At 44.7% G+C, this 129,098-nt stretch overlaps 2 protein-coding genes across 2 annotated transcripts in view; one reads left to right on the forward strand and one right to left on the reverse strand.

Annotated features, from left to right (window-relative positions):
* LOC311232042 (uncharacterized protein) overlaps positions 1-7,407 on the forward strand; it is a 22,489-nt gene extending 15,082 nt beyond the window's left edge. The window contains exon 2 of the mRNA XM_084318710.1: positions 5,355-7,407. Coding sequence (XP_084174836.1) covers positions 5,423-7,132 — 1,710 coding nt within the window. The 5' untranslated portion in view covers positions 5,355-5,422 and the 3' untranslated portion in view covers positions 7,133-7,407. The remainder of the gene's footprint in view (positions 1-5,354) is intronic.
* Positions 7,408-28,641: 21,234 nt separating this feature from the next.
* Positions 28,642-119,224, reverse strand: gtf3c1 (general transcription factor IIIC subunit 1). Its single transcript, XM_084319474.1, has 41 exons — positions 118,925-119,224; positions 118,136-118,345; positions 113,837-114,013; positions 113,005-113,148; positions 112,664-112,760; positions 109,822-109,945; positions 101,267-101,431; positions 99,232-99,347; positions 98,241-98,293; positions 95,188-95,531; positions 91,056-91,124; positions 89,704-89,789; positions 88,891-89,030; positions 84,064-84,217; positions 82,660-82,763; positions 80,875-81,008; positions 75,983-76,316; positions 75,846-75,934; positions 75,043-75,188; positions 74,159-74,256; positions 73,927-74,023; positions 72,806-72,989; positions 71,044-71,122; positions 70,695-70,827; positions 68,099-68,189; positions 67,382-67,446; positions 65,011-65,122; positions 61,606-61,748; positions 60,186-60,328; positions 57,657-57,741; positions 57,320-57,432; positions 56,381-56,440; positions 54,716-54,809; positions 53,204-53,376; positions 49,896-51,419; positions 48,128-48,270; positions 43,651-43,755; positions 42,909-43,195; positions 41,201-42,135; positions 32,080-32,269; positions 28,642-30,667 (listed from the first exon to the last, which is right to left on the reverse strand). Exons 1-41 carry the CDS (start codon positions 119,143-119,145, stop codon positions 30,461-30,463), a joined length of 7,968 nt encoding a protein of 2,655 aa, XP_084175600.1. The 5' UTR covers positions 119,146-119,224; the 3' UTR covers positions 28,642-30,460.
* Between the last annotated feature and the right edge of the window lie 9,874 nt (positions 119,225-129,098).

Raw genomic sequence — 129,098 nt, forward strand, 5'->3', positions numbered from 1 at the left:
ATATGGGAGTGTGATTATGCCATTTTTGAGGGTTAGGATATTATTTTTTTGTTTCCCGCCATGTTCTGATTGCATGGGTAATTATGGGGCCAAATTTCCGCTCACAGTGCTTGATTGAAAGTTTAGTGTGTGCTATGTCCTTCAGTCTCTGTGGGGCTACTATGTTTTCTTCCAATTCTCTCCAAGATACCAAAGCCTGGGGATCAAACCATATTGTCAATGGTCTTAATGTGAAAGCCTTAAAATATTGGAAAAAATCTGGAACTGCCATGCCACCGTCTGCTTTATTTCTCTGTGCGGTGGATCTTTTTATGCGAGGTGGTTTGTTATTCCAAATAAATTTGTATGTGGAGGAGTGTAATCTTTTCCAGTAGCCCTCTGGAGGGGGTAACGGTAGCATTGAGCTGATGAAGTTGATTCTTGGTAATACATCCATCTTAACTATTGATACCCTTGCCTGTACTGAGTTTTTAAGTTTTGCCCACCTGTCCAGGTCGTCTTTGATTTTGTTCTGTATTTTTGTGTAATTGTGCTTCACCGTTTGTCTTATGGTGGGAAATATTTCCACACCCAAGCATCTAAAATGTTTTACCATGGGTATCGCACCTGGGAGGGTTGTGTCTTTTTTTGCATGGATGTTAAGAGGAAGGAAAGCCGACTTCTGCCAATTTATTTTAAATCCCGATAAATCACCAAAGTTCTCTATCAACTTGAGTAGATGCGGCAATGTGGTGTTGGGGTTTTGCATGAACAATATTACGTCGTCCGCATATAAACTAATTTTATGTTGTGTGCCCTTGATTACGATTGGTTCTATGTATTGGGATTGTCTTATATATTGTGCTAAAGGCTCTAATGATAGATCGAATAGTCCGGGACTAAGAGGGCAACCCTGTCTGGCTGAGCGTGATACCGGAAAGATTTCGGAGATGAATGTGCCTGTTGTAATCATGGCCGATGGGTCCTTGTATAATACTTTAATCATATCAATGAATCCTTTTCCTAACCCCATCTGTAACTGAGGGGTACAATTCCCTGACTGTATTACTAGATATGATACTTACTACCACTACCTTTGTACTTAATATTCGGCCACCCAGTACTCGGCATAAATATATTATGATGAACACTGTCACGTAGATGAAACGGATCCAACACAAATGTACGAATTAGAAATAGGTCTTTATTTCTACACAGCGATGGTGTGTAGAGCAAGCACTTAATCAAATCAATCACATTTATGAATGGGAATTAGTATGCACTTTTATGGCAAGAGTATTCGTCGGTATATCAATAGAGAATGTCCAATCTCTGAAGGCGCAGGTGGTACATATACGACCTGGAATAGTTAAGGAATAACAGCAATGATACTTTAATGATTATAAGACTGGATACACTAGGGGGGAATTCCGGTCGCTTGTAAGACAACTGGAGAAGGGGGGGGGGGGTAGAGTCTGGCTGTATCCGTCTGGCCGAGGGTATCCTGGGAGAACCCACGGTTGTGCGGCTCGGTGCCTCAGCGATCCTCGATCCACAGATGAAAGCAGTTGGACTCTCTGTGGGCCGGCTTCCTTCGGTCCACGATGGAGAGACGTGAAGCGACCTCGTCGTGTAGAGCGTCTCCTCACCTGTCGTCCTCTCCGGGGGGGGGGGTTTCCAACACACGGCAGTGTTGGTCTTTATCCATAGAATAATCACTGTATACAAAGCATAATCCGTGCCTGGGAAGGCGGGCTGTCGTCGGTAGAATAATCCGGTATGCAGGTCCACTCGCTCGTCGGCTCTGGGGCTCCTCGGGTGCAGCCTCACATGGGGTCGGCCACCCTGGATAAGCAGCCAGTTCTCTGCCCGAAACGATGGGGTACTGACTACGATAGTATTCTCACCGCACGAAGCACTACATATGAATAGACTATTATTAGCTTAATAGACTACGTCCAACTCGACGATATAGTGCCAAATATGACTATTCAAATATTAATATACACGATGTCTCAATACCGATGGTAGGCCGAACTTGGCCTTACTCCTTCACGTGGCGTCGCGGGGAGGCTTTACGTCTGTCACTCTATTGGAGGGTAAGAAACTGGACTAAAAAGGAAGTCCTACTTTAGTAGCGCAGTATATATACGCACTATGAACAAATAGTACCGTTAGTGGTGCGGTGTGCAATCCATTCTTTGTGGATCTAGCCCACAGTATTTGGCAAAAAACGTGATCGGGGCATCCCTAATATAAAGAAAAACCATCCAAGGGACCTCAGGGCGCTAAGAGCGAGACGCTCAGCCAGTATTCATACCTTTCATTATATTATCATAATCAAAAGAGTCATGACGACCATGTTTTCCCAAATATCCTGCCCCTCGCACCAATACATCACTCGGTTGTCTCACGGGACAACAAGCAGTATTACTCATGCTAGTATCAATGCCTGATAGCGCAGGCCTTACCTGTGCACGACTTAGCTCGACTGCTCCGCTGTCACGAGACTAGGAAAACCCAGGACAGGCCCGTTGCGCTGTTTAAGATGTGCCGAGAAGATTCCAGGGGCTGGTGAACTTCTGGCGAATACCCAACATTGTGTAATTTCTCCCTGCGTTTCATAACAACTAGTTCACGGAGTGCACTAGGGCTGTCTTAAATACTTCGAAGCTTTGTTCGATGGACATGGGATTCGAATATGAAAATACAATCTGATTATGTAAAAAAAATATATATATCCTTTTTTGTAATTAAAATTTTCTTTTTGCAAAATCAACTCTGCCTCTCTTTGTTAATTACAACAATTAATGCTGTTTGTTATTTAAGATGAGGTCGGACTCGGCACTGACAGATTTGTGTTCATTGTGCTGCTTTTATAAAGCCTTAAATGACGGCTTACAATATTTCATGGAAGCAAAGTGTTTGGTTTGTCTAAAATTTAAAAAGGTTTAAACTTTACAGCACTGACAAAGTTGAACAAAGTGCTATACAAGTCCCACAACATAAAAAAAAATGTATTCTCTCTCGAAGCTTCGAATTAAAATCGAATCTCGGCCCTGAAGCTTCGAATTCCAAAAAAAATCGAAGGTCAGCCCTAGAGTGCACTGCTACTTCCGTGTTGGAAACAAAAAGAGGAAAGTGGAGTGTGACCATGTCCGCCGTCATATCGGGGATGCATGCGAGTGCTTTTGTTTGTTTTGTGAGCACATTAAGTGCTAGGAGATAAGAGTTATCTCAATAGGGCAGAGCGAGACGCGATTGCCAGTATGATAATATAACAAGACAGAGACAAAGAACAGAATGGGATAATTAAGATAATGGTAAAATCATATGAAGGAAGGAAAGGGAGGGTTATATCGGCACTATATCAGGCAATAATGGACAGTAAGGAAATTACAACCTTGTATATAAAAGAAAAGTGTGAGAAAGAATTAGAAATAGAGATAACAGAGGAGGAATGGTATAACACATGTAAGATACAACAATCAACCACAGGATCAAGGATATGGAGGGAGTTTGGGTGGAAAAACATAATTAGATTCTTTAACACCAGAAATACAGGGCAATTACATGCCAACACAAAAGCCATGTAGGAGAAAATGTGGGCAAGAAGTAGCGAACCACACACATATTCTGGGAATGTCAGAAAATAAGAAACTACTGGGAGGAGATAGGAGGGATAATAAATGAAATAGTAGGATATGAAATACCCCAGACAGGTCAAGTACTATACCTAGGGAACTTAACACAGAAAGAAATTCAGGGAGAAGACTAATATCTGATTAAGATACTATTAGTAGCAGCCAAGAAAGCTTTGACTAAACTGTGGTACAGGGTAGAAGCACAGACGAAGGAACAATGGATGGAGATAATAGAGGGCATACAAAATGGGAAAAGTGGGAGGAATATAGGAAGACAAGAAACGACATCACAGAAGAATGAAAAGGAAACGAGAAAAGAAATTGAAATGTAAATAAACAATGTAAAAATAGAATGGACCGAAGAACCCATGTCACCCTTTTATATATAAAACGGTAGCTGTAAAAAAAATAAAAACAGGTTTTATACTTTATATAATATATATTATATATTTTTAAATGTATGCACTGGTATCGTATCGGTATCGGCCGATATCCAAAGCTTAGGTATCGGAATCGGATCAAGAAGGAAAAAATGGTATCGGAACATCTCTTATCGACTTCCCTCCCCGCTGACTCTGCCAATCAGTCAGTATGACGCCAGGCCCAAGCCGGAGGCAACGCTGACAGCCGGGTTCAAGACCGGTGTCTCTTGCGTTGGTGACAAGCGCAATGTCCGCTGCGCCACCCAGCCGCCCCATAACAAAATAATCTTTAGTTGCGTCCCTAGTGTTGGTGCCATGTACAGGATTTCAGTCATAGGTGAAGAGGTATTCAGCATATGGTTCTGACATGCGTTGCTTCCAAATAAAAGGAGAGAAGACGAAGTGCCTTAATTTTTTTTCTTTTACATTCTGGATTATTAAAAAGTAGTAGTGGATTATGTGGGGTTTTTTTTCTCCATTTTCCTCCGATTTTCTCCCATCCCAATGTTAGTCGTTATGCCAATTCCCAATCCCCTTCCTGGTCGCTGCGCACTTACCTCCCACAGTCAGATCATCTGGGAGAGTGGAGGCTATTGCGTGCTTCCTCCGACACACGTCCAGCCAATCAACCGCTTCTTTTCACCTGGCAGCGCGGATATTCTCCGAGAGGGCGTAGCGTGTGGAAGGATCACACTATCCCACTCAGGTCCCATCCACGCTTAGCAGGCGCCCCGACCGAACTGTAGGAGTCGCTGTTTACAACGACCCGGACCCACCCCGCCAGCTTCTCCCACCCTCTAATACTGCCAATTGTATTAGTGTGAACGGCCAGCCAAGCTGGTGACAACCCCGGAGCGAATCCAGCTCACAGCTCCGGGGTTGGTGACGAACGCAATCTCCGCTACGCCACCTAACCGCCTCTATGTGGTTATTTTGTAAACGGATGTTTCATCCAATTTACAGAAATTTTACTATATCGTGATATATATTGTTACTGATGTACTAAATGAGATTTCCTATAGCTTGATATAATATTTGATCCATAAGGTGACTCTTAAATCTGTCATAACCTGAGACTAAAGGGGCTTTAGTCCTGGACTAAATTAAACATGCAACCACTCCTGCTCCAGAAACTGTTGACTAACTGTGCTTGAAACAAAGTGGTTTAAGTCTAGAACTGTAGACCACTCTGGACTACACTGTGTTCTTAAACTATAAAACCCAGCTACGTACCATTATAAACCTTTTACATGTAAATTAAAGCTGAATAAAATCACATCTCTCCTTCTCAACACTCTTCTCCATCCAGATAGCTGTTAGCTGGCCTGGGAAGAAACCAAGAGGCTTGACCAGTGTGGAAAAAGCTTCAGTTCAAAGATGAATCTCAATAAACACCAACACACTCACACGGGAGAGAAGCCCTACTCCTGTGGCCAGTGTGGCAAGAGCTATAGGCAACTGTCTCATCTGAAAGCACACCAGAGAAGAATTCACACAGGAGAGAAGCCCTACTCCTGTGACCAGTGTGGGTCGAGCTTTAGTCAACTGTCTGTTCTGAAAGCACACCAGAGAATTCACACAGGAGAGAAGCCCTACTCCTGTGACCAGTGTGGCAAGAGCTATAGGCAACTGTCTCATCTGAAAGCACACCAGAGAAGAATTCACACAGGAGAGAAGCCCTACGCCTGTGACCAGTGTGGGTCGAGCTTTAGTCAACTGTCTGTTCTGAAAAGACATCAGACAATTCACACAGGAGAGAAGCCCTACTCCTGTGACCAGTGTGAGAAGAGCTTTAGTCTACTGTCTGTTCTGAAAGCACACCAGAGAATTCACACAGGAGAGAAGCCCTACTCCTGTGACCAGTGTGGCAAGAGCTATAGGCAACTGTCTCATCTGAAAGCACACCAGAGAAGAATTCACACAGGAGAGAAGCCCTACGCCTGTGACCAGTGTGGGTCGAGCTTTAGTCAACTGTCTGTTCTGAAAAAACATCAGAGAATTCACACAGGAGAGAAGCCCTACTCCTGTGACCAGTGTGGGGCGAGCTTTAGTCAACTGGGTCATCTGCAAGCACACCAGAGAATTCACACAGGAGAGAAGCCCTACTCCTGTGACCAGTGTGGGTCGAGCTTTAGTCAACTGTCTGTTCTGAAAAGACATCAGACAATTCACACAGGAGAGAAGCCCTACTCCTGTGACCAGTGTGAGAAGAGCTTTAGTCTACTGAATACTCTGAAATCACACCAGAGAATTCACACAGGAGAGAAGCCCTACTCCTGTGACCAGTGTGAGAAGAGCTTTAGTGGACTGGGTACTCTGAAATTACACCAGATAATTCACACAGGATGGAAGCCCTACTTTTGTGACCAGTGTGAGAAGAGCTTTAGTCGACTGGATACTCTGAAATCACACCAGAGAATTCACACAGGAGAGAAGCCCTACTTTTGTGCCCAGTGTGAGAAGAGCTTTAGTCAACTGTCTGTTCTGAAAAATCATCAGAGAATCCACACAGGAGAGAAGCCCTACTCCTGTGACCAGTGTGAAAAGAGCTTTAGTCAACTGGGTACTCTGAAATCACACCAGAGAATTCACACAGGAGAGAAGCCCTACTTTTGTGACCAGTGTGAGAAGAGCTTTAGTCACCTGTCTAATCTGAAATTACACCAGAGAATTCACACAGGAGAGAAGAGAATTCACACAGGAGAGAAGCCCTACTCCTGTGACCAGTGTGAGAAGAGCTTTAGTCTACTGTCTGTTCTGAAAAAACATCAGAGAATCCACACAGGAGAGAAGCCCTACTCCTGTGACCAGTGTGAAAAGAGCTTTAGTCGACTGGATACTCTGAAATCACACCAGAGAATTCACACAGGAGAGAAGCCCTACTTTTGTGACCAGTGTGAGAAGAGCTTTAGTCAACTGTCTAATCTGAAATTACACCAGAGAATTCACACAGGAGAGAAGCCCTACTCCTGTGACCAGTGTGAGAAGAGCTTTAGTCTACTGGATCATCTGAAATTACACCAGAGAATTCACACAGGAGAAAGCCCTACTCCTGTGACCAGTGTGGAAAGAGCTTTAGTCGTCTAACTGCTTGTTGGTTTATGGGAATTGCAGAGCAACCTGTTGCACAAGTAACTAACTATTTTGTTATTATTGTGTGTATATTGATGGCTGTAGTATTGATGAAAAATACTATCAAAACATAAGGTTGAATCAATTTTACTTTATGATGATGGAACATCCATTCACATTTACTTGTCATTAGGTTGTATAGTAAAACCTTTTCATGACAGAACTTGTACAATATTTTAAATAAAATACATCTCGAATTAAATGAATTGATCTCTTGGAAGTAAACTGTAACTCGGAAGTATGAAAATGAAATATTACATTTAACCTACTTTGTATGAGAGTGCAACAATGATAATTTTTGTTGACTAGAATCGCCTCTTCAAACAATGTCTGAAATAAAATATTGTACTACCTATCTTGCTAATTGATATTATTTGATGAACAATGCCACTGACCCGTAGCTGCCAGAGATGTACCTCTCTCTCTATCGCTTTGGATAAAAGCATCAGCTAAATGACTAAATTGTAAAATGTGAATTCAAAACTTCATTGTAATTTTTTATTTATCCTGATGAGTCACTGGGAAATAAATCAAATAACTTTTTTTCTATTTTTATAAACAAGCCCTTACAAGGTCAAACATTTACATTCGGTTGCAAAGATTGCTGTGTGTAAAGATGTAAAAGGTCAAGACCAAAAATACATGAAGCAAAATTAGAAGCTAAAATCAGGTAAACAATTTTGGAAAATAGTGTTCAAACGGTTGAACCTTGAATTCTGGTCAGAAGGGTCGTCTTCGAGTGAGAAATTACATTGAATCTGCATTTAATAACTTAGATATATAGATATTTAATAATAAAGATATTTAATAATTTAGAAAAAGGTTATTGAACAGTATAAGGATGTTTTCAGAACTGAAATGTCGAGATATTTTATTGGAAATATATAAAGTATCAAGAATGTTCCAAAAGGTGGAGGTTTTTATTTATTTTTTTATAAAACAAACGGTTAAACAATTAAATAACAAAGATAACAAACAGAAAGACAAACCCACCATCCTCAAATACATGCTTTAGGTTGATTATTCACCAATGATTCCAGGATTCTAGACAGTACAGTTTGGTCCATAGTTATTTAGGTCACATCTATCTCCACCTTCATGTAATAGAGATACATGAGCTGTATATATATTTATAAAATGACTTTATGAACCTTTACTCTGAAACTAGATATGGGACATTAAGAGAGCTTATGGTGTATATATGTACATTGATGGAGATATGGGACATTAAGAGAGCTTATGGTGTATATATGTACATTGATGATAAAGGGGTTTCTGAGACATTTTCACAAGTAAAAGCTGGGACCAATATTTGCAGGATGTCCAGATTGGTTTTTATTATATTGTTTTGTCAATCTGAAGAAGCAATTAAAAAAACAAAAAAAGTGTTTAATCCAGTCTGGTAATCATGCTAGAGTGGTCTGACGAAGAAACTACATTGGAGGAGGGGGGGGGGAAATGTACATTGGAGGTGGGTGTGTAGGCGGGGTGGGGTAACTGTACATTGGATTATCGACGAAACATTACTTGGTCCCAAGAAGAGGGTCTCGTGTATTATTGGGTTAGGACATTTACTGTATGTTGTGAAGGGCCAGATTAAACTGAGAATCTACCTTTATTGTTTGATATACTTTGTATATTATTTATATATACACGGAATATCCCTTTACCTGCGTTCAAACCAGAGTAATATTCGTTCTCCTTATTGGACAGCGCCCCTAGGCGCCACCTCGCAGGCCCCCAATGCCAGGTTCAAAGACAAGTTCAGGCATGTCAGAACATGCCCGGAGACAGCGTATTGATACCAGACAAAGACTGCGGTTTGGGACTAGATCGTCACTTAAGTATATATACAGCGCAAGGTGCGCACAGCAGTAGTCAACTTCAACCTTACCCCGAGCACCTGCTTGTCCATCTAAACAAGCCAACGTAGTTCATCGTGGTGAAGTGAGCAACTCGTGCGTTGAGAACATGTGCGAATAGAATAGTAAAGTGTCAGAGTTTAATGTAGTAACGTCAAGTTCGACCTAATCTAATGTGAAGTAAATAGTCGTTCATTTATTGTATATCGTGCGGCCACAGTTTGTGTGTAGCATTACCCAGCGGTTCGTCGTGTTTTAGCTAGTGTACTTAGCCAGGGTGTGTGGCCTAAATACGTGCCCACTCCCGAGGAGTCCTAGTCGGAGAACCGTTGGACATGTGCACAGGAGAACCAACGTCGGCGATTGCAGAACCATTACTGGTTGGATTATATTGATTTGGAACGTGTTACCCGGAGAAGAGCATCGTTGATTTCCACTATCGTTTGGGATTCAACCTCGTGATGATTACAACTCGGGCTGGCCTCATGGACAGGGGCTGGCTAGCTGTCATCAGTGCTATCGAGCATTTGGATTACAACTATTGCTTTGCTGCTGATCGTGGGATTTACAAGGACCGACTCCTGTACCTGGAGTCTCTTTATTCTTCATTGAATCAGACGGAGTATCCGAACATTCCTCTACCCTCCAGGCCTTACACCCCCGGAGGGAACCCATTGTCTCCAGGCGGTATCAGCGTTGCCTTATATAGTTGCTATTGTACGACAGGTGGTGTCAACTTAGACCCATCGTAGGATTCCTGCTATTCTTAGTGACTCATGCTATTGACTGACTTTACGCATATTCTTCGCCATACAAGCGCGACCCTAATTCTCATTCTGTAACCTAATGTTGCATAATAATAAAATACCCTCAAATACTATTTCTTTGTCAATGCCGTGTTCTTGTGGGTGTTCACCATCTATATTTGATGTACTGTCTGGCCAGTAATTAAAGTACATAACTAGCAGTGGTTTAATCTATCACAATCTTTAATACAGTCAGGGTTTTGTAATCCCTCAGTTACAATTGGTCCTTCGAGCCGGAGGGTATCAGTGTAATATTTAATATTAATATTGACATGGCCAGCGGTGAACACTCTCCAAGCGGCTCCCCTAAGCTAGAACGCCCGCAGCGCAAACGTCAGCTACCTCCATATCTGGAGGACTTCGCTTTCGTTCTACCCCCTAGCTTATCTAAACAGACGTTAAATACGGATACATCGGATAGTTTAAGCATGTCCAATCCTATCGACTTGGCGACCCTGCCAGTAGAGACCCCAGTGGGTTCAAACGAAACTGACTTAGCTCACGGGGGGGACCAAGTGGGACATGACGTGACTATACCTCCAGACAGCGTCACCGGGATAGACCCCGGAGCGCTCCAGGATAAAGAAAGCGCTCCAGGGATAGAAACCGACACACAACCAAGAGAAGAGTACCGCGCCCAGGAGATAGACCCCGGAGCGCGCCAGGAGAACAGATCTCCAACAAGCCCTGTCAGCACCCGATCACCTCCGTCAGTGTCATCCCCCAGCGAGGCGGACCAGAGACTGGCGCAAGCCTTGATCGCCACGCTGACAGCCTCAACCGAAAGAGACCGACTCCAGGGTGAGCGCGACCGGCTTCAAGCAAAGACTCTTAGTGAGCGCGAACACTCTGCCACGGAAAGAGAGCGCCTCCACGCGCAACTCCAAGCGCAAGCCCTTAGTGAGCGCGAACACTCTGCAGCGGAACGAGAGCGCCTCCGGGCGCAACAAATGAGCGAGCGCGAACAACGAGAGCGCCTCCAGGCGCAACAATTAAGCGAGCGCGAACACTCTGTAACGGAACAAGAGCGCCTCCAGGCGCAACAACGGAGTGAGGACGACCGCATCAGACTGGAGGAGAGGCGCCTTCAGACAGAAGAGAACATCGAACGAGACCGCGCCAATGCACAGCGCGACGCCGCCAATGCACAGCGCGAAGCAGAGCGCGACCGGCTGCAGGCGCAGATGATAGAACAATTGATCGCCAGGGCGACACCCCCTCTCTCCGCACGGAGCTCCCGGAGATCATCACGACAAGGGTCTAGGGCACCTTCCCCTACCCGACAAAGCTACCCGGGACCCGGCCAACAGGAGGAACCTGTCTACGTCTCCGAGCCCCCTCCCCGACCGGTCCATACGAGACCCAGCCAACGGGAAGAACCGGCCTACGTCGCAGAGAGACTAACTAGAAGACTCCAGGACCTAGAAGAGGAAGAGGAGGAATATCAAGCCCACCAGCACGAACATACTTTGGACCAAGAGGCCCAGTACAGCCCCGACTTCAGCCCCGAGTCACTGCACTACAAACCCCCTACCCAACTCAAGGGTGAGTTTGACGTACAGTCAGCACCGAGGAACAGCACCTGGGGACCCGGCCTCTGGTACCCACCAAGTACTAACCCACGACCACACGTACGGGTAGACTCGCCCAGGAGGCCTCTTCCCCTACGCTCACCAATGTACCAGCCATCCATGGCATCGTACCTTGGCACATCGACGTTCCCAGACTTTACGCGCGAGGACAGAGCACAGTACACGGAATTACGCATGTGTTTGGAGACTATGATGTCCGACGTCCACGACGAGTCGTACAAATATGCCATCCTCCTCAAGCATCTCAAGGTGCCCAGAGCGCATAACATAGCGCTGGCATATTCCAACTCAAGCACCCCATACTCCGCGGCTCTGGTGGCCCTCGACCAGCGTTATGGACGCATATGGGATTACGTGATCCAAGAAATACGGGATATCGACCGCCTCCCCCCAGCCAAAGACAATAGAGCACTGGATGACCTCTCTATCAAGGTACAATCCCTCATGGGGATGCTGGGGTCCCAAAAGGAGAAGGGGAGATATGAACTGTATGCAAATTCTAATGTGGAGCGGATACTGGAGAAGCTCCCTCCAGCCCGCCAAGAGCGTTTTCGGCGGCAGAGAGACCACCGTGACCCCAACGGCCCAGAGCCATCCCTCCTAGACCTGGCTGCTTTCCTTGCAAGGGAAGTTAGCAGTCTACGACTGGACACATTCGTGTGGAGTGGCTCTAGCCCAAGAGATGGACCTCGGAGGTCCAACGATAACCGCCGGTCAGTGACAGTTGTGCACCAGGCCGAGTCAGTGCCGCAGCACAAGAACCACAGCACCCCCCCGACCAAGGGGAAGTGGAAGATTGTATGCCAGTACTGTGAAAATGAACATTGGCTGTCTCAATGTGACACCTTCAAGAAGCTGACCGCTGACGAGGTGAGTCAGTGGATCAAAGCCAACCGCCGCTGCTTCCGCTGCGCGCGCAGCCATATGGCAGCTGAGTGCAGCCTAAAGAAAAGATGCAGCAAGTGCGACGGCGCCCACTTGGAGGTCCTACACGACAGCAACAAGAAGAAACCCGTACCCCCAAGCAGCTCGAGAGTGAACGTCATGTACATAGACCCTGCGAAGAGCGGGAGCTCCCGAGTGCTCTTGAAGGTGGTCCGAGTGCTCTTAAGCTACGAGGACAAGGTCATGGACACTTACGCCGTCCTAGATGATGGGTCAGAAAAGACTCTCCTCCTCGCATCCGCCGCAGCCCGGCTGGGTCTGCGGGGGAACGAAGAAACAATGACAATCCGTACCATTAGAAGAGACCTGAAGACCATAAAGGGTGAAAATGTCTCCTTCACGATAGCAGCGGTCGAGCAGCCCGAGAAGCAGTATAGCATCACTAACGCCTTCACCAGCCACGACATAGGCCTGTCACAGTACACCTACCCCATCACAAAGCTGATGGAAAAATACGTGCACCTACGTCAACTACCTATACCGCTCATCGACGACGCCACCCCGACCCTGCTCATAGGATCCGACCACGCACACCTCATCGTCCCAACGGGCCGGGTCCACATCGGGCCCAGAGGCTGTCCAGCAGCGGTCGAGACCCGCCTGGGTTGGACACTACAAGGCCCCCTCTCCGGGTCTTCCGACCGACCGACAGCCACTCGCTGCCTCTACACGAGGATAAACGAAGACGACACCACCCTCTTGCAGCACGTCGAGAGGCTATGGACATTAGACGCGATGCCCTTTAAGAATGAAAAGAAACTTGTTCGCTCAAAGGAAGACACTTATGCCATAGCCCTCCTCGAGCAGAAGACAAAGAGAGTCGAGGTCAATGGAGTGATGAGATACGCAACTCCACTCTTGAGGCGAGAGGGTATGCCCACCCTCCACGCCTCAAAAGAAGCGACAGAGCGATATCTACTGAACACCGAGCGGCGTCTAGCCAAAGACACCACTCAAGCCACTGTGTACCGCGCCGAGATCGACAAGCTGATCGCCGCGGGACACATAAAGAAAATTGACATTCAAGAGGCCGACCAGACGACTGAATCCTGGTACGTGCCCCACCACAAGGTCCACCACAACGGCAAGGATCGCATTGTATTCAACTGCAGCTACCAGATCGGACTACAGAATCTGAATAAAGAACTCTTGCCCGGCCCGACACTCGGCCCCTCTCTCCTCAGCGTACTACTACGCTTCCGCCAAGACAAGGTGGCCATCAGCGGCGACATCAAAGGGATGTTCCTGCAGGTGCGACTAGTGGAGGAGGACAAGCCCCTGCTGCGGTTCCTATGGAGAGAGAGGATCAACGATGAGCAACCATCCATCTACCAATGGGAGGTCCTCCCCTTCGGCACCACATGCAGCCCATGCTGTGCTACGTTCGGCAGTGGGCCAGCAGTGACCCTCAAGTACTTCGCAGCCTCTCCCCAGAGACAAAGGCAGCAAGCAGCGAGACCTGGATGGCGACCACCCCAGGTGAAGCACAGGAAATTACATTGGGCCTAGTCTGGCGATTCAAAACAGACTCGCTCCATTACAAATACACACCCCTGACCCCGGAGCAGGGAAGGTCGACCCCTCTACCGACCACCAGACGGAGCGTATACAGAACACTCGCAAGTCAATACGACCTGCTGGGGTGTATCCTACCTTACACCACTCGGGCGAAAATGATTGTACGAGAGCTGTGGGACAAGGAACAGGGCTGGGACGACCCCATACCCGACCAACTAGCTTCCACCTGGAGAGAGTGGGAGAGAACTCAGCTCGCTCCAAAATGTGAACATAAGCCGGAGCTACTTCCCACCCACAGTGCGGCTGGAGACGTGCCAGATGGACCTGCACGTCTTCAGTGACGCCTCGGAAGTAGCCTACGGTTCGGTGGCTTACTTGCGGGCCCGAGAGGAGGGAGGGGAAATACACACAGCCTTCATCCTGGCTCGCTCAAGGATAGCCCCCCCGCAAGCAACAATCGATCCCGCGTCTAGAGCTCTGCGCAGCTCTGGTAGGCGCGCAACTCGCCACGTTAATCCAACGTGAACTCACCATCCCGGTGCAAAGAACAATCTTGTGGTCAGACTCGATGACCGTACTCACATGGATCCAGTCTGATTCTTGTAGATACAAGGTCTTCGTGGGAGTCAGAATCACAGAGATTCAAGACCTGGTAGGATCAGCGTGCTGGAGGTACGTGGACACGAAACAGAACCCAGCCGATGTCATCACACGGGGGATGTCCCTAGATGACCTCACACGTCCCAATATCTATAGTGACGGTCCTGAGTTCCTCAAGCTCCCGGAGGAGGAGTGGCCTACCCCCACCCCACGGGAGGCTAGTCAAGAGGAGGCAGAGATCAAGAAATCTATGTTCTGTGGGTTGACGCACATCCCAGTCCCCACTGACCCTAACATAGACGACTGCCTCACCTTTGAGAGTGCGCAGCTAAAAACATTCCTGTGGCACCACCCTGAGGTTCCCCCCACTACAGACATTGACGCATCGAACTACGCAGAGGCAGAACTCCTTCTGCTACAGCGAGCCCAAAGAGACTCGTTCCCCGACGAGCTAGACTGCCTGCAGGGAACAAAGCCAATCCCTTCAGACAGCAGACTGCTCCACTTGGCCCCTGAGCGCGACACCCATGGCCTCATCAGGGTGGGTGGTCGTTTGAGACGGGCCCCGGACTTAACGGATGACGTCAAGTTTCCTATAGTCCTCAACAGCCGACGCAAGGTCACTGAGCTCATCATAAAGAAATACGACGAGGATGTGCACCACGCTGGCGCAGAGAGAGTCTTCGCTGAGATCCGACGTCGTTATTGGATACTGCAAGGAAGAGAAGCAGTACGACGCTTCCAGCGGACCTGTCTAGACTGTCGCAAGTGGCGAGCACAGCCCAGTATACCCATGATGGCCGACCTGCCTCCCTGTCGCCTCCGACTCGGCGAGAAGCCCTTTCACTCCACGGGCGTGGACTGCTTCAGCCCGCTCTACGTGAAGAAAGGAAGGGGGACAGAGAAGAGGTGGGGCATTGTATTCAAGTGCATGACCACCCGAGCAGTACACATAGAACTCCTTCCGACCATGAGTACGGACTCATTCCTCATGTCCTTCCGGAGATTCACAGCACGAAGAGGAAAACCGTCTACGTTGTTGTCTGATCACGGGACAAACTTCAAAGGCGGAGAAAGAGAGTTGAGAGAGAGCTTCCAAGCCATGGGCCCAGAACTTAAGACCCACCTCGCTCCCTATCCGATCGAATTCTAGTTTAACCCCCCGAACGCCCCTCACTTCGGGGGAACCTGGGAAAGAGAAGTACGTTCCATAAAGAAAGCTCTGTACGCCGTGCTTGGGGCCCAGACCGTGGCGGAAGAAGTCCTCACGGAGATTGAGGGAGTATTGAACTCAAAGCCCCTCGGTTACGTCTCAAGTGATGTAGCAGATGTCGACCCAGTCACCCCCAACACTCTCTTGATGGCGCTTCCACAGACGGTGTACAGACCTGAAGAAGCGAACGGCCGAAGAATGTGGAGGTACAGTCAAATATTGGCTGACAAGTTTTGGAACAGTTTCCTCCTCCACTACCTACCGTCCCTCCAAACCCGTCAGAAATGGGTAAAGGACAGAGACAACTTACAAGTGGACACAGTCGTTATGATCATAGACCAGTCACTACCCCGAGCTATGTGGCCGGCCGGCCGCGTAAGCAAAGTGATCACTGGTGCCGACGGAAAGGTCAGAGCGGCAGAAGTTATTGTCCAGGGGCGGACCTACACCCGACCCATGGCGAGGCTGATAGAGTTGCCGAGGCTCCCTGACTCCCCTGATGACGATCATGACCCACTGACTTTGTAGATTGCCCTACTCCCCACAACAGACATTGAGCAGTTGACTGGACTATTAATCTGTCTCCCTTAACTAATTAGGTGCGGACTAATTAGGAGGCGGCTGTTGTGAAGGGCCAGATTAAACTGAGAATCTACCTTTATTGTTTGATATACTTTGTATATTATTTATATATACACGGAATATCCCTTTACCTGCGTTCAAACCAGAGTAATATTCGCTCTCCTTATTGGACAGCGCCCCTAGGCGCCACCTCGCAGGCCCCCAATGCCAGGTTCAAAGACAAGTTCAGGCATGTCAGTACATGCCCGGAGACAGCGTATTGATACCAGACAAAGACTGCGGTTTGGGACTAGATCGTCACTTAAGTATATATACAGCGCAAGGTGCGCACAGCAGTAGTCAACTTCAACCTTACCCCACCTTACCCCGAGCACCTGCTTGTCCATCTAAACAAGCCAACGTAGTTCATCGTGGTGAAGTGAGCAACTCGTGCGTTGAGAACATGTGCGAATAGAATAGTAAAGTGTCAGAGTTTAATGTAGTAACGTCAAGTTCGACCTAATCTAATGTGAAGTAAATAGTCGTTCATTTATTGTATATCGTGCGGCCACAGTTCGTTCGTGTGTAGCATTACCCAGCGGTTCGTCGTGTTTTAGCTAGTGTACTTAGCCAGGGTGTGTGGCCTAAATACGTGCCCACTCCCGAGGAGTCCTAGTCGGAGAACCGTTGGACATGTGCACAGGAGAACCAACGTCGGCGATTGCAGAACCATTACTGGTTGGATTATATTGATTTGGAACGTGTTACCCGGAGAAGAGCATCGTTGATTTCCACTATCGTTTGGGATTCAACCTCGTGAGGATTACAACTCGGGCTGGCCTCATGGACAGGGGCTGGCTAGCTGTCATCAGTGCTATCGAGCATTTGGATTACAACTATTGCTTTGCTGCTGATCGTGGGATTTACAAGGACCGACTCCTGTACCTGGAGTCTCTTTATTCTTCATTGAATCAGACGGAGTATCCGAACATTCCTCTACCCTCCAGGCCTTACACCCCCGGAGGGAACCCATTGTCTCCAGGCGGTATCAGCGTTGCCTTATATAGTTGCTATTGTACGACAGGTGGTGTCAACTTAGACCCATCGTAGGATTCCTGCTATTCTTAGTGACTCATGCTATTGACTGACTTTACGCATATTCTTCGCCATACAAGCGCGACCCTAATTCTCATTCTGTAACCTAATGTTGCATAATAATAAAATACCCTCAAATACTATTTCTTTGTCAATGCCGTGTTCTTGTGGGTGTTCACCATCTATATTTGATGTACTGTCTGGCCAGTAATTAAAGTACATAACTAGCAGTGGTTTAATCTATCACAATCTTTAATACAGTCAGGGTTTTGTAACCCCTCAGTTACACTGTACATTGGAGGGGGTTGGGTTAGGACATTTACAGGGGCCAGTTTCGAATTGCAGTCTCCCGTAGGTGCTCTTTGAGACTGGTTTTTAAAGTGGGTAGTGATTCACATTCCTTTACAGCTGTGGTGGGTAGGGCATTCCACATTGATGTGGCATAATTGCGAAACGTGTTTAGTCCCTTGTTTGAACCGAATCTGGGTTTAACATGATTTGTGGAGCTCCCTCTGGTGTTGCGGTCGTGGTATTCACTGACCTTTGGGAAGTATTTTGACATGTACTGGGTACCTTAGTCATGTAGATCTTGTAGACCAGGCCCATTGCAAGTTGGCCCATTGCAAGTTGCTGTACTCTGTCGTCTACTCTAAGCCATCCTAGGTTGTCAAAGTGGGCAGGGGTGAGGTGTGGGTTCTAGGAGTAAGGTCAAGCAGTAGTCTGACCAGTTTTGTGATGTTTGTAATTTAGTTTTTAGCACCTTTGAGGTGCTTTGGTACCATGAGGTGCAAGCATAGTCGTAGTACCCTTGAATGAGTGCTCTTGCCAGAGTCTTCAGGGTATTCTTGTTTACCAGAGAGGAGATCCGGTACAAGAATCTAGTTTGTTGGTTGACTTTTTTGATTACATTGGATGCCATTTTGTCACAGGAAAGATTTGCCTCTAGGATGGAACCTAGGTAAAGCTAGCTAAATGCCTTCCAGGGCGACACCTAAACATACAGTATCACCCCTAAAAGTGAACAGATTAAACAACTACTGTTAAAATCAAATTTGGAATCTTTATTTTTCTCTGAAACCTGGCTTCATGATAACTCCCCAGCTGCTGATCTGACTGTCTATGGCTATAATATTGTAATGTTCTGGGGTTTTGTGTGTCTCTCTGTTTAGCTGTGGGTGTTCTTTCCCCCGGGAGATTGGGAGTGACACACCGGATGTTGTGGTTGTTGTTGTGAAGCTAGCGTGAGAGGTAGCTGTGTTGGTATGACAAGGAAAGTATCCACCTGTAACAATATTAACCCTTCGAGTGCCTTTAACGTGTTAACACGTTTCTGGATCGTTATTTATTTTATTCGCTATTATTTCCATTCATAATTCATCCTATGCTGGAGGACTGTGTGGCACTCTGAGACCGCAATGGTCCGATACCGCCGTCTAACGCCTTGCGGCCGCTATTGCACTCCATTTGAAACGATGTGGTTTGTTTTCCTGGCCGAGCTGCAGCGTGCAGGCGGGGTCTAAACACTCCAGCAAGACAAGAGCTTATAGGGATGGCATCGACAAGGGTTCCCGCCCCCCCCCCCCCCCCGGTTCATTTTCTTTGGTGGATAACGTTGGACACGATCGCGATCAGTATTTGGAATGGCGATCAGATAATTGATTATTCTTTTTGCAGTACATCATATACAAGGTAAGGACTATTATGTTATAATATATATATAATATATATGTATATATTTATAATGAAATGCAGTAAAACGCCGTTTCGTGTCGTTTCCCAGGATGACACAGAATCACTCAAACCCATATTCACCACGGTATAAAACGGAAATGTATGGATGAAAGAATTATCTGTTTTTTGCCTGTTGACCAGAAGAAACTCACTGACAATCGAGGTTGTTATTGGATCCATAGCTATAATATTTAATATAGTTTTAGCACTACAAACACCGGCATCTACCCCCAATGCATTACAGCGCTGGCACAAACAGCCATACACCCACAGCGACCTCCGGCATCCAATGTGTTAATTAAGCATTACATCACGCGCAGGAGTGGTTTGTGAACAATAAACCATGCCTAGGGGTGGTCGTTAGACCCCCCTAGGCATGGTTTATTGTTCACAAATCACGACTGCAAGTGGTGTAATGCTTTTATACAACTGCCACATTCATCCAACCTTAATCATCGAAGATTTATTGAAAAAACCATCCGCCAGAAAAAGTAGTTCCCACAACAACAAAAAAGATAATTTGCCTCCATGTGGAAGCAGCTCGGAAGTGCATCCAACCAACTAACACATCCAACTGTGTGTTATTGGAATGATTGAGAGAAGTTGCCTCATGTGGAAGCAGCTCGGAAGTGCATCCAACAGATCCAACAAACTAACACATCCAACTGTGTGTTATTGGAATGATTGATTGAACATTTTATTACCAGATGCAGAATGGGTACAATACAGTACGGCTCAATACACACAATTGTTAAGGGTATGCAGACCTACTTTCTATAGAACTTCATTCTTAGATGCTTCTATAGAAAGTAGGTAAAACAAATTAAAAAGTTTTCTTTGCCCTATAGGGAAAAAAAAGTTTTCGCCCTATTTTTTTATTATTTTTTTTAAACCTACTTTAGAGGGCCTAAACTTAACCAGTTGGAAACCAGGCGTACAGTAATAAAATTAGCAATCAACCAATCAATCAATTCAATAGACCATGCTCACTTAAAACAGCGCAGCACTCAGCTGCTTCTACAGTCTGACTCTCCCCCGCCGTTGCAGACAGGAGTGTGTGGGGGTGGGTGGGCACGCCAGCGTCGGACAGTGTGAGAGTGAGCGCTGCAGTCAGGGGGAAGGAAGAAGAAATTTAAAATAAAATTGCAAATAATCAATCAATCCGCGATTTTTCTTTTGTTCTAAAATGACTCATGACCCATCAATTACATCATCCAACATTGTTTAAAGGACTAAGACATTCGCCGTGACAGAATCGCTTTATATTGTAAAAGATTATTGTCCGCCATCTTGTTTTCTCCGAAGAATCCGCACGGCGGAGACGCGGAGTGATGTGATTCGGTTGTGGGCGGGTCCTGAGACCAGGAGCGGGGAATGGTCCTTATACATACGTGTAAATGGACTGTTTCAGCCAATCAGAATCGAGAAATTTGCATGCCGTTGTATAAAGTGCTACAAGGGCGTAGCCCCTAAAAATAGCCTGTGCTATTGGAAACAAATATTTGGGGGCACCCTTGCTAGTACTGATTTCAACCCTTTCATTCGTTTTTTTTGAGGAATTTAAACATTGCGAACTAATCTTGTTGGCCGTTTTCTATATCTCTCCTCCCTCGGTCTCTCTCCGTCTGCCTGAGGAGCGGGGCTGTTACTTACACGCTCGCGCGACTGACACTCACACATGCACATACGGGTACTTGAGAGGTGCTGTCCGTGCTGAAGCAGAGCAGAGCTCATCATAGCGGAGAGAACGAAAAGTTCGAAAAAAGCATGCATAGCGCGATCTGTGTAACATTAAGTTACACTGCTATCGTTAACAAGCTAAGCATGCATAGCGCAACGTGTGTAACATTAAGTTACACTGCTATCGTTAACAAGCTAAGCATGCATAGCGCAACGTGTGTAACATTAAGTTACACTGCTATCGTTAACAAGCTAAGCATGCATAGCGCGACCCGTGTAACGTTAAGTAACTTGTGTTCCACGGGGAAAGACCGGTCATCACTGCATACAACTTGGTTGAATCCAAATATTCATTCAGAAACTTTGTATTATGAAATAATTCTTGGATGTCTGACTATTTCCATATGCCTTGTTTGGTGCGAGTTCAGTTGACACTGTTGACACGCCGACTATGCAAAGCGTGCGCTCTCACACACACACACACTGCTCCGGTCATGCATCCACTCAACTCATGGAAAATATATCATCAGGCTATTGTTCTAAAAGTATCTCTACTAATAAAATGGAGTATTGAACCGTTTTTAACAGCTGGGTATTGGGTGGGACATTCTGATTTAAGAACTTTCTAAATAAAATAGAAAGTCCCAAAATAGTTAATTTATCTGACTGCTTGTATTAATTGATCAAAAAGTAGCCATGTGCAGTAATATAGTTATATAAAAGAATAATAAAGCAATGTCGATTATGTTCTTAATTAAAAAAAAAAATGGTGGAGGTAAACGGTACACTATCCCCCCCCTCCCAGTGAGCTGTGGTGTTCCACAAGGAAGCATACTAGGACCGTTACTGTTCCTAATTTATGCAAATTACATGTCATCAGCTTGTGACTGCAACTTGTTCCAGTTCGAGGACGACTCAGTCCTGCTGGTCTCCGAGAGGGACAAGTTGCAGGTTGAAAAAGCCCTCAGCTCTGAACTCGGCAGAATCTGCACCTGGCTCGCTGATAACAAACTATCATTACACCTGGGTAAAACAGAGTCCATTCTCTTTGGATCAAATAACAAACTCAGCAAGACCAACAGTGGGTGACAATATTGTCACAAGGAAAGATTAAATTACATACCTGGGTTCCATCCTAGAGGCAAATCTTTCCTGTGACAAAATGGCAACCAATGTAATAAAAAAAAGTCAACCAACGAACAAGATTCTTGTACCAGATCTCCTCTCTGGTAAACAAGAATACCCTGAAGACTCTAACAGGAGCACTCATTCAAGGGTACTACGACTATGCTTGCACCTCAAAGGCACTAAAAACAAGATTACAAACATCACAAAACAAACTGGTCAGACTACTGCTTGACCATACTCCTAAAACCCACCTCACCCCTGCCCATTTTGACAACCTATAGGAGGGCTTAGAGTAGACGACAGAGTACAGCAACTTGCAATGGGCCTGGTCTACAAGATACACTACACCACATAGGGCGGCTACGTGGCGTAGTGGGCAAGGCACTCGCCACGAAATGCTGGAGACGCTGGGCTCGTCAGTTCGAGCCCAGCGCTCCACATTTGTTTTCAGTTTAGCTGGTCGTCCGCAGTAATACACATTGGCCGTATTACGGGGAGGGAAACTGAAGGGTGGGGATCGGGCGTTGTGGACAGCGACTCCTACAGGTCGGTTGGTGCGCCTGCGCAGTAGAATCAGGAAGTGTCGGGGGCAGCGTGAGCCTCCCACGCGTTACTCCTCGCCACTGAGAGATCGAGCTGCGCAGGTGAAAAGATGCGACTGCTGTTACCTCAAGTACCGGAGGGGACTTGTGCTATGTATGACTTAGTCCACATTGCAGCCGGCTTGTGGGAGGCAAGAAACAGCGTCCGTGACAGGGGAGGGTTGAATTGGATGATACGAAATTGGGATGGGAGAAAATATAGAAAATGGGAGAAAAAGTGGATCAAAAAAAAAAAGGATACACTACACCACTAAGGTACCCATGTACATGTCGAAATACTTCCCAAAGGTCAGTGAATACCACAACCACAACACCAGAGGGAGTTCCACAAATCATGTTCAACCCAGATTCGGCTCAAACAAGGGACTAAACATGTTTTCGCAATTATGCCACATCAATGTGGAACACCCTACCCACAGCCATAAAATAATGTGAATCCCTACCCACCTTCAAAACCGCTCTCAAAGAGCACCTACGAGAGGCTGCCATTCTAAACTGTAAATGTCCAACCCCCCACCCCCTCCAATGTATAGTTTATTCCCCCTCAAATGTATATACTCTCTTTTAGAAACTTTGTCTGTATATTTGTATATCTTGTATGTCATAAATGTCTGGATGTAACAGTACTGTTTATCTGTATGTCGTGTATGTCATAAATGTTATGATGAATTGAAAATGGGGGACCCTGATGTAAACAAGACTAAAGTATTTCTCTGGTCTGCATCCCCTTAACAATTGTGTATTGAGCCATACTGTATTGTACCCATTCTGCAATCTGTTAATAAAGTTTTCAATCAATCAATCTATAGCCTAACCTTAACACTCCTTGTCCATAGCCTAACCGTGTCTATAGCCTACCCTTAACACTCCTCGTCTATAGCCTAACTGTAACACTCCTTGTTCATAGCCTAACCTTAACACTCCTTGTCCATAGTAGGGATGGGACTTTCTAGCAAAAGTGATATTCGAAAATCGCTGGTTCTTAACACTTTGGTTGCCATTGGTTAACATGGTAAAACATGGTTGAATGCCACCACCCACTTCAATGATAGCGTTCTCATATTTGTGAACGCATAATCTCTGTCTTAAATTATGGCTATGTGTCTAATCTGCCCATCGCTTATCAATGACTTGTTTGCAGTCAACATTGTCGAAACGGATTGTTTTTTTTAAATCGGTTCATTTCCGTTTTATAGCATTTTGAAAAGCCCTCGTTTTCTTGAAACTTTCAGGAAAATATATAGATTCCGTGATAAACGGCATTTACTGGAATACACAAAACGTTGAAATTTTTTGGCCTATTTATAAATCGCTTTCAAATAAACGCTAGATTATCGATAGTATATGTGTACTTATGCACGCTAGAGAAGCGATCTGAAAAATCCATTATCTTATTTCCTGATCAGCTACACACACTCACAGCCACATACACACATAGGGGACACGTTGATATATAGGTGAAAACAGCTCTGATTATCCCAATACTGGTAAAATAGATTCCTTACCTCAGATGTTCTCCAAAAAGATGATTCCAATTCCTGATCGCCATTCCAAATATCGATCGCGTTTATTGATCCAACGCTAGGTGGTCAAAAGACATTCCACGCTGTTCTGATGGTGGGCAATGACTGGGATCGTCTCCGGTTACTTGCCCGACAAGTAAAATGTGGAATCCAGACTCTTTTTCCCCATGCGTTTCATTCATTCCAATCCAATGGGGTGCAGTACCATCCGGAGAGACGATAGGGGGCGGTATTTTCCCTGTTCGAGCTCAGACAGATCCCCACTGGTAACGTGAGGCTATATATATATATATATATTTTTTTTTGATCTTTTTCCCCCTCCATTTTTCCTCCGATTTTCTCCCATCCCAATGTTAGTCGTATGCCAATTCCCAATCCCTTCCTGGTCGCTGCGCACTTACCCCCCACAGTCAGATCATCTGGGAGAGTGGAGGCTACCACGTGCTTCCTCCGATACACGTCCAGCCAATCACCGCTTCTTTTCACCTGGCAGCGCGGATTTTCATTGAGAGGGCGTAGCGTGTGGGAGGATCACACTATCCCCCTCAGGTCCTATCCGCGCTTAGCAGGCGCCCCGACCGAACTGTAGGAGTCGCTGTTTACAACGACCCGGACCCACCCCGCCAGCTTCTCCCACCCTCTAATACAGCCAATTGTATTAGTGTGAACGGCTAGCCAAGCTGGTGACAACCCCGGAGCTGTGAGCTGGATTCGAACAGGCGAATCCAGCTCACAGCTCCGGGGTTGGTGACGAACGCAATCTTCGCTCGGCCACCTAACCGCTTTAACGTGAGGCTATATTGATGAAATATGAATGGAAATCGCTAATAAAAAAAATAGCGATTAAACGACAAGATTTCTCGTCGTTGGCATGAACTAACGAGATTTCCTGTCGTTGGCACTGAAAGTGTTAAAGGGGAACTATCTTATTTTTTTTTTTAACTTACATTTTTATTAACATTTATAGACATACAACACTTAGACAATACTTACAATGACATCAATAACAACAATATACAAACATGGGCCCCTTGAATTTCTATAATACGGCTGCGTTCAGCCGCCCAGACCCCCATAAGAGGGACCCCCCCTCCCGCCATTCACCCCTGGAAATAGGGTTCCCCCACATCCCAGGTCCGTCCCACGCGGGGCCGAGCACTCAGCGACACGGGTCCCTTGAATTTAATTGGGCCAGGCTCAGTAGAGGAGCGAGGTGAGGTACTCCCCCCCCCCCCCCCCCCACCAAGCCAAGCCTGCTACCTCCCATGTCACCAAGCACCCCACCCCACGCACAACGACCCCACAACATACAAGACCCCACTGCAGCTTCTATTCTAACATTACTCAAAGAAAAAAAAACATTTGGTGACGAAATAAAACTGAAAAAAAAATAAGCTATATAATTGGCACTTCCCAGGTTTTGCCCCCGTCGGCGGGTTGGAGGGGAATCAGCTCTCCTAGGGAGAGCCCCCCCCCCCCTAGTGACAGAGTTATCCCCAATGAAGATTCTCCCAAGCCCCTATTATTGTCCAACATTTAATTTTTTTGTCCTTCAGATGATCATGTGCACATTCAAAGCAACTGCTATTCTAACATAACTCAAAGAAAAGACAAAATTTGGTGCTCCCATGGTGTTAGAGGATCTTAATCGTATCCCTCTGTTCCCCGTTGGAAGGGTGAGGAGTAATGGCTCTCCTAGTGAGAGGGCTCCCCCTAGTGGCGAAGTGCGCACTATAAGTCCAACATTCATTCTGTGGACGGCCTCAGTGCTCCCGGTCAATGTTCTGAATTTGTCTTTCTTATGCTCATGTTCATTTGTATTGTGTCACGTGTAATCCTGTAGTTCCTTCATACCAGTCCATCGTGTATTATTCCCAAATGTTTCCCAAATCAGCGTGTCCCTTTAAAAATATATAAAATTCAAATGGTTTGTTTTGTACGTGTGTATTGTAAATCATAGTGTTAATTATTCTAAATTCTGGTGTTATATTTTTCTTATACTTCTTGGGGTAACTGTTCAATTCTTTCCTCTGTTGCATCTATTCTCATCCCCAGGTCCCCCGTGTGTATGTTTGTATTGGGTACTCTTCCACATTGATTTTGTCTTGTATCTTTCCTTGGATCACCGTGGCCCTTCATGCCCCTTTCTAGTGTCCCTTTGTCGTTCTTCATAGTTGATCTGCTTTGAATCGGTTCAGGTCCCCTTTTCCTCCTCCCGTCCTCCTCTCGTCTCTGGTCCACCTGCGCGCCCTCTCCATCCTCTGCGTCAGCGTAGGCCTCTCTCCTTTCCCTCCCGGCACCTTCCATCCTCCGCACTGTGTCCCTCGCCGCCTCCTGCACGTTGTTGGGACCTGGTCCCTTTCTTTTTCAGAATTTTCTTTATTTCTACATAGCTCCGACGCTTCATTGCCACCTCCGTTGGATTTTTCAGTGTTACATTGTATGCTCCGCATTGCTCCTAATCCAATCTGCGTGGTGGCTTGGTTAGCCTCTATGTTAGCTTGTAAGCTAGTTTGTATGTTAGTCTGTAGCTTCTATGCACTGACATTCAGCGTCCCGCTAGCTTGTTCTACCTGTTGCATCATTGCCTCGTGTTGAGTCTTTTCCATCTGTGTATTTACTTCATCTGGGGTTGCTTTTCTTTCATTTGTCCTCGTATTCATTCTTCCTTCTTTCTTTTGTCCTTGAATCTTCAATTGAATTGTTTTACTTCCTTTTTTTGATATTCATTGACCTGGAGCTTTCATGTGGCTGCTCACCAGAACGTTGCAAACCGGAAGTCAAAGGGGAACCATCTTACTATTTCTTTCACTATTTGGGCAATTTTACACAATTCCTGAATCTATGGAACTATATTAAATATTATAGCTATAGATCTAATAACATAGTCGATTGTCAGTGAGTTTCTTCCGGTCAACATGCAAAATGCTTCGATTGCCACCAACGGCATATTACACAGTACATTACAGACACACGCTGCGATCGCGCGGGGGGGAATTATCGGATCAACGCAAGATTGATAACATTATAGTCCTTACCTTGTCTATGATGTACTGCAAAAAGAATAATCCCAATTATCTGATGGCCATTCCAAATACTGATCGCGATCGTGTGTCCAACGTTATCCAGCATTGCACATGAACGGGGGGGCGGGGACCCTCGTCGATGCCATCCCTATAAGCGCTCGTCTTGCCGGAGTATTTAGACCCCGCCCCCACGCCGCAGCTCGGCCCAGAAAACAAACCATATAGTTTCAAATGGAGTGCAATAGCGGCCGCAAAGTGTTAGGCGGCGGTATAGGCCGTTTGCGATCTGAGCCATTCCCAACGATAAAATCAGGCTGGATGGATGAATTATGAATGGATATAGATAATAAAAGAAATAACGATTAAAACCCGACTTTTCTCGGGTTTGGTACTCAAGCGATGGTGAGTTAACCCGACTTATCCCAGGTCTGCCGTCCAATGTGTTAACACTCCTTGTCCATAGCCTAACCATAACACTCCTCCTTGTCCATAGCCTAACCTTGTCCATAGTGATGAAATCAATGTAGATATCAGTTTAACCGTGTTAAACTGAAAAACGCTGACAGACATCTCCTCTCTGTGTGTTATCCCATTGAAACCAGGAAACACATTTGTGTGTATATACAGGATATATAATGCATTATTAGCAGGCGTTGTAGGTCTAATAACATAACATGGGGTTATAACATGTAGGTAAAGTACATATATATAGAGATATTAGTTTAAACATTGTATTTAATTGAACTTTGAAACTGTAAGACAGAGGCAGGGTCTGGGCACAGGCTCTTTGTGAGCGATAGCAGCCAGCAGCACAGAAGTCATCCGCAGAGGCACTTCAGCATCAACAAAGATAGCTGGTCGGCTAGGGAGGGGAGAAGCCGTTGCTATAGTATAGTGAGTGCTATAGGGGTGGGGTTGCAATGGGCTAGCAGCCGTTGCTAAGGAATATACTTTATAGCTGCGAGTTCTTCCGGTTTGACTCAGGCAAGCGTCGACAGCAGAGATAGCTCCAGCCTCCAACTTGTCCATAGCCTAACCTTAACACTCCTTGTCCATAACCTAACCTTGTCCATAGCATAGCCCCTCACTCAATCCAAGACTGAAAAGTTCTGGTTGACAATAAAACCCTAGAAAGACTTTTTTGTTGCAGAAATTGCCACAACAGTGATGTCATTGGGGACATTGAATCCCTGTGTGGTTAATTACATCACAGTTAAATTATAAGGTAACAGTCCATATGAGACATCACGGATTCAATGTCCCCAATGTGGTCATTCAAACAAAAAACAAATTGACTCAATAACTGCCAAACTAAATGAATGTGCGTAAAACTGCTTAGGGGTTTTTGGATGTGTGAGATAAATCGGCATTAATTCTTTTTTTATATATAAAAACAGAAAACAATATTGAATAAAACAAAAGAGGTGGGAAGAGGAAAATAAATTAAAATTAGATTTTTGCAGAAAACTAGACAAACCTGCTCCACAGATTCAAGGAAGTCGCATCAAATTGTTGAAAAGATAATATGTCCCATTTGAAAATAAAAGTTGTTTCCGAATTGTTACTTCACATACGACTGTTACTGATTCACCTTCCTACAACAAAACATAATTTGTGACCAAATGTCACATTTTTATTAACACTTTCAAACAAATGAAAAAGAAAAAATAATCCATACAACAAACATAAATAAGAAAATTGTTATATAAAAAGAAAAAGAATTTTTTTTCCACGCAAATAAGAACAAAGATTTGCAAGAAGAAAACATTGTTTAGACGAGAGGTGAACATCAGTTTGATGTCCATGAGCCACAGATGTGCAATACCTTCAAGCGCCTGAGAACCGGAACCGGAACTGGAACTGGAATCCAGTCACCATAACAGGCCGACAGGTCATGGCATTGTTCTGTTGGAATCCAGTCACCATAACAGCCCGACAGGTCAAGGCATTGTTCTGTTGGAATCCAGTCACCATAACAGGCCGACAGGTCAAGGCATTGTTCTGTTGGAATCCAGTCACCATAACAGCCCGACAGGTCATGGCATTGTTCTGTTGGAATCCAGTCACCATAACAGCCCGACAGGTCATGGCATTGTTCTGTTGGAATCCAGTCACCATAACAGGCCGACAGGTCAAGGCAGGAACTCCTGGCCCACCAGGACAGAATTGGTAAGCTTCCCCCTGACATCACAACACTGTTGGAATGGAATCTTGGAACCTATTCTATTTTTCCTACATCTGGAATGTCCTCCAACTGACTCTGAAGCTGGAGGTTCTTCCTTCTCTTGCTGCATTTAAAAGTATGACCTCCGACCACTGTGTGTGTCGACTTGTAACCGTCTTAACAGATTTTCATTGTTTATGCTTATTTATTGTGCCTATAATGTATGAACCTGCCGATAACTTCGTCTTGATTTGTAAGCTTGTCGTCCCTGTAAATGAGGGTAATTTAAATTAAATTAAAAGTTCAGTTTAGTTTCACAGAATCAAATCCAAAAACATCAAGACAGGAGTTACCGTAATTCCTCTAATAGTAACCCCGGCTTGTATTTGTTTCAACTGTAGCGGGTACCAGGCTTGTATTAGGAGGAGGCCTGTATAAGAGGGAGGCCTATATTTCAAATTTTCAAACGGATCATAATGAATAAATCAACATTTTGTGTCAGTTTGAACCCAGTCAAATGTACTGGGTTCATTTATTGAAACCAAGTACTGTATGAAATAGTAAACAGTGCAATTACAGGTGGTCACTGGTCATTTCAACGTTTTCAAAGTGAAATCAAGTAACTAGCTCAGTATGCAGCTCAGTATATTAGTAACCCGGCTTGTATTAGGAGGCCGGCTTATAATTGCTTAGCTCAAGAGCGCACCCGGCCATTAATAGAGACCCGGCTTGTATTTGAGACCCGGTTACTATTAGAGGAATTACGGTAAATCCTTTTCGGAAGTTATCGGACTACGACTCAACCCTGCTTGGTGAGACACTCCAGGTCAACGGTCAGGTCAGTTGGAGGAACTGGTTCCAGTGGTCAGGTCAGCTGGAGGAACTGGGTCCAACGGTCAGGTCAGCTGGAGGAACTGGTTCCAGTGGTCAGGTCAGCTGGAGGAACTGGGTCCAACGGTCAGGTCAGCTGGAAGAACTGGTTCCAGTAGTCAGGTCAGCTGGAGGAACTGGTTCAGGTGGTCAGGTCAACTGGAGGAACTGGTTCCGGTGGTAAGGTCAGCTGGAGGAACTGGTTCCGGTGGTAAGGTCAGCTGCAGGAACTGGTTCAGGTGGTCAGGTCAGCTGGAGGAACTGGTTCAGGTGGTCAGGTCAGCTGGAGGAACTGGTTCAGGTGGTAAGGTCAGCTGGAGGAACTGGTTCAGGTGGTCAGGTCAGCTGGAGGAACTGGTTCCAACGGTCAGGTCAGCTGGAGGAACTGGTTCCAGTGGGGTTGGTTGGGGAGAACGTGAGCGAGTCTCAGACAGCAGCTGATGGTGGGCTCGTAGAACACCGTCTCCGTCTCCTCCGTCCTGAACCCTGCCCCGTCCCCGGGGCGGGAGAAGAGGGACGGTTTGTGAGTTCTGACTACGGTCCTCTTCCTCACGCAGCCCATCTCTATCAGCGCCTGAGGAAGGCAGAGCGGAAGAGGATTAATACACAGAGGGGGGGGGGGGGGGGGGGGGGGTAATAGGGCCGTCAATATTAACGTTTCACATTTGGTTTTGTGTATTATTTTCTATTGACCGCAACAAGACACGCATGCAATCCACAATCCAGTAACTAGTACCAGTTTATGCTTTTACGTGTTCGTGAAGTGACCTGGCAGCGAGGGGAACGGCTCCCTCCTACCGGAGGTCAATGGTCTCCAACTACACACCCTCAAGACCCCTACACTCTCTGCATCTTCTAACTACACACCCTCAAGACCCCTACGCTCGGGGGGCTCCAGTAGCTCACCGCATATCTCGGCGCTATTTCTGCGTCGGGGAAAACCGTGCTGCGTCACGGATCTGGTGGACTCCAAGTTCGATTCCCGGACCCGCCGTCATTTGCCAGAATGTCTTCCCCTGCTCTATATCCCGTTTCACCCTGTATCTGTCGGTCATGCTTGACCAGAAAAGCGATAAACGCTAAAAAATAAAGTTAAAAAAAAATACCCCTACGCTCTGCATCTTCTAACTACACACCCTCAAAACCCCTACGCTCTGCATCTTCTAACTACACACCCTCAAGACCCCTACGCTCTGCATCTTCTAACTACACACCCTCAAGACCCCTACGCTCTGCATCTTCTAACTACACACCCTCAAGACCCCTACGCTCTGCATCTTCTAACTACACACCCTCAAGACCCCTACGCTCTGCAGCTTCTAACTACACACACTCAAGACCCCTACGCTCTGCAGCTTCTAACTACACACACTCAAGACCCCTACGCTCTGCATCTTCTAACTACACACCCTCAAGACCCCTACGCTCTGCAGCTTCTAACTACACACCCTCAAGACCCCTACGCTCTGAATCTTCTAACTACACACTCAAGACCCCTACGCTCTGCATCTTCTAACTACACACCCTCAATACCCCTACGCTCTGCATCTTCTAACTACACACCCTCAAGACCCCTACGCTCTACATCTTCTATCTACAACACTCAAGACCCCTACGCTCTGCAGCTTCTAACTACACACCCTCAAGACCCCTACGCTCTGCATCTTCTAACTACACACCCTCAAGACCCCTACGCTCTGCATCTTCTAACCACCCACTCAAGACCCCTACGCTCTGCATCTTCTAACCACCCACCCTCAAGACCCCTACGCTCTGCATCTTCTAACTACACACCCTCAAGACCCCTACGCTCTGCATCTTCTAACTACACACCCTCAAGACCCCTACGCTCTGCATCTTCTAACTACACACCCTTAAGATCTAATCGTCCATTTGGTAATCAGATACATTACTGGTTGGACCTGTGACGCATAGTATGTCTAAAATAGCATGCCTGTGTGTGTGTGTGTGCGTGTGCGTGTGTACCTCTGCGAGGTCCAGCACCACCATGGGCTGCAGCACGTCTCTGTAGTGCTCCACCAGGCTGTGCAGAGTGAGTCCGGGCCGGGACATGATGTGATACAGGACGGCCTCCAGCATGCCTTTACACACCGGGCGGTTCACACTGCCGTCCACCAGCCGCCAAGGCCGACTGATGAAATGCACATCTCCACTGCTGGGATGAGAGGGAGGGAGGGAGGGAGGGAGGGAGGGAGGGAGGGAGGGAGGGAGGGAATGCAGAAACCGTTCAGACTAGTGTTGTCACGATACCAACATTTTGACTTTGATACCGATACCAGCCTAAGTATCACGATACCGATTCTAAAATGATTAAAGAAAAAAAAGAAAAAAATCTGGAAAAGTAAAGGATTATAATATTGGAACAGAACATGGGAACGTTTTTTCAAATACATTTATAGTGAAACGCTCGCACTGTGGAGTCCTGGCTTTAGGCAAAAACAGACACAAAGCCTGCTCTCTCTCTCTCTCTCTCTCACACACACACACCACCCCCCCCCCCCCCCCCCCCGGTCATGAATCTACGGCATCAGGCTATTATTCTAAAAGTATCGATACTAATATTGGACCGTTTTTAACGGCTGGGTATCGCAATACTTTTCTAGTATGGGTGTATCGCGCAACCCTAGTTCAGACCATAATAACAATGTTTTGACATTTCCTTGGCCATCCCGTGTATTTGCAGTTGGGAAAGTCAATCCAAATCCCTTGGAAGTGTGATTAAAAGGCCTTGACTAGGCGTATATGGATATTTTTCAAAACAGATATTTTCACACTCGTCTCAAAAAAATCCTTCAGGGTTTTAAAAAATACCTCCGTCCAGACGTAAATGCAGAAACACATAAATTGCTCCAACAAGCATAGGTGTCGATAAGCGATATCTCAAATACCATAGAACAACAGTCTGAGCATGCGTAGTGAGCTGATTTTCATTGTTGGAGGGGAGTGGCTAAGTACTTTTGGTCTCAAGTGTCGGAGAAGAGATGGGGAGAAATGACAGCTGGCACCAAATCCATTCAGAATAAGAGATAATGGCCCAAGTACTTTGTTGATGGTGTGAAAATATGCCTACAAACATTCAATATCTTTGGAACCGTTTGTGTTAAATTATATCTGAATTGGGAGATTATCTTCTCTCTGTCAAAATTGAAAGTATCTCTCCGTCGCATAATGGCTGGCTGGTAGTGCGCATAGAATAAGGCATATATTATTGAAATTAGTTTTCTCTAACGAAAATGTTTACCGAAAGCTATGTTACACTTGACACTACATCACCGAGGACTAGCTAGTCACCACTGCGGTGTCGCTAACTAACTAGAAGTTTGCCGGGTGGGCATATGGCAGACTGTGAAGTGCCACAGAACAAGTGACACTTTTGGACAATGACATCCTGGGTCGTTCCTATATGACCAGTATAAATCTTTAAACTAAACTCTGGAAAGATAGCTCTATGATGGCTCTACTTATAAAAAATGGAACTGAGCCTTTAAATGTCTCCATAGAAGGGGCCGGTGTCTGTGAAAAGGGAGTGAACCTGCGGAATGTGAGGCCATGGAGAAGAGAGGGGCCACTATAGCCGTATAAACTATTTTTCACATGTAATAATTATGGAAACATATATATACTGTTGGTATAAAGGTATATATATATAATGCTATATTAATTATATGTTTCATAATTCTCTGCTTAAAAAGAATGATATGCTTGGCGATGATACCTACAGAAGGTATCATAACCCTTGCCTGTCCTGCCTGCATTCTCTTACTGTTCTGCCTGTTCTGTACTGTTCTGCCTGTTTCTCTTACTGTTAGAGTGAGTCAGAACGAAAGAGGCCCCATGCAGTAAGGGAGTGACCGGCTGGAATGCAAGGCCAAGAAGAGGGAGCTCTAGTCAGAGGGGCATTGTATTCTTATGAATTACTTGATTTGATATGTAACTGCAAAGTAACAAATAACTGAAGGAGGGATATGACACGTACTGTACAATGATTGGAGCTATGTACTGATGATGGCGTGACGTGACGGACCTTATAAAAAGGGCCAACTGGCGAGAGCACAGGCAGATTTTTACACTGAGCTGGAGAGATAGAAAGATGTTGCTTGCGGGCACAAGCCGTGCCAGATCTGCTTATTTTAAACTGAATGGAGATCCTGCTGCCAGACACGGGGCACAAGCCGTGCAGAGATGAGATGTTTTGTTCTGTGCATATTTTAACTGAAATGGACACTTTCCACTTCAGTCTCTTCTTGTAACTAGCTTTTTCTAATTAAAAATACCTCTTTATAAATATCCTTTGTATCCTTTCTTCACACCAGACGGTCGGACGGCCGGGTAAGCATGAAATGTGTTTTGCCTTGTAACTTCACCCTTTGCGTTTTGATTAAAAAGACGGGTAAGCATGGAGATGTATTTTTGCATTGTAACTTTACCAGTAATAATAATAATAATAATAATAATAATAATGTGCCTGTAATGTGCTTGATTTATGATGTAAAAAACCTCCTGAGTAAGGCTTTAGCCAGACGGAGGAGGAGGAGGAGAAATAGGATCATTGTGATTAAGGAGAAAGGTGGGTTCGGCAAGCCTGGTTTTATCAAGTAATGCCATACAGTAAACTCTACGGCGAACCGAGTAGATTTATGATGTAAAAAGAGGAGGAGAAATAGGATCATTGTGATTAAGGAGAAAGGTGGGTTCGGCAAGCCTGGTTTTATCAAGTAATGCCATACAGTAAACTCTACGGCGAACCGAGTAGATTTATGATGTAAAAAACCTCCTGAGTAAGGCTTTAGCCAGACGGAGTATTAATGATGTAAAAACTTTAGAAGTGTGGCTTTATCCCTACGGAGTAAAAGGAGACATATGATTATGCTTTAAGGCAAAATAGGATAAGTGGTTTTATCCCTAGCTATAATAGGATTATGCATTAAGGACTAAAGGTGGGTTCTGTAAGCCTGGTTTTACCATAAAAACTTTAGAAGTGTGGCTTTATCCCTACGGAGTAAAAGGAGACATATGATTATGCATTAAGGACTAAAGGTGGATTCTGTATAATGGGATTATCAAGTAAAGCCATACAGTGATAATACGTGTAACGGATAAGGGAAATGGACCTCATCTAATTAAAGAGAGTCCGTCCCAGTGCAAATAAAATAAAAGATTCCGCAACTTCAATCACTCGACCTAAGGTCGATGACTGACGGGGGTCGGAACGGTGCATTCGCTGTCTCTTGTCGGTCAGTGGTAACAACAACATTTTGTAGACTCGTTTGGTTCTGCGTGTCAACCACTTCACAGGACGCTGTTTGATGTCAAGATAAGCAGACCAATGAGTTATGAAGTTATCGATCTGACCTAAGAGCCAGCGTGGGCATTCAACAAGACCACCTCGCGTTAACAGTTAAAAGAAACCATTCCCCATCCCTGGATAAAAATCCGGCTGACTGGTGCAAAGTCAATGTGGGGAGATTCCCCAGGCTGGCAGAGCTGGCACGCCAGTGAGTGTTGTTGTTGTGACCAGGCTGCATGCACTACTGTCTGACACCCCAGGACCATGTGAGTCAGTCTGAGACAGGCTATTTATGTTCTATGTAGGCTATCTTAATCTTAATAATAATAATAATAATAATAATAATAATAATAATAATAATAATAATAATAATAATAATAATAGCCTCATTAAAAATACTCTTGTTGCTTCGTAAGTACAGTTGGTTGTTTTCAGCATTTTATGCGCGTATATGTTATTTAGTTAGGCCTATTGGACATTTTCGTCGACACAAGTAGATTTTTTTATTTATTTTATTTATTAAGTTAATATAAACCGTGTTTAGAACATTTGAGTTTGTTAAATACATCTTTAGATTTTTTTAAGTGGCGACTGACGTTTATTTGTTGTTCGCTAATTCCTCCCCACTTATCAAGCATACAATCTAGCCTGCATCGTTAGAAACAAAAGCAAATTAATCCGTCCATGCTGAATTAAACCCTCAAGTTTCTTCCGAGACTATTCTTTTTTGGATATATCCATGGTTAGCTTACTGGGGGGTCGGAAACTCAAGATTAGCCACCCGCAGACGGCAGGGAGAGGCATGGGGTGTGATGTATATTTTAGTTGATGAAATATTAAACACTTTTATTTCAGTTCACAGTATCACCCCGATCTCCAAAATAAGAGGTGTTCCTTTTGAATAAAAAATTGCCGTTATTTATTTCCATATTATAATTTTTTCCCCCAAACCTACAGGGAGCCACTGCAGAGGGGCTGAAGCGCTGTGTGCAGCTCCAGAGCTGCAGGTTGCAGAGCCCTGCTCTAGAGACGATACGTTTAACATGGCTACACGGATCCACTGAAACTGATATTTTAAAGATTCTTCACTTTTAAAATGTTAAAAAATATTTTCTCTCTCTTTTCTTTACCGAAAATTCTGTTTACGTGTGGATGAAAGGCCCAAACGTAGAGGAAAATGTGCGTTTTGCAAAATATCCATACTCGTGTGGACAGGGCCTAACTGGACTTGAAGACATCTTTATTCGTGGCGGCCGGGTAGTGCAGCGGACTAAGCGTCTGTCTACCACCACAGAGACAGGGATCGAATCCAGCTGTGGTGCTTCCGGGTTGGCCGACCGTCCATACTAACACAATTGGCTGTGTTAACGGGTGGGAAACCTGGCGAGGGTGGGTCCTGGTCGTTGTAAACAGCGACTTCTACAGGTCGGTCAGGGCGCCTGCACAGCGAGGGAGGGAAATGGTGAAGGTAGTGTGACCTCCCACGCGTTACACTTCAACAATGAGAGTCCTCGCTGCCAGGTGAAAAGAGGCTGCTGGCTGTCTCCTATGTGTCGGAGGAAGCATGTGATAGACTTCAGGGCTCCCTAGACCGACCAGTGGGGGGCACATGCGCGCAACGACCAGGGAGGGGAGGGAGGAATTGGCATAACAACTAAATTGGGATGGGAGGAAAATATATAAAATAGGAGAAAAAGTGGATACAAAAAAATCTTTATTCGTAGCACACATTGAAACGTAGTCATGCAGCGAACACGCATGCAATGGGCGACAAATATACAAACATGCCATTTTTGGGGTCGCCAATAAAATTTCTTCTCTGCGCTTGACCTTCCCCCCAAGGGCAGCCGGGAGCAGACATGGGTTGCACCCGGGGACTAATTTAAGTGCTCCTGTCCGTCTTCGTCAAGGACACGACAGCGTTAGCGATCTATTCTGCATGTTTTTCCATTGGGTTTATCTCTTTTTGGGGGGGAAACCCTAGTGAGCACGGGGAGACCATGCAAACTCCACACAGAAAGGCCCGAGAGATACCCCACCTGGGTACCTGGCAACCCTGCAACCTGGACCCCAAGCGGGAATCGAACCCAGGACCTTCTTGCTGTGAGGCGACAGTGTTATCCACTAAACCACTGTGCCGCCGTGAATGTGATGTATAACCAGAATGTACTCAACTTCTACCGTCTTTAACACTTTGAGTGCCAACAATGAGATTTCTCGTCCTAACTCGCCATGCGTTGTGTGCCAATAATGAGTTCTCGTTATTTAATCGTTATTTCTTTTATTAGCGATATCCATTCATTTTTCATCCATCCAGCCTGACGTTATCATTGGGAATGGCTCTGAGCTCGAAAAGGGCAAATACCGCCGCCTATCGTCTCCCGGATGGTATTGCACATCATTGGATTGGATTTGATGGGACTGTGCATCAGGAAAAAAAACTCTGGGGCATGCAACCTGATACTATTGCATTCACTGAGGGGACTGAAAGCAGCGTGTTTCGGAGTATAACGTTGGATCAATAAACGCGATCGATATTTGGAATGGCGATCAGGAATTGGATTAATCTTTTTGCAGAACATCTGATCTGAGGTAAGGACTGTATGTTACCAGTATTGGGTTAATCAGAGGGTTTTTTCACAGCGTTCACAACGTGTGTGTGTGTGTGTGTGTGGCGTTAGGCGCGGCACGAATAAATGATTTTTCAGCCCGCTTTTGTATCGTGCTTAAGAACACAAATACTCTCGATAATCTAGCGTTTATTTGAAAACGATTCATAAATCAGCCGGAAAATGACAACGTGTTTTGTGTATTCCAGTAAAGGGCTATTACTGCGGAATCTTTTAATCTTTCTAGAAATCTCCAAAACTATACTTGTATTCAAAACGGTATAAAACGGAAATGTACTGATGAAAAAACAATCCGTTAGGTACATGTTGACTGCAAGCAAGTCATTGATAAGCGACGGGTGTATTAGACCCATAGCCATCATTTAAGATATAGTTGAATCGCTCGCAAATGTGCTCGTCCTCCCATTGATTAAAGTGCTGGCATACAAGCGATAATTCGCCATATCCGGCCGGCACTCAATGTGTTAACTATGAATGAACACAACACTCCAATGTACCACCTTTAGATAATACAGTTTGAAAACGTTGTTCATCTGAAAACTAAAACTTTAAAACAGAACTTTGAATGGTTCTTCATCTGAGGTAGTAAATGTTCACTGTTTTTAGATTACAAACATGGTCTGTGACCCTGCAATGTATTTCAGGTCACTAGTTAACCACCAACAGAACCCCAGGTCACTACTTAACCACCAACAGAACCCCAGGTCACTACTTAACCACCAACCGAACCCCAGGTCACTACTTAACCACCAACAGAACCCCAGGTCACTAGTTAACCACCAACAGAACCCCAGGTCACTACTTAACCACCAACAGAACCCCAGGTCACTAGTTAACCACCAACAGAACCCCAGGTCACTAGTTAACCACCAACAGAACCCCAGGTCACTACTTAACCACCAACAGAAGTGAACCCCAGGTCACTAGTTAACCACCAACAGAACCCCAGGTCACTACTTAACCACCAACAGAACCCCAGGTCACTACTTAACCACCAACAGAACCCCAGGTCACTACTTAACCACCAACAGAACCCCAGGTCACTACTTAACCACCAACAGAACCCCAGGTCACTACTTAACCACCAACAGAACCCCAGGTCCCTAGTTAACCACCAACAGAACCCCAGGTCACTAGTTAACCACCAACAGAACCCCAGGTCACTACTTAACCACCAACAGAACCCCAGGTCACTACTTAACCACCAACAGAACCCAAGGTCACTACTTAACCACCAACAGAACCCCTGGGCCCTCATTTATCAACAATTCTTAGAAAGTGTTCTATTTTCGTTCGTAAGCACAGAATTTAGAATGTGTGTACGCACAAAGAAATCCGGATTTATCAACCGTGCATACACAGGTCCTATAACACTCGTGTTGATAAATACCTCTTTGTTCTACCGTCAATGCTCGTGCATGATTATCCATATATGGTCATGAAACACCCCCCATGGGATGTGAAATAATGGACTGACCCGACCGAACTCTGAGAAACCTCACTGAGAGGGAGATTGTTTACGGAGGCGCTGTCAACCAAGAAGACACAACCCGTTATGGGATAAATAAAAGGCGGACTTGTACATGGTGATGTCAGATATCAAAGACTCCCTAAGACCATTGCTGCAATTCTGCCTGGACAGCTCAAAATACTAATAAAGACCGTTCGTTAACCACTGTTTCTGTTTGGCGTTGGTGTGTCATTATAACCGCTGGAATATGAATGCCTTTATTCATTTTGTTCGATTGGCTACCGGTATAATGATTTGTACTAGAGGCATACAATCTATTTTGTTGTCGGTATTAGGTCGCCTATATGAATTACATAATAGCAGCCATAGCCTACATTATGCAACAGTAACTTGCGCATATATAATAACACACAGCCCTGCGAAGCCTGCATACAGTAAACTAACTTGATCATTAATCTAGCTGTTGTATCTTTACGCTTATGAAAACATTAAATAATATGTATAGGCTATAGGCCGTCGCTTTGCATTAATAGCCTATATTCTCAAATTGCATTTAATGGCTATCCGACTCGAGTCCTCGCTATCCTCACGGACGGACCAGTATACCTTTATATCATATCATATTCATATCATAGTTTACTCTATCAGCCTACCAGCATGTAATACGTTCTTTGTTAGAACTCAACTCGTTATTATTTTGCACATAGATTGCAGAAATACGGGAACGTTTTGATTTAGGCTTTGACATTGTAAAACTAAATAAGTAAAATTCTGTAAGCAGAATACAAGTCATGATATCACCCACACGATATATGCTCTGTATCCAGAGCATGTATGCTTTTCATTCATTTAAGAGACATTTATTGCAAGTAGTGATGCACCGATGTGAAAATTGTGGCCGATACCGATAACCGATATTAATATTGCTGTTCTGGCCGATACAGATATTTACCGATGTCGATATCTCTGTATAGAAAACACTATTTTATGATAATCAAATAAAGAGCTATTTTCCAAAACGCATTATTTTTTTTACTTTTGTAACTTATTTTCAGTAATGACATATTTTGAAACGATTTGAGGCCAAAACATGTAATAAAAAAAAAATATTAAAAAAGAAGTTTTTTTTTATATATATATCGGCCCTATCTTGATATCGGACCGATACCGATGTGTAAAAAATCGGCCATATCGGCCGATATTATATCGGCGGCCGATATATCGTGCATCACTAATTGCAAGGGTTTTGTAATACACATACTCAACAAATAACCTCTGTTCTCGCTGCAATGCGTTTTTTATTCTTTCTTATAGGAAGGGGGAAGAACACTATATCGTGGATGTTCATATGACTTGTATTCTGCTTACAGCTTCGGGGTTCCACTTATTACGTTTAACAATGGCAAAGCCTTTTAAATATAATCAAAACGTTCCCGTATTTCTGCAATATATGCGCAAAATAATAACAAGTTGAGTTACGCGGAGCGCAGTCAATGCTTATTTCCGCGTTGTAAACATATTCTACCACCGGGCGCCAGCTATGCATGGTCCGAGCTGTGCTTAGATATACGCACAAAGTCAAGCACAAGTTCAAATTGATAAGTCCCACACTTTGCTTAGAAATGATTGTACGCACGGGTTACGCACATATCTGTGCGTACGCAACGTTGATAAATGAGGGCCCTGGTCACTACTTACGCATCATGAGAATCCGCTTCTGCAGCAGCTGGAGCTGGTGGAGAAAACCACGATGCAGCATCACATTCAGTCGTTTCCTTCTCCTCCATCTTCTCCTCTTCTACCCTGACTCCTCTTTCTTCAGTCTTCTCCTCTTCTACCCTGACTCCTCTTTCTTCAGTCTTCTCCTCTTCTACCCTGACTCCTCTTTCTTCAGTCTTCTCCTCTTCTACCCTGACTCCTCTTTCTTCAGTCTTCTCCTCTTCTACCCTGACTCCTCTTTCTTCAGTCTTCTCCTCTTCTACCCTGACTCCTCTGTCTTCAGTCTTCTCCTCTTCTACCCTGACTCCTCTTTCTTCAGTCTTCTCCTCTTCTAGCCTGACTCCTCTTTCTTCAGTCTTCTCCTCTCCTCCTCTCACGGCTCCTCCCTCATCCTCCCTTTCCCGCTGTCCTTCCTCCTCCGGCAGCGTCTTTTTCCCTCCCTCCTCTTCTGAGTTGATCATTCCATTACCACTTCTTCTCTCGTGTTCCCCCTCCTTCTCTCCCTCGCTCCTCTTCACCGTCATCCTTGGCGGTCCGTCCGTCTCCCCTTTCTCCTCCACCTCCCCTCTCTCGTCCTCCTTCCCTCGCTCCTTCACCTCCCCACTCTCCTCCATCTCCCCTCTTTTCTCTTCTGTCTCCCCTCTCTTATCCTCCTCCCCTCTCTCCTCTGCCTCTCCCACCACCACCTGTCCCTCATCAACCTTAGTCAGTCTTTTTCTGGGTGGTCCCACATCATGCTCTGGGCTCTGCAGGCCTCTCTTGCGCAACTCCGACGACCGGGATCTGGATTGGGCAGAAGACCGTGACCTGTTCCTGGAGGTGGAGGTCAGGAGCCAGGGTCGGGCGTGCTGCATCAGCACATAGCGGACCCCGAGCCCTCCCACTCGCAACACCCGGCCCTCCTCCTGCAGCTCCTGCACCAATCAGATCGAAAGAAAATTAGGACAGATGGACAAGCAGAGCAATCGAAAGCTAGAATTCAGACCAGACAGATGCAGGAACTATCTGTATGCATGTATGTGTGTGTATGTGTGTATATATGTATATATGTGTGTATATATGTGTATATATATATATGTGTGTGTATATATATTAGTGCTGTCAGGCGATTAAAAAAAATTATCTAATTAATCACATAACTATTTTAGGCCTGATATTTTATATTCTATAAAATCATATTTCAAATTGCATGTGTCCGGATGGCAGAATTCAGTACTGTATCTACAAAACCTTCTGTTTAATCATCTTCCCTTTATTCATTTGCTTAGATTTTTCAGGTCTGGTCAATTTGAGCATGGTGTTATTCACAGTCAAAAAAATTTGAATTGATCTTCTCATTTGGTTCATTACAATTTACTCAAGCCTAGTAACAGACACAGTATTTCTGACACTGGGAATACATTCCCTGAGATCCATAGATTCAGATACCAAGAACATGCAAATGGACCATTTAAAAAAAAAAATCTGTAAATGTTTATTCTACGTTTTAATGGAATGAATGAGATAAAAAAAATATAATAATAAAATCAAAAGAATTTAATAAAAAAATAAATTGTTTGCGTGTAATTGATATTGAGTTAATTTTCATAACGCGATAATTTGCTGTGTACGTGGCGTCATTAAAACAGCGTGCAACCAGCTTTGATATCAGCAACGCAACACTGTGTGTGTGTGTGCTTCTGTTCACCTGCATGTATTGCTGTAGGCCTCTGGTGCGTCCAGAGTCTGGCTGTGCCAGGTGGGCGTGTGCTTGCAGTAAGTCACGCCCACCCAGACCGTTGTGGCCCGCCCCCTCTAAGCTCCTCTCCAGCTCTGCACAGGCCTGGATGTCCTGGGGGCTGTACCCCCGCTCGGAGGAGGAGGAGGAGGAGGACGGAGAGGGAGAGGTGGAGGTGGAGGGGAAGCAGATGGAGTGGTTGAGGTTGGAGGGGAGGAGAGACGGACCACATTTCATATAGTCCAGCAGAGAAGAGACTGGTGACACAAAGAGAGAGAGAAACACGGGGAATCAAATTGTGTTTGTGTGTTGTAGTGTGTGTGCGTGCGTGTGTGTGTGTGTGTGAATCTGTTCCTTGTGTGTGTATCTAACATAACAGTCTAGTATGTGTGTGTGTGTTTATATACGTGTGTGGGGGAAAACAAATATACTAACCTTTGTACCGTCTTTTACTAGTATGCACTCTGCTACTAAAGAACCTACTTTGCCTATATTACTACCTATTATGCTAATATGTCTTTACTACTATGCCCTCATGACTGTAGCACCCAAGTTCGATACCGTTTGGTGAACAATCTTACTGACCCTTAGCTGCCAGAGTTGTACCCTTCCTGCTGACTTGTTGTACAGAACTTGTAAGTCGCTTTGGATAAAAGAGTCAGCTAAATGACTAAATGTAAAAATGTAAATGTGTGTGTGTGTGTGTACTCACCCTCATCATTAAACATGTGGTGAGCAGGCGTGTTGCGAAGCTTCACCCTCATGATACAGGACTCCACCACGATGCTGTCATTGGGGTTGAGGTTACGCAGTTTGACTGGAAGAGAAAATACTACATTACCATCTGAGTCAAATGATCAAAGAGGACGACACCTGTCTCTCTCTCACCTCTAAGGGCCTGAGGCCACACTGCCTCTCTCTACGGCTATTTTAATTTATTTATCAATGAGGAGAATCCGTTTGTTGGACAGGGTTGACAATGAGTCCGTCTCCGCCAGATCTGTATCCGTCACCATCTGTAGCAAAGCTGTGGTTTCTGAACTGATGGATACGTCACCATCTGTAGCAACGCTGTGGTTTCTGAACTGATGGATACGTCACCATCTGTAGCAAAGCTGTGGTTTCTGACCGGATGGATACGTCACCACCTGTAGCAACGCTGTGGTTTCTGAACTGATGGATACGTCACCATCTGTAGCAAAGCTGTGGTTTCTGAACTGATGGATCCGTCACCATCTGTAGCAACGCTGTGGTTTCTGCAAATGCACGATTACATCAGCTAGGTTCTAATTCAAAACAATTACGTCAACTAGGTTCTAATTCAAAACAAACCAACTAGGTTCTAATTAAAAACAATTACGTCAACTAGGTTCCGATTAAAAACGAACCAAATAAGATAAGAAAGAGATAAGATGATCCTTTATTAATCCCCTTGGGGAAATTCAGGTGTCAAAGCAGCATGGGGGGGGGGCCCGGGATACAGAGCTTCACAGTCCAATAATATACTACTATAATACTATATAATATAACTAGGTTCTAATTAAAAACAATTACGTCAACTAGGTTCTAATTAAAAACAATTATGTCAACTAGGTTCTAATTAAAAACAATTACGTAAACTAGGTTCTAATTAAAAACAATTACGTAAACTAGGTTCTAATTAAAAACAAACCAACTAGGTTCTAATTAATAACAATTATGTCAACTAGGTTCTAATTAAAAACAATTACATCAAATAGGTCAAAAAAATTAAATAAAAACTAGGTACTAATTAAAAACGAACTAAGTAGGTTCTAATTAAAAACAAACCAACTAGGTTCTAATTAAAAACAAAATAACTAGGTTCTAATTAAAAACGAACTAACTAGGTTCTAATTAGGGATGTTCGATATTGGCTTTTTTACCGATATCCGATATACCGATATTGTCCAACTCTTAATTTCCGATACCGATATCAACCGATACCGATATATAAGGAGTTTCCCCCCCACAAAAAAACGGAATCATTTCAGGTAATTAACATTACATATCTCTTGTCGTGAAATTAACACAACATTATGCATACTTTTGACAATAAATAAAATAAGAATTTGTTCTTACTTGCTTGCCTGGGTAAATAAAGGTTAAATAAATGTAAAGAAATTATTATTATTATTATTATTTATTTTTTAAACCGATACTGATCATTTCCGATATTACATTTTGATGCCAATATCGGACATCCCTAGTTCTAATTAAAAACAAACTAATGGACAGCAATACCTTCCATCTGTTTCATGATGGATTAGTGTGGCCGCTCCCTAGGAGTAAGATTCTAGAATAAAAAGGCTACCGGTACATGATTTCTTCACTGACATATGATAAAGGTTCCAACACATTTCTATACATTTCAGTTTTCCAGACTCTGATGTCCTGACTCGATTTTAAGTATGATGTACCTATTATACTGATAGCATCAGTGAGGCCACTCTATAGCCAATGATAATTCTTTACAACAGTAAATATTACAACTAGGCCTACATAAATTGGAAAAATCTAATGTTAATTGACTGAGCTGAGAGAGAACAATAATAACAATAATATATTTCCATACTTTTTGTGCAATTCCCAAACTTTTCATGACTTGATGAAGATGAATGCAAAAATGCCAGGTTTTATTCTCTCAAACAGTGCGTCGATCAGGAAGTACATTCATAGGCTAAGATGCAGGCTACACAAGGTGCCTCAACGTAAAGGTCCACCTGAGGCTGTTTCCACATCTTTCACGTTTGTGGAAGCCCTTGTGGAAGCCCTTGGGGAAGCCCTTGGGGAAGCCCTTGGGGAAGCCCTTGGGGAAGCTCTTGGGGAAGCCCTTGAAGCCCTTAACTCTTTGGACGCCAGACCCGAGGATAGTCTGGTTATCTCGCCGACCGTTCAGCGCCAGACCCGAGTATACGGTAGTCGGGTTTTCATCGTTATTTCTTTTATTCGATATTTCCATTCATTACAGGCACACGGACTCGGGGTTAACATGGGGAATCATCCTGAGAATGCCAAAGTGCAATACCTATTATATATATTTGATTTGGAAATAGTAGCGTGTCCAGGCGAGAAACGGCAATGCTTTTACCGAAATTCACGTTTTGCTGCATATCGTCGTTTTCTGGGATTAGACAGGATCACTCTAAAACTATACTCATATTCACCACGGTATAACACGCGAACGTATTGACGAAAAAAATTATTCTTTTTCACATATTGAACGATAGATAGGTGATGTCAAATGGGCCATAGTATTGTATCCATAGCTATAATATAATATATATATATAGCCCTGCTAACACCGCCACTTATTCCTATATTTTAGAACGTTGGCGTGGTAGGAACAAATATGCTCTAGGCCTCCGGCGCTCAAAGAGTTAAAGGCCCGATTATAGTTCCCACATCCGCAGATGCGCGTTGGTACGTGTGACGTAAATTGCGCAATCTTCGCCAACGTTCTTGTCCGCAAGGACGTCACGTCGCATCCGTGTGCCTGGCAGATTTTGTGACCGTGCGAATACCCGCGGATATGCGCACAGACTGCCCAGCTGTCATAACATACCGTAATTCCTCTAATAGTAACCGGTATTCAATTAAAAACCGGGTCTCTATTAATGACCGGGTGCGCTGTTGAGCTAAGCAATTACAAGCCGGCCTCCTAATACAAGCCGGGTTTCATGTATATTAGAGGAATTATGGTATTTCCCTCAACGGATTTACCATAGGCAATATATTTTGTTATTGTTGTTATATGCTGGCCTGGCTGTGCAATAAATACCATATAATGGTATGGTGTTAATGTTTACCAAGAGAGTAAGCCTACCTCAGAATTGTATAAAACAAAGTTATTATTATTATACCAGTATTGTGATTGCACTATTTTACTTTATTTAACTTTTTTTGACCACCTGTAATTGCACTGTTTACTACCGTATTTCATACAGTACTTGGTTTCAATAAATGAACCCAGTACATTTGACTGGGTTCAAACTGACACAAAATGTTGATTTATTCATTATGATCCGTTTGAAAATTTGAAATATAGGCCTCTCTCTTATACATGCCTCCTCCTAATACAAGCCTGGTATCCGCTACAGTTGAAACAAATACAAGCCGGGGTTACTATTAGAGGAATTACGGTAACATTTATATTATTTAGTCATTTAGCTGACACTTTTATCCAAAGCGACTTACAAGTTTTGTACAACAAGACAGCAGGAAGGGTACAACTCAGCTGAGTAACAATGTTCATCAAAGTGTTGAGTGCTACATAAGCACTCGACGCTGACACAGGAAATGGACTATAAACAGAGCCACGTGCGCAGCGTGTTTGCAGCCGCCTGCGTGTACGTGTCAGTTTTCGAGTATAATCGGGGCTTAAGGAAGCCCTTGTGGAAGCCCTTGTGGAATTCAAGCACTTTCATACAGTACCAACTGTTAACTAACGTGTTACTTACCAACTAAACTGCACAGACTACAACGTATATCACGTCAGTTAGGGTACCTTATGTACACTGCACCCGTGTATACTGTATACTTTACTTACTCATAGTATATATTCAGTTTCTAAGTGTTATTGACCATATTTATTGTAACGTATAATATAACTTATAGGGCAAACAGACCCTCATCTGCACACTTGATTCGATTTATTACACAGTTTACTTTCTCATATTCTTAATTAATTAAATGATATTGTTTATCGTCTAATTTGATATCTTTACTATAATTGTATTGCCTATATTTATATTGCCTATATTGTCTTTCTACCACTACCCTGCCCATACCTGTACCTCCCCTCCTGCTATGACGCCTGAAATTCCTCAAGGGGATCAATAAAGGAATATCTTATCTTCTTATCAGGGGCGACAGTGGCTCGGGAGGTAGAGCGATCGTCTGGTAATCGGAAGGTTCCCGGGTTTGATTCCCGCTCCTCCCGGGCAGCGTGTCGAAGTGTCCTTGAGCGAGACACTGACTTAACCCCTAATTGCTCCCAGTGAGCAGGTTGGCACCTCGCACGGTCGCCTCCGCCGTCAAGTGTGTGAATGAACGGGTGAATGTGAGGAACAAAATTGTAAAGCGCTTTGGATAAAAGCTCTATATAAAAGCACCATTTATTCATCTTGAAAAAAAACAGAAGGAGAGACAGAGAAACAAGCCAGCGGTACCTATGCCAGGACTGCAGTATCCTCGCATCATGAGGTAGTTGGTGTGCGACGCCTGGCGGGCCTTCACCTCCAGCCTCTTCCTCCCCTCGCACTCCTCAGCAGCATCGTCGTCATCATCATCATCCTCCTCCAGCGCCGCTATGCTGAGGAAGGAAAGAGTCTGTTGTCAAAAGTTTGATTCGGCCAGAAAAGCAATAACAAGACTGTGGTACAAGGAAGACCCACGAGTCCACGACAATAGCACAATGGGTAGGAATAGTGGAAGAGATACAGGATATGGAGAGGATAACACACATGCTGAGGTTACAGGAAGAGAAATTTGGAGAAAGATGGGGAAAGTGGGAGGATTACAAGGGGAACGAAAACGACATCACAGAGGAAGAACCAAATGCATCACAAGAGGGCGAAGGGTAAAGGAGGAAAGAGGTTCAAAGAGGGTCTCTGAACCCATGTCACACACTTAATGTTTTCTAATTTTATTTTTGTTTAAGATATGACAATTGTTTTATGTTTTTTTATTTGCTTAAGTCAGTATTTTTAATTTTTGTATATGTTGTGTTGTTTGTCTATAAATGTTTAATAAAAATTTAAGTTTAAAAAAAAAAAAAAAAAAGTTTGATTCGTGAAATGATTCACGTAACGCACGACAATGGGAAATGGTTTTCACATATTCTATACCACGGTTGTATTCATAGCATCTGATCAGGGGGATCTGGGTCGCAAACAGCAGGCTGCATGTGTGTGCACGTTTGCGGTAAGCACTTTTTACGCACACAAAATAGTATTCATATTTGGGGATGCGCCGATACGGTATATCGACAGACAATATCTCAAGCCCCACCCTCTTTTCTTAATCCTTCGATCAAAAGTGTTGCTTCCCAGTTTGTCCACGGGAAGAAACAGCTCTGATAGGGGGATCAAGAAAAGAGGGTAGGGCTTGAGATAGGTCCATTAGCATTGGCTGATATGGGTGTCAGTATCGGTCAGATTTAATAGTTTTGCAGATTATTGAATTGGTGTTTTTTTGTAAACAAAGATACCAAGAGGGGCTCTTTTGCCTAGAGGTCACCGTTTGACGACATTACAGACTCTACCTTTAAGTCTAAAGGCATCCATCGTCACCATGGAGGTTTTGGTTTCTACTAGGGATGTCCGATATTATCGGCCGATATCGGCATTAAAATGTGATATCGTAAAATATCGGTATCGGTTTTCAAAAAAAATAAAAAGCTTTTTTTTTAACTTTTTTTTTTTTACATTTCTATAACCTTTATTTACCCAGGCAAGCAAGTAAGAACAAATTCTGATTTTATTTATTGTCAAAAGTATGCATAATGTTGTGTTAATTCCACAACAAGAGATATGTAATGTTAATTACCTGAAATTATTCCATTTTTTGGGGGGGGGAACCCTGCATATATCTATATCGATATCGGTTGATATCGGTTGATATCGGTATCGGAAATTAAGAGTTGGACAATATCGGTATATCGGTATCGGTAAAAAAGCCAATATCGAGCATCCCTAGTTTCTACCAAACAAAACATTAACCAGAAGTGCCGATTCCAGAGGCGGAACATTCAGAGAACATACATTTTATGTAAGAAGCATGATGTCAAAATCAGGGATTATTCAAATGAGATGTGTTTTCTTGTCGTGGGACCCAGGCTCACTGAAACATATAACAAACACATCACTGCTGCTGCTGTCAGGTGGGGGGACCCACCAGAGGAAGTGCCCGTGACCCATTTTGCATCCTACATCTCACCCCTTGACGACCTCGTTGTCCACCAGGTTGCTGTCCACCACCACCATCTGTCTGGGGATGGACACGTGCACGGACAGCAGTCCCAGGGACATCAGGCTGAGACAGGCCATGCCGGCACCCCCTTGGCCGTTTAGAGGGAACTCCATCATGTCGGACAGGTCTGGTGGGCCACGGGGTTCATGGCCTGACGTTGGCCCTGATCCAGGCCGCTTCTCTTGGGGGGAGATCAGTGTCTGTTCTCTGGTGTCTGGTTCATTACTACAGTTCACTGTGAAGGACATGTTTTCCTGCTGACTCGGGTCATTTGTTTTGTTATTTCCCTTTTCCACTTCCTTCTCCTTCATCTCCTCCGCCCCCTTCTCCTCCACCCCCTCCATCTTCTCTCCCTCTTTCGTCGCTTTGTTATTTCCCTTCTCCTTCATCTCCTCCGCCGCCTTCTCCTCCTCCACCACCACCTCCATCTTCTCATCTTCCGTCGCTTCGCTATTTTCCTCTTCAGTCTGTCTTTTGGCTTCCCTCCCGTCTCCATCTTCCCTCTGCATCTCCCCTCCTCCCTCCTTCCCCTCCTCCCTCCGTCCCGGCTCCCCTGCTCCCGCCCCCTCCTCCCTCCGTCCTGCCTCCCCTGCTCCCGCCCCCTCCTCCCTCCGTCCCGCCTCCCCTGCTCCCGCCCCCTCCTCCCTGCGTCCTGCCTCCCCTGCTCCCGCCCCCTCCTCCCTCCGTCCCGCCTCCCCTGCTCTTGCCCGCTCCTCCCTGCGTCCTGCCTCCCCTGCTCCCGCCCCCTCCTCCCTCCGTCCCGCCTCCCCTGCTCCCGCCCCCTCCTCCCTCCGTCCCGCCTCACCTGCTCCCGCCCCCTCCTCCCTCCGTCCCGCCTCACCTGCTCCCGCCCCCTTCTCCCTCCGTCCCGCCTCCCCTGCTCCCGCCCCCTCCTCCCTGCGTCCCGCCTCCCCTGCTCCCGCCTCCTCCTTCCGTCCCGCCTCCCCTGCTCCCGCCCCCTCCTCCCTCCGTCCTGCCTCCCCTGCTCCCGCCCCCTCCTCCCTCCGTCCTGCCTCCCCTGCTCCCGCCTCCTCCTTCCGTCCCGCCTCCCCTGCTCCCGCCCCCTCCTCCCTCCGTCCTGCCTCCCCTGCTCCCGCCCCCTCCTCCCTCTGTCCCGCCTCCCCTGCTCCTGCCCCCTCCTCCCTCCGTCCCTCCTCCCCTGCTCCCGCCCCCTCCTCCCTCTGTCCCGCCTCCCCTGCTCCTGCCCCCTCCTCCCTCCGTCCTGCCTCCCCTGCTCCCGCCTCCTCCTTCCGTCCCGCCTCCCCTGCTCCCGCCTCCTCCTCCCTCCGTCCTGCCTCCCCTGCTCCCGCCCCCTCCTCCCTGCGTCCCGCCTCTCCTGCTCCCGCCTCCTCCTTCCCTTCGGCCCTCTCCTCTGGTTCGTGGTAGAAGTCCGTGAGCGGCCTGGCCTCCGTGGTGCCGTTGGCTCTCAGCAGCCTCACGAACTGGAAGACGTCGGAGCACAGCGCGTAGGGAAAGCGCCACGAGAAACACCTGCCCAACAGGAATGGGAGAGAGAGAGATGGTCAAAATACCTTGTAATTTCAATTCATTTCATTTCAAACCTTTATTTAAACTCAAAAGGCAACTGAGGTTTCCCTCATTTACAGTCACTTCGAGTGTACATACAGAAATAAGCAAAAAAAAAGGCATATACAATCACAGAGCATATAAAATCATAACAGTAAGACAAGTAAAGATAACAATAAATTTGATAGACAAAGGTTGGAGATCAAGGTTAGGTTTTAAACTCTGCAACAGAGGGGAGAATCTCAAGCTTTAAAGGATAACTCCACTTTTTTTTTAAATTAGCTTATTTAACATCTTCCCTGGAGTTAGACAAGAAGATACATACCTTTTTTGTCTCTGTGCGTGCATTTTAGCTTTGGGAATAGACGCTCCGTTAGCATAGCTTAGCTTCATCACTGGAAGTGGGGGAGGACAGTAGCCTTACAGTGCCTTACAGTGTATTGCAAGGTCTGACATTGACCAAACTTGATATGCATGACCTTGGTGGGCTCTAGGTCAACTCCTGAAAAGGGGGTCAATGTCAGACCTTGCAATCAAAAGTTAGGGGCGCACTGAAATTATGGCAAGGGTTATTAGCCCCCTAACTTTTGATTGCAAAGTCTGACATTGACCCCCTTTTCAGGAGTTGACCTAGAGCCCACCAAGGTCATGCATATCAAGTTTGGTCAATGTCAGACCTTGCAATACACTGTAAGGCTACTGTCCTCCCCCACTTCCAGTGATGAAGCTAAGCTATGCTAACGGAGCGTCTATTCCCAAAGCTAAAATGCACACACAGAGACAAAAAAGGTATGCATCTTCTTGTCTAACTCCAGGGAAGATGTTAAATAAGCTAATTTAAAAAAAAAGTGGAGTTATCCTTTAAGGACTGTCGAGTTCATTCCATGAGCTAGGGGCATCATAGCAAAATGCAGATTACCCTGTTCTGAGCAAACTCTGGACCAGGACCAGACAGTCACCAGAACGTGTTCCATAGGTACCAAAATTCCAATAATGATGTAGGAGGTAGCTTACCAATAATGATGTAGTATTGTAGTATAAGGAGGTAGCTTACCAATAATGATGTAAGGACGTAGCTTACCAATAATGATGTAGTATAAGGAGGTAGCTTATCAATAAGGGCCTTAAAAATGAACAAATCACAGTAATCACAGGTAGTGTGGCATGGGTTCAAAGACTACTCCCTCAATGGTGTCTCTCTGGTAATAATAGTAGCAAAAAACAGCTAGTCCCAGAAGCCACAGTACAGCAGTAACGTTGCAGGTGCTATAGACAACATTCAGCCACTAGGTGTCGCACTAGAGCACCAGCATGTCATTTATCCAATCGGGTGGATTCAACGGAGGGAATTGGGAAATAGGAAGGGGATACATGCAGGGCAGGAAAGCTACTTAAAGGTGAACAACAAAAAAGGTTGTGTATGCAATGCAAAAAGGTTTATACCGGTCTGACAGTAGCTTTACTCAGCAGTGTTTTACCTGTAGTAGGTCTGAGACAGCTGGTAGGACATCAGTGTGTTTTACCTGTAGTAGGTCTGAGACAGCTGGTAGGACATCAGTGTGTTTTACCTGTAGTAGGTCTGAGACAGCTGGTAGGACATCAGTGTGTTTTACCTGTAGTAGGTCTGAGACAGCTGGTAGGACATCAGTGTGTTTTACCTGTAGTAGGTCTGAGACAGCTGGTAGGACATCAGTGTGTTTTACCTGTAGTAGGTCTGAGACAGCTGGTAGGACATCAGTGTGTTTTACCTGTAGTAGGTCTGAGACAGCTGGTAGGACATGGGCAGGATGGGCAGGGCTCTGTTCTTCTTCCTGCCGTCGCACGTGCCGACACGCCGGCGGTTGACCAAGCCCCGCCTCCTGCACTGGAGGAACACTTGGCACAGAACCTCCTGGTTGTAATTACTGTAGGTGCTGAAGGTCTGGGGGAGAGAGAGGAGGAGGAGATGGTCAGATAGCCAATGAGAGGACCACCCCAACCTTGTCATACAAGAAGATACAATGGTGAGTACCATAGCCATCACCGCCGCTGATGCATCAGAACGATATCCAGAGTCTAGCGGCCTAAGAGTGGAAGCCGCCACATGTCTATAAATTACTAAACTCCCCCACTACTGCTGTCTTCAAGAGGGGTGTGAAGCGACATCTGCAACAATAGGTTACAGTGGGTGCTTGCTTGGCCACCACTCTTGAAGAACAGGAACATGACATGCTGTAATGAGGCTCTTTCAGAAAATTGTGTTGTCTATTTTATCTACTTGTTGTATCTATTTTATCTTCTTAACTCTTTCTTTGTGATTTATTGTATTCTTCTTGGGACCATGTTGGAAACAAGTCGACAGACTTTCACATGTTATCCTTGTACCCCTTGTTTTTATACTATTGTATAAATTGTATGTACTAAATCAAAATCAAATCAAATCAACAATCACACACTTAGAGAGACAATGTCCATAAACCCGGACGAACAACGCCACTGACCCTAAAGTACCCCTCTTGCTGACGTGTTGTTCAGCTAAATGACTGTCCACCAGAGAGCTGGAACCCCCTCTCCACCTCAGTGTTCTCCCAGGTGGCCGCTGGGAAACACTCCTCTCAGCAAAGCTCCTTTAACCTACATGTACTTTGCATCGTGTGTTTCACAATGAAACCTATATATTGATCATGAAGATCCATCTACGATCATAATCGATGAGTCTGGTTCCACCACACACACATGCTTATGGAAGCATAATAACATCCACCGACTGGTATAAGGATGAAAGGAGAGGAGAGTGGGGAGAGAGGCAAGGACGGCGATGCAGTCGATTTTGATTGGAGATAACTGGTAATAACTGGGTCTGAACAGGCCATTTCAGTTTGCCTTTAAAGAACCAACACATTTCAGTTCATTTCTCCTCCTTTCGTCGACACGGTTAAGTCCGTTATTTGTCACTGGGAGTGTTTTATGTAACCGTGCCCTACGCTCACGAAACCACTTTGTTATCCGAGACGAGCACGTCTGAAAATCTCAAGCTGTTTTCTACCTGCATTTACACGAGATCAGTTTCAAAGTCATCATTATACGGTACAACGAAAAAATACGTTTGGCAACTTGGCATCCAACCAGATGCAACCGTAAAGTGCCACAGCAATAATGCAATGTACAGGTGATCTGGATATAAAAATCTATAAATTATTTGGACTGCGATTCTACTGGCTTCATTAAAACAAACGATGATTAAAAAACAAACGGTCTCTAGTACGGAAGGTGGTCTGTACCTGGAAGGACCTGCAGGACTTCATCTGGGAGTTGGACATGGCCAGAGTGCTCTGGATCAAGTTATTCAACAGTATAGCATGGATGTCCGCCATACTGCCACACACACACACACACACACACACACACACGTTAAAGTTATATTTCACATTTGTCATTTCTAGCAACCCACCAGCATTCAGGTATAGTTAGAGATACACTGATACTGATATTGGATATCACTCTGATAACACAGGGTATCGTATAAATAGTCAAATCTGATACCAAGAGATACCAGATACGATGAATTGAAAATGGGGGACCCTGATGTAAACAAGACGAAAGTCTTTCTCTGGTCTGCATCCCCTTAACAATTGTGTGTATTGAGCTGTACTGTACTGTACCCATTCTGCAATCTGTTAATAAAGTTTTCAATCAATCAATCAAACCACCGCAGAGACCCGGGTTCAATTCCCGGGAGCGGTACCTCCGGCTCGGTCGGTCTTCCCTACGAACACAATTGGCGGTGTTCGCGGGTGGGAAGCCGGTGGAGTCCTGGTCGTTGCAACAGTGACTCCTACTGGTCGGTCGGGGCGCCTGTTCAGCAGGGAAGGGGTCATGGGGGGGGAGATAGTGTGAACCTCCGCGCACGCTATGCTCTCCGAGCGAAACTCCTCGCTGTCAGGTGAAAGGAAGCGGCTGGCGACTCCACGTGTATCAGATGAGGCATGTGGTAGTCTACACCCTCCCCAGACCGACAGTAGGGCAGCATGTGGTAGTCTACACCCTCCCCAGACAGTAGGGCAACATCTACACCCTCCCCAGACCGACAGTAGGGCAGCATGTGGTAGTCTACACCCTCCCCAGACCGACAGTAGGGCAGCATGTGGTAGTCTACACCCTCCCCAGCCAGACAGTAGGGCAGCATGTGGTAGTCTACACCCTCCCCAGACCGACAGTAGGGCAGCATGTGGTAGTCTACACCCTCCCCAGACCAACAGTAGGGCAGCATGTGGTAGTCTACACCCTTCACAGCCAGACAGTAGGGCAGCATGTGGTAGTCTACACCCTTCACAGCCAGACAGTAGGGCAGCATGTGGTAGTCTACACCCTTCACAGCCAGACAGTAGGGCAGCATGTGGTAGTCTACACCCTCCCCAGACTGACAGTAGGGCAGCATGTGGTAGTCTACACCCTCCCCAGACTGACAGTAGGGCAGCATGTGGTAGTCTACACCCTCCCCAGACTGACAGTAGGGCAGCATGTGGTAGTCTACACCCTCCCCAGACTGACAGTAGGGCAGCATGTGGTAGTCTACACCCTCCCCAGACTGACAGTAGGGCAGCATGTGGTAGTCTACACCCTTCACAGCCAGACTGTAGGGCAGTGCCACGGCCAGGAGGGAATAATTGGGATAATGACTAAATTGGGAGGATGGGAGAAAAAAAAGTGACTTGTCCAATGACCTCAAGCTGATGGTCTATGTCTATACAGTTCAGTAATGGATCAGTACTCAGTACTGGCCAATACTGAAGGTTCAGAACTCATCTGAGGTTTCATGTGTATTTAAAAGTGAAAGTTATTCCAGTCTGATGAAATACAGTATAGTGTAATTAATGAATGTGACACATTGAAACGTATGCACTGATATTATAACACACACCTTGGTAATCCAATGTAATCCCTACCTCTTGATTGTGTCCTTGAGGGTCAACTGCTTTCCGTCGTCTATGGTGAAAACTTTAAACCTGTAATACAACATTAAGTGTCACACTGTGATGTACAGCCACAACTTGCCTTCTTGTACTTGTAAAAAAATTAATAATGATAATTGATTGTTTTTGTTATTGACTCGTGTCAATCTTCCATGTTTTCGCTATAGTGTCTGCTTTGAGTTTATTTTCTAGACCATGTTTACATGTATTACGTTCATATATGTTTATGGACAATGGGATGGGAGTGGAACTTTGTACAAGCCCTTTGGGCTTCGTTCCCTCCTAGCACTATTTTTTTATAATGTGCTAAATAAATAAACTAAACTAGGATCCTACTACTTCTAAATTTCTCAATTCATCCATCCATCTTATTTGGTGGTTAAACACCAACCACACACCAGACATCACTCTGTAGAGACTGCCATCTAGTGGTGCTATCCCAAACTGCTATTGGTTGATCTTGGTGCGCTGTGATGCCTACATCACATACCTCAGATTAAAATAGAATTAGCAGTCTGTCTATAGATTTAGTTCCAGTGTGTAATTGCTCTAAGGCAGCGGTAAGGTCACAAGAGCCCATCCCTCCCTCTGTTAGGTTAGGGTTAGTCATGCCAGTGAGAAGATGGTGAGGTGATCACAGCCGCTTGGTGCCTGGGAGGGTCAGGGTTTGGTGTTTGGTGTCTAGGAGGGTTTGTAGTTTGGTGTCTAGGAGGGTTTGGAGTTTGATGTCTAGGAAGGTTTGGAGTTTGATGTCTAGGAAGGTTTGTAGTTTGGTGTCTAGGAAGGTTTGGAGTTTGGCGTCTGGGAGGGTTTGGAGTTTGGCGTCTAGGAAGGTTTGGTGTTCGGTGTCTGGGAGGGTTAGGGTTTGGTGTCTGGGAGGATTAGGGTCATGGGTCGGTGAGAAGATGGTACCGTGAGAACAGCCGTCGTTTGGTATCTGGGAGATTGATGTCACTGGAGATCATGGCGGTGCTGAACTTCTGTCTCAGCAGCCTGGTGTACTCGGAGAACGCTGTCGCACACTCCTAACACACATACACACACACACACACACCTGGATTAGAAGAGGAGGCCGGTGGCATTTCATCTTTCTTCTTACTGTGAACAGCCAAGGAAAACACCAAAACCACCAATGCATTTCTTCTACTTACAAGTACCTCAACCAACCAACAGAGCGAGCAATAAAAATATATCTACTGTATGCAGGCACACACACACATACACACACACGCATAAAAAAAAAACACACCTCTGGTTCATCTGGGTTGTCAGGTTTGTTCTTGTCCAGCAGCGCCATGAGGTGCTTGTCCTGGTACACCTCAGCCAGACAGATCCTGGAACAGACAAGATACAAGATACAAGATACAATATGGATGAAACACTATAATGGTACACCTCAGCCAGACAGATCCTGGAACAGACGCACACATTAAATATGGATGAAACACTATATGGTACACCTCAGCCAGACGGATCCTGGAACAGACGCACACTTTAAATATGGATGAGACACTATATCGAAAATTCTACACATCGCAATGCAAAAACTACATTTTATTCTGCCATAGTGTCTGCCCTGAGGTCATCAGTGTCTGCCCTGAAGTCATCAGTGTCTTCTGCCCTGAGGTCATCAGTGTCTGCCCTGAGGTCATCAGTGTCTGCCCTGAGGTCATCAGTGTCTTCTGCCCTGAGGTCATCAGTGTCTTCTGCCCTGAGGTCATCAGTGTCTGCCCTGAGGTCATCAGTGTCTGCCCTGAGGTCATCAGTGTCTTCTGCCCTGAGGTCATCAGTGTCTTCTGCCCTGAGGTCATCAGTGTCTGCCCTGAGGTCATCAGTGTCTTCTGCCCTGAGGTCATCAGTGTCTTCTGCCCTGAGGTCATCAGTGTCTTCTGCCCTGAGGTCATCAGTGTCTGCCCTGAGGTCATCAGTGTCTGCCCTGAGGTCATCAGTGTCTGCCCTGAGGTCATCAGTGTCTGCCCTGAAGTCATCAGTGTCTGCCCTGAGGTCATCAGTGTCTGCCCTGAGGTCATCAGTGTCTGCCCTGAGGTCATCAGTGTCTGCCCTGAGGTCATCAGTGTCTGCCCTGAAGTCATCAGTGTCTGCCCTGAAGTCATCAGTGTCTGCCCTGAAGTCATCAGTGTCTGCCCTGAGGTCATCAGTGTCTGCCCTGAGGTCACCAGTGTCTGCCCTGAGGTCACCAGTGTCTGCCCTGAGGTCATCAGTGTCTGCCCTGAGGTCATCAGTGTCTGCCCTGAAGTCATCAGTGTCTGCCCTGAGGTCATCAGTGTGGCAGCGCTTCATCTTTCCTGATAACCGTCAGCCCAGCATCGCCGTCAGTTTGACACAGGAGTTAGCCTTTTGTTCCCCACACAGTAAGGGGAGGTATGTCTTGAATGATCTTGAACGAGCACGTCTCTCTGGTAATCACCACATTTAAAAAGGTGCAGTATGTAGTTTTGGGGGATACGTATTACAGTTGGAAAACGTTGTGTAACAAATTGCAATTGTGTTATATTTACTATTCAAAGAAGCATCTGCTAGGCTTTCATATTCACAGTGCTTCAAAATTATTCATCTTAGAATTTATGATCAAATTAAAACAGACTCTAATTCAAAGAATTACATTATAGTAGCAGGCTCTGCTTATGTAAACAAGTATCTCTCTCAAAACTACATAGTGCACATTTAAAGATGTCCTTTAAACACAGTTTCACAGAGTTGTCGATTAAGTCAACTAATTGATTAGTGAACAAAGTCATGTGACCGAATTAAATGATCTCAAAACCCCACCTCTTTTCTTTATCCTCCGATCACAAGTGTTGCTTCAAGAAAAGAGGGCAAGGTTTGAGATAGGTCCATTTCTTTAGTCGAGAAGAGCTCAAATAAAATGCACTACAGGAATGACAGGCATCAGGACATCAGTTAATACAACATATTTAATAAAAGGTCTTTCATTAAAAGCGCTGACATTTGTAAAAAGAAATATGTTAAAATATCCCCACACTGGGCATTAATGTATTGATTAAAAATTGTGCGGGGGGGGGGGGGGGGGGGGGGGGACTACAATCCTAGTGTATCAAACTTGTACGTGTGTGACGTCCGTACTCAACACAGCCAAGGACGGGACAGAATCAAACTGTCTGAAGATAAGATGGATGGCAGACCCCCCCCCCACCCGATCCTCACCCAAACCTCCCTACCACGTGTACACCTGGCGATGTGCACGGACTGGAGGGGAGGGACCTTTGACTGTCTCATTCGCCCAAGTCCTAAGCCAATACCCTATCCTTAAGCGGCAACTGTAGCTTTACCCCCCCCACCCCCCACTCTCCGCCCTCCCTCCCAACCCCCAAATCCCCTCCCCTGAGGGTGCTTCCTGAAACACACAGACTCTCGGCTAGAGGAACATTGTAACAACAAATGTGCTTTGTTTGTATACATTTAGGGTTGTGCCATTATTACTATGCAAATGTAATAATTGTGATTAATTTCCTGTAATGAGTTGTATGTGTCTGTTTCTAGCATCCTTGACATCCAAGGACAACGATGTAAATAAGTCACTGCGCCTTTTTCGTTCCTATCCTTGACAAAAATGTATAATAGAGTAATAATCTGTATATGTTTTGTGTCTAAATAAAAACCTTCAACCTGAGTTCCAACCTGTAGTAACGTCTGTGGGTTCTTGAGGATGTATCGTGTGTGACTTGCTGACCTGTAGTTGAGTAGCGTCTGAGGGTTCTTGAGGATGCATCGTACTGTACGTGTGTGACTTGCTGACCTGTAGTTGAGTAGCGTCTGAGGGTTCTTGAGGATGTATCGTGTACGCCGTCCGACAGCCAGAGACGTTTTGTCCAGCGACTTCTCAAACTCTAAGTGCAGCATGTCCCTCACCACACAGTAGGGTACAAATGGCTTTTTCATCTACGACAGAGGAAATCAACTCTATAAGTATAGATTCAAATGTATTGTCATCAGACAGCACAAGTACAGTACAACGAAAAGAGGTTTGGCATCCAACCAGAGTGCAAATGTAACAGTAAAGTGCAATAGTAATATACAATGTGATTAAACTGGGTATAAAATATATAAATTAGTACTACTGAATAATAGTACTAATCAGATGGATGTAGAGAGTTGTAGTATTAATATGTACAGGGATACAGGTATAAATGCACTATGGTAGTAGTCATAGCATTGGATTCTCTACTACGGATTTGAGAATTAACAGCAGATGTTCGAACCAAAACTCAAGACTGCCTCGCATATTAATTTCCGCCTGCCACTCATTTGAGCAGAACCGGGTCTTTTAAACACCAGTACCGCGGTGCCTCACTAACACGTATATGTTAGTCCGTCCGTTCACTAGACTGGACTGGACTGGACACAGTGTGCTGTGGTGGCGTGTTGCTGTGCAGGGGATATCATGACATTTGAAATCATTGTAATCTTTCCACCACCTGTATTCCTGCAGTGAATGTTTCACCTGAAATCGATAGCAGGGAATAAAGTGTCAAGAGTCTGTGATCCTGCTGAAAGCAGTCTTTATCAACTCACCCGGGAGGTTGCAAACATACTGCCGGGTCGATGCGTGTGCGTGCGTGTGTGTGTCTCTCTCTGTCTGTCTGTGTGAGTGTTAGTGATGCACGATATATCGGCCGCCGATATAATATCGGTATCGGTCCGATATCAAGATAAGACCGATATATAAAAAAAAAAATTTTTTTTTACATGTTTGGGCCTTAAATAGTTTCAAAATATCAGTAATTTCTGAAAATAAGTTACAAAAGTAAAACAAAAAAAATAAATGCGTTTTGGAAAATAGCTCTTTATTTGTTTATGATAAAAAAAGTGTTTTCTATACAGAGATATCGACATCGGTAAATATCGGTATCGGCCAGAACAGCAATATTAATATCGGTTATTGGTATCGGCCACAATTTTTACATCTGTGAATCACTAGTGAGTGTGTGTGTGTCTCTGTGAGTGTGTGTGTCTCTGTGAGTGTGTGTGTGTGTGCATGCGTGTCTCTCTGTCTGTGTGAGTGTGCGTGTGTGTGTGTGTGTGTGTGTGTGTGTGTGTGTGTGTGTGTGTGTGTGCGCGCACATGGCGTGTGTGTGTGTGTGTGCCGCGTCTCTCTGTCTGTGTGAGTGTGCGTGTGTGTGTGTGCACATGGCGTGTGTGTGTGTGTGTGTGTGTACCTTGCTGTTGAGCAGCTGAGAGGAGACACTGCAGAGCATCATCATGGAGTCCTCCTGTAAGGACCAGTAGACCCGCTGTCTGGTCATCCTCTTCAGGGCCCGGTGGTCGGCCTCGTCGTGGGCAGGGGTTCGCTTCTTAGGCTCTTCAAAGACACACACACACACACACACACACTGTTAGTCATCCATCTTTGATGTAATGACCAGCAAATCTGAAGGAATTCTCATAGAACTATCGTCACGGTGACCAAATGCGTCCACATTTTTATAGGATTCTATCACATTTTCATAACAATAGCGAAATATAACTTACCCTGCACCGTTTTCATTGAGGTTTCTTACAAATTAACGATGTTTTATTTGTCCTTTATATGCGGATAACATTAAAATCTTAAATTGTATCATTTATGTTACCCTTTAGACAACAAACATAATGCTAATGATGCACTTTTGAATTAAGATAATTAGGTAACCATTCTTGGTCACTGTACTGAGGTCGCATTAATAGTTTAACGCTCCTGTGTTGAGACTTGAGATCACGTTTTCCTAATCCGGTGAACAACTAGGTGATAAAGGTCTTGGGATTTGTAGTCATTTTGTAGTCATAACATTTTCACCTTTTAAACCAATGCTGCCATCTACTGACAACAGAAAGTGTTGTGTATAACGTCAAGTTGATTAGAGAGGCTACCCGCACACTTGTAAAGACCGTCGCCCAAAACACATTCTAGAGATTCCCACTTTTTACTGGTACATACGTTCATATCTAATAGTCTTTAGATGACTAAATATAGATGAATACTCATAAAATTATTTGATATATATATTCTAAAATAAGTATAATTTCACACCTGTCGACATGAAATTCCCAAACGCAGACAGTAAAAAAAAAAGCCTGGATGTCGCGCAAAAAGGGGGCGTGACCGAATTTGGTTTTGGGCGTTCCCAGACAAAGAGAGTGACCGAGATTGGTCTACGTTCCGTTAGAGAACGATAAACTTTATTTAGATAGCAAGTTTTTTCTTTTATAAAACAAGGATTCAGGTGAGTAGGATTCAGGTGAGTAGGATTCAGGTGAGTAGGATTCAGGTGCGTAGGATTCAGGTGAGTAGGATTCAGGGCCCTCATTTATCAACGTTGCGTACGCACAGATATGTGCGTAACCCGTGCATACGATCATTTCTAAGCAAAGTGTGGGACTTATCAAATTGAACTTGTGCTTGACTTTGTGCGTATTTCTACGCACAGCTCGGAGCATGCGTACCTGGCGCCCGATGGTAGAATATGAATATTGCAACTCGGAAATAAGCTTCCGTGTATTAGTTTCAACACTGGCGTGTTCTGTATGGCCCATAATTCATTATAGTTAATTGTAAAATAGCAACAGTAGTGTAATTATGGTCAAAACCCTACAAATAGCATTTGGAATAATAGGTCTTTCTCTCCGAATGAATGCAGCATGGTTTATATATAGCGTTATCGGAATATACGGGGTGTACTGACTGCGCTCCGCGTAACTCAACTCGTTATTATTTTGCGCACAGACCGCAGAAACGCGGTAACGCCCCGACCACATTCAAAAGGCTTTGCCATAACGTTAAACGAAACAAGTAGAACTCCGAAGGTGTAAGCAGAATACAAGTCATATGAACACGCACAATATAGTGTTCTTCCCCCTTCCTATTGTATAAGAAAGAATAAAAAACGCATTGCAACGAGAACAGAGGTTATTTGTTGAGTGTATGTGTATTACAAAACCCTTGCAATAAGTCTTAAATGAATGAAAAGAATACATGCTCTGGATACATAGCATATATCATGTGGGTGATATGACTTGTATTCCGCATCGCAACATTGACTGAGTGGAATCCCTTTCTATTCACATAACTGAATTTGTGATGGAGCTTTGACAGCTACACCTACCATTATCTGAAATAATAATAAAAAAAAATTAAGTAAAAAAACGAACCCTAACTAACCTTACTGTCATGCAATTGTCCTAATAAACTAACCTACACTGTAACACGCAACACTTTGATGAACATTGTTACTCAGCTGATAGAGTTGTGCCCTTCCTGATCACTTGTCGTACAGAACTTGTAAGTCGCTTTGGATAAAAGCGTCAGCTAAATGACTAAATGTAAATGTACATGGGTGGTACAGTAACAGTCTATTGCTCGATCCATCTCCAATATCACAATGGACCGTGCCGGTGGCCAAATACCCGAGGGTGGAGAGGACTTGAATGTGCATGGGGATGGCATTTGTGCGTTTTGTTCCACGCTCCAATTTCGGTCTCAAATTGCGGTACAAATCAAGGAGAATGTGTCTCGGGTAGCGGACTCTTTTTTATATATATATATATATATATATATAAATATATTTTTTTTTTTTTTTTTTTTTTTTACTTATATAACTAACTATACTGTGTTTGTGCTTCTATTTAATTAAATTTATATCCCATTTTATTTTATTCCACTTTTTTATTTTACAGTTGTACAGCCCTGGCCTATTTTTATTTCATAATTATATTATATTGTCCTTCTATCTTAATTTAGTTAATATTTCATCCGATTCTGAAACGGAAAGACGGCGGACTCGCAGAGACTCCGATGCGTTCAAAGATTCGGGTTAGCAATCTCCTGTTAGTGGACTTGGCGGAAATGGCTCGGACACAGATTAATTCAAAGATTAGAGTTAGCGATCTCCTGTTAGTCCAACAGGAGCACCGTGGACTTTTATGTAATATTATGTAATCTCGTCGTCGCTGAAAATGATGGAAACCTCCGTGCCTTTCAAAATAAAGGTTGAATGAATTGCGAGCGAGTAATAAGTAATAAGTTAAATAATGCAATAAACAAGTGGTTAAACACACTGGTGTTTGTTATGTGGCTGATATATTTTATGCACATGCTATGATGATGGATGATGGTGATGATGATGCTTATGATTATTATTATAAGTAGTAGTGGTATATTATAGACTAGTAAATAATGCATATTTTATTGTAAGCAAAACACCAAATTATTAGTTACATTATTATTATTATTAGACAACAGACAGAAAATAGGCTTATACTACTGTACCACTTATTAAGGAGTATTATAGCTACAATCTTTTTTTTTACCAGGGGGGGGGGGGTGACTCAAGTGACTCACATGAACCGGATCACTTCAGTGAGTGACGCACACTATCCCGAATCCTTAAAAAGAACCGGACTTACCACCACTACTAGATGACCTACCATCATCAGTATGACATTTTCATTATTTGAGCACAGAGCATGTTTTTGTGTTTCTAGGTTTCGCTCTATGTAATACATGTCCTTTATTTTCCAAACGGCCCATAGGAAAGAACAGTGAACAAAGATATTAACAACCAAGACGTCAAAACGACGTAACCCACCTTTCTTCCTCTTGCGTGTGACCTTGGCGACCACCTCCTTCTTGCCTTTCTTCCTCGGCTGTTTCTTTCCTCCGACCACTTGCTGGTTCCTGCTGGCTGGCTCTATGACCACCTGGGGACACAAGACACACTAACTTAGCTGGTTCCTGCTGGCTGGCTATATGACCAGCTGGGGACACAACAACACACTAACTTAGCTGGTTCCTGCTGGCTGGCTCTATGACCAGCTGGGGACACAAGACACACTAACTTAGCTGGTTCCTGCTGGCTGGCTCTATGACCAGCTGGGGACACAAGACACACTAACTTAGCTGGTTCCTGCTGGCTGGCTCTATGACCAGCTGGGGACACAACAACACACTAACTTAGCTGGTTCCTGCTGGCTGGCTCTATGATCAACTGAGGACACAAAGACACACTAACTTAGCTGGTTCCTGCTGGCTGGCTCTATGACCAGCTGGGGACACAACAACACACCAACTTAGCTGGTTCCTGCTGGCTGGCTCTATGACCACCTGGGGACACAACAACACACTAACTTAGCTGGTTCCTGCTGGCTGGCTCTATGACCAGCTGGGGACACAAGACACACTAACTTAGCTGGTTCCTGCTGGCTGGCTCTATGACTAGCTGGGGACAACAACAACACACTAACTTAGCTGGTTCCTGCTGGCTGGCTCTATGACCACCTGGGGACACAAGACACACTAACTTAGCTGGTTCCTGCTGGCTGGCTCTATGACTAGCTGGGGACACAACAACACACTAACTTAGCTGGTTCCTGCTGGCTGGCTCTATGACCAGCTGGGGACACAACAACACACTAACTTAGCTGGTTCCTGCTGGCTGGCTCTATAACCAGCTGAGGACACAACAACACACTAACTTAGCTGGTTCCTGCTGGCTGGCTCTATGATCAACTGAGGACACAAGACACACTAACTTAGCTGGTTCCTGCTGGCTGGCTCTATGACCAGCTGGGGACACAAGACACACTAACTTAGCTGGTTCCTGCTGGCTGGCTCTATGACCAGCTGGGGACAACAACAACACACTAACTTAGCTGGTTCCTGCTGGCTGGCTCTATGATCAACTGAGGACACAAGACACACTAACTTAGCTGGTTCCTGCTGGCTGGCTCTATGACCAGCTGGGGACACAAGACACACTAACTTAGCTGGTTCCTGCTGGCTGGCTGTATGACCAGCTGGGGACACAACAACACACTAACTTAGCTGGTTCCTGCTGGCTGGCTCTATGACCAGCTGGGGACACAACAACACACTAACTTAGCTGGTTCCTGCTGGCTGGCTCTATGACCAGCTGGGGACACAACAACACACTAACTTAGCTGGTTCCTGCTGGCTGGCTCTATGACCAGCTGAGGACACAAGACACACTAACTTAGCTGGTTCCTGCTGGCTGGCTCTATGACCAGCTGGGGACACAAGACACACTAACTTAGCTGGTTCCTGCTGGCTGGCTCTATGACCAGCTGGGGACACAACAACACACTAACTTAGCTGGTTCCTGCTGGCTGGCTCTATGACCAGCTGGGGACAACAACAACACACTAACTTAGCTGGTTCCTGCTGGCTGGCTCTATGACCAGCTGGGGACACAACAACACACTAACTTAGCTGGTTCCTGCTGGCTGGCTCTATGACCAGCTGGGGACACAAGACACACTAACTTAGCTGGTTCCTGCTGGCTGGCTCTATGACCAGCTGGGGACACAAGACACACTAACTTAGCTGGTTCCTGCTGGCTGGCTGTATGACCAGCTGGGGACACAACAACCACACGCTAACTTTGTTTTTCATTCTAGGCCCCTCCCACAACAGCTGTTTTCTTTATTTCCTGTAGCTGAACTTTGTGACAGAGATATATATATATATAATAAATAATACAAAATTGTATAAAAGATAACAATAGACCATATTTATTGTAACGTATAATATAACTGATATGGCATACAGACCCTCACCTGCACCTTTGATTACACTGCTTACTTGCTAATGCTTATATTCAGAGTTAATTAGATTGTTTACTTTTTACTTTATTGCCTATATTTATGTCTTTCTACTATTACTCTGCCCATACCTGTACCTCCCCTCCCGCTCCCCCATGCTGCTATGATGCCTGAATTTCCCCAAGGGGATCAATAAAGGAATATCTTATCTTATTCATTCAAAATTAACAGACTTTGAAGGCTAATATATCCCTTCCAGATTCCATATTGTATTATCTTCTCTCCTTCACTCTCATCAATGTAAATGACTGTAGAGCATGTTATATGAAGTCATATTATGGGATATCTTCCAACAACAAAATAACCTAAATCAAATGAGATTCCAAATGTGATTCCTACCTCAACGTCCTCCAACATCATCAAGGGACGCTTGGTTGTGACACAGCGGGGAGACGTTGATCCACCTGTGTACAGATGTAGATGTACATGCATCAATACACGCCACCATCACTTCTACCAATATCTCAAAAATCGTAACTGATAAAACTAAATAAATTAAACTATTTCATAAATTCATAACGTGGACATTTCTCAATTAGAAAAATATGACAGAGGACAATTGGCGAATATTAAATTAATAAACTTAACCTACAAACATTAAACTGTTCCGACAGCACACGTACAAAAATCATTCAAATTAGATTTTTGGTGCAAAAAATATGTTCCGTACAGATTCAAGGCTGTGGTATAAAAGTGTTGGAGGTTCATAATGTGTTCCCTTCAGGACAAACTAAGGGGGCGGGATCCACAAAGAATGGAGTGCACCGCGCAGGTGATTGATTGATTGATTGATTGATTGAAAGTTTTATTAACAGATTGCAGAATGGGTACAGTACAGTACGGCTCAATACACACAATTGTTAAGGGGATGCAGACCAGAGAAAGACTTTCGTCTTGTTTACATCTGGGTCGCCCATTTTCAATTCATAATGAATTGTAAGTAAGGGTACAATTAGCACCATGCAATCCACTGTTTGTGGATCGCGCCCTAAGTGTTCATAACGTGTTCCCTTCGGGACAGACTGCGTGGGGAACAGAACAGAAGCTATACGTCACCAGCTTTGAGGGCCATCAGGAGACTGGAGTTCTTGCTCAGGAGGTTCTTCAGTCTGACCTTGCTGCTGATCACCTCGTCGTTACTGCGGTACTGAACACACATGAACACACACACAGTTATCGTCTGAGGCACATGGTGTCTGTAGGGGAAGGATGTTCCTTGCAATGGCAAACAAAGCAGAACAGTCTAAAAAGCGGCCTGTGTTTTTGTGTGTGATTTGTGTGGGCATGTGTCTGTATTTGTGTTTCGTTAGTGTGCTTTGTGTTTGTAACATATGAATGTGGGTGTCAGTTTGTGTGAGTATGTGGGTGTCAGTTTGTGTGAGTATGTGTATGTAGTATGCATGTGTTTTGTGTGTGTTTGTACATGTGCATGAGTCTGTTTTGTGTGTGTGCATGAGTCTGTTTTGTGTGTGTGTGCATGAGTCTGTTTTGTGTGCATGAGTCCGTTTTGTGTGCATTAGTCTGTTTTGTGTGCATGAGTCTGTTTTGTGTGCATGAGTCTGTTTTGTGTCTATGTGCATGAGTCTGTTTTGTGTGCATGAGTCTGTTTTGTGTGCATGAGTCTGTTTTGTGTCTATGTGCATGAGTCTGTTTTGTGTGCATGAGTCTGTTTTGTGTGCATGAGTCTGTTTTGTGTCTATGTGCATGAGTCTGTTTTGTGTGCATGAGTCTGTTTTGTGTCTATGTGCATGAGTCTGTTTTGTGTGCATGAGTCTGTTTTGTGTCTATGTGCATGAGTCTGTTTTGTGTGCATGAGTATGTTTTGTGTGCATTAGTCTGTTTTGTGTGCATGAGTCTGTTTTGTGTGCATGAGTCTGTTTTGTGTGCATGAGTCTGTTTTGTGTGCATGAGTCTGTTTTGTGTGCATGATGAGTCTGTTTTGTGTGCATGAGTATGTTTTGTGTGCATTAGTCTGTTTTGTGTGCATGAGTCCGTTTTGTGTGCATTAGTCTGTTTTGTGTGCATGAGTCTGTTTTGTGTGCATTAGTCTGTTTTGTGTCTATGTGCATGAGTCTGTTTTGTGTGCATGAGTCTGTTTTGTGTGCATGAGTCTGTTTTGTGTGCATGATGAGTCTGTTTTGTGTGCATGAGTCTGTTTTGTGTGCATGATGAGTCTGTTTTGTGTGCATGAGTCTGTTTTGTGTGCATGAGTCTGTTTTGTGTGCATGAGTATGTTTTGTCCGTGTGCATGAGTCTGTTTTGTGTGCATGATGAGTCTGTTTTGTGTGCATGATGAGTCTGTTTTGTGTGCATGAGTCTGTTTTGTGTGCATGAGTCTGTTTTGTGTGCATGATGAGTCTGTTTTGTGTGCATGAGTCTGTTTTGTGTGCATGATGAGTCTGTTTTGTGTGCATGATGAGTCTGTTTTGTGTGCATGATGAGTCTGTTTTGTGTGCATGATGAGTCTGTTTTGTGTGCATGATGAGTCTGTTTTGTGTGCATGAGTCTGTTTTGTGTGCATGAGTCTGTTTTGTGTGCATGAGTATGTTTTGTCCGTGTGCATGAGTCTGTTTTGTGTGCATGATGAGTCTGTTTTGTGTGCATGATGAGTCTGTTTTGTGTGCATGAGTCTGTTTTGTGTGCATGAGTCTGTTTTGTGTGCATGATGAGTCTGTTTTGTGTGCATGAGTCTGTTTTGTGTGCATGATGAGTCTGTTTTGTGTGCATGATGAGTCTGTTTTGTGTGCATGATGAGTCTGTTTTGTGTGCATGATGAGTCTGTTTTGTGTGCATGATGAGTCTGTTTTGTGTGCATGATGAGTCTGTTTTGTGTGCATGATGAGTCTGTTTTGTGTGCATGATGAGTCTGTTTTGTGTGCATGATGAGTCTGTTTTGTGTGCATGATGAGTCTGTTTTGTGTGCATGATGAGTCTGTTTTGTGTGCATGAGTATGTTTTCAGGCCCCATCTGGGGACCGCTCAGCAGCGCCCCCCACCCAACAGCTGAATTGCCAATGGCTGAATTGGAGTACTGCACTGTGCCGGCACAGCTGGTGTGCACATGCTTCTCACAAATCTAGCAGCAAGCTCCCGCTGACACACCGTTGTCATTATTAGAACTGCTTGTTGAAGCAACGATGAAACAAATGTAATGATTGTTTCGTTCATCGCATAGGCTATTTAATTTTTGCCTATTTTAATACAATTCAAATAATAAAATTGTGCTTAGAGGGAATTATTTTCACCGGACATTATGACCGGAGAGATTAAATATGTCGGACTTCAACAGATTTTGCCGGTCAAATACCGGTAATTACCGGCTAACGGAAACGCTGGCGTGTGCATGAGTATGCATGTGCATGAGTATATTTTGTGTGCGTGTGCATGAGTCTGTTTTGTGTGTGTGTGCATGAGTCTGTTTTGTGTGTGTGTGGATGAGTCAGTTTTGTGTGCGTGTGTGTGCATGAGTCTGTTTTGTGTGTGTGTGGATGAGTCAGTTTTGTGTGCGTGTGTGTGCATGAGTCTGTTTTGTGTGTGTGTGGATGAGTCAGTTTTGTGTGCGTGTGTGTGCATGAGTCTGTTTTGTGTGTGTGTGGATGAGTCAGTTTTGTGTGCGTGTGTGTGCATGAGTCTGTTTTGTGTGTGTGCGCACCTTTTTGTCAGTGAGCAGGGGGTTGGTCCACAGCCAGTTGCGCTTAAGGTGAGAAAAGAATTCAGAGTCCAGACCTCCTGCTCCTCTCACATCTCCTGGTACAGTACCATCATCACACACCTCACGGCTGCCCCTGCACACACACACACACACACAGAGTTGGGACACAAATTCCAGAAATGCAGAGGACGAATGTCCCCAAGAGGGTTACTAAGAGTATACATTAAACATGCAATAGGAGCGCAGGGGAGACAAGGTCAGGTTGTGGGAAGGACATTTAAACTGGTATTTTCTGAGTTATTTTCTTCCATAACATCCAAAAACAGCAGAGAGATTTAGTTCCACCCACTTCAGTAGGTGAGCCAATCTGAGGAATCTGTAGCGGTCAGGAATTTCTGGCTCCTCCCCTTTCCTGAAGCGAACAACACCTGACAACACACACACAAACACATGTTGAAAGTCAGTATATATGAGTGTGTGAGACGTTGACATTTCAAAAGGTCTGCATTGGCACTTTTTTCCTATTGTGTAAGCTAACATTTTCTTAATGAGGCAGGTCACTTAAAACCCCTCATGTTAAAATGTAACATCAATGTATCCTTGTTAGTTTTGAAAGCAACAGTGGCGCAGGAGGTAGTGTGGTTGTTTGGTAATCAGAAGGTTCCCGGTTGGTTTCAGCAGCGTGTCGAAGTGTCCTTGAGCAAGTCACTTAACCCCCAACTGCTCCCCGATGGGCAGGTTGGCAACTTGTCGCCAACTTGGTCGCATCCGCTGTCGGTGTGTGAATGTGAGGCATAAGTTGTAAAGCACTTTGGATAAAAGCACTATATACATGCAGTCCATTTACCATCATTAATTAAAAGATTGGTATTACTTGAGGCTACAGAGGTTCTCGGCAAGGATCTCGGCAATGGTAATGGCAATCACACTTAGCCATCAAAATTCACCATTTCCAAAATGTCTGCCCGGTCCCACCTCCATTAGTAACTTTTTTGGCAGTCTGAGAGCTGTATGTTGAGTTGTTTTTTTGTGGAGGACATCTTCGGTTTTGCAGGATTTTTGGAGAAGGCATGGCACCTGAGACAAAACACACTGTATCCTATATAATTGTATTTGAATTCACCTTGTTTTTCTGTTTTTCTGTTTATTTACATTGAGTACAGCTTGTGTTATATTACGTTTTATTGTATTTTCTTGTATTTTTCTTTTTTTATGGCCATCTTGGTCTATGTCATTTGTTAAGTAATTGGTAAAGTATATTATTATATACTTATTGTTATGTGTCTTGTAAGCCCATATGGGCTGGGCATACATCTGTATGTAAGACACGAAAATAAAAAATATCAAATCAAATCAAATCAAAAAAGTAACTGTTAAAACAAACAGCTAAAGTGATGACTTCAGAAATGACTGAGGAAGCAATGCCTACAAGACTTCCTTTGTTCGCAAACAGTAAATTTATTTAACAATGATGTGTCGAAATCCACATGTTAAAACTAGTGCCGTCAGGCGATTAAAAAAATGTATCTAATTACAGGATTTGTAATTAATCAATCTAATTAATCGCATAACCATTTTAGGCCTGATATTCTATATTCATATTGCAAATTGCATGTGTCCGGATGGCAGAATTCAGTACTGTATCTACAAAACCTTCTGTTTAATCATCTTCCATTTATTCATTTGCTTAGATTTTTCAGGTCTGGTCAATTTTAGCATGGTGTTATTTATAGTCAAAGATAAAAAAAAAAATGATTGATATTCTCATTTGGTTAATTACAATTGGCTCAAGCCTAGTAACAGACACAGTATTTCTGACACCGGGAATACATTCCCTGAAGATCCATAGATGTCCCTAGAATCAGATACCAAGAACATGCAAATGGACCATATTAAAAATAAGTCTGTAAATGTGTATTCTACATTCTTATGGAATGAATGAGATAAAAAAATATGTAAATTAATTTTTTTTTTTTTTTTAAATTGAGTTAATTTTCATAACGCGATAATTTGCTGTGTAATTAATTAATCTAATTAACGCGATAATAAACTGACAGCCCTAGTTAAAACGTTAGAAAATGATCATTGTAATAAAAGTAAATGATGTGTACCGAGCGCAGTGTTGAGGCAGACACACAGCAGGTCGAACCAGTAGTTCTCCACGTCCTCGATGGTGCTCAGCGTGTACTGGCGCCTCTCGAACGTCTTGCCGGGGGGCTGCGTCACCTTCCAGTAGTGGGGCTCCGAGCAGGTGGTGTCCACTATGGTGGCCTTGCGCTTCAGGAACACAAACACCTGGAGACACGGAGGGACATGACGCCGCCATCGGACACAACTCAAGATGTACAACAGGAGCCGTTTACATTGTCCTGTTGGAGAAAACAATGCAATTTCTTCCTAACTTCCCTTATTTCTTCTGTGTCCAAAGAGTTTTTATTAGTGCAGTTAATAGATAAATTTTTTTTTTTTTACTAATTAATCTCACAATTTTCTGTAATTAATCTAGATGAATCTAGATTAAAAATAGCATTTTTCTACATAAGACCGAAGCTTGTAACAGATATTTACTTGAGTAAAATCATGGAATTAATGTAAAATCAACACAAAGAAAGCATATTTAGATTCAAAGACTATTTTAATATCTCCTGTGAAATACAAATGTTCAACAAAACCCTCAACATTGACTCAGCTAGACCTCTTTCTTATATCCGCGGCGCTAAGATTGAAGATTTTTCACTCCATAGATTAATCTAGATTAATTTATTTTAATGCTTTAAATCATTTAAATTAATCTCCAAAATTAAAGCATTAATTTTGACAGCCCTAGTTTTTATATGTCTACCTGGTCTTCCACAAACACACTCCCCACAACATGACCTCCTACCTGGTCTTTGTCCTGGAGCTCCTCCACCAAACACACTCTCCACAACATGACCTCCTGCCTGGTCTTTGTCCTGGAGCTTCTCCACCAAACACACTCCCCACAACATGACCTCCTACCTGGTCTTTGTCCTGGAGCTTCTCCACCAAACACACTCCCCACAACATGACCTCCTACCTGGTCTTTGTCCTGGAGCTTCTCCACCAAACACACTCCCCACAACATGACCTCCTACCTGGTCTTTGTCCTGGAGCTTCTCCACCAAACACACTCCCCACAACATGACCTCCTACCTGGTCTTTGTCCTGGAGCTTCTCCACCAAACACACTCCCCACAACATGACCTCCTACCTGGTCTTTGTCCTGGAACTTCTCCACCGGTCCAAACTGCAGCAGACCCATGTAGACCAACCTCTGCATGTTCTCATGGAAGTGAAAGATGTACCTCCTGAGAGGAAGAACATACAACAACATCATCTTAGTGAGAGAGAGTGAGAGTGAGAGTGAGAGAGAGAGACAGACAGAGACACAGAGAGAGATAGACAGAGAGAGAGAGAGAGAGAGAGAGGGGAGAGAGAGTTACCGTTTATAAAGCATCTGTCTCCTGGTTTTGGATGGCAGGAATCTAATGAGGTAGTGTTGTTTCACAGGATCGTTCAGATATTCCTCCAGACCATCAACCTGCAGACAGACAGACAGACAGACAGACAGACAGACAGACAGACAGACAGGAATCAAGGTTTATTTGTCACATACATACCAGGGCATACAGTGAAATGCGGGTGGTCATGCCTGCATTGATTGTGCAAAATACAATAAAATAGGCATAGAAAAAATAAAATAGATAAGACGCAAGATATGCATGGTAAAAAAAAGACATGCTAGGTTCCTTCATCAGACAGACAGACAGACAGACAGACAGACAGACAGAGACAGACAGACAGACAGAAAATGTTATTATTACACAAGGCTAAAATAAGAGCGTACAATGTTTTTTTTTCTTCAAATATCAAAACATTTCCAAAATACGAAATCGTCGTTTCTAACATGTATTGATTTTGTTAAATGGTTTTCGCAAATTAATAGGATATTAGTAGGGATGCTCGATATTGGCTTTTTTACCGATACCGATATAGTCCAACTCTTAATTTCCGATACCGATATCAACCGATACCGATATATGCAGGGTTTCCCCCCCCCAAAAATGGAATAATTTCAGGTAATTAACATTACATATCTCTTGTTGTGGAATTAACATAACATTATGCATACTTTTGACAATAAATAAAATCAGAATTTGTTCTTACTTGCTTGCCTGGGTAAATAAATGTTATAGAAATGTAAAAAAAAAAAAGAAAGAAAAGAAAATTGAAAACCGATACCGATATTTTCCGATCACATTTTAATGCCGATATCGGCAGATAATATCGGACATCCCTAGATATTAGCGACATCATGTGTTCTTACCACGTAGTTGATCTGGATGACCTGCACGTAGAGGGACAGAGGCAGGCAGAGCAGCAGGTCGCTCACCAGGGCCCAGCCGGAGCCGAACTCCCTGTGCACCGGAGTCGGCGGCACAAACCTCCTCCAGGACGTCTCGTCCACATACACTGTCACGCACAGGGAGGAGAGAGAGGAGGGGGGGGGGGGGGGGGGGGTAGAGGGAGATGGAGAGAGGGGGAGGGAGAAAGATAGATCGAGAGGGAGGGAGGGAGGGAGACGGAGTCGGGGAGAGAGAGAAAGAGAGATGGAGAGAGGGGGAGGGAGAAAGATAGAGACCGAGAGGGAGGGAGGGAGAGAGACAGAGTCGGGGAGAGAGAGAAAGAGAGATGGAGAGAGGGGGAGAGAGAAAGATAGAGACCGAGAGGGAGGGAGACGGATATAGAGGGGGGGGGGGGGGGGTAGAGGGAGAGAGAAAGATAGGCCGAGAGGGAGGGAGGGAGGGAGGGAGGGAGACAGAGTCGGGGAGAGAGAGAAAGAGGTGGAGAGGGGGAGGGAGAAAGATAGACCAAGAGGGAGGGAGGGAGGGAGGGAGAGAGACAGAGAGTCGGGGAGAGAGAGAAAGAGATGGAGAGAGGGGGAGGGAGTAAGATAGAGACCGAGAGGGAGGGAGGGAGGAAAGGAGGGAGAGAGAGAGTGGGTGAGTAAGGGAGAGAGAGGAGGTAGGGGGTAAGTGGAGACGAGGTGTTATTTGGAAACCCAGCCTGACTTTATAATTATATATATTATAAATTGATGGAATGGAAAACACACTGATCCTCACTGACCTTTCACATCGGGGTGAAAGTGCGCATTATTCTCGGCGTCCATGAGCTCCTCCTCCCCCACCACCACCTGCTGCTGCTCCTCCTCCTCCTCCTCCTCCTCCTCGTCCTCCTCGTCCTCCTCCTCCTCCCCGGCTGGCTCTGTAGGCTGCTGGTTCCCCGCCGGGTCTCCAGACGAGGACGCCGGTCCGTCTGCGCCCCCCGGGGGCTCTTCGCCGGCGTTAGAGTCGTCCGTGACGGGCCGCAAGGGCTCGGGGGTCCCCGCCGGGGTTTCCGTCGGTGTGTCGGCGGCATTGGCATCATCATCATCGGCGCCGCCTTCGGTCTCTGCGGGGGATCGGCTGGGTATCGGCAGCGCGCCGGCGGGGTTTTTCCGGAGCGGGTGGCCGTGGATGACGTACCAGATGAAGCTGTGGATCAGACGGAGGCGGTGCATCTTGGGCTGGTAGCCCAGACTCCGGCTCATCCCGTTGACTGATGTGGGAGACGGAGAGAGCGTGGGCTGTTTAATGGAACTAGGGTTATGGGCATTTTACAAAAAAATATCCAGATCGATTGATCGCACGATGTACTCGAGTAATGATCGATTACTCGTGGAGGAAAACGCTGTACAAAATAAACGTCTTTTTCCCGGTGTTTTAGACTTTGCTCTTTTATTTTGAAACCCCCCCCCGACCGGAAGTATTGTTGTTATCGCTAGCCGCGGAAACCTATCTACGAGCGGACAACTTGTGTCGTCCGGTTCTGTGTTTTTGAGCTGACGCTAAAACAAATGTTGAGATTGTTGGTGAACAACTAAATTTAGGTTAGTTTTTTTTAACATTAGCTAACGTTAGATGCAGCTACAGGCAATCGATGATGAGGAAGAGCTGCTGATTTTTATTCGGCAGAGCGTCAAAGCCGTATATAATAGAATAGCCCTGTGGTGCGTAGGCACGACAGCGCAGCTCGAAACTACCTGTTGTATTAAATTAATTGATGTTTAACTTGTCCCTGTGTCCAGTCCTTTGACTAGCCCCACCCCGTTCATTGTAAACAATGATGCATGTAATTGTATTAACGTTATTGTGTGTTGTAGCTATGTTATACGTTCTGAATGGCATTAACGTTAGTTGGGTACGGTCATTGTATTTCGTTCGTTAGCTATTTAGCTAATGTTGAATAGCATCAACGCTAGCTGGCTACAATGAATTATCACAAGCTGGCATCATAAAAAAGTGCGTCCTAGTAAATAATTTAAAGGTCCTGTGTCTTATAAATGGCATTTTCCAGTGTTTAGCATTGTTTCCTAGCAATGGGGGTTTATATCAATGGGGTCCGTTTCTCTAATTCTCATTTTGACTCATCAGTCTAGTCTCGAGTTCACGAAATCCTCCCTCACTCAACTAAGCCATTCTGATTATTCACGTCTGTTTTGCTGACGTGAGTATGGCACTGGTTGTAGTCACCGCCCACAATCAACAATTCGCTCAACAACAGAGCGAGTGGAATTACTTCCTCAAACGGGTTGACGTGTGCGGGTGCCGACAGAGACAGCAGAGAACGAGCGAGAGAGAGAGAGATAGAGAGAGGGACACGAGCTTCTCTCTGGGAAACACACGCATTTACACACACACACACACACCGCAGCGCGGGGATGGGGCTTCTCCGCATATCACTGTCAAAATATCTTTGACTCCCACACGTGCGCCCGTATTCCGATCCGTGCAATAATATTCACAGGGGTATATATTGTCATTTGAAACAAGTTACCAATGCATCGTCCCGTGGGATTATGCCCCCCCGCGGCGAAATTAATTAGTATCCCCCTCAATCTTTGTATATCTCTCTCTCTGTCTGCCAGTCAGACTGTGGGTGACTGTCACTCAAAGCGCTTATGGGCGGAGCCCAGCCAAGGTGGAAAAATGCTGCTTTAGAGTAATTGATTAAAAATACAAAACAATGAATTTTTTGGAAATTATTTTTTACAGATGTGTTCCATAGACTCACAGGAATTGTGTAAAGTTTCCCAAATAGTGAAAGGAATAGCAATGCATGTCCCCTTTAAGATGGAGTTTTCTCATAGCCGTGAGTAATCGATCAATCGAGTACTCACGCCCACCCCTAAATGGAACACGCCAACATTATGGGAAATGCGCTTAGTGTCTTCTCCAGAGCCAGACAAGAAGATAGATACCAATTCCCTCTTTGTGCGTTCAGTAGAAAGCTACCCGGGTGCAAGCTAGCCTAGCTTAGCACAAATTAATTGAAGTGGATTGAAAGTAAACAGTACCTATGGTGTGTTTGAACATAAACGGTACCTATGGTGGGTTTGAACATAAACGGTATCTATGGTGTGTTTGAACGTAAACAGTACCTATGGTGTGTTTGAACGTAAACGGTACCTATGGTGGGTTTGAACATAAACGGTATCTATGGTGTGTTTGAACGTAAACAGTACCTATGGTGGGTTTGAATGTAAACAGTACCTATGGTGCGTTTGAATGTAAACAGTACCTATGGCGTCTTTGAACATAAACAGTACCTATGGTGGGTTTGACAGTACCTATGGTGTGTTTGCATGTAAACAGTACCTATGGTGTGTTTGAACGTAAATGGTACCTATGGTGTGTTTGAACGTAAACGGTACCTATGGTGGGTTTGAACGTAAACGGTACCTATGGTGTGTTTGAACGTAAACGGTACCTATGGTGTGTTTGAACGTAAGCGGTACCTATGGTGTGTTTGAACATAAACGGTACCTATGGTGTGTTTGAACGTAAACGGTACCTATGGTGTGTTTGAACGTAAGCGGTACCTATGGTGTGTTTGAACATAAACGGTACCTATGGTGTGTTTGAACGTAAACAGTACCTATGGTGGGTTTGAATGTAAACAGTACCTATGGTGCGTTTGAATGTAAACAGTACCTATGGCGTCTTTGAACATAAACAGTACCTATGGTGGGTTTGACAGTACCTATGGTGTGTTTGCATGTAGACAGTACCTATGGTGTGTTTGAACGTAGACAGTACCTATGGTCTCTGTGAATGTAGACAGTACCTATGGTGGGTTTGAATGTAGACAGTACCTATGGTGGGTTTGAACGTAAACAGTACCTATAGTGGGTTTGCACGTAGACAGTACCTATGGTGGGTTTGCACGTAAACAGTACCTATGGTGGGTTTGCACGTAAACAGTAACTATGGTCTCTGTGAATGTAGACAGTACCTATGGTGTGTTTGAACGTAAGCGGTACCTATGGTGTGTTTGAACATAAACGGTACCTATGGTGTGTTTGAACGTAAACGGTACCTATGGTGTGTTTGAACGTAAGCGGTACCTATGGTGTGTTTGAACGTAAGCGGTACCTATGGTGTGTTTGAATGTAAGCGGTACCTATGGTGTGTTTACTTTGAACATAAACGGTACCTATGGTGTGTTTGAACGTAAGCGGTACCTATGGTGTGTTTGAACGTAAGCGGTACCTATGGTGTGTTTACTTTGAACATAAACGGTACCTATGGTGTGTTTGAACGTAAACAGTACCTATGGTGGGTTTGAATGTAAACAGTACCTATGGTGCGTTTGAATGTAAACAGTACCTATAGTGGGTTTGAACATAAACAGTACCTATGGTGGGTTTGACAGTACCTATGGTGTGTTTGAACGTAGACAGTACCTATGGTCTCTGTGAATGTAGACAGTACCTATGGTGGGTTTGAACATAGACAGTACCTATGGTGGGTTTGAATGTAGACAGTACCTATGGTGGGTTTGAACGTAAACAGTACCTATAGTGGGTTTGCACGTAGACAGTACCTATGGTGGGTTTGCACGTAAACAGTACCTATGGTGGGTTTGCACGTAAACAGTAACTATGGTCTCTGTGAATGTAGACAGTACCTATGGTGGGTTTGAATGTAGACAGTACCTATGGTGGGTTTGAATGTAGACAGTACCTATGGTGGGTTTGAACGTAGACAGTACCTATGGTGTGTTTGAATGTAGACAGTACCTATGGTGGGTTTGAACGTAAACAGTACCTATGGTGGGTTTGAACGTAAACAGTACCTATGGTGGGTTTGCACGTAGACAGTACCTATGGTGGGTTTGAATGTAGACAGTACCTATGGTGGGTTTGAATGTAGACAGTACCTATGGTGGGTTTGAACGTAGACAGTACCTATGGTGGGTTTGAACGTAGACAGTACCTATGGTGGGTTTGAATGTAGACAGTACCTATGGTGGGTTTGAACGTAAACAGTACCTATGGTGGGTTTGAACGTAAACAGTACCTATGGTGGGTTTGCACGTAGACAGTACCTATGGTGGGTTTGAACGTAAACAGTACCTATGGTGAGGGCGGCTACGTGGCGTAGTGGGCAAGGCGCTCGCCACGAATGCGGAGACGCTGGGCTCGCCTGTTCGAGCCCAGCGCTCCACATTGCTTTCAGTTTAGCTGGTCGTTCATACTAATACACATTGGCCGTATTAGGGGGTGGGAAACTGATGGGTGGGGATCGGGCGTTGTGAACAGCGACTCCTACAGGTCGGTTGGTGCGCCTGCGCAGTAGAATCAGGAAGTGTCGGGGGCAGCGTGAGCCTCCCACGCGTTACTCCTCGCCACTGAGAGATCGAGCTGCGCAGGTGAAAAGATGCGACTGCTGTTACCTCAGGTACCGGAGGGGACTTGTGCTATGTATGACTTAGTCCACATTGCAGCCGGCTTGTGGGAGGCAAGAAACAGCGTTCGTGACAGGGGAGGGTTGAATTGGATGATACGAAATTGGGATGGGAGAAAATATAGAAAATGGGAGAAAAAGTGGATTAAAAAAAAAAAAAAAAAAAAAGTACCTATGGTGGATTTGAACGTAGACAGTACCTATGGTGGGTTTGAACGTAAACAGTACCTATGGTGGGTTTGAACGTAAACAGTACCTATGGTGGGTTTGCATGTAGACAGTACCTATGGTGGGTTTGCACGTAGACAGTACCTATGGTGGGTTTGCATGTAAACAGTAACTATGGTGGGTTTGCATGTAGACAGTACCTATGGTGGGTTTGAACGCCTCCGCTTTTTTCTCCTCTGCTTTCTTCTTGTCTGCCTTGCTCTTCTGGGCTTTGGATAACTTCCCCTTCGGTTCGCTCACTTGTCCTTTGGCTTTATCATCAGCCTGCTGCGCCCTGAGGGAGAGAGAGCAAGGAAGGAAGACAGAGAGGACACAAGAGTGGACACAAGAGGACACGAGAGAGGACACAAGAGAGGACACAAGTGAGGACACGAGAGAGGACACAGGAGAGGGCACAAGAGAGGACACAGGAGAGGACACAGGAGAGGACACAGGAGAGGACACAGGAGAGGACACAGGAGAGGACACAGGAGAGGACACGAGAGAGGACACGAGAGAGGACACGAGAGAGGACACGAGAGAGGACACAGGAGAGGACACAGGAGAGGACACAGGAGAGGACACAGGAGAGGACACAGGAGAGGACACGAGAGAGGACACGAGAGAGGACACGAGAGAGGACACGAGAGAGGACACAGGAGAGGACACAGGAGAGAGGACACAGGAGAGAGGACACGAGAGAGGACACGAGAGAGGACACAGGAGAGGACACAAGAGAGGACACAAGAGAGGACACAGGAGAGAGGACACAGGAGAGGACACAGGAGAGGACACAGGAGAGGACACAAGAGAGAGGACACAGGAGAGGACACAGGAGAGGACACAGGAGAGAGGACACAAGAGAGGACACAGGAGAGGACACAAGAGAGGACACGAGAGAGGACACAGGAGAGGACACAGGAGAGGACACGAGAGAGGACACGAGAGAGGACACAGGAGAGAGGACACAGGAGAGAGGACACAAGAGAGGACACAGGAGAGGACACAGGAGAGGACACAGGAGAGGACACAGGAGAGGACACAAGAGAGGACACAGGAGAGGACACAGGAGAGAGGACACAAGAGAGGACACAGGAGAGGACACAGGAGAGGACACAGGAGAGAGGACACAAGAGAGGACACAGGAGAGGACACAGGAGAGGACACAGGAGAGAGGACACAAGAGAGGACACAGGAGAGGACACAGGAGAGAGGACACGAGAGAGGACACAGGAGAGGACACAGGAGAGAGGACACAGGAGAGGACACAGGAGAGGACACAGGAGAGGACACGAGAGAGGACACGAGAGAGGACACGAGAGAGGACACGAGAGAGGACACGAGAGAGGACACGAGAGAGGACACAGGAGAGAGGACACAGGAGAGGACACAGGAGAGGACACAGGAGAGGACACGAGAGAGGACACAAGAGAGGACACAGGAGAGAGGACACAGGAGAGGACACAGGAGAGGACACGAGAGAGGACACGAGAGAGGACACAAGAGGGGAGAGGACACGAGAGAGGAAAGGAAAGATAGGAGGGGTGTAAGTTGTAACGACTCGGTCCAACTTCTATTATTTAGGCAAGGATCTTCTGAGCCATAAAATTTGACCCCAGTTTGGTTTGTTTTTGATACAATTACATTAAAGCGATGATAATGTGTAATTGTGAAGCCTGCTGGCCGCAAGCAGTACTACCTCTATGTTTTCAGTACGCGCTTAACCCTTTATTCGCCAATGACGTGTACCCACGTCATTCTCCGCCATGCGTAATCTGCCAATGACGCCGTAAAAGGCGTCTTTGAGATCAATATTTCAAAAATCTGTGATCTGGCAATCATATTTTACCCACGGAGACTTGGGATCTCCTGTTGATCTCCTCTCACATTGTTGTGGCTTTAATTTAAATGTTTACCGTCACAGGTTCTGGTTGGGTTCTGCTCACCGTGCAACCGTGTAGGAGCTGGAGATCCGGAAGCGGACCTGCTCGATGGCACTCTTCACTATGGGATCAGTGGGCTCGATGGACTGATGAACCACAAACTCCACCTGCACAGGATAAAAGATGAATTATATATTTAAAAAGAAAATACGCTTTGCCTTTGATCAAGTGGTTAATTGATTATATAACCCACCCATCCCCCCCAATCCCAAAGCAATTATCGTCATTGGTTTGGATAGTTGTACTTGCGTATTGCCTCTGGACAAGCGCCAGAGAGAGAGAGAGAGAGAGAGAGAGAGAAAATTGTGAAGCGCTAGGCATTTCACAATTATGAACGCACTTATTTTTATTTTATCCACTTTTTCTCCCATTTTTCTATTTTTCTCCCATCCCAATTTTCATATCGTCCAATTCAACCCTCCCCTGTCTTCGAAAGTTGTTTCTTGCCTCCCACAAGCCGGCTGCAATGTGGACTAAGTCATACATAGCACGAGTCCCCTCCGATACTCGAGGTAACAGCCGTCGCATCTTTTCACCTGCGCAGCTCGATCTCTCAGCGTCGGGGGTCTGGGCTTTGGAGGGGCCCCGCCCCCGTCGCTTCTTGATTCTACTGCGTAGGGGCACCAACCGACCTGTAGGAGTCGCTGTCCACAACGCCCGATCCCCACCCTTCAGTTTCCCTCCCCGTAATACGGCCAATGTGTATTACTGTGGACGACCAGCTAAACTGAAAGCAATGTGGAGCGCGGGGCTCGAACAGGAAGCATCCTGTTCGAGCCTAGTCTCCAGCATTCGTTGCGAGCGCCTTGCCCACTGCGCCACGTAGCCGCCGAACGCGCTTATTTTTACAGTGTATTTGTACTCATTGCTGGTGAAAGAACGTCACGTGTGTGTGTGTGTGTGTATATATACCTCCTTGCTGACTCTGTCCTGTATGACTGTGGTGGTGTGTGTGTGTGTGTGTATATATACCTCCTTGCTGACTCTGTCCTGTATGACGGTGGTGGTGTGTGTGTGTGTGTGTGTGTGTATACCTCCTTGCCGACTCTGTCCTGTATGACTGTGGTGGTGTGTGTGTGTGTGTGTGTATATATACCTCCTTGCTGACTCTGTCCTGTATGACGGTGGTGGTGGTGTGTGTGTGTGTGTGTGTGTGTGTGTGTGTGTGTGTGTATACCTCCTTGCCGACTCTGTCCTGTATGACTGTGGTGGTGTGTGTGTGTGTGTGTGTGTGTGTATATATACCTCCTTGCTGACTCTGTCCTGTATGACGGTGGTGGTGTGTGTGTGTATATATACCTTCTTGCTGACTCCGTCCTGTATGACGGTGGTGGTGTGTGTGTGTATATATACCTTCTTGCTGACACCGTCCTGTATGACGGTGGTGGTGTGTGTGTGTATATATACCTTCTTGCTGACTCCGTCCTGTATGACGGTGGTGGTGTACATCTTCAGCATTCCCTCTCTGGACAGACTACGGATCAGTCTCAGGATGGACTTCTTGCAGCACTTGGTGCGGACGCCGTCCAGCTTCTCATCCTCGTTGATCATCCTCTGCAGCCTGGAGGGACGAGAGTGCGTTCAGATCTGTGTTCCTCGCCGTCTTACTCGCCGTCTTAAAAGGTCTTACCTTTTAATAAACAGTTTTTTTAATTACAGGTTACTTCACGGCCTGATTGTTGTTTTTTCATGTGATATTTTGATGGTTCTTTGGATCAAGTGTTTTTTTTTCACGTGATATTTTGATGGTTCTTTGGATCAAGTGTTTTTTTTCACGTGATATTTTGATGGTTCTTTGGATCAAGTGTTTTTTTTCACGTGATATTTTGATGGTTCTTTGGATCAAGTGTTTTTTTTCACGTGATATTTTGATGGTTCTTTGGATCAAGTGTTTTTTTTCATGTGATATTTTGATGGTTCTTTGGATCAAGTGTTTTTTTTCATGTGATATTCTGATGGTTCTTTGGATCAAGTGTTTTTTTCATGAGATATTTTGATGGTTTTTTGGATCAAGTGTTTTTTTTCACGTGATATTTTGATGGTTCTTTGGATCAAGTGTTTTTTTTTCATGTGATATTTTGATGGTTCTTTGGATCAAGTTTTTTTTTTCATGTGATATTTTGATGGTTCTTTGGATCAAGTGTTTTTTTCATGTGATATTTTGATGGTTCTTTGGATCAAGTGTTTTTTTTTCACACGATATTTTGATGGTTCTTTGGATAATTTTTTTTTTCACATGATATTTTGATGGTTCTTTGGATCAAGTGTTTTTTTTCACGTGATATTTTGATGGTTCTTTGGATCAAGTGTTTTTTTTTCATGTGATATTTTGATGGTTCTTTGGATCAAGTGTTTTTTTCATGTGATATTCTGATGGTTCTTTGGATCAAGTGTTTTTTTCATGTGATATTCTGATGGTTCTTTGGATCAGGAACAGTCTCTGAACCCGGTGAAATGGGAATGTGTGGCGCTGTATGAATGGAGGTCATAGAGATCAACACATGTTTACATTTTTGGGAGAACCCATCTTCTTTTACCTTAAAATAGAGCTGGTTTTGAAGGCTTTATTCGAGGACGCTTAGCTGCGGATAGGATAACCTTAGAAGATTGTTGCATATAATCGACACTAGTATAAGGATAATAATAAAACACCAGCCACAGTCCTATCTTTGGATGCCATGAAGGCCTTCGATAGACTGGAATGCAATATCTATGGACGGTACTGGAGGAATTTATTCATATGATTAAAGTACTCTACGCCACTCCATCAGCAATGATAATAATGACTGGCAACGATCTGCTCCCCTCTCTTCTCAGTCTTGAGGTCTTCTAGACAGGGTTGTCCTTTGAGTCCCGGGCTATCCCTGGAACCATTAGCTCAATTTATAAGACAAACAGAAGAAATTGTCCCTATAACAATCAAAGACGCCCCTCACAAAATTGCTCTTTATGCGGATGATTTACTGATCTTTATGCAGGACCCCTCCAAATCGGCCACAAACTTACTTAGGATAATTGACGAATTGAAAATCAACTGGGCAAAATCTGCTTGTCTACCCCTTAACACATTGATCGCCAGCAGCAGGGGGCGCTGATACCCCATTCATCGCCAGGTCTTTATTCAATGGATATAGTTTTAGACTGTGACATTTGCGAGTGCTTAAAATATATCTTATATTATATCTATGGGTCTAATAACGCCGTCGAGTCTCAGTGAGTTGCTTCTAGTCAACATGCCCGAAACAGATTGTTTTTTCATCCGTACATTTCCGTTTTATACCGTTTTGTATGGTGTGGGTGTTTTTCAGTAATTCCAGGAAAAAGACGAGAAAAAGGCATTTGTCATCACGTTGTAATTTTTCGGCTGATTATCTAATCATCCTGAAATCAACGCTAGATTATCATTATTATGTCTCCTCATCCATACATGAAATGACCGTCGTAGCGGGGCTCCTAAAACACAACAGCCCATTTTCAATGAGATGCAATAGCTCCGCCTGGCAGTAGACGGCGGTGTTGACCGTCTGCCAGCTCAGACAGGCTCTGAAGGGTATACCAGAGGCTGCAGTTGTGAATTATGAATAGATATAGCGAATAAACGAAATAACAATCCCAAAAACTAGTAAACTCGTTTCTGGCGCTGAACGCATGGCGGGCAATAACGAGTAAACTCGTTCTTGGCGCAGAAACGGTTAATGAGTTGGCCAGAGCTGTGGACATCACCATAGTTGAACATTTCACATTTTCACCTCAGCATCGAGATTTTTCCCACCCTGAGACAGACTGTCGGACACAATTATACAGGCACGTACAACAAAATACTTCAGGATCTCAATAGATGGTCGAGCCTCCCCAACTCGCTACAAGCCCGAGCATCGATTATCAAAATGAAACGCACTACCCAGAATACACTTTGTTGGCTCAATGATCCCGAGATTGCCGTGTCGTGGCGCGCCTTGGAGGACGCAACAGTCTATCCACAAAGACTACAAGATATAATATATTCCAACACCTCGATTAGAAAATGCCAATTACGATTAGGTCCCATCATCTCCCATATGATTCAGACATGGCGTAACACAGAGATCTTGTACCATCAAATGCCCATGGCACCTCGACTCCCCAATATTTCATAACCAACTATTACTTATCGGGCATAAACCCATTAACAACCCTCATAGGCCGTAAGGTGAAGCCCGTTATCGTTTCATCCCGTTCCCACCTCGGCGGACTATGCAACTTTCACTCTGAGTGAAAGATCTATTGATGTAGATTTAGGAATAAAAAGGTTCTCCATTTACAATCCTGCCCATTTTGCGCAATCATAATTTTAAAGTCGGGACTAGATCTTTCCTCGCGAACGGATACTTGGTCACCGTGTAGATATATTTTATGTAATTGGTGCGAGTTCTGTCACATGTCTTGCACTCGACAACAAATATGACATCCACAGAGTAACGTTACTTCTCGACGAGTACAGAAGAGGACGAAAATGGACAGAAAACACCTAGGGTGCCAGGGTGGCGCACCACGTACAGCACTGCGGTGCAACACGGCCGCCCCTGGTTTGACTCCCGGACCCGGCGACCTTTGCCGAATGTCTTCCCCCGTCTATCTCCCATACTTCCTCTCTCTCTCTCCCGGACTGCCCGGAAAAAAAAACAATAAAATATCTACCAAAAACATAATAAAAAAAATAAAGAAAACACCTTCTAAAGTTTGCAAAAAGGTTTCTAAACAACGTTATATGCATCTCACGTCCGTTCAGAAAGAACGTGTACAAGATTTTACACAGACACGGGCGAAAATAATTGTATGGATGTATATATATGGTAAATATATAGATTTTTCTCCTTTTTATATTATACTGCTTTACCGATTTAATTTGACTTAATTTTATTGTCTCCGTCATTATTGCAATAAGTTATTGTCCTGTGATGTCTTGTGTATTATTATTACTGTATTGTGTTGCGTCTTGTTTCGTGTGAAAATAAGAAAATAAAAACATTTTATCACAAAAAAATAGAGCTGGTTTGTTAAAGGAACACGCCTACATTACGGGAAATGTGCTTACAGTCTTCTCCAGAGTCAGACAAGAAGAGAGCTACCAATGTCCTCTCTGTGCGTTCACACTAACATATAGCTTAGCAGGGCAGCTCTGGCTGCAATTGTAGCTTACCACCACCGGGATGACTGTGTATGAACGAATAATGGACTCTGTGAAGCGCTCTGAGTCAGAGCAACAGTCAGTCAGAGAAGAGCGCTATATAAATCCAATCCATTATTATTATTATTATAGCTTAAAACTCTGGGAGGTGTTTTTGGCCAACAGCTAGGCTAGCTGGTCCGTATCCGCTTCCATTCATTTGTGCTAAGCCAGATAGCTTTCTACTAAACGCAGAGATAGGAAAATGGAATCTATCATCTAATAGATATATACCGGTAAATAAAAAAGCATATTTAGAATCTTTGTGAAAGCAAAGCAGATGCCGTTTTCATCGTCAAATCATTAAGTAAAGTAAATAATAATATTTTAACCCTCCTGTTGTCTTCGCAGTCAAATCAGACCGGTTTACAATTTCTCTCTCTCTCTAAGAAATGTAGTTCATTTCCTCCGTTTGTCATACGGTTCAGTGACTTTGTTCACACATGGTTGGTTTTAAGGGGCCAGGAACTACAGAGGCTGCGAAGCACTGCTTTAGCTGATGTGTGGATGAGGTGGATGAGGTCAGACGGGTGTGTGGATGAGGTGGATGAGGTCAGACGGGTGTGTGGATGAGGTCAGACTGGTGTGTGGATGAGGTCAGACTGATGTGTGGATGAGGTGGATGAGGTCAGACTGGCGTGTGGATGAGGTGGATGAGGTCAGACTGGCGTGTGGATGAGGTGGATGAGGTCAGACTGGCGTGTGGATGAGGTGGATGAGGTCAGACTGGCGTGTGGATGAGGTCAGACTGGTGTGTGGATGAGCCAGGTCAGTCTGGTGTGTGGATGAGGTGGATGAGGTCAGTCTGGTGTGTGGATGAGGTCAGACTGGCATGTGGATGAGGTCAGACTGGTGTGTGGATGAGGTCAGACTGGTGTGTGGATGAGCCAGGTCAGACTGGTGTGTGGATGAGGTGGATGAGGTCAGACGGGTGTGTGGATGAGGTGGATGAGGTCAGACTGGCGTGTGGATGAGGTCAGACTGGTGTGTGGATGAGGTCAGACGGGTGTGTGGATGAGGTCACTGACGTGTAGAGGCCCTCTATGATCTTCAGGCTGCGCACAGACTCCACGATGATGTTCTTCCTCCTCAGCAGTCGGTACGTCTCGTGAGGTCGGTCCACCAGACTGCACCTGTTGGACTTGTCGGACTGCGGGCCACGAGCGGGCTACACCAATCAGACAAGGGTGGGGGGGGGGGGTCATCCAGGTCATGATTTGAACGACGTTGTGTTTGACAAATAAGTGGCTCCCATTTCCCTGTTTAGATACTATAGAATGGAGTACGAAACATTTTCTTAGGGGGTGCAAAGGTACACAAATCCGTACCGAACCGAACAGTTTCAGTGTGTACCGTACCGAACGGCCGTGTAGTGTACCGAACGAATACAACGGTATGTTAACCACTAACGACCGCCCACCGAGGGGCTGTTTTTTTTTTCACAATCTAATATAATTATTATTATTTAAATAGAATAATAGAATATTCGTTGACAGCCCTACAAGTACAATTAGTTACTGCACACACTACATCACCCCCGAGTGGAACATGGAAAGCCAAACTTTCCCCCACACTGTACCGAAAAGTGACCGTACCGTATCGTGGTTTTTGTGTACCGTTACACCCTACGATCTCCTGTAAGTTCATCTCAGTCAACGTTGATATTTACCAGACGTTATATGTAGCTAGCGTAGAGTTACATATATTACAGACGGGGACAAGCAAGCTAGTCTGCGGTACTCTTCAAGTAGCCACTAGTAGTACAAGTCATAAAACAATTGAATTGGAAAAACAACGATTATATTATTATTATTATATTATTATTAACCAATCAGACTGACCTTGGGGATGTCCTCGACAACCGTGATGCTGTCGTTTAGTGAGTTACTGGCGTCACTCTGGTCCAATGAGGTGCCCTCCCCCTCAACTGGTGAGGAAGACATTTATACATTTAAAAGGAGACATATTATGGAAGATGGGGTTTGCCTGGTCTTTGTCCGAAATGTTATTTGGTGCTGCATGAGAAATTACATACTGTATATACTATGTACTCCTTGGCTAGGGGTTGAAGCTTTCAGACTGACCAGCATAAACAAACGGTTCAGAATTGTTATTGGCTGTGCTTTGTGGAGCCAGGAACACCGCTTAGCTAATGTACCGCCCAGTTCATTTTTAGACCAGTTAATAATATATACGTTCTTCCTGTCATCTTGATCAGTTCAAGTCTCTCCCAAAGCTAGAATGAATTCTTTGACAGTGAATGCGAGACCAACTTCGTTAAACACAGTGACTAAACCCTGGACACATTTGCAGGAACAACTAAATGTAACCGTTATCAAGTAAAAAAAGTTTATTTGAATGTAACACTCAAACAAACGCTCTGTGTGTCCATGAAGACGCCAGTGTCTGACTCGTTGTCAGATTTGATTTGCCGTGCGTTCAGCAGGTCCTTGTCAACTCGTAATGTCGGAAACGTATCACGTCACCAAATTGTATGTATGAGGTGATGGCGTTCGGGTGTGCTAGTTAGGTCATAACGTCAGAACCAATCAGATCCAATCAGTCAGGTTACTCAACTCTCTTTTCTTGATGCAGGTGGTTTGATCAATATCTAGGAATCCCAGTATGTCAACATCATATTTCAACCTTCTTACGTGTCTGAGGTTTCCCTAATTTACAGAAATGACGATCATACAAATGCAAAACGGCATATGTTTGCACCACAAAAAGTACTGACTTTTAATAATTTTTGTTTTGCAATAATAAAAAAAAAAAAAAAAAAAAAAAAGGTGAAGGGTCAGTGATCCGTCCCAACTCGTACATTCGGGTATCATGGAACTTCTTGCCCCAAGTTTATCGCTGGCATTTACCACTCGGTTGGCTGTTTTGAGTGCAACTTCCTGGTGGTAAACTCAGAAATGTCTGACTTTGGGCGCACCAGAGTGGCGCACCAGAGTGGCGCACCAGAGTGGCGCACCACGTAACGCACCCGGCGACCTTTGCCGAATGTCTTCCCCCATCTCTCTCCTCCCATACTTCCTCTCTGCCGGACTTGTCCAAAAACCAATAAAAATCTACCAAAAACATAATAATAAAAAAATATATATGTCTGACTTTATGAGTTGACGAGGACCTGCTGAACGCACCACTACACAGAACCACTGTGACACGGCTGTCCACTCCCACTGCTCACCTGTACTGTCCAAAGACTGTGATGCTGACTTCTTATTGGTCCTGGCTTGACAGGGGTCCTCGGCCTTACCTTGAGTGACCACAGAATAGGCAAATAAGGTTAGAGGGGGACTATAATGTGATGGATAGAATTGAAGACAGACATCAAAGATTTAGTGAGAGAAAACAAATCTGAAGTATGCAAGTAAAACATTTATTAAATACAATTTAAAAAATAAGAATAGACTTCAAAGCCAATACTGTGACCTCAGACTAAACTCTGACGAGAATAAGATCTCCATCCTTATCCTGTTAGATCTCAGTGCAGCATTTGATACAATCGATCACGATATTCTAATCGATCGTCTTGAAAACCATGTCGGTTTCTCAGACCATGTGCTGGGCTGGTTTAAAACATACATCAGAGGGAGGAAATTCTATGTTAAACTAGGAGATCACATGTCTGATATATACGACAACAACTATGGAGTTGCACAAGGGAGTTGCTTAGGTCCTTTACTCTTCTCCCTTTACATGTTACCGCTGGGTGATATCATCAGAGAACATAATGTAGATTTCCATAGCTATGCGGATGATACACAACTGTACATATCTGCTGAACCAAATGATACAGCGATTAGCTCCATTACAGACTGCTTACTGGCAATAAATAAATGGATGAGTAAGAACTTCCTGAAACTAAACGAGAACAAAACTGAAATTCTAATTATCGGCTCCAAAACTAAAAAAGAAACATTAATAAAGAACCTGGGGGGACTAACCCCTTGGATCAAATCTGAGGTCACTAGTCTTGGGGTTATCATAGATTCAGAACTGAACTTCAATTCTCATATTAGCAAAGTGACGAAAACATCGTTCTTCCATCTCAGAAATATAGCAAAAGTACGACCAATTATTAATCAGAACGATGCTGAGAAGCTAATTCATGCATTCATATCTAGCCGGTTAGACTACTGTAATGCACTTTTCACAGGTCTCCCTAAGAAAACCACAGAGAGGCTTCAGCTAATCCAAAACTCTGCAGCCCGACTGCTAACTAGAACCAAAAGGAGAGAGCACATTAGTCCAGTCTTAGCCGCTTTACACTGGCTTCCTGTAACATTAAGAATTGACTTTAAGGTCCTTCTCCTTACATACAAAGCTCTAAATGGACAGGGACCTAGCTACATCGCCAACACTCTAATAAATTACACACCAGCAAGAACACTACGATCATCAGCTGCTGGACTACTAGAGGCTCCCAGAAGCAGTCGAAAGAGGATCGGTAATGCAGCCTTTATCAACTATGCCCCAAAACTATGGAACAAACTACCCCAAAACATCAGGGAAGCCAACTCGCTAGACATCTTTAAAAGACAGCTTAAAACCTATCTCTTTGCTCAGGCATTTCACTGATAGATATCTGCTACCACCTAGTGGCAAGAGGAAACATCAGGGATATCCTGACACAACTTGTATTTATTCTTACCCTGCCTACTCTTTTACACTGCCTATCAAATTCATGTGTCGGTTATTGCACTTTTTACTTCTTACTGATGACTATTTTTAAACTGAATCATTTTAAACTATTCTTATTATTTGCTAGATCCAAATGTGAAACACTGTGATTATTTGTTCATGAATTACAGGAGTATTACTGAATAGAGAGCCTATTAGGATGCTAGATCCTAATGTGCCATATCTTGCTATGCTCGCTCATGCCTGTATTTTTTATGTCCGTTCTATTTTATAATTTCTTTTTTACTATTTTTAAACTGAATCATTTTAAACTATTTTTACTATTTGTGTTACTGAAAACTGTAAGCGGAGAGCCTATTGGGATGCTAGATCCTAATGTGAAACACTGTGATTCTACCTGTCTATCTTTTTATGCTCGCTTATGCCTGTATTTTTTACTGTTGTGAAGCACTTTGAACTGCAACCTCTGTATGAAAAGTGCTATACAAATAAAGTTATTATTATTGTTATTACTGTGTCGATCATAGTTAAAAGAGGAATGCCACCACAAAAATCAGCGAGAACGTTGGAATTTGTGATGTCACCTAGATGTAAAATCTGGGGCTGGTAGATGACTGGCGTATTGATAATTTTTTTTGTTCAGAGTTTGTTACATAATTCTTGAGTCAGACAAAAAAACAATCTCAAACCCGCCCTCTTTTCTTCATCCTCCAAATCACAGCTTTTGCTTTCCTCTGAGGGTTTGAGATAGGTCAAAATAAAAGACAAGCGTAAAAAGTTTAATCTAAAAGGAACCGTGTAACATTATTTTCATATTTATTCAAATAAATTCTATTTGATTTGTCTATATGTCTGCTCTGTACCTGGAAATGATCTCGTCCTCAGCAGGACATCATAATTTAAAGCCCACGGAAGTGTTAAAATACTTAAAAAGGTAGAAACATAATTATCAGCAGCAGGCTAATGTTCCAGGAACAAAAGCATTCATTTTGAAAGTTACATCATTGATGCTTGAAATGTCTGAGCTTCCAGGAATGCGAGATAATCCAACAAGCGAGCTAGCTGGCTACTGTCATTGCTAACAGCTAACGCTAGTGAATCAAGTTAGCGTATTTCCGGGAACAAAAGCATTCATTCTGAACGTAACATCACTGATGCTTGAAATGTTGTGAGCTTAGTGAAACATAGCAGTCGTACAAAACGTTGCTATAATGTAACATTTCCAGTCTCTTTCTTTTCTGTTCTCCCAGCTGTTAACAGGCCGTTATGCTACATGGCTAGCTAGCTACCTGTACCCAACATGTCAATACACTACACAGTGTAGGTGCCTGTAGAAACAAGAGAAAATATTTTGAGACAAAAACGATATTTGCTAATCGATTTTTCTTTAATTATAATTTCACGATTTTAATATTCAAAAATCTATGCCCATCCCTACTTGTGTCTACAGGACATGTCCATTTCCAAGTATTAAAACATTTCTGAAGCAATATATTGCTATTCACGGGTGTTTAAATTTATTTTATTTTATTTCTTTCATGTTTTACATATATAGTTTGTTTTTTTGTTTTGCATATATATATATATATATATATATATATATATATATTTTTTTTTTTATGTTTTAAAATACATTTACATTTACATTTAGTCATTTAGCTGACGCTTTTATCCAAAGCGACTTACAAGTTCTGTACGACAAGCCATCAGGAAGGGCACAACTCTATCAGCTGAGCAACAATGTTCATCAAAGTGTTGAGTGCTACAGTGTAGGTTAGTTTATTAGGACAAGTGCACACAAAATAGTACACTCATTTACGGTAATCCTACCCCTTTTCCGCTACTCAAATAAGTGTATACTTCTTCCTACTCCTTTTCGAACATGTAGATTGAGCTGTGTTTTGCTTTTGTTATTGTTCGTTTGTATTCATTGCATGTTCGAAATAAAGATTTCAAATAAAAAAAATCGAAATCAAATAAAATTTAACATGTTTTGTCCCCGATCTCAAGAATCTGTGACATACGTTGTCATCTTACTTACATCGGATAGGTGTAGAGTGGTACTTAGATCTGATAGGTGTAGAGTGGTACTTACACCTGATAGGTGTAGAGTGGTACTTAGATCCGATAGGTGTAGAGTGGTACTTAGATCTGATAGGTGTAGAGTGGTACTTACACCTGATAGGTGTAGAGTGGTACTTACATCGGATAGGTGTAGAGTGGTACTTACACCTGATAGGTGTAGAGTGGTACTTACACCTGATAGGTGTAGAGTGGTACTTAGACCCGATAGGTGTAGAGTGGTACTTACACCCGATAGGTGTAGAGTGGTACTTAGATCTGATAGGTGTAGAGTGGTACTTAGATCCGATAGGTGTAGAGTGGTACTTAGATCTGATAGGTGTAGAGTGGTACTTAGATCTGATGGGTGTAGAGTGGTACTTAGATCCGATAGGTGTAGAGTGGTACTTAGATCCGATAGGTGTAGACCGTGTAGACAGAGTGGTACTTAGATCTGATAGGTGTAGAGTGGTACTTAGATCCGATAGGTGTAGAGTGGTACTTAGATCCGATAGGTGTAGAGTGGTACTTAGATCCGATAGGTGTAGAGTGGTACTTAGATCCGATAGGTGTAGAGTGGTACTTAGATCCGATAGGTGTAGAGTGGTACTTACATTTCATAGGTGTAGAGTGGGTGATGGGGACATTGAATATGGTCTGCTCTGAGGGTTTGCGCTCCACCTCCTTCCCGGGTCCTTCTCTCTCCGCCTGCTGTCCGGCGTCACTACTCTGCTCCTCCGAGTCTTCCGCTCCCTCCTTCCCCGGCGGTACAGCCTTGACCTGTGGGGCTTTGGTTTTGGACCTCGATGCCGACGGTGTCTTGGAGGCGGCGGCGGCGGCTTTGGGGGTTTTAGGGGTTCCTCCTCTTCCTCCCTCTGCCCCCTTCCCGGTTCGGAGGAGCTGGTTGCGTTCCCTCTCCTTATCAAACTGGTGCAGGAGGTCGCTCATGCCCACACACCTGTGACAGACCAGAGAACAATATGGTGTGGGTGGCATGATATTAAACGTGGGACACACGGGTAGGGATATATTTTTTTTTTTTCGATCCCGATCTTCGGAAAATCACGCGATCGGCCCCGATCACGTGATTTTCCGAAGATCGGGATCGAAAAAATATATATATTTTTATTCAACAAACATGACCATGTTCACGTCTTAAACTCATACCGAGGCCTTAGTTTTGGTTTTAAATTGCATATCATCATTCATTTATTTATTGTCACACAGAGCAGAAGAATTTTGCCAAAACAAACCAATAGTATCCAGCTGCAGAACGGCAGACCAGCCACACACTCGGACCCAAATTAAAAAGATTTATTTTTTTATTTATTTTTTTAATCCCAATTTCTCACATTACATTCACCCTAAATGTTGACGTTATCCAGGTGAAAAGTTAACTTCATAAATCATTTGATGTATAATTAAATCAAAGGAAATGCGTTTGGGTCTGAGAGTGTGGCTGGTCTGCCGTTCTGCAGCTGGATACTATTGGTTTGTTTTGGCAAAATTCTTCTGCTCTGTGTGACAATAAATAAATGAATGATGATATGCAATTTAAAACCAAAACTAAGGCCTCAGTATGAGTTTAAGACGTGAACATGGTCATGTTTGTTGAATAAAAAAAATTAAATAAAAAAATTGATCGGATCGGGAAATATCGGTATCGGTAGATACTCAAAATCACATGATCGGGATCGGAAGCAAAAAAACGTGATCGGGACATCCCTACACACGGGTGTCATAGGCGTGAGGCACAAGGGCAGATTCCCTGACTGAGTCAAGGTGACATGCTCGTGAACCGCCACTAGGGGCAGAATGACTGACTGAGTAGGATTGTGGGTCTATGAGGTGAATGAATGAATGAATGAATGAATGAATGAATGAATGAATGAATGAAAACTTTATTTAACAGATGCAGAATGGGTACAATACAGTACGGCTCAATACATACAATTGTTAAGGGGATGCAGACCTGAGAAAGACGTTTGTCTTGTTTCCATCAGGGTCCCCCATTTTCAATTCATATAGACATTTATGACATACATAACATACATGACATTTATGGCATAGGGACATATAGGTATTTAGTACTGATACATTTGTGACATAGGCGGTATTCAAATATACAGTACTGTTACCCCTAGATCCTGACAGAGTATATACATATGATGGGGAGGGGACTGTACATTAGGAGGGGGTGGGTGGGTGGGAGGGGAATATACATACGGCGGGGAGGGAATATATACATGCGGTGGGGAGGAGACTGTCTATTAGGAGGTGGTGGGGGTTTTGGGCATTTACGGTGGCCAGTTTCGAATTGCAGCCTCCCGTAGGTGCTCTTTAAGGGCGGTTTTGAATGTGGGCAGGGTATTCACATTCCTTTACAGCTTTGGGTAGGGCGTTCCACATTGTTGTGGCATAATTGCGAAACGTGTTTAGTCCCTTGTTTGAGCCGAATCTGGGTTTAACATGATTTGTTGAGCTTCCTCTGGTGTAGTGGTTGTGGTATTCACTGACCTTTGGGAAGTATTTTGACATGTACATGGGCACCCCGGTCGTATAGTGTATCTTGTAGACCAGGCCCATTGCAAGTTGCTGTACTCTGTCGTCTACTCTAAGCCATCCTAGGTTGGCAAAGTGGGCAGGGGTGAGGTGGGTTCTGGGGTTCAGGTCAAGTAGTAGTCTGACCAGTTTGTTTTGTGATGTTTGTAATTTTGTTTTAAGCGCCTTTGAGGTGCTTTGGTACCATGAGGTGCACGCATAGTCATAGTACCCTTGAATGAGTGCTCCTGCCAGAGTCCTCAGGGTATTCTTGTTTACCAGAGAGGAGATCCGGTACAAGAATCTAGTTCGTTGGTTGACTTTTTTTATTACATTGGATGCCATTTTGTCACAGGAAAGATTTGCCTCTAGGATGGAACCCAGGTAGGTAATTTCGTCTTTCCTTGTGACAATATTGTCACCCACTGTAACTGAGAAGCCGTCGGTCTTGCTGAGTTTGTTATTTGAACCGAAGAGAATGGACTCTGTTTTGCCCATGTGTAATGATAGTTTGTTATCAGCGAGCCATATGCAGATTTTGCCTAGTTCCGTGCTGAGGGTTTTTTCAACCTGCAATTTGTTCTTGTCAGAGACCAGCAGGGCTGAGTCGTCCGCAAACAGGAACAAGTTGCAGTCACAGGCTGACGACATGTCATTTGCATAAATTAGGAAGAGTAGCGGTCCTAGTATGCTTCCTTGTGGAACACCACAGCTCACTGTGAGGGGGGGGGATAGAGTACCGTTTACCTCTACCATCTGTTCTCTCCCCTCCAGGTAGGATTGCATCCAGCTCACTGATAGGCTATCAAAACCAATTGCTTTTAGCTTGTCCATTAGAATGGAGTGATTGACAGTGTCGAAGGCCTTTTGTAGGTCCAGCATGACCATGCCGCAGTATTTGCCAGCGTCCACCTCTTGTTTGATGTGGTCGTTCAAATAGAGGAGGCATGTGTCAGTGGAGTGGGACGTTCTGAAGCCAGATTGGAATTCGTAGATTAGGTTTTTTTCCGCCAGGTACTTTTCGACCTGTTCGTAGACTATTTTCTCCATGACTTTCGAGATGGAGGTAAGAATAGAAACAGGGCGGTAGTTGCCTGGGCCTGTTAGAATGTCCTGGCAAGCAGACCTGTGGCTGATGTACTTGGTGGTCCTCTGACGTCCTTCATCCTCCATGAATCCCTGTAGGGGGAATACACGGGAACAAAAACATTATCATCCTCCACATTATTATAATTAACCGCATCATCCTAGAGTAGAGCTGTCCTCCACCAAATAAACTAATAGTCATATGACTTCGCCGACTGATGAGTTGATTTTAAAGGACGACTCTGTAACCTGAAGCAGGCACCACAGAGGGTTGTAAGGTCTGCACACTAGAGGACCGTCGGATGCAGCTTTACCAGATCATCTCCGATACCTACAACAACCGATGTACGGACAGAGCAATCCGCATCATGCGTGACCCCCACCCACCCTGCCCACGGACTGTTTACCCCCCCCCCCCCCGCCCCCCCCCCTTTCAGGCAGGAGGCTGCGCAGCATCCGGGCAAGAACCACCAGGCTGAAGAATAGCTTCTTCCCGGATGCTGTGAGACTGCTGAACAGTTCATCGCAGCTCATCACTGCCAGGCCTCTGCACACTGCACTGTAGCACCTATCTCTTTTAATCTTTTAATCTGTGAATCCCATTAGTCTTATTGAATTAAATCAGTTTTTACTGAATTAGACTAGGTTTTTAAGTTTAAATGGATTAGTTTGCTATTGAGTCAATTCACTGTTTTTATTGACCGTTTTATTAATGATTAATGATTCGTTTTTACTGGATCTTTATTGAATCAGTTTGTATGTCTGTCATGGGGACAGTATTTATTTATTTAGTATATATCTAGTATCAAACGGCTATAACCGAGACCCGAGTACTATATCTCGTGCTTCCATGTCAATGGAAAAAATTACAATAAACATAACTTTTGACTTTCACTGGTGTTTCCATGCAGAAGGACCTCGTTACAATTCAAGTCTGGGTCGACTGAAACCAAACTAAGACCGATAAATGACTAAGAAGAGGGGGTCCGACTCCTCACCCCCCTCACCAGCCACCCCCACAAACGTCTTACCTTAATCATTCCACTCCTCTGCATCATCCGGACGAGCATGCGGACCTCCAGTTTGCCGACGTGCATCCTTGTCTGCAAAGCACTCTGGGAAATCCCAATGGTGCCACTGGAGACCACTGTATCAACCAATAGCAGGTGGGGCAGTCATTCATAAGCAGCAGTCAGTAAGGGAGTGTATTTGAATACATAATAATACAGTGTTACCGTTTCCCCATGTATTCACTGAGCAAGACAGTTACCACCGCCGGCAGGGAAGGTATAATATTATGGGATATTTTGAGAACGTTCCAATTCCGCCATATTTCCCTCGACTGGCTTACATAGTGGATACTGTTTATGATGATTGGATATTCACATTTTCAATTAAACCAATCAGGGTATTTATGCTACCAAAGCTCCGTCCCAATACATGTGGGGTAATGTTACAAACAAATCACACAGTAACCATGGTAACCCCTTGTGTGGTATTTTCTGATTCAATTAACTAGGGATGGGCATCGATTTTCGAATATTTGTAAAATTATTTTAAAAATCGATTAGTTCATGCAAATATCGTTTTGTTCTAGTAGCACACCATGTATCGCGCTGCGTCGCGGAGCGGCCGACCCGGGTTCGATTCCCGGACCCGGCGTCCTTTGCCGAATGTCTCCCCCCTGCTCTGTCTCCCGTTCTTCCTCTCTCTCTCTCTCTCTCTCTACCGGACTGCCAGGTAGAACAAACAAATAAAAATCTACCAAAAACATAATTAAATAATTTTTTTTTATATAAAAATAGATTTCCCCTTGTTTTACCAGCACCTACACTCTGTAGTAGTGTATAGAGAGGGGACCCGATTAACACTTTGCGTGCCACGGAGCGAGAAATCTCGTTTTTAATCGTTTTCTTTTTTTATTTATTAGCGATTTCCATTCATATTTCATCAATCTAGCCTCCCGTTACCACTGGAACTCTCTCTGAGCTCCATTGGGAAAATACCGCCCCCTATCATCTCTCCCTGTGGTACTGCACCCCATTGGATTAGACTGAATGAAAAGCATGGAAAAAAAATAATCCTGCTTCCTCATTTTACTTCTCAGACAAGTCACCCGAGACGATCGGATTCATTCTGGACCATCAGAACAGCGTGGAATCTGTGTTTCGACCACCCAGCGGTGGATCAATAAACGCGATCGATATTTGGAATGGCGATCAGGAATTTGAATAATCTTTTTGGAGAACATCTGATCTGAGGTAAGGAATCTATTTTACCAGTCTTAGGATAATCAGACCTTTTTTCACAGAGATATCAACGTGGGCCCTATGTGTGTGTGTGTGTGTGTGTGTGTGTGTGTGTGTGTGTGTAGGTGTGTAGGTGTGTAGGTGTGTAGGTGAGTAGGTGTGTGTGGGTGTGTAGGTGTGTGTGTGTGTGTGTGTGTGCACACGAGATCAGGAAATAAGAGATTCGATTTTTCAGCCCGCTTCTATAGTGTGTACACATATACTATCGATAATCTAGCGTTTATTTGAAAACGATTCATAAATAGGCCGAAAAATGACAACGTGTTTTGTGTATACAGTAAAGGGCGTTTATCACAGAATCTTCTGAAATCTTCTGGAAGTTTCAAGAAACAAGCGTTTTTCCAAAATGGTATAAAACGGAAATGAACCGATTAAAAAAACAATCCGTTTCGACAATGTTGACTGCAAACAAGTCATTGATAAGCGACGGCCAGATTAGACACATAGCCATAATGTAAGATATAGTAAATGCGTTCACAAATGCGAGTGCTCTATCATTGAAGTGGGTGGTGGCATACGCTCGCTTTTAAACCACGGGACCCGTGGCATCCAAAGTGTTAACTGTTACACTGCAATTTTCGATTAGTAATGGAATAGTTCCCAGTGTGACTATCGAATAGTAATTCTGTGAGTTTTGCCCATCCCTAAAATGAACACATTTTCTAAATAACAAGAAGTATTTTTGTTTGAAAATAATCACGATCAACAAATACTCTGTACAGCCAATGAGAAGCAGGGATCACACACACACACACACCAATTTCATAGGCCTGTAACATCAGATCCCTCTCCATGACCCGCCCCTCTGGAGGGAGAGTCTTTCCGGCTCCGTTCTCATCCTCGTTGTCGTCGTCGTTCACGACCACCTCCTTCCGCACATATGGCTTCACCAGCTGCACACAGCGCACATTCACTTTAGTGCCTGCAACACACAAGAGGAGGCGCGAGGAATGATGTGCGTTAACAACAGACCGTAGGGTAACAACTAGGGATGTCCGATATTATCGGCCTACCGATATTATCGGCCGATATTGGCATTAAAATGTGATCTCGAAAAATATGGGTATCTGTTTTAAAAAAAATTATAATAATAATTTTACATTTCTATAACCTTTATTTACCCAGGCAAGCAAGTAAGAACAAATTCTGATTTTATTTATTGTCAAAAGTATGCATAATGTTGTGTTAATTCCACAACTAGAGATATGTGAGTCTGCCTCAGGGCAGCTCTGGCTGCAATTGTAGCTTACCACCACCGGTATGACTGTGTATGAACGAATAATGGACTCTGTAAGCGCTCTGGGGTCTCTGGGGTGTCACGAAGAGCGCTATATAAATCCAATCCATTATTATTATTATTATTATTATGTAATGTTAATTACCTGAAATTATTCCGTTTTTTGGGGGGGGAAACCCTGCATATATCGGTATCGGTTGATATCGGTATCGGAAATTAAGAGTTGGACAATATCGGTATCGGTAAAAAAAAAGCCAATATCGAGCATCCCTAGTAACAACACCTTATGGAGCTTGTGATATTACATTTATTATAGTCATAATATATCATATGACCAAAGTCCAGTATGATTCCTTAGCTGCCAAAGTTGTTTTTAATAATAGAAAAGACTTATTGAACACAGTGTGCTTCCTGGCCAAACAGCTGGTAGAACTGACAACAGTGCACTAAACGGCAACAGCCGGAATAGAGGCCTGGCACGGTTTATGTAGTTCTCTTTCATCCGACGGGCCTGCCTGTAACTAGGGTTGGGCACCGAAAACCGGTTCTAATAGGAACCGGTTCCTAACTTCCGGTTCTGGAACCGGAAGTAACATATTTGAATTTCGATTCTAAATTTCGATTTTTTATTTTTTTTTTTTTTTTTTACTTTGTTAATTAATACCCTAGTTACAGTACAGCAACCAAATTAAACTGTATCAAGTCAACTGAAAATGTGAATAGTATGATTTTCTTTTTGAAAAAAAAAAAAAAAAAAATCTCCTTCGAAATAAGCTGTGACCTGTTTTGACCTGCACCTCAAAGAATCGGAATCGAGAATCGTTTAGAACAGGAATCGATATGGAGAATCGGAATCGGAACCGGAATCGTTCAAATCCAAACGATGCCCAACCCTACCTGTAACCAGTTTTTTTTTTAATCCACTTTTTCTCCGATTTTTCTATCATCCCAATTTCGTATCATCCAATTCAACCCTCCCCTATCTCGAACGTCGTTTCTTGCCTCCCACAAGCCGGCTGCAATGTGGACTAAGTCATACATTGCACGAGTCCCCTCCGATACTCGAGGTAACAGCAGTCGCATCTTTTCACCTGCGCGGCGCGATCTTTCAGCGTCAGGGGGTCTGCGCTTTAGAGGGGCGCCGCCGCCCCCATCGCTTCCTGATTCTACTGCGCAGGCGCACCAACCGACCTGTAGGAGTCGCTGTCCACAACGCCCGATCCCCACCCATCAGTTTCCCACCCCCTAATACTGCCAATGTGTATTAGTAGTACGGACGACCAGCTAAACTGAAAGCAATGTGGAGCGCTGGGCTCGAACAGGCGAACCCAGCGTCTCCAGTATTCGTGGTGAGCGCCTTGCCACTGCACCACGTAGCCGCCCCCCATTGGTAACCATTGTTAAAAGAAGATGCCTAGTTTCTGTGCAATGTAGGTAAAACACTAGGTTCTACTGACTTCTTTACAATATCCATTATCCAGTAATAAATGACACCAAAATGATTAAATTCTCTATGCAAAAAAGACGCGTAGCAACTGTTCCTACCAACATGGAGGAGGACACATAGGCCTTCTAAACGTTCTGTGAAAGACCTCCGTTGACCTATTTCCCTGTGACGCTGCTATGGAAACAGAACGTCTCATGGAGGAGCCGGGTTAGCTAGTCAGAATGAATGAGAACGGCTGTATGGTAAAGTCAAATGCTAGGCTTAGGCCTGCCACGATAACACATTTTGCTGGGCGATTAATTGCCCCCGAAAATATCGCGATAAGCGATATTATTGCGACCGGTTAGAGAATTTTTTTTTGAGACATTTATTTCCCAAAACCTTTATTTTGAAGCCCACCGCTCCGTCTTTTCCGGTTTTAGACTTTTATTTTGAAGCCCACCGACCGGAGCGGAAGTATTGTTCTGTATCGTTAGTGGCTTAGCTTGGCATCGCTACTGCACTATCTCGCGTACGTGCACGCGTACTGAATAAACCACAAATGTACCTCTAATACCAGTATTAGTCTGACCACACCCCTCATCAGCTTACCTTCATAAGCAGGTGTGTGGTCACCTGCTCTCCTCCTTCTCGCTTTCACCACAAGGAAGAGGTGCCTCGGTAGATCCCCACACTTGACACCATGATGGAAGAAATTGGATTAGGAACAGCTTGGGAAACAAGGATACGTTGACATCATATCTTTATTTTCTCTCTCACTATTTTCGAGAAAATACGGCGATATTGTCTTCGTACTGGAGTGTCTAGAAGATGATGATCATTCTAAAAACCCTCCACCGGTTTTCGTATTGGGAGCACGCCGCTGCATGCTTCTCAACTGCAGTTCCTTGCTGTGTTTGTTGGGGTGAAACCTGTCAGGCCACAGCTGAACTGTCGGACATGCCGCTGTTGTGAGGAGCGGTGCGTTCCAGGTTGGGTGAGTAGTGTTTGCTGGCGGGCTCCACTTGTCTGTTAGTGCTATGGGGGCTACTTGACAAAGTTTATGGAAACCGGCCCCAGGCTAGGGTCCTTTGTTTAGCCGCCTAGGCGACAGAAGGCCTTGGTCTGGCGACCATTATAGTTTTAACTAGTGGGCCGCGACCATTGACACTGGTGATCCCTGTGTGTTCTGGATGAGTGGATTCTCTCTGTCACCGTGTTAAGACCCCATCTTTCATATCCAAATGAGAGTATTCCTTCACGAGGGGATATGTGCATGTAATGTGCGATAGCGGCAGATTCATGTTCAAAGTCAGCTATACAGGCCAGTTGGTACTGTGCTGATTCCGCCGGACGTGGTAATGTCACCGTTGTGAAGCGGTGTTGACGTCTTGTTTTCTCTTTTCTCTTAAAAAGTGAGGAGGGTTCAGAACGGCGGCCTGTCTGGGTGAGTGTTATGTCATTGTTTACATGTTCATAGCTTACGGTTAGCCGGTCAGTGGCCTGGCGCGGGGTAGCTTAGCTTCTCGCGCGCCGCCGGGAGCTCGCTTCTGATCGCGTGCGTCGTTAGATCGGCGTCTCGCGAGCGGAAGCAATAGCACCCGAACGGTTGGAGCAGCCGTTAGCTTGATGCTATTCTGTTGAACGTGCTTTGATTTTAACATGTTTTACACTCTTGACCACGACGTCATCCTTGACAGGGGATGTTCGTCGACCCTGCCTGAGCCTAGACGGGGATTGCGTCAACAAAGAGGACTGTAGCGACTGGTGGAGCGGCGACGCTGCCCGGATCGAACAACACAGGACGGCTGTGTTCTACGGTGTCTTGTGACTGCACTTCGCTGATCTGCGTTCCGGGTAGGTACGGGGTTGGCCAGACCTCATAACACGTCTTCTGGTTTTACTTTGCTAAATGTATTGTGAATAACGGTGTTTTTTCCCAAAACGTGTGTTGTTGCAATGCATTTGGGATACGTTGCGGGTTGTGTGTGAGCTGTTTTTGTCACTGGCAGTTAGCTTCTCCGTGCAGATCGTGATGTATTGATCTGGTTGTTGTGTGAGAAACATCATGGTGTTTATGTGTACCGTGTACTCACTACTAAGGCAACTAACCTATGAAGCTATGCTTGGTGACAAGTGAGTAAAAGAATGTTCTTTCTCAGACTGTAATGACAATGAACAGTGAGTTCACACATTAACAGGTTTTCCTGTTTTAACTGGCCGTATTGAGGGTAAAATAGGAGGATTGTGTTTTTCCCCCCCGGTTCCCTGGGGACTTTATCACCTCCTATCAGACATGTTGTGCATTAATTGTGTCTTTTGTGTGGTAGGGATACGATGTAACTCTTAGCTTGATTGCTGAGGTTGTGCTAAATCTGCTGGAGAAACTTATTTCCTAAAGGGAAATTGGTTTGGTTGCTGTCATGTGTGCTTAGCAAGGCCTGTGGTCGATACTAATCAAGAATGATGTATTCTCTCATTGTGAAAAAAACGGCGTTCCTCTGTTGAGTGTTTTTGCCATTTTTTGTAGGTGATGATGGGTTGTGTGTGTCATGTGACCTACAACTGGGTTGTACTGGCCACAGAAGCACATGTGTATGTTGGACCGGGGTTCTTAGAGCCCTCTCTATTCTGTGTTTTTCCTTAGTAAAAATCAGATAGCAGGTTAGCTCGTGCGCTGTGTGGAGCTGTGAAACGCTTCATAGAGCTGACTATGACTGTGTCATATTCTCTTTTTGTCGTTACGTCGTATCATGGGTGTGGGGTCGTAAAGGGGTGAACTGGTAACCTTTCCTCTCCCCATTGTTCTGTCGGTCAGGGGTACACCCCCTGTCCTTCAAGGTTCCCGTCACGTGGCGGTTCGCACGTTACGGGGGGGGGGGGGGGGGGGGGGGGGGCCGGAGTTCCTGGTCCCACGGCCTGGTATATTGGGCGTGTGCACCGCAGGAATTCCCCCGCCATGGAGTACGTCACCGTGCGCGTCTCTGTTGGTAGGACTTCCGTGTGCTGTTCAGGTCCATGTGATGGATCTGTTTTCAGGGGGGGTGGTCAGGGCTCCTCCTCACCAAGCGCCTACTCAGGCCTTCTGTGAGTTCGGACTCCTTCTTCCATGTGAGGAAGCCTCCATCAGAGTACAGAGCCTTCCTCCTCAGATTGTCAAAGTGAGTGGACCCTCTAGAAGGGTCCTTTTCTATTGTATGTATATTCGATTCAATTCGTTTATTGAGTGTGTATGGGTTCGGTGCCTCTTCCCCGGAGGCCCTAAAACCAGTTTTTTACATGGCTCAAGGTGCAATATATTCTTTTCAATCTGTACAGCTCGCGTGGGAAGTCTCTCTGGGGATCCCCGTCTCTTTCCTATGGGAGGGTGGTGGGATGTAAAAATGTGAACATTTTTTACCCCGGCTGTGTAGACTGGGATACATACTGTTGATGCTTCCTTCTTTCTATTCCAGAAGTGTTGGAGTTAGGGAGTGTCACACCCCTCTTGTCGTTCCCCTGGGCGCCTTGGGGATTCAATGACAGGTCTAAATAGCCTGTTCGTTGATGGGGGTGTGTCCCGACGCACGTATAGTGCTAGCTCGCTGTAAACAGGCGATTGACTGGCACGCCTTGGTTGCTTGTGGTTGAAACAGCGTTTTTATAAAGCAACTGAGATGGGGGTTTTTCCTCTTCCGGCGACCACATCCCATGACCTGGGTGGGTTGTCGACGGATTCTCGTTCATGTCTGGGGGATGATGACGGGATGGATCTGAACATATGTAGTGGGGTCTCACGCCCTTGGGGTGGGCCACCAGGCGCGGTTCGTCCGAACGTCTGGGTGGCGCCTTCTTTTCATGTTAAGATCAACACGCATATCTGCCCTTCTCCTGGAGTAGGCATGTCGGCGTGGTTAGGGCACGGGACTGGTTCTGGTCACGCTGGTCCAGATCAGTTGAACCCGTTGTCCGCCGGGGATGCAGATCTGCTGTTCTGGTACCCTGAGGGACTTGGGCTTTTTTCAGGGGGAAAAATGCCAGGTCGGTCTGGGTGTCACAGGGTTAAGCGCTATGGAGACCCTGGTTGGGTATGTTTTTACTCAGCACTGTCGTCATGGCTTACAGCCATGCCATTCTGTACGCTCTCGATCTCGTCGGATCTCGGCCGCTACACAGGTTGGTCCTGGTTAGTACTTGGTTGGGAGACCGCCGGGGAATACCAGGTACGGTGTGCTTAGGGGCTGGTTCTCCATTATTTTTCGCTCCTCTCTCACGCATGGCGAAGAGGGGCCTGTGGGGGTGGTTTTTTGACCTCCTCTGGTGACCCTGTGCTTCCCGTACCGCCAGGCCCGGTCCGAAGTGATGTTTGCGACCCGTAGGCCTGGGTTAACCCTTTTTGGAAACTGAAACACTTGTACTGCGGTATAGCCGGTGTATACCCGCAGGTGTGTTTTGGAGTTTTTTCTTGAGGGGTTATAGGAACAACCACCGCATTGGGTAACACCGAGGTGGTTGATTCCCTGGTGTGTTGGAGCAGTGTCAACTCCCGGGTTCACCGTTTGAGGGTGCCCCTGCACGTTCATGACGTCTGCCAATCGTGTCAGCCTTCTCTGCCTCGACCCCTCTGGGTGGGGGTTGTTAAATGGAGGCTTGGTCATGCAACACCGCCAGCTTACGCTCCTTCCGCCGGGGCGGCTGTGTTCAGCTGTCCCCTCTGGCGCCTGTCTCGTCCGCAGTCTCCAGGCTAGGGTTAACAGCCTGTTGCCTGGTTTTTCCCCGGTGCGCTGCCTGCTTCCGTTGGTTAACCTTTTTTGTGTGCTTACGGCCATGCTGACTGCCTATTCTGCAGGGTCAGTGTGCCAGGCGGTGTACTATTGGGGGGACGGGGCCCGCTCGGCTTACGGCCATACCGACCTGAACACGCCCGATCTCGTCCGATCTCGGAAGCTGGGCAGGTTCTGGCCTGGTTGGTTCCGCCTGGGAATACCAGGTGCAGTAACTGAGGGGCCTTTGTCCGAATACGCTGGCGATGTGGGGGGCGGGGCACTACGTGCCCACCTGGTGGGGTCTTGATGCTGGCATCATGGACTTCTCCGGGCCCCCATTCTAGGGAGTCCAGTCCTTTTGGTGGGTCTGGGTCTTCCTTCGTGCTCCGCTGCTACGGCCTTGCCACGGGGTTGGGTTTGCCCTTGACCCCGTGATTCTGGGGGCAGTAACGAGGTTGTTCCTCCGTTCGTTCCCGGGTGGCATGCGGGTTGTGCGTGTGTGTAGTCGTGGGGTCAAGCCACGGTCTGCTCACCCTGTGCGTTGAGTTGCTTGAGTGCCTCTTCGCACGGTCGGGTCCGTCGCCCTCCCGTGACGTCCCTAATAGGGGGGCTACCCTCCATTAGGGGGGGTCGGGGGGGCTCGGCCCTCCCTGTTCTGATGGTTTTGGGGGGCTGTCAGCGGGGTGTATTTGTCAGCCAAGTGGCTCCGCTTGGCCTCCCTTGTGCAGTAGCGATGCCAAGCTAAGCCACTAACGATACAGAACGTTAGGTTATGACTATAACCAAGTTCTGTTAGTTAGGGGCGATGCTTGGCATCGGACGGCCGCTGCAGCCCTTGTCCTCACCTTGTGGTGAAAGCTTGGGAAGGAGGAGAGCAGGTGACCACACACCTGCTTATGAAGGTAAGCTGATGAGGGGTGTGGTCAGACTAATACTGGTATTAGAGGTACATTTGTGGTTTATTCAGTACGCGTGCACGTACGCGAGATAGTGCAGTAGCGATGCCAAGCATCGCCCCTAACTAACAGAACTTGGTTATAGTCATAACCTAACGTTGTTATTATCCTAGCAGCATCTCGTCCGGTTCTGTGTTTTTGAGCTAATGATAAAATAAATGTTGAGATTGTTGGTGAGCAACTAACTTTAGGTTAGTTTTAACGTTAGCTACTAACGTTAGATGCAGCTACTACAGGCAATCAACGATGAGGAGGAAGCGTCAAAGCCGTATAGAATAGAATAGCCCTGTGGTGCGTAGGCACGGGAGCGCAACTCGATTACCTGTTATAATAAATGTATTCATGTTTAACTTGTCCCCGTGTCCAGTCCTTTGACTAGTCCCACCCGTTCATTGTAAACAATGATGCATGTAATTGTATTAACGTTATTCTGTGTTGTAGCTATGCTATACGTTGTATTTCGTCTAATGTTGTTGGCATTGAATGAGCATCAACACTAGATCTTTAATCTTTATTTAGCAGTCCAGTTTCTCCGGGCAGTAGCGAGTAACTACTTGGGTCTAAAAATAGCTAACGTTACACTACAAAGAACGCTATTTGGTTAAAAGGAGCAACACTATTGAGAAATGTAGTTAAGCTATATGTGGCGTTGCTAGTGCCCCACGGAGCTCCCGTGCTGTGCTCTGTAGTAAGGCCAGTGGCCCCCCACACGGAGTGACTGACGAGGGGTACTGGACTGGTTCCGCCTCATTAAAACAAACGCGCAAATAGCAATTAATCGCGCCCGTCAAAATCATTGCATTCATTTTAATTATCGCGGCAATTAATCGATTTATTGCTTATCGCGGCAGGCCTAGCTAGGCTTTTATATGACATTCAGCAATTGATTTTACAATCAGTAAAGCTGAAGGGGAGATTCCCCCACATCCCCACAGCAGTGGTCAGTACCTCTGGCGGTGATTTGGGGCCCGCCACTGGGATTCAGAGTCTCCAATGGCCGATTGACAACCTGGACCAACTTGGCAGCTTGCATGCAGAGGTATATCCGTTTGAACGTCCTCTCACTTACGTTCTGCAAGAGAAATGAAGCATACACCGGCGTCACTCATCAACACGTACACACTCGTTAAGACCCGTTACTTAAAACAAATAAAGAATAGAGTCCGCAGACTCCACACACTGGAGCTGAAAAGGTGGCGATGAAGCATCTAAACGCTATTTGCCAACCGTCATTAAGGAACAAGAACAGCAGAAGAAGAAGACACACCAAAACAAGTTGACGCGGACGCCTTCACATCGACTATGGCGAGTGCAAATGAGACAGAGGAGCTAGGAGACTCGCCTGTTACTTTCAATTCAGCTGTGTGTGGGAACATTTCGGGTTCAAAGTGGACTACAGCGGCGATGGAGAGCGAGTGGCGGATCGGATGAAGACCGTGTGTCGGCGTTGTTCAGCAGGTGGACGGTATGTCAGTGGAAACGCATCGAATCGAAATACACATCGAAATATCCCATCCCACTGAATTGTAAGTTTATTATAATTAGTGTATATACTTGACCAGTGTACATCCCTGGCCTAATTAAATTTGTTTTACTTATAATTACACTATATTCTATTGTGCTTCTATTTAATTTAGTTAATATTCCATTTTATTCCATCTTTTTATTTTATTATCTGTCCGTTATTGTCTGTCCGTTAATGTCGCACCGAAAACTACCAAAGCAAATTCCTTGCATGTGAAAACTACTTGGCAATAAAGACATTTCTGATTCCGATTCTGAACATGCGAACGCATAATAAGACGACATCACGCTGATGTGCCAATCACCAGGCCTGCTACCTCAGCACCTCCCTACCAGTGGCGAATCCTTGTGGAAGCCAACGGAAGCCATGCCTCCCTATAAATTCATATCAAATTATGAAATATGAAAAAAAAAAAAAAAAATTAAAATATAATTTTTTTTTAATATAGTTTACATTCTTTTTCATCTGTGCATGTGTTTTTTTTTTTTTTTTTTTTTTTTTTTATGTCTCCCTCTTCTCCTTCTCACTCCCTCTAACACACTGTCAGACTGTGCTCACTACTGCAGCTAGTATAGGAGAGAGGCAGTGGGTAGGTCTCTTTCTCCAGGCTTCCAGCATTATAGAGTGAGTCCAAACTCCAAATCCGATCCTAGCCAATCAGATTCGAGCTGACTGCCACTGTGCCACACCCTAAAAGTTTAAAACGGAGCTGGGAGGAAGACGTTCAGCATATTTTCCACCTGGAGGCGGGGCAGGTCAGAAGTTCACGTTTCCACCTGACTACCTAACGTGACATCCCATTAGTACTGAGGACCAGCAGAGCACACCACTGTGGATATTATGATTTAACAAATCTATCTGGCAAGAGGAGGACCACATTATTGACCAGGTAAGAACTGAGCAGCCTGACTAAGGACTAACTAACGTTATCAGGCAAGCTTGTATACCCTTTCATGACTGCAATGCAAGCCAGGGGCTGGAATACGCAGTAACTTATTCCTCCGTAGTAGCCAGGTTAATGTGCACCATCAAGCACTGCTTAAAAGCTAGCGGTGGGTCCAAAATATATCGGATATAAATGTCAAAGGTACCCAGCGTTCCATTAGGGTTTCACACACAGATGCGGCGGGGTTTGAAAGCTCGGCGTTGCTAATAAACATTTTAAATAATTTTTATAAACGAGTAAAACTGAGGCTGAAATGACTGCTTCCGCATTTTACAGTAGGAGCGCTCTGATGGCTGGGCGCGCGGCGCAACAGACACGTGAATGAATGAATGAACTTTATTAACAGATTGCAGAATGGGTACAATACAGTACGGCTCAATACACACAATTGTTAAGGGGATGCAGACCAGAGAAATACGTTTGTCTTGTCACGTTTGTCTAACAGTCATATTCTCTCCCGGTGTTCTGCGGAATCCTACTCCCTCCTCGAAAACAACACCGGCCGTATGTATATTTCTCTCCCACCCACCCACCCACCCACCCCCTCCTAATGTACAGTCCCCTCCCCATCATATGTATATACTCTGTCAGGATCTAGGGGTAACAGTACTGTATATTTGATGTCATGATGTCTTGTATGTCATAAATGTCACTAGTATGAATTGAAAATGGGGGACCCTGATGTAAACAAGACAAACGTCTTTCTCTGGTCTGCATCCCCTTATACAATTGTGTGTATTGAGCCGTACTGTATTGTACCCATTCTGCAATCTGTTAAGAAAGTTTGACTGGCCGCCGAGCCATACTGTAGTGTACATGGTGACTACTTGACTTAAAAAAAAAAATAATAATAATAATAAAAATATTTAATAAATTTTTTTTAAGAATTTTTTTTGGCTTCCCCTGTTATTTTACCCACGCGACGCCACTGCTCCCTACTAGTGATAGTATAAGACAGGAAGAAGGATTAGAGGTTAGAGAAGTAGGCAGTGGTGATTTAGAGGTTCTTTATTTTGCAGAGGGGCCATTCGTTTATTGTTTGGATCTCTAATTGGGCTTAACGTAACACGTGCAGAGGTTGACGCTATTTCCACCAGAACCCCTCCCTGCTGAACAGGCCGACCAGTAGGAGTCACAGTTTACAACGACCAGGACACATACCTCACCGGCTTCCCACCGGCTAACACTGCCAATTGTGTTAGTAGGGACGACTGACCAAGCCGGAGGTACCGCTGACAGCTGTATTCGATCCCAAAGTCTCTGCAGTGGTAATTGGGCTTTTAACAGAGAAAGACACACAGACAGACGGACATACTCACAAGTTGCTCTCTGAGAGTGATCATGGGGGCCATCTGATCAGGTGCGACCAGAAGAATGTCGGACAAGCCCTCCGTCAAGATATCATACTTACTCCTCCTGCAGGAGGAAGACATAAGAAGGTTTCATGGAAAGAGAGAGAAAGAAATATGTCAGTTTAAATAATGTGTGTGTATATGTTTTTAAGTGGCTGTACAAACTAGTAAAAAGAATATGCAGTCATGTGTGTGTGTGTGTGTGTGTGTGTTTTAAGGGTGGTACAGAGTAGTCGACCAGTAAGTAATAAATCAGCAGTCATACAAGCCCTGGTGTGTGTGCGTGTGTGCGCGTGTGCGTCAGAGACCTGATGACGTGGAAGCGTTTGAGCAGCAGTAGTATGGAGTGCTGCTGTTGTCCGCTGGGGAGCCGCTGGACGTGTGACTGCAGGGTGATCAGCTCGTGTTTGTCCAGTGACCTCCTCATGTAGTGCAGCTTTCCTGCGTCCGTCCTGTCCAATCAAAACACAGCTCGTTACCTAGGGACCAATCGGAGTCTGGCACAATTTACCAACAAGAGTGTATGGAATGTTTGTGTAAGTCCTCTTCCAGTATGGCTGCCTGTGACACTTGGTAATCACTTTCTCACTATCTCAACTGAAATCTAACAAGCTAACTGCCTGTCAATCAAAGACGGTTGAACTAGTTACAACTTCGCCGTACCGAAACTTAACGATGTACTTGGATGCGATGCACACATTGCAAAAGCAAAGACAATGGTATTGACTTTTTGTTACGCTCCTCTTGGGTTTGCCTCCATCTCCTCTCGATCACAGATGATGGAATGCTGGCACGTGTTTCAGATTGGGGGGTTGTAGAGTTTATATGTTAGGCTGGAGCTTGTAGATTTTAGAACAACAATAGAAAAGGGAGTCGTTTCAGTTTGTAAGCAAAACTCTATTGGATACCTTTAACCCTTTCACTGCCACACTACCAACGACCGTCGGTTGTGTGGTAGTAAAGGGTTAATCTGCTGTCGTGTGGCAGTGAAAGGGTTAAAGATGGCCGACTACAGCCACAAGATCCAGGAAGGTGTGGAGGTGTGGACTGAACAAACTGAAGCCCGCTTCTGAGTCTCAGTGTGGGAACTATTGTGTGTGTGTGTGTGTGTGTGTCCACATGTGCGTTTGTGAGTCATACTTGAAGGAGCAGGTGTGCAGGTCTCTTTGCAGCTCCCCCTGCCAGCGCGCCCGTCCCAGACGCTCCAGGATACAGTAGGAGTGGTCAGTGAGCTTCAGCTCAGGGTCGCTCTCGTCACCGATCAGGGCTCGAAACCTCATTTCCTGGGAGGCCACGACAACCAGCCGTCTGCCATATCTAGGACGGAGCACATGGAGGCACTTTCAGCTGTGTTCAAAGACCAGATCCAACAGCTGGCTTACTCTCTTAGGGTTCCACAAGCGCGTTCGGATCTGGGCAAGACAGCATTTTTTTATTGATGCCCCCAACACATGGAACGAACGCTCTTCAACAAACCCTAAAGTTAGAGGTCCTCCCATCTGCTTCTGCTTTTAACCATCTGGTGTTAAATCTCTGTTTGTCAAATTGCAATTGTTTTTAGTTTCTTCTATTCTTTTTATATTTTCATTGTGTTGCTCATGTGTGTGTGTAAACTCGTCGTCATTGTAAATGAGGGAAACCTCAATGTCCTTCGAGTTAAAATAAAGGTTAAAAAAAATGTATTAATATATAGGGCTTTTTATACAAAGCACTTTACAACTTGTGCCTCACATTCTGACTCACCCACTCACTCACACATTCACACACACCGATGGTGGAGGCAACAGCAACCATGAGCGTCACGGTGGTGCAGTGGTTAGCACTGCTGCCTCACAGGTCCTGCGTTCAAAACCCCAGCAGAGGGTCTTTCTGTGTGCATGTTCTGCCCATGTCTGCATGGGTTTCCTACCAGTACTGCTCCTACACCATAGTACATGGATGCTAGGATTCCTGCCATTGCCCACGGTACTGGCATTACAACTGGAGTTGGTCCCTTCACCAAGGTACTGGCATTACAACTGGAGTTGGTCTCTTCACCAAGGTACTGGCATTACAACTGGAGTTAGTCTCTTCACCAAGGTACTGGCATTACAACTGGAGTTGGTCTCTTCACCAAGGTACTGGCATTACAACTGGAGTTAGTCTCTTCACCAAGGTACTGGCATTACAACTGGAGTTGGTCTCTTCACCAAGGTACTGGCATTACAACTGGAGTTAGTCTCTTCACAAAGGTACTGGTATTACAACTGGAGTTAGTCTCTTCACCAAGGTACTGGCATTACAACTGGAGTTAGTCTCTTCACAAAGGTACTGGCATTACAACTGGAGTTGGTCTCTTCACCAAGGTACTGGCATTACAACTGGAGTTGGTCTCTTCACCAAGGTACTGGCATTACAACTGGAGTTGGTCTCTTCACAAAGGTACTGGCATTACAACTAGAGTTAGTCTCTTCACCAAGGTACTGGCATTACAACTGGAGTTGGTCCCTTCACCAAGGTACTGGCATTACAACTGGAGTTAGTCTCTTCACCAAGGTACTGGCATTACAACTGGAGTTGGTCTCTTCACCAAGGTACTGGCATTACAACTGGAGTTGGTCTCTTCACCAAGGTACTGGCATTACAACTGGAGTTGGTCTCTTCACAAAGGTACTGGCATTACAACTGGAGTTAGTCTCTTCACAAAGGTACTGGCATTACAACTGGAGTTGGTCTCTTCACCAAGGTACTGGCATTACAACTGGAGTTGGTCTCTTCACCAAGGTACTGGCATTACAACTGGAGTTGGTCTCTTCACCAAGGTACTGGCATTACAACTGGAGTTGGTCTCTTCACCAAGGTACTGGCATTACAACTGGAATTAGTCTCTTCACCAAGGTACTGGCATTACAACTGGAGTTGGTCTCTTCACAAAGGTACTGGCATTACAACTGGAGTTGGTCTCTTCACAAAGGTACTGGCATTACAACTGGAGTTGGTCTCTTCACCAAGGTACTGGCATTACAACTGGAGTTGGTCTCTTCACCAAGGTACTGGCATTACAACTGGAGTTGGTCCCTTCACCAAGGTACTGGCATTACAACTGGAGTTGGTCTCTTCACAAAGGTACTGGCATTACAACTGGAGTTGGTCTCTTCACAAAGGTACTGGCATTACAACTGGAGTTGGTCTCTTCACCAAGGTACTGGCATTACAACTGGAGTTGGTCTCTTCACAAAGGTACTGGCATTACAACTGGAGTTGGTCTCTTCACAAAGGTACTGGCATTACAACTGGAGTTGGTCTCTTCACCAAGGTACTGGCATTACAACTGGAGTTGGTCTCTTCACCAAGGTACTGGCATTACAACTGGAGTTGGTCTCTTCACCAAGGTACTGGCATTACAACTGGAGTTGGTCCCTTCACCAAGGTACTGGCATTACAACTGGAGTTGGTCTCTTCACCAAGGTACTGGCATTACAACTGGAGTTAGTCTCTTCACAAAGGTACTGGCATTACAACTGGAGTTGGTCTCTTCACCAAGGTACTGGCATTACAACTGGAGTTGGTCTCTTCACCAAGGTACTGGCATTACAACTGGAGTTGGTCTCTTCACCAAGGTACTGGCATTACAACTGGAGTTGGTCTCTTCACCAAGGTACTGGCATTACAACTGGAATTAGTCTCTTCACCAAGGTACTGGCATTACAACTGGAGTTGGTCTCTTCACAAAGGTACTGGCATTACAACTGGAGTTGGTCTCTTCACAAAGGTACTGGCATTACAACTGGAGTTGGTCTCTTCACCAAGGTACTGGCATTACAACTGGAGTTGGTCTCTTCACCAAGGTACTGGCATTACAACTGGAGTTGGTCCCTTCACCAAGGTACTGGCATTACAACTGGAGTTGGTCTCTTCACAAAGGTACTGGCATTACAACTGGAGTTGGTCTCTTCACAAAGGTACTGGCATTACAACTGGAGTTGGTCTCTTCACCAAGGTACTGGCATTACAACTGGAGTTGGTCTCTTCACAAAGGTACTGGCATTACAACTGGAGTTGGTCTCTTCACAAAGGTACTGGCATTACAACTGGAGTTGGTCTCTTCACCAAGGTACTGGCATTACAACTGGAGTTGGTCTCTTCACCAAGGTACTGGCATTACAACTGGAGTTGGTCTCTTCACCAAGGTACTGGTATTACAACTGGAGTTGGTCTCTTCACCAAGGTACTGGCATTACAACTGGAGTTGGTCTCTTCACCAAGGTACTGGCATTACAACTGGAGTTAGTCTCTTCACCAAGGTACTGGCATTACAACTGGAGTTGGTCTCTTCACCAAGGTACTGGCATTACAACTGGAGTTGGTCCCTTCACCAAGGTACTGGCATTACAACTGGAGTTGGTCTCTTCACAAAGGTACTGGTATTAAAACTGGAGTTGGTCCCAGGGCTCCACACTGTGTGGCTGCTCACTGCCCCTAATAGTTAGGATGGGTCAAATGCTGAGAATGAATTTCCCCAAGGGGATTAATAAAAGTTCAATTTAACTAAACTTAAGGAGCCAACCTGCTCAGTGGGAGCAATTAGGGGTTAAGTGTCTTGTTGAAGGACACTTCGACACGCTGCCGGGAGGAGCCGGAATCTAACCGGGAACCTTCCGATTACCAGACGACTCGCCCCTGTCCCTTCCACAAGTCTGTGGCATCTAGTTGTGGTAGGCATGTCTTGTTATTGTGGTGGACCCACACAAATAAGTCAACGTAATGGGAAACACTGCGACTAGCGTAAAAGGTAGAGGGAGACATGGCCTAACTGTGTGTGGAAAAACAAAATGTTAGCTTGATATTCAGAAAACTGATAATCCAATCCAGATCTCAATTAACCGTAGTCCATGAAAGCTCATCTTAATTAACCGTAGTCCATGAAAGCTCATCTCTTTTGGCGCATAAGGATATAGTCTTATAGTCTACACTAGAGGAAGAATTTTTTTCGGGATTCCCGCGGGTCCCGCAGGATGGGAGTCAAATTCACTTTGAATCCCGTGATTGGGCAGGACCGGGAGTAAACATCAACGGGAGCAGAAGGGAGTGGGAACTATGACAACAAAATCAATGGGATTCGGGCGGGAGTGGGATCAGTCTCTGTGGGAGTGGGAGGGAGTGGGATTTTTTTTAAACTCTCACTCGGGATTGGATGGGATTATTTCTGTGGGAGTGAGAAGGAGCGGGAGTCAAAATCGTTTTTATCTGTCACATAAAAAAATGGAAACATTTGGTAGAAAAAAATAGATAAAACATGCTGTAATGTTTAAAGTGAATGTTTAAGGTGAATGTGTGCATGTTGTGTTGATGTTGTGTACAATGAATGTAGAATGGATGAGTTAATGTTACGGAGAGAGTCCATATTGCCTGATGGCCTGGGGATAGAAGCTCCTTTTGAGTTTTCATTCTCTCTCTCACCTGGTGAAAGCCTCCTCCAAGGTGATCAGTGCTGTAAGGTCTTTAGAGCGGACGGCTTCGGTGACATTTTCCCTGTCTAGGTAGAAGATGCAGGAGCCCTGTATCCCATACTTTTCTTCGTCGATGACACGGATGGGGTAGATATCGTTCTTCGAGTCAGAAAACCCCTGTGCAGCTTGCATGCCCGTTTCCGGGTCGATGTCTTCAAACCTGAAAAAACACACACGGAGATATGGATTAGACGTCGTCATCATGCATCACGTACACAGAGTAGCCACACTGTGCAAACTCAGACCCAACCTCCTCCAATGTACAGTTTATTCCCCCTCAAATGTATACACTCTCTCTTTTTAGACTCTTTTTGTATCACAAACAGTACTGTATATTTGTAGATCTGGTATGTCATAAATGTCTAGATGTAGCAGTACTGTCTATCTGTATGTCATGTTATGTTATGATGAATTGAAAATGGGGGACCCCGATGTAAACAAGACGAAAGTCTTCCCTCTGGTCTGCATCCCCTTAACAATTGTGTGTGAATGAATGAATGAATGAATGAATGAATGAATGAATGAATGAATGAAAACTTTATTTAACAGATTGCAGAATGGGTACAATACAGTACGGCTCAATACATACAATTGTTAAGGGGATGCAGACCTGAGAAAGACGTTTGTCTTGTTTCCATCAGGGTCCCCCATTTTCAATTCATATAGATGTGTATTGAGCTGTACTGTATTGTACCCATTCTGCAATCTGTTAATACAAATGTCAATCAATCAATCAAACCTGTCGAACAGGATGACATCGTTCCTCTCCTCGGGCAGTTGGTAGAAGTCCAGGTCGGAGCAGATGACCAGGGACCTCCAGAGGAACTCCTTGGTGTGCTGGTCGAGGGCGAGTTGAAACACGGGGTTCCTGCTCTCCAGTCGGATCCACAGGGTGGGGATGGTTATACCGTCGAGTCCCTCCAACGCGACCTCATCCTGAACTACACTGAGCGGATCCATGATGGCATGGATGGCACTGGTGTTAGGCTAACGTTGCTAGCTAACGGTAGCAAGATGATTACATATCTGTCTCTGTGTGAAATTAAGTACAACCTAGTAGTAGCTTCACACTGGTAATTAATCGGGATATTGAATAGGACATGTACTAGCACTCTACCTTGTTTTCGGAGCAGCGGGAACTAAAACGCTTTGCTAAAGTATTATACTTGATCTCAATGTGTTCACTGCGACTGCTTTCCTGTGTGTTGTTGTCAACTTTGCGCATGCGTTACATCACACAGACACACGTTTATCACGTGACCCTTGGCAGCCACAGACTTCCTGAAGCGTGTTTCGCCCTAATGGGCGTGGTTTTGCTGGACGGCAAGCGGCGTATTGATTGATTGATTGATTGAAAATTGTATTACCACCAGATTGCAGAATGGGTACAATACAGTACGGCTCAATACACACAATTGTTAAGGGTAACAGGCCAGAGAAAGACTTTCATCTTGTTTACATCAGGGTCCCCCATTTTAAATTCATCATAATTATATGCAGGGGTGTAAAGTACTTGAGTAATTGTACTTCGTTACAATACTTAAGTACTGTTTTTGGGGATTTGTACTTTACTCGAGTATTATTAGGCTTGTATACTTATACTCAATTACATTTCAGAGAAAAAAAACATACTTTTTACTCCTTACATTTAAAATGCAGACTGTTACAAAGGGTCAGATTAAACCGAATATATATATTTATTGCCTGAGATCCCATGTATAATATTTGTATATCGTTTGATATCCCTTGTATATTCCTTGTACAATATGCACTGAATATCCCTTTAGTCTACAGGACAGACCATAATATTCGTTCTCCTATTGGAAGCGATCCGCTGGCGCCACTGCCTTACCCCCTCGAGCTGACTTGAAAGGTACCGACGAGATATGTCTGTACATGCCCAGCTTCTGCCCATGAATACGGCTGGCGAAATACGAATGGTACTATTTGTTCACAGCGCATATATATATGGCGCAAGTAAAGTAGAACTTTCTCTTAGTCCCTTAGTCCATTGTCTCGTTCAGTTCCAGTTATCCAAGCAACGTCTCACCCACTACGCAACGTGGGCAGAGCAGGGCTTGCATTGCCCCAAGATAGAGCCTCGTGTTATCCTAGTACGTTGGTTTAACGTATCGTTCGCTATTTATTAGTAAACCTTCATTACGAGTCAAAGTCCACGTGAAGTGGGTAATTGTGCGTCTACATAGAGCACTTATAGCCGCGTGCAGATAGGATAGAGTAACGTCAAGTTCAACTGTGAACCACGGACCAACCGGAGGATTTACACCGGACCAGCAGCACCACGGAGGATTTACCCCCGCCAGCAGTGCCACTTTCCGGCAAGGATTATTATTCTTCATTCTTCACCAAGCTGCTGGAAGCAGAGAACCGTCTACACCCACTGCTGTGGGATCCACCTGCCCGTGAGACCATCACTCGAGCCAGTCTCTGTCGTACCAGAGGCCCCACGGCTTTCACCTGCACAGCGCGCATCCTGGGACCAGGCTGCTTTTCCCCGCTGACTCAGGGAGTAAAACACCGTCTCCAGGTGCCTTGCTACAGCTCCGTGGACCATTGACATTCATAGAGCATTGCCCCCCCCTGCTGGCTTACAACCGGTAGTACACCCCCCCTTCCCAGAATATCCCTAGATCTAATTACCTAACATTCATTATTGATTTGCCTGCACATTCTTTGCCTTATAAGCGCATCTAAAGTGAACAAAGTATATAATGTAATACTATTTTGATGTAATAAATATTCTAAATGAGTATTTGAGTGGAAACCTGTTATTGTGGAAGTGTTGTCATCTAAAATACCTTTGTACGGTATTGGCCAGTAATGTACAAGACGGTAGTGATTTAATGATATCAATACTTGATTAATACAGTCAGGGAATTGTACCCCTCAGTTACACAGACCAAAGTACAAAGTACAAATCTTGCAGGTCCAACCATTTTAATTAGTATATTTGTTTCTCTGGCCAAACTAACGTTAACGTTATTAATTTATTAATCCTGCGGTCGCACTTTATTTAAAAACAGCCAATCAAATCCCCATCAATGGAAATGTAACATGCCCATACCCATGCTGATTGGTCCTTGTGTGAGTGTATCGGTTTCATTCCAGCCTTGCCTAAACAGTACACCAGCTGATGATTTCACTAACTGGCTCACCTCTTCAACTATAACTCACCTGGTGCAATGTGTAGTTAAAATGAAAACTTGGCCCACGATGGAATGAGTTTGTGACCTCTGGTCTATCCCTTGCAATAAAAAAAAGTTTTTACTTTAACTTTTTAGTACTTAAGTAAACCTGTTCCACCGTGGAATATTTTCGCCTAAAATATATACCTAGGTAAATGGAATATTTCTCCACTTCTACAAGGTCCATTTGCATATATTTGGTATCTAGGTACATCTATGGACCTCAGGGAATGTATTCACAGTGTCAGAAATATTGTGTCTATTACTAGGCTTGCTTAAATTGTGATGAAACAAAGGAGAATATGAATTATAATTTTTTTTTGACAGTGAATAACACCATGATAATAATGACCAAACTTAAAAAACTGCCACTGATCTTGTTCAATACCTTCTTGAGATCATGTGTACAAAAAATCTAGGAAATTAATAAAGGGAAGATGATTAAACAGAAGGTTCTGTAGTACAGTACTGAATTATCCCATCCGGACCAATGCAATTTGAAATATTATTATAAAATATAGAATATGATGCTTATAAATTACCTTATTATAGCCAATTCGCACATTTATATATATATACATATATTATCTTTCAAATGCCTGAGTTCAATTTGGATTTAGTATCACCAGGCGTGCATAAGAACAGATAATGATATCTACTGTAATTTACTGTACCTTTTTATTTTCACCACAGTGCAACCATTTTGAAACTAATTTCAGATCTAATTGTTGCTACATGCTAACAATAGGGAGGAGAAACTAACTGAGTTTCAATATTTGTCAAAAACTTTACCTTTTGTGGCTTATTATCCCGAATAATAACAGTTATTGAAATAATTCATTCAGAACGCTGAACTTTGAACCCCCACAGTATCTGACAGGAAGTGTAGTTTGGAATAATTCCAAGGCTGATCCACAGCTATGCTACAAACTACAATTCCCATGATTCAAGTTTTCCAAAATGGTCACCGTCTTGTAATAGACTTCAGCAAATCGAGAAGTTAAAACTATCTTAATGGCACTTTTAACCTATTGCTAAACTAACGTATTGATGATAATATACATTCTACATGCTTTTGTGACATGTTAGTGATGTTAATACTTGGAAACGTTTGATTAAAAAAAAAATCGCAAAAAATATGCAACACTCTGAAAAATATTGATTTATGACCATATGCCATTTTTGGGTCGGTACCGACCCCGTCGCGTGTATCTTTTCTCCAACGCGTCAGTGTTCCCGTTTTGCGCTCCGATTGGCCAGGTCATGTGACATGTGCACCAATCGTGGGACGGTAAGTTCTGCGCCTATTTCTGGGTCGAACAGCCTGCAAACTACCTAACGCCTAGTTTATCACTGGTTAAGCTTAGGCGACTCTTTCGAAGTTGGTTAAGGTTAGAGTTTGGAATCAGGGCAGGTGTTCTATCGCCATGCTCCAAGACAAACTCTAACCTTAACCAACTTCGAAAGAGCGCCTAAGCTTAACCAGTGTAGAAAATTGCGGTCCCACGATTGGGCGTACATGTCACATGACCTGGCCAATCAGAGACGCGGAAACACAAACGCGTTGGAGAAAGGGTTCAAGCGACCCCATCGGGTGGAACAGGCTACATTTCAAAGTAGAAACTTTTTAACTTTTACTCAAGTGTGTTTTTAGCCAGATACTCTGACGTTGACTTGAGTATGATTGAGACGGTACCCATACTTTCACTTAAGTATAATTTCTGGGTACTTTTTACACTCCTGCATATATGACATACAGGTAGACACTAGACAGTACTGTTACATTTAGACATTTATGACATACATCAATTTGCTTTATAAAAAAATTTGAACGTTATTGCCATAAAACAGAACGCAGTTAGTTTCTCTACCTTTCTGTGAACGTCTAGCAAAAAACGGCATTGTAATCTGATGAACAATTTCTGATATTCTATGATCATATTTCAAATTGCATATGTCCGGATGGCAGAATTCAGTACTGTATCTACAAAACCTTCTGTTTAATTATCTTCCCTTTGTTCATTTACTTAGATTTTTTGTACACGTGATCTCAAGAAGGTGTTGAATGATTTTCCATGTCTGGTCAATTTTAGCATGGTGTTATTCACCGTCAAAGATGACAACATAAAAGAAAAATAGAATTGATATTCTCCTTTGGTTAATTACAATTTACTCAAGCCTATATTTCTGACACTGGGAATACATTCCCTGAGATCCATAGATGTCCCTAGATAAAAGGTTGATTGATTGAAAATAGTATTAACAGATTGCAGAATGGGTACAATACAGTACAGCTCAATACACACCATTTTGGATACAAGGACAATCTTGGTTGAGCATGGGAACAACTCTCTCAAAACAAAGTGGGTGGCTCTGAAAAGAGCCTTTGGGTGGCTCTGAAAAGAGCCTTTGGGTGAATACGGGAGGTAGGAGTAGGAGGTCCTCAGATGATCCCATTCTGCCATGGCACCTATCCTGCTGCTGAGAAGTACCCAGTGAAGGTTTCCCTGACAGTAATGGCCTCTCTGGTGGCGTTGTTGCTTCCCATCCTTCTGAGGGCCTGGGCACCAAGGAGTGGCTCTGCTGGCACCACAGGCACTGGCACAGATCCATCGTCCCACCTGATTGATTGATTGATTGAAAACATTATTAATTGCAGAATGGGTACAATACAGTACAGCTCAATACAAACAACTGTTAAGGGGATGAAAGACTTTCATCTTGTTTACATCAGGGTCCCCCCTTTTCAATTCATCAGGACATTTATGACAGATATTTATATATAGCCTACCTCATGAAGTTGTGGAGCATACATGTTGCTTTCACAACTCTCTCCGCAACCTCTGGAGACACACCCAGCACCCTCCTATACAGCCTCCACTGAGCCGCCATGATGCCAAAAGAGCACTCCACCATTCTTCTGGTGTGGGAAAGCCTGAATGAATTAATGACAACTTTATTTAACAGATGGGTAGCAGAATGGGTACAATACAGTACGGCTCAATGCAGACCAGAGAAAGACGTTTGTCTTGTTTACATCAGGGTCCCCCATTTTCAAGTCATAAGTGACATTTATGACATACACACAACATGCATGACATCATGGCATAGGGAGGGACATACATGACATACAGGCAGAGGTGTGGACTCGAGTCACATGACTTGGACTCTAGTCAGACTCGAGTCACGAATTTGATGACTTTGGACTTGACCAAATCAAAAAAGACTTGCAACTCGACTTTGACACCAATGACTTGTGACTTCACTTGGACTTGAGCCTTTTGACTTGAGAAGACTTGATACCTTCCCCCATGCCCAAAGATAAAAAGTATGTTATATTAAATACTGAATGGTTCGTTACTGCATTGTTTTTATGTAGATTGGTAGCGAGCTGCAGCGCAGTCCTCCTCTCCTGTCTGTGTGTCACTGTCACCTCACCTGCGGGGACACGCTGTGCTGTGGGCGTGTTTTGTTTACTATAGTCTTGACATTTGACAAACTATACATTAGAGCCAATATTCAACTATGGTTCCTAGGGTTGCTGCTGTATAGTCTATAGTGAAAAATCAACATGCACTCTCAAAAAATATTGTTGTGCTGGGAATTGCTCCCCTTAATTGTCATCAGATGAAAAAATTTACAATTCCCGCACTCACTTTTTCTCTGCTTTTATTGTCGTCAACGTTTCGGCTATTCAGCCTTCATCAGGACAGTGGCATGAAACAATGAGGTCTCACATTCATTTTATACAATTCCAAGGTCTGTTTTGGTTGATTGCATAACCCTTCCTGTCAATGAACCAATTGGTTGAGCTTGCAGCCCCACTGGGTACTGCAGCAAAAAGAGAGACAGAGTTAGAAATGCAATAATTCAACCTCAGAACAAATTTTTTTTGAAACATCGAACAGTCATATTTACAACACAATATAGTTTAGCATATTTAATATACAGCAATATGACCGAATCATTGTGAAACATTAAACCATCATCAATGGGATTCAGTGGATCAGTTTACAAACACACACTTAAATCCAGTTCATCATTGAGTCCAAAGGTGGTCCCAAATGTTTGAAGTTCCGTTATCCAATAGGCTTCTCTCTTGAGAAGCATCCGTTTCAGATCCCCCCCACGTCTAGAAAGGACCACTTTTTCAATACCACAGTAACTGAAAGCTGTGATTGGATGGTTGGCATCTTTAAAGTGGATGGCTATAGGGCTATCTGGATTATTATTACGAATAGCTGAACGGTGTTCAGATATTCGTGTTTTTAGTGCTCTTGTTGTCATTCCAACATAGGCTTTGGAGCAGCTGCATTTTATTAGATAAATGACCCCAGTTGTTGAGCATGTTATAACTCCACGAATTTTATAGATTTTCCCTGTAAGAGGGTGTGAGAAAGTCTTACTTCTAGTGGTACAATTACATTGTGCACATCGTCCACACTTGTGGTTGCCATCAGGCAGAGATGGCATGCTGCTTGATCTTTCAAATAAACAGTCTGCATGTACAAGTTTGTCTTTCAAATTCTTTCCTCTACGGTAAGTAATTATTGGTGGAGAATCAAATAAGTGGCCTACATTAGGATCACTTGAGAGGATATGCCAGTATTTCTTGATAGAATGTTTTATTTCATGTGATCTATCAGTATAATTAAGAACACAGACAGCTGATGGCTTTCTTTTTGTCTTTCTACCCCCTTGTGTTTTTGTTTTTACTTTCTGAAGGGCCCTGTCTATGCATTCATCTTCATATCCTCTTTGTTTAAAACGTGATTTCATTACCTCAAATTGGTTGTCAAATCGTTCTTTTGTGTCACAGATTCTTTGCAATCTATGGAACTGTCCTATTGGAATAGCTTCTGTATAGTCACCTGGAGCTGCTGGTTGGTCCGCCGCCGCTGGGAGCTAGGCTGCGCACAGGAATGCGGCTGCGGCTGGTGGTGGGAGCTAGGTTGGTGGTGGGAGCTAGGCTGGTGGTGGGAGCTAGGCTGGGTGGTGGGAGCTAGGCTGGGTGGTGGGAGCTAGGTTGGGTGGTGGGAGCTAGGCTGGTGGTGGGAGCTAGGCTGGTGGTGGGAGCTAGGTTGGTGGTGGGAGCTAGGTTGGGTGGTGGGAGCTAGGTTGGGTGGTGGGAGCTAGGTTGGGTGGTGGGAGCTAGGCTGGTGGTGGGAGCTAGGTTGGGTGGTGGGAGCTAGGTTGGGTGGTGGGAGCTAGGTTGGGTGGTGGGAGCTAGGCTGGTAGTGGGAGCTAGGCTGGTGGTGGGAGCTAGGCTGGTGGTGGGAGCTAGGCTGGTGGTGGGAGCTAGGTTGGGTGGTGGGAGCTAGGTTGGTGGTGGGAGCTAGGCTGGTGGTGGGAGCTAGGCTGGTGGTGGGAGCTAGGTTGGTGGTGGGAGCTATGCTGGGGTGGCTGGGAGCGAGGCTGCGCACAGGAATGCGGCTCCTGGGAGCTCGGCTGCTGCTGGTGGGAGCTAGCCTGCTGCGGTGGCGGCGGTGAGCTAGCCTGCGGCGGGTGGGAGCTAGCCAGATGCTGTTGGGAGCATGCCTGCTGCGGTGGCGGTGCAGAACAGCGGCGGTGAGCTAGGCTGCCTGGCGTAGCAATGTTCCTGCTGTGGACAGCTATGCGGCGGATGGTGGGATTGGGCCCGATGATGGGCTGGCTGCTGCTGCTGTTGGGAGCTAGGCTGCTTATATGAAGGTTGCTTCTTTTGATAACCTTCATGTTTTCCTGTAAAAGATAAATGCACACAATAAAAACACTGGGAGCTAGGCTGCTGTGCATGTTGCTGCTGTTGGGAGCTAGGCTGCTGCAGTAGCTAGGCTGCTGTGCAGGTTGTTGCCACTGGTAGCTAGGCTGCTTGTTGTGATGTGCATCTCCATCACTGAGGGCGATGCCATGCGCATCTCGATACGGTGCCAACGATACGATACATTTGAAGCACCGGGCGATGCGATTCACCCCCTGTTGATACGATACGGTTCGATACGATTAGATTCAACATAATGCGATTCGGGGCGATACGATGCAAAATAATGATACAATTTTATGGTATGACAGAGGATTTGGTTGCATTCCTTATATGCAGCTTATATTATTAAAAATTAAATAATCTACTGTAAGACAATTTATATAAAAACTCTTGGGTGCCTAAGAAGACTTTTGCATAGTACTGAGTTTTCTATCCACTTTAAACACACAATGTATATACACACTACTGTGAGACAATAATAATCACACAAAGGGATAATGGCTTATAGCAGACTTAATGATTTTATAATATTTCAGATAATGAAATTAAATGTTTATCATCAACTATCCAGTTAGTATTTATATTGTAACGTTTGGCCACTTAAACTCAAACGCTCTCTCTGCAATGATTTAGAGTGTGTAGCTTTCTATGGGGTGGTGGAGTTTAGGACGTGCACTTTAGTTCTGTGTGTTGTAAATAAGTTAATGTAAGTGTTGTTTTTATGCTGTGCGTTTATGTGAATGTTGATAGTGGTAGTTGAGCTATATGATTATAATTATGTAATTTATGTTTTCATTTCGGATGTATGGTGGTGCTTTATGCTGTGCGTTTTTTGTGAATGGAGATGTATTTTTTAATTCCTGTGTGATCCGGGGCCTTAGCGAGGAGTGGGCTGTAATTGGTCGAGATAAGTCACGTGGTGTCAGTGAAAGTTGTAAACAGGAAGTTGTGGGGAATTTGACGAGTAGGGGGTATCTGCAGAGCCGCAGAGCCAGGCTGGACGGGTATAAGTGGTCTGGACAAGTATAAGTGGTCTGGACAAGTAGTTACGAATGGGGGGGGGGGGGGGGGGGGTTCATCTCGTTTACATAGGTACATTATACATAGACAGTAATGTTACATCTAGACATGTAATAATAGAGTAAACTTGTACCCATACAGTGTTACATCTAGACATACCAGATCTAGTAATAATAGAGTAAACTTAACTTTCGTCTCAGTAACAATGTTCATAAAGTGTTGAGTGCTACAGTGTAGGTTAGTTTATTAGGACAATTCCACCATTGTGGGGCAAGGACTAAGAATAGGCGACTTCTCTTTGATGACCCGACTTCTCTTTGATGACCCTCCCGGAGCTTGGATAGGAGTAGGAATAAACTGTACATATACAGCACTGTTTGAACCTGGCACACAACATACTTCACATGTCATTTTTCTTTTTGTGGAGACGAAGATGATGAGTACCGGTCTTCTCCTCAGACATATAAAATCAGTTTTTCAATACAAGTACGACTCAAGACACAGAACATTAGTATGCAAAATAAAAAATGAACACAGATTTTGAGTGAATGAAACAAGATTGCAGAATGGGTACAATACAGTACGGCTCAATACACACAATTGTTAAGGGGATGCAGACCAGAGAAAGAAGTTTTGTCTTGTCTTCTCGTACTGAAAACGTGACTGTTAGCACAGAGACGGCTGCAGTTACACACAGGGCCATTTTCGTTTCGTTTTCAGGGTCAGTTTCGCTTTTCAGAACGCAACGTAATGGCAGGCAAGTTGCCCAGTCCACACGAGCGCTGGATTTAATATAACCATGATTGTATGTGCGCAGTTGCACTGTTCGGCCACACGCAACCGGGGATTTGCTACACTGCAACCCCGGTCTTTGAAAACCGGAGTCCAGGGTGAAGTTTTGCGGTTTTGTGTGGGCAACTTGCCTGCCATTACGTTGCGTTCTG

The sequence above is a fragment of the Notolepis coatsorum genome, assembly GCF_963971535.1.
Source record: "Notolepis coatsorum genome assembly, chromosome: 7".
In the NCBI taxonomy this organism is placed as follows: domain Eukaryota; kingdom Metazoa; phylum Chordata; class Actinopteri; order Aulopiformes; family Paralepididae; genus Notolepis; species Notolepis coatsorum.

Coding starts and splice junctions, on each gene's coding strand:
- gtf3c1 (XM_084319474.1), bottom strand. CDS start 119,145: ATGGATCCGCTCAGTGTAGTTCAGGATGAGGTCGCGTTGGAGGGACTC. Junction 89,790..91,055: donor ACAGTCTTTGGACAGTACAG/GTGAGCAGTGGG, acceptor CTTCCTCACCAG/TTGAGGGGGAGGGCACCTCA. Junction 74,257..75,042: donor TCATCCAGATCAACTACGTG/GTAAGAACACAT, acceptor GTCTGTCTGCAG/GTTGATGGTCTGGAGGAATA.